The sequence below is a fragment of the Acomys russatus genome, chromosome 11, assembly GCF_903995435.1.
Source record: "Acomys russatus chromosome 11, mAcoRus1.1, whole genome shotgun sequence".
Lineage (NCBI taxonomy): Eukaryota > Metazoa > Chordata > Mammalia > Rodentia > Muridae > Acomys > Acomys russatus.
In genome coordinates this window covers 39,389,533-39,513,612 of record NC_067147.1, presented here as the reverse complement: position 1 = coordinate 39,513,612, position 124,080 = coordinate 39,389,533, and the positions used below count along the sequence as shown (strand labels likewise).

The 124,080-nt window shown below is 47.7% G+C and overlaps 2 protein-coding genes across 3 annotated transcripts; one reads left to right on the top strand and one right to left on the bottom strand.

Moving 5' to 3' along the window:
* Positions 1 to 53,825: 53,825 nt before the first annotated feature.
* LOC127195627 (core histone macro-H2A.2) lies at positions 53,826 to 98,153 on the top strand. Its single transcript, XM_051153123.1, has 9 exons — positions 53,826 to 54,333; positions 76,342 to 76,572; positions 80,019 to 80,125; positions 81,348 to 81,545; positions 82,941 to 83,051; positions 84,689 to 84,788; positions 89,376 to 89,465; positions 95,053 to 95,227; positions 97,988 to 98,153. The coding sequence occupies exons 2-9, from the start codon at positions 76,401 to 76,403 to the stop codon at positions 98,151 to 98,153; spliced, it is 1,119 nt and encodes a 372-aa protein (XP_051009080.1). The 5' UTR covers positions 53,826 to 54,333; positions 76,342 to 76,400.
* On the bottom strand, positions 97,722 to 113,390 carry Aifm2 (apoptosis inducing factor mitochondria associated 2). 2 transcript variants are annotated; one of them, XM_051153122.1, is made up of 9 exons: positions 113,172 to 113,387; positions 112,724 to 112,839; positions 111,447 to 111,566; positions 110,902 to 110,994; positions 106,142 to 106,250; positions 103,911 to 104,063; positions 102,937 to 103,137; positions 101,172 to 101,347; positions 98,268 to 98,416 (listed from the first exon to the last, which is right to left on the bottom strand). In XM_051153122.1, exons 1-8 carry the CDS (start codon positions 113,347 to 113,349, stop codon positions 101,196 to 101,198), a joined length of 1,122 nt encoding a protein of 373 aa, XP_051009079.1. In that variant the 5' UTR covers positions 113,350 to 113,387; the 3' UTR covers positions 98,268 to 98,416; positions 101,172 to 101,195. The 2 variants fall into 2 exon arrangements, with proteins under 2 accessions (XP_051009078.1, XP_051009079.1); XM_051153121.1 differs by lacking the exon at positions 101,172 to 101,347 and having other exon boundaries at positions 97,722 to 98,416; positions 113,172 to 113,390.
* Between the last annotated feature and the right edge of the window lie 10,690 nt (positions 113,391 to 124,080).

Here is a 124,080-nt window from a genome sequence, read left to right as displayed (position 1 = left end):
ATGGTTGGTTTTATGAACAGGGCCACCGAGGTTTTAAAGGAGAGAAAGGGGAGCCGGGGCTACCAGGGTTGGACGGACTGGATGCCCCATGCCCACTGGTATGGCATTTCCCTCCCTTGCCTGCGTGGCCAAAGTGGGCTACCCCACTTGTGTGGCATGTACCAGTGTGCCTCCTGATCCTCTTGCTCCACGCTCCCAGCTCCTGCTTACTGCTCCTTCACACTGTAGATGCCAAGACTCACCTCACCTAGAGCTTTAGTGGCTCCCAGGCATGTCACCCTCTTGCATGTGTAGTGGCCAGGTGATTTTTGTTTTTTGGGGTTTTTTTTTAAGCTTCCTCCTGCAACTGCTTTTGAGGTATCCCCCCTTTAACATCAGCCAGCCCACCCCAAAGTCAGTCTTGGCTGTATCTCATCTTAATTGCCTGACTGCTTCTAGACCATTCTGGAAGCTGGGGAAGGAAGCACATGAGCTGGGCAGGGTTTTAGAACTGATTGCTTTGCCTCCGCACAGTGCACTCAGCCCTGAACACACATGCTAAGCTAACAAAACACAGGCATGAGTTGCCAGTCACCCCACCTCTCCGGACACAGACCAATCCTTCCCTCCACAGTGTGGCAGGGGAAGGGGGACATACTCCTAGATGGAGAAGTTCTATAATTAAGGTGATGGGAGGGTCCATTCTTCCAGACTGGGTTCTGGGTCATGGTACAGGTGACACCATCAGAACTAGATTGTGGCTCAGAATCAGGTGTTAGATGCTTAAGACTCAGAAGGCTCTCCTTGGGGGTCTCTGTCCTTCATCTGAAGGTAGCTCACTAAAAAGAGAGAGGTAGAAAGGTCTAGAATGCAGTCAGAAGGGGGTGGGTGTTGGCCAAGTATCCCTGAGATGTCAGGAGCTGAAACTTGGGAGCAGGTTTCCCTCAGGCCCAGTCCGGCTCCAGATGGCCACTTCTGAATATCTGTGTGACCCTCTCAGCTGACTGTAAAGGAAACAGAAGGCAACGTTTGACCCGACAGGCACTGATCTGGGCATTCCTGCTTGCCTTTCGTTTCCCCTGCTGTCACCACAGAGTTCCCAGCCTCAAATTTCTGCCCTGTTACTCAGGAATTCTCTTCAGATGAAAAATGGCGTTAGAAAGTATGGATGTGTATACAGTTCCTTAAAGGGCAGCAGAGATGTCTTAGAACACGTGCCACAGAGCCAGCGCAGGTCAAGCACACAGAGTAGGAAGCTTGTGGACATGGCTGGCCCGCCCCTTCATCCTCAGCATGCAGCATGCATCCGTGCCTTTCTCAGCCATGACTTCCAGAGCACTTCCATTAATTAAAACTGGGTTCTTCTTGGACCACAGTTGACCCCCGCCCCTGTCTGAGCACTCTTAGCTCTGCAAAGGCACCTTGACCTTTCCGCTCTCTGCCTACTTCTCCCTGCCATCATCCACGTCCCGATAGAAATGCCACCGTGGCCCGTGGCCCTCAAGGCCCCTCTCCTTCCCAGAGTTTGTGTGCAGTGTGCCGCACTATGGCAGTGGGGTGACTTGGCATGGCATGATGGACTGTGAAGGGGACAAAGGGTCACCATGAAAGTGAAACGCACCGCCACACCACCACCCCCCATAGTCCTTTCCCAAGCCCAGGGGCAAAGTATATTATTTGACTATTGAAAATGTTATCTTTTCCAGTAATGATGTGTTCTTTGTCTTAGGCTGGCAGGAATGGGGTAAAGGAAACATCGATATGACTTTAGCACATGCTAGGTTTTGGGTGGGGGCCGGGGGGGAGAAGGCTGGGGCAATACCTGTTGCATGCTGAGTGATTGGGAGGTTCCCTCTTGGGGTGGGTGGAGGGGACCCTAGAGATTGCAGTTCTACGATGGGGCTGCCCTTCTGCTACACCCAGACTGAGACCCAGAATTCTGCTCCTGGTTACACCTGGCCCTCCCCCAAAAGCCTGGCCTCTGGAACATTCCTGGATTGCCTCAAGGTGTGCCAGAGAGGCCAGAATGTTAGGCCCAAGAAGCCGTGTGAAGATCCCTTCATACGGGCCCAGCATCTTGAGGCAGCTGCCTTGCCTCAGACAACGCACAGTCGCTTCCCACTTGGTGCTCCATATTGCAATCCTGAGGCTGTCTGTCCTTTGCCACCCCTTGTCCCCATACACTACGGACTATTATCTGGGACTGTTTGGATGATACCTCCCATTGCTTAGGAAGGGAACACGCTCATGCAGGATGGGGGGGCCATGCTATGCCATCCCCACCAGGCTTGCAGAGGAAGACCAGGAGGCCCAAATGCCAATGACCTGAGTGAGTTCTTAGCACTCCACCGAGTCAGAGCAAAGGGGGTCCCAGGGTGCTGATCCTGGGCATCTGTGCTGGCTGCTGCACTGCAGCTGTGCTAAGCATTAGCCAAAGGGAAAACAGTAGCTTCTAATTGCTTCCTGCCCCCCGCCCCCCACTACGATTCTGACCCAGAGCAAGAAAGGAAACAGACAACAGTGAGTAGGGCATGTCCCAAGAAAGCTATGAAAATGTGTCTTTGTCACCTATCTGCTCAGTCAACCATCTCAAGTGTCTAAGCATTCTTTGCCTCCTTTCAGGGAGAGGATGGCTTACCAGTCCAAGGCTGCTGGAACAAGGTAAGACTCCCAGAAGGCCTTGCAGCTCGGGGTCAAAGGTGCAGCTCTTTCCCAACAGTGCCGTAAAGCTGGCAGTTTCCGGCTTGCTTTTCTGCAGATGATACAGCGAGATGTGGGTCAAAAAAGGTGCTCCTCACTAGGCGGTTGGCAGGGTAGGAGCGGGTATCTATTAAACATCTTCTCAGTGCACATACCTACAGAACACTTAGAGACATTTTAAGGGACTAGGGCTGTAGATCATTTGATAGAATGCATTGTTTGCTTAGCATGCACAACGCCCTCAGTCTGATCCTCAGCACTGTGTAAATCCTGCGTGGTGGAACATGTATGTGATCGCAGTACCTACCTAGGAGGTGGAGGTACCCGGAACACCAAGGTATCATCAGATTTACAAAGCCATTGTCATCTGCCATCATTAAAGCAGTCAGCCTAATGCCACAAGGCCACCCCCACCCCCCAGCCACCACTCCTAAGTTACAAGCCTCCCCAGCCTAAGGGCAGAAACCTGCCTTTGTCCCCAAGCACGGTCCACAGCAGATGGGCAGCCCCACGCATGTGGCGCCTGCCTGCACCTCCCCTCCCCCCTCAGCATTTTCTCAGCCCGCCCCCACCCCCATCATCTAAGGTTATAATAAGTACATCCTCCTAGTAAGGGTCAAGACCCTCACACTCGCAAGAGTTTGTGCTTAGCCAGTCCAGCCTTGTGCTTGTAACTCAGAATTGCACAGTGAGCTCAGACTCAGATGATGCCCAGGACTGGACAAGGAGCGAGACAAACGATCCGTCAGACCTACAGTGAACACAAGCCAAAGAAAGGAAAAGCTCAGCACTGAAGGGGTGACGGCTCCCCGTGAATCTGCACCTCACGCAGAGCCTCCTCACCCAGGAGCTGTAGGAGAACCATTAAATAAGATCCTCCCCTGTCCCCCAAGAAAGATTCAACTTCAAGGTTGTTGCTGGAGGGCAGGGCATGCAACATGTTGAGCTTAGCAGGGGAGTCACAGCTGCACTCCAGAGCTGCAGCATGTTGGAGGAGCAACTAAAGACGCCCCCGGTCTACAGATTGAGACCAAAAATGAGGTCTGGGCAGAGGTAGTGAACAGCGAAGGGTTCCAAGACAACATAGAGAGGCTGCCCTCTAGTGGCTGCAGGACGGAGTAGCCTCAAAGTGAAAGCCTGGTTTTCCACGCTGGGGGTGGGCGTGTCTTAAAGTCCGTATGAGGGAGGGTCTTCCCTCTAGCGGGTTTAATGATCCGCACTTCCCTATCGGAAGTTCTCAGGAACCAAAGACAAATCCACTTCCTTTCTTCCAAGGGAATCAGCACTAGGGCTCCCTGAAACTAACTGTCCGTTGTTCTGGTTTTGTTTTGCAGTGACGCCTCTAACCTCGGATTGGCCTGTGTGTGTTTGTACATAGGATATTTATTTTTTATACAGTTTTCACCTTTTGAAAATGCCCAAAGTATGATGCATCTTACAGATCATTAAAAGAGAAAGAGAGGAAAGCCTGCATATTTTGTACAGAAAATAACCCTTTCCCTTTTGTTTGCAAGACATTTTTGTATAAATCTGTTTCTAATACACTTTCTGTCTGTGAGTCTGCTCCCGATGTTGCATGATATTTGTGCACACTTATTAAATATCACAGCTTGATGATCACCGTGTTCCCGTGCCAAAGGAGGCCCGCCAGCACGGAGGTGCTGCGAGCTCACCAGTGAATTCACAAAAATGTGGAGGCCCATGATGTTTTCCAGACTGGATGTGTCTGACAATATTTTAAGCTTTAACTGACTTTTGTTTAAAAAAAAAAAAAAAAAAAAAAAGGAAGGAAGAAAAAAAGAAAAAGAACCATGACAATTCATGATCCCTATTAATCGCTAAATTAAATCCACTCTGTCTTGTGCAAGCAGGAAATCTCAGAAGCTGAGTGCAGCAATATTGGGAAATGTTAGTCTCAACAAAGGGAGGGTGGCGACTCATTTAGGAGATATTCCTTATGTCACAGCCCAAAGGGTTTAGCAATACCGAGGATGCACCCACCCCGGGGTGGGGCGGGAGGCTGCAAAGGGACTTTTGTAGGGCTTTTGTTCATCTGTTTTAGTTTCTGCCCTCTGTCTCAGTCACCATTTCTGTTACTATGATTTTAAAAAAAAACAAAAACAAAAAAAAAAACATAGCCAGAAACCACCTAGAGCATCAAAGGGTTGATTTTGGCTCACAGTTCCAGAGGGACAGAGTCCCGTCACGTCAGGGATGGTAACAGGAGCAGGAAGCTGGCTGTTCACGTTCAACCCCGCACAGGAAACGGAAGGAGAACAGGAAGTAGGGCCGGGCTTTAAAACCTCAGAGCCTGCTCCAGCAAGGGACTTCCCTCAGCGTGGTTCCACCTCCTAAAGGTTCCGTAACCTCTCAGAACAGCGCCACCAACTGGAGACTAAGGGTTCCCATTTCCCACTCAAGCTTCTTTCCCCTCATGGCTACTGCAGAGCGCAGTGTTGACTTTGTGCCTGCAGATCCAAGCACAGCTGGCTGAAGGATGGGGCTTTGCCTCCTGTGCTGCCTCACTCCAGCAAAGAAGAATCACCCAGTCCCCACCCCACCCCCAACCCCACTAGATCTCAGCCACGAACAACAAACCTTAAGTTGTTTAATTTTGTAGGAAATAAAATTGGGCGGTTGAGGGGGGGCAAAGATGGCTCAGAGGCTTAGAGCGCTTGGCCCTCTTGCAGAGGACCAGGGTTTGATTCCCAGCAGCCACAGGGTGTGCAACCATCTTAACTCAAGTTCCAAGGGATCCGATGGCCCCTTCTGACCATTGTGGGACCCAAATACATCTGTAGTCCCCATACATACAAGCAGGCAAAGCATTAGTACACATAAAGTGAGTGTATTTAAATCCTTTTAAAGAAATGGAGTTGTTGGGCTGGAAAGATGAATCAGTCAGTAACGTTCCTGCCGTACAAGCCTGAGGATCTGAGTTCAGTCCTCTGGACCCGTGTGAAAAGCTAAGTGTTGGGGTGCATGCTTGGAGTCCTAGTGCTGAGAGGGTAGAGCCTCCTGCCTTGCTAGGCAGCTAGCTAGCTTATCCTAATCACAAAGCATCAGGCTAGTGAGGAGCCCTGGCCCATGGTGCAGCACACGTGTCCGTACTCATGCACACACGCACACATATACACACACATACACACATGTATACATACACAAACATACATTCCTAAACATACATATATACACAGGAACATACACATAGAAAACATGCACATAGACGTACATGTGCACACAAAATATAAAACTGTCAAGAGGCTAAAGCAGAAGAAGCATTTCTAATTTGGGGCCAACTTGGCCTGTACAGTAAAACCCTGTATCAAAAAAGAGAAAGAAAGAAAAAAAGTTGTATTGTTTTCCAGTCACAGTGCCTGCTTGGTAAAGGTCTCAGGGAGTCTCTTCCTTTTTCTCTTTTTCTTTTTCCATTTTCATGTCTGTGTGTACTGTGTGTGTACGTGCATGTTTGCATGCGTGTGGGTGCACGTGTGGGTGCCTGTGCACGTAGGTGTGCGGGCATGTGGAGACTCTAGTTTGATGTTAAGAATCCTCCTCGGTCCCTCCTCCCTCTTATTCAAAAGGCAGGGTTTCTCAGCCTTCATCTGGGCTCTGGGGCCCTCATGTTTCCTCAGCAAATGCTTTAACCACTAAGCTATCTCCCCAGCCTTCAGGAAACGCCGATGGGTGAATAGGTCACTATTACTAGTGGTCTATAGTTAGCTGTTTAGGGTGTCCTTGGGTCTTCTAATGGGACCTGTAAACAACATAGGATTCTGGGAATTGCCTCCCTCTCCAGACCTGTGTTCATTTTACATTTCCTCTATACAGCCCCTGTTAACGGGCCCTGCCCCCGCCTCCCTCCCCTGCCCCCGCCTCCCTCCCCTGCCCCCGCCTCCCTCCCCTGCCCCCATCTCTTTCTCTGGCCTTCATGTTTCTAAGAGCCTTCCAGGTGTGAGAATGTGCTCACACTCATTAACTATTAATTGAATCACACTGCACAGACTCTGGTTCTGGTTCTATACAGGCGTCGACCCAGGTCTCCCTTACAACATCCAATAGACTATTCTGGAAGGCAGACCAGTGACTGCCTCCTGGGTACTGGCGTCCTCATCTGAAAACTGAAGCTGCACACTCTAGTGCGCCCCAGTGGACATGATAGCATTTGTCTGTCCCCTCCCCATGGGAAAGAAACATGCCACCACCCAGGCCCAAGCCTCCAGCTGGTCCCCATGAGCCCTCTCAGGGGGTGGCCACACGACCTCACTCCAGCATCTTCCCCATCTGGCCCAGTGGCATGGGCTCCAGACACGATTTAATTTCACTGTCTTTACACTCAGAAGCAAAATGTAACAAGAACTCTAGCCAGCCACATATCTTTCTACTAGTAGCCACAAAACAATGTTCTTTTTTTTTTTTTTTTTTTTTTTATGGAGAAAGGAACTCACATAGGCAAAAGTGCCCTGCCCTCCAAAGTCACATGGCCTGTCTCAGGCTGTGCCCTTACCCTGACTTGGGGGTTGCTCAGCTCCAGTGCCAATTTCCCTACTCCCAAGGGAGGACCTAGGAACTCAGGGTGCCACCAGCGACTCAAAAGGCCACTGTCTGAAGGTAGTCACGGCTCAGTGATGACATCATCATAAGAATGAACCCACACAGGAACAGCCTCCGCCCATTACCACCCAAGACCAACATCAACTCAGTCTTCTAGGGTCAGTGGGCAACCAGGACAGAGAAAAGCTGCCAGGGCACTAGGCCTGGCATCGATCATGGCACTAGGGAGGCCAGGGTCCGAGGATAGAGAATCTGAGGCCAGAGTGAGTTACAGCCTCTGTCTTGAAAATAAAAGAATACAAACTAAGCCACCAGCCAAGGACAATACAGGAGGTAAACTTTAAACCCCTTCCCAGATCTAGCCAATGGTCAGAATATTCTCCACAGTTGAGTGGAGAGTGTGATATGACTTTCTCATGTACTCTGGTGCCTCACATTTGACCATGTCCCCTGGAGGGGGAGACCTGGTGGCACTCAGAGGAAGGACAGCAGGTTGCCAAGAAGAGACCTGATACCCTATGAGAATATACAGGGGGAGGTAATCCCCCTCAGGAATAGTCATAGGGGAGGGGAATAATGGGAAAATGGGGGGGGGGGAGGAATGGGAGGATACAAGGGATGGGATAAACATTGAGATGTAACAAGAATAAATTAATGAAAAAAGAAAAAAGAAAATAAAAGAATAAATAACTACAAGACAATGGAACTATATGTAAAAAGAGTGGAGCCAGGGATGTAGTGCTTGGGAGACCTGGGGTTCAACCCCCAGCACCCCATAAAGAGTCAGAGAAAGATGAGTGAAGGAAACAACAGTGGCAAGAAGCAGAGGAATTTCATGCCACTAGCTGTGGAGTCTTCTCCTTCCAGCCAGTGGGTCACAGTCCTATGTGCATAAGCACACTGTTTTTCCATGTCACTGACACACACACACACACACACACACACACACACACACACACACACACACGCCCCTCAGCCAGGAACCCCCTTGTCTCTCACAGGGCATCAAGCTCAACCTGAGCCCTGACCTCAGCCCCTTTCCTCACCCTACCTTCTCCACCTGGACCTTAACTGTATTCAGTGCAGAGAAAGAAGGTTCAAAGGACACTAGGTCCCAGCCCTGACCCTCAGCAGATGGGCACAATCAGGAGAAGGGCAGATGTGGCTGCAGGGACACTTGGGTGCACTGCAGGAGCCATTGGGAAAAGGTGATTCTGAGCCTGGGGGTGTAGCTCAGTTGTAGAGCACTTGCCCCCAGCATGGGCAATGCTCTTGTCTAAATCCAAGCTGGTTGGTGCACGACTGGAATCCTAGCACTTAGGAGGAAAGGAATTCTGAAATTCAGGGTCATCTTCAGCTACATGGTGAGTTTGAGAGTGACTTGGGCTTCATGAGACCCTATCATTCATTCATTCATTCAGACATACATACATACACACATACATACACACATACATACATACATACATACATACATACATACATACATACATGGACAAGGAAAAATCAGCACTGGAGAGACTGGCTCTATTATTGGGGCTGAAGGGCAGCTCCAACTGCTGCTTACTCAGAGCCTTTGCTCTGTGCTCTGCCACAGTGGACAATATAATCCAGCCTCACCCACGTCAGTGATCCTCAACTTTCCTAGTGCTGTGATCCTTTACTACAGTTCCCCATGTTGTGGTGACCCCCCAGCCACACCATTATTTGCATTGGTACTTCATAACTGTAATTTTACTACTGTTATGAATCACAATGTGAATATATGATATGCAGGATATCTGATATGAAGTCCACAAAGGGGTTGAGAACTACTGGTCTCTGAGGTGCCATGCAGGCAGTTCAATAAAGACCAGAGTAACGGCTCTCCCCATGACTGGTGACTTAAGCAGAAAGCTGAAGAAGCCACACTTTGCTCAAGGAACAGCTAGCCCCTCCCACATGCCCATATGGCCCCTCCCACATGCCCACCTGGCCCCACCTTGGACTCATCCTGCTTACCACCTTCCCAGCATCTTGACTTGACAGAGCATGACATGACAGTGACGTGACTCTGTCTAGATGGACTGGCCCACAGACTGGGCTTCCGGTCCTTTTCTCTAACAGTCACTGTCTGGTATGTCCAGGTTTCACACAAGGAAGTTAGGTTTGGGTGAGCTTCAGTGGCTGTTATCTCTGACAGCCTGAAGCCCTCTGATCTACTTCCAGGCCAGCTCCCCAGGATGACGGAGGACACTGGGCATCCTGTGCTCCCCACTGCCTGGAGTCTTTTGGCTGCAATAGCATCATGCATGAAGCTGGCTTTGCAAGCTTGAGGCATGCGTGTGTTCGTAACCCTGGATAGGGAGGGGCCACTGTGGCAGGCACCGCCCCATTCTCCAGAGGAGAGGAGAGGAGAGGAGGGGAGGGGAGGAGGAAGGGGAGAAAGGGGAGGGAAAAGGAGAGTGAGGGAAGGAAAGAGTAGGGGCAGGGGAGGGGAGGAGAGGAGAAAACAAAGCATGAATACGTGTGCAGAGTGCCTAGTGAAGGTTGCAGCTAACCAGGGTTCATGGGTCCTGAGGACAGAGGACACCAGGGGCCAGCATGGTCAGGAGGAACAAGCTGATGTCTTTAGCGAGGATTTACAAAGCAAAGAGGGAGGAGCTAGAGGGCGCCTGAAAGTGATCCCCTCCACCTCAGTTCCTTTCTATGGCATAATCTTCGAATGATTGTGAGCCCAGTGCCTCTTGGTTCTTAAATAAAAGGATGCACATGAGACTGCAGTGGAAGAGAGATGCAGAGAGGGTCCATCCCGGCTGTGAGGAGCTGGTGGTCTGGCTACAGCTATGTGGGAGCTGGGCTGGGGAGCTCTCTGCCCCTGCCCCCGAAGGTGCCCACAAAATATGTTAATGCCCAGCCAGGCTGCTTCTCAAATATCCCTTCTCTATGCCTCCTCAAGGGCCAGAGTCCTTGGCTAGTGGCCAAGAAGTGAAGGCAGCCCTGAGCCATGGGGAAAGCGCCTAGCCTTGGAGGAGCACCAAGATGGAGTGCCTGTCCCTGCACAGAGGGCTGTCTGCGGAAGCCTTCCTCAAGGTCCAGTTTGAGGAGATGATCGGAGTGTGACTGCAGGAGAGCAGGGCCGCTGCCCTCTCCACACACAGGAGCTCGACTAGACCACCTCAGGCCTCCAGATCCACTCCCTGCAGAGGTTCCTGGTGCTCCTTGCATCCAGGTGGGCTGGGGTGGCTGTGACTTCAAGGGCACCCAGAGTCGCCTTTCCTGCAAGAACTCTGGTTCTTTGAGCAACATGTCTACAGGAGGGGCAGTTGGCTGCTTCCTGTCCTGAGCCTTGGGTACCCTACCTAGGAGGCTGTGGCCTGAGTCCTAGTGTCTTTCTCCTTCAACTCCACAGGGCCCTTTATGTGTCTTCCAGGGGCTGCCTCTATTAACCCTGTCACTGCCTGGGTTCTTTCAAATGTCATGTATGTAGCAAGCCAGAGGAACAGAGAGCCTCAGGAGGGAAGCTGAAGGGATGAAGAAGAAAGCAATCATGGCAGCTACCTGGCTTGGCCCTCAGAGCCAATCACCTCACACAGATACCTCCATGTAACACGGTGCAATGCCCCTGCTGCTACTGAGCCGACACCAAAGGAACAAGGCCACAATCAACATTGTCTCAAGATGGTCTGGAATAGGCTCCATTCCTTTGGCAAAATTGTTGGAAGCAATGGACCACCTTCCCTCCCCCATAGTCTCCTTGCTCTACCAAAGAGCAAGTCTGTCCAATCCACGGCGCTTTCCAGGGAAGGAGGGCAACGTCACTAACTGTGCTGTGACAACAAATGCAGGAGTCACACCGATGACAACCCAGACACTAAATTCGGTCTCCAACCTACAGCACCCCTCCCCCCTTTTCTTGGAGTTATAATCAGAATTGATGGCCTCAGGAGTCCAGGCAACAGGTGGATATTGTACAGAGGACAAAGGTCCCCTCACATCTGACAGGGAGGTCAAACACTCCCTAGTCAGGGAGTAGAGACCACAGGAAGGCCAGTCGAGGGGCAGCAGCATTCAAGGGAAAGAAATTGCGCCTGGAATAAATTACCATCTCAAAGAAGCCTTGCCCCAACACTCCCATGATGGAGGCTGTGACACCAGGGAGTTTTGAGGATTCTGACTTTGAACCCATGACATCATCTTTCTTTGATGCTTTCAAACACATTTAGGGGGGGTTCCCCCACCACCATTCATAATGTCTGAACTTGAGGGGATGCCACTCTAATCTTCATGTGGCAGCTTCCTTCTTCTCCCTTTTTGGGGGGATCCATTTGCCCAGTAGGAACTATGGCTTTTTTTTTTTTTTCTATGATGAGGGCTACAGATAAATTGCATGGGTCCATCTTAGATTCCTTTTGGGGTCAAGGGCACATGCACATAACTGGGCATGCCAATGGTCCCAGGTAGTGGACCTAGACATGACATGGGGCTTAGTGGGTATGCTAGGATTGTCACAGCCAAGACACCAGCTGTCCAACCCTCCCGCCATCCCCAGGGCATGTGAAAAGTGAAAGCCTCCCAAATGATGCAGATGTGCTTGAGGGCTAGGGATGGCTTACTTGTGCTTAGCTGGATAGTCTCTATCTCCTGCTAACAAACCACCCGCTCAACACCAGCAACCGCGGAAGTAGGTCTATGCCATCTTGGTCACCTTTTCAGCTGGGTCCCACAGCTCCTTGTAAGAAAGACTGTGAAACCATTTTTAAAGAGACATTTTACCTGCACTCCATTCATTCCAAAGACAGTGTCTTTTTTGGAGGTGTCTGCCAAAGTAAGCAGGCCTCCCTGAGATTCCTGCAGCCAATGAGAACATGCGCCCCGTCCCCCCTCCCCCATAAGGAAGTCTCTGTGTTTGCCTCCTCAGCGGCTTGCTATCTGGGGGACATTAACCAAGAGTACCAACTTCATGGTCTCACAGGCTACCTGCCTTCAAGTGACAAATGACTAGCTCTAGAAAGGCATGTGGAAGATGAAAAGAGCTGGGCCGGGGCGGGGGCGGTGGGGGTGGGTGGGCTGGGCAGTAAATTTTGCCTTCTCATGTTCAGAAGAGAACAGCAGCAACAGCTTCCTTTTTGGAGACAAACTTGACTGAACAAGAATGATCAAGGAAGGGCCATTAAATTTTCTGGTGAAATTAGATTCAAAGAGGTTCCACCCCATCCCACCCCACCTCATGCCTTCGTAGAAGCTTAAGGCATGAGCCATTTGGATGGTGAGTACGTGGGCTACAGAAATAACAGGGCCAGCTCTCGGTGGGACATGAGGATGGACTGGACCCTATGAAGTTGCTTTCTAAAACTAAAACCCCACCCATAAATGTCCATAGGGTTTTTACCTGAAAGAGAAAAGTAACTAAAAGACAAAACTCTTGCTTTAAGATTCCAGTTACCCAATTAAATGGGGTCTTCTCCTTCCCTGAGTACCCCCACACACCCCCTCACACTCATCCACCCCACCCCACCCCCACTCCCCAAGCTGTTCCCTGGTGAGAATGAGGACACTGCTTCCTTCTCCCCAGCAGCCCTCCCCATCTGTACCCCCTTATACACGTGGGCACACCCTCCAACTGGCCGACCTAATGCCTAAAGCCTAAGAACCCTCACTGCAGAGTGTCAGTGGGGCAGGGTAACTGAAGAGTGGGCATATTTTCTAAAGTTCAGGAACTAATTTTTAGAATGACATCGTGAAAACAAGAAGCTTATCTGGCTGGCTCCACAAGTCAGCTTGTAGGAATAAAAAGGTTTTAAGGAAGTCACAGGCAGATCCAAACTTCTGACATGGTGACATGTTATTGATTATAAAATTCAAACTCAAGAACCATGCTGTCTGTTCAAAAAAAAGGGGGGGGGAGGAAAAATTTGTTATAATACTTTAGGTTTACAATTTTGATTCTGTGTTGGGCAGAACTCATAACTGTTCTGGGCCACAAGCTACCCAGAAGCTGCAGGTTGGACCCAGATAGAAGATGAATTATTCGTTGTTCTTATTTTTTTTCCTGTGCACCTACCCATGCTGCAAACAGTGAATCTTTTATGTAAATGAAGAAAACATTCACCTGAACCCAGTTTGCTGGCACCTTCTGTGCTTCTGTGCTTTCTATGTTGACATCCAAGCAAAATCTCTTTTCATTTGTGCTTTGAGTGGGTTTTCCTCTGAACACCGCTTTCATCTGCCTAACCACCTTTGAGGCCACTCGGTACTAGGCCCCAGTGTGACGTGGTACCTCCTCACAGATGGCATCCCAGAGCCTGAACTGCTGTCCCTCACAGAGCTGTGAGGCCACCTCCAGTGCTTTACCACAAAAGAGTTCACTTGCCAACACCCTGGGGCTGACAGGTACCTGGACACCACAGTGTGTTTAGACATCCCTGAACCCTGAGGCTTGCTTCTTGAACAGTGAGAGAGCTTGTGCCTTCCTGCACTGCTCTGGGCCTTCACCAAATGGTTTCCAAAAACCTCAACAGTCCTTTCCCCTCCACACACCCCAAGGAAGATGACCCCACAGGCCCTCAGTTCAGATGGTTTTTCTGGCCCTTCACCCCTTGTTCTCATCAGCTCTGCCTATGCTCCTATCAGCAGCCCCTCATGGTTTCTCACCTCATCCTAGCACCTCCGTTGCTTTTTTTTTTTTCAAATTCTCTCATCTCACCCCCAGATCATTTGGCCCTATCCTCTGCCTCCATCCTCCTCACTCTGGGTGGGCCTCTACCCCCATTCTCCTTCCAACTCAGCTCAGTTCACCCTCTGTGAAGATGGTCCTGCACCATTCCCCTGCAGAGGAAGAAAATGTCTGAAAGTTGTCTGACCTTGACTTTTTTCCTGGTTCCTCGCCCTTAGACAGACTCTTGACAGCTCTGTTGCAATTTTCTGTATGGCAGAGAAAACTAGAGGTTAGTATTTGCTTCGCGTTGGGCGTCCATTCTAAGTCTGATCTGTTGTGATTGGTGAAGAGGCAGAGGCGCCCCGCCTTATCTTTTTCCTGTAGATTTTTTAAATTCAGTAGTCACGGAAACAGACACCAGGCCTGTGACACTATCTCCACAGAGGCCAGTGGCCAACTTCAAGCAGAGCTTCAGTGAAAAAGTAACACCGGATGTGAGATTCAGGAACTTTTCTGTTGGTTTCATTCATATTTGTCCCTGTGCCTGTGAGTTCCACTGTTCGGAACCACGCAATCAACCGCGCCTTCTAATTAAAAGCAGTGCTGCCTCAGGCCTACCTGATAGCTGCCCGCTTGCCTCCCAAAGCACTATGGGAACTGCAAACAAAGGACAACTGACTATCTCCCCCCCCCCCCCCCCCCGTGGTGGAAAAGCCTCACAGACCCGCTTCCAGACATGTTCTTTGTTTTTCTTTGGGAATGCACCTAGTTTCCCTTCCGTGCATGGGCTGTTGGGAGTTCCCTTCCGTGCATGGGCTGTTGGGATCTGGGATTAGGCCTCTAATAAAGAAGAGACTAAAGGAACAATGGTTCTTTTACTTATAACTCGGCTAAAAATAAACAAGTGAGCTCCGTGGCTCCCCAATGAAGGGACCCCAGCGGCTCTCTTGAACCGCTGGGATGCTGCAGAGCCCTTGGCACCACCGCTCAGCGAATGCCATCTATAGTGAAAGATGATGTGTTTATAAGCGGCTAGATAAAATTGCTGAGATGCTTAATTGTGCTTTCTGCGCCAAGGAAAGGTGTCGCCACCAGTCTGAGTGGGGCTATCCCTGTGTGCCGTGTCTGGGAATATGTCTGAAAGTAGACCAGGTTAAAGCAGGAGTCGAGTGAGTGAGCCCTGGCCCAGGTGCATTAGTGACTGACTGGGAAAAGCCTTGTGGCTTTTGCTGGCATGCCAGGGCCCTGGGCTCAGCCTCTGCCTCACAATACTAAAAGCGTGGCCCTTCCGGGGGAGAAGTCCTGTGCTTCCCACAATGGCTTTTCTCCACCAACTCGGGTCTACACAAAGTCGCCCTTGACCTCTCTGGTTTCCAGTGGGAAAAGACTTTTTCGCCATCCTACGTGTCTGAGAGCTTACTTTCTAAGAAGGGCATGGAGCTTCGCATCCTACTTCAGTGAGTTAGCAAAAATGCCATTCCACCAGGCAAATGGAGTCAGAGAAAGGTGATGGTTCCTAGTGGTCCGTTCCCCGCCCCAGGCGGTGCTACTGAAGCATCCGGGGGTCAGAAAGTGTCTTCCTTCAACCTTCTTGCCAAAACGTTCATTTTCGTATTTGGCGCATTTGGTACAGTATTTAAAGCAGGGTTTCACCCTTGGCGAACTTGACTGTGAAACAGAACTTTCTATTGTTTCTCGCGGATTTGGTGAGTATAAGAAATACTCAATCTTACATCTGTTGCGCTGCTCACTGGCATTTTCCCACTTGCCAACTTGCTTTAATTTAAGTTCCATCTCTTTCTTTTATTTCATTTTATTCTGATCATCTTCAGTATGGATTTGTTATATTCTTCATTTTTGATTTTTTTTCTTCTGGTGCACTCATCTTGTTTTTCATCCCCCTTGGATGCATTGAAAGTTTGTTCATTTTTTTGCGCGTGTGAGTGAGTGCGTGTGTGTTGACCCAGGAAAGGGCTTTGCTGCTAGGTCCTGACTTCCAGGATTGGCCCTTTTCAAGCCCACCCCCATGTTACTCACCACTATCAGGTGCTATTTCAAAAACCTGCATTCTCTGCTGGGTTTTCCCTCTCGGTTCCTGACTTGATTTACGGTTATCACTGGTTCATTTGGCCCATGCATGACTGCTCCAGGTCTGAGGCAGACACTTCCCTTCCCTCTGTTAAATATCTTCCTGGGTAAGTGGTCATAGGGAAAAACACCCCTAAGTGGCCAGGATCAGGGGACACTGTGTCCCTACCTGTTTAAAATGCCTTGGTCCCTCTCTTCTCCAGCCGATGGAGGGAGGAGGCCTTCAACTCAGAACTCTATTGCCTGCCACACAGCAGGGCCAGCTATGTGGTCTCTCCCCAGCCCTAGAAGTGTGCTGCGGGTCTAAAGTCTCCCCCAGAGAACAGAGGCCTGAGTTTCTGACCCTGTTCCAACCCTCAGTTTTATAAAATACAGGAATCAAAGTTCGCTGCAACTGGAATGTTCCAAATGGGGAAAAGGGGAAAAAAAAAAAAACCCTCACCATGAAAACTATCTTGTTCTTTGAAATACAACTTGACATGCTGCCCAGATAAACGTACCATGCTTTCAGGGGACCCTGAAAGAAAAGAAAGAAAAAAGACAATTAACCGTATTTAGGCCGAGTATGTAACTCAGTGGTTGAGAGCTTGCCTACCCTGCTCAAGGCCCTGGGTTCAAGCACCAACCCTGCCAAAAGATGAGAGAGAGAAAGAGAGAGATCTACCCCACTCCAGGGTAGGGGAAACACACAGTAGGGCAGTGACTCCAACTACGTCAAAGGGGAATGGCAGAGCTATGGTTCTCAACCTGTGGGTCGCAACCCCCGGGGGGCTCACTTGTCAGATATTTCCATTATAACTGATAATGGCAGCAACATTACAAGTATGAAGTAACATAAAAAATAAGTTTATGGTTGCGGGGGAGGGATCACCATGACATGAGGAGCTGTATTCAAGGGCCGCAGCTCTCTAGAGAACTGTGGGGAGATCAGTAAGTAAGTATACCAACCAAAGTCACCTGGGAAAGGCCTAGAAGCCCCTTTCCCACCCCCACCCCCAGAGGAAATAGTAACAGCCCAAATCAGCAACACAGGCAAGCAGGAGTCTCAGTCTAGACTCTTGAAGAGGCAAAAAAAAGAAAAAGAAAAAAAGAGATAGAAAAGAAAAGAAAGAAAGAAAAAAAAAAGGCAACCCGAGAGCGCCTCGCTGCAGCTGTGCTTGCTCCTGGATGTCTGTGTAGTCCTAGACTTTCACGTTGCCATTTTATATTCTCTCTGGTGTAAATATTTTCCACTGTAAAAAAAAAAAAAGTGTAAATACTGATTGTATATTTTGTTCTTGTCTTTTCTAAAGTGGAAGTTGATCTGGGTAATAAATCACAAATCATCTACATCTTGTTCCTTTTCTGTTTTGTTTTGTTTTTTTCCTTAGAAATCATGTACTTTAATATCTTTCAGGAGGCAAAGGCTGATTAAAGAGGTCCTTCATTCCTGACTAATGGAAGGAAGATGGCGCCAGCTAAGGAGAGGGGGATTAGGGGGTTGGAGCACAGATGAGCTCTGAGTCTTTCATTAACAGGTGTGGGATCCTGACTGAGCCCCTTAATTCTTGGGGCTTCATCTAAAAGTGAAAACAGCTGCTGGGCTCTTAAAACACAACAGAGTGGCAAATGCAAAATACTTTGCAAGTTAAAAATTATATTCAAAGGCAAAAAACTGCTAAGTTTTAACCATCAGGGTCTCTATTGGTTGGGAGAGAGACAGTTCAGAGATGGGAAGTCTCTGCCTATTTTGTGTTATGTTTTTACTTGAACTTTATTTTCAAACAAAACCAATAAGAAACTGAGTGTACAATTAATTTCTACTACAACTTTTAAGGACCCATAGTTACCAGTCAAAATTGTTTTATGAGCTTTAAAAGCACTTGGAGAAGAAATGGGGCTTTGTGTGTGTGTGTGTGTGTGTGTGTGTGTGTGTGTGTGTGTGTGTGTGTGTGTGTGTGTGTGTGTTGCCAGTTAGCCAACATATATGTCTATGTACCACATGCAGTTGGATCCTCTGGAACAGGAGTTGCAGATGGGTGTGGCTGCCTTGTGGGGGCAGAGATAGAACCTGTGTCCTCTGGAAGAGCATCTAGTGCTCTTAACTGATGAGCCATCAATCTAGCCCAAGAAATACGTCTTAAGGGCCTGCAGAGATGGCTCAAAAGTTAAGACCACTGGCTCCTCTTCCAGAGGTCCTGAGTTCAATTCCCAGAAACCACATGGTGGCTCACAACCATCTATAATGTGATCTCATGCTCTCCTCTGGTGTGCAGGTGCACATGCAGGCAGAACACTGTATATGTAATAAATAAATACATATCTTTTTAAAAATATTTTTATTTAATTTTCATTTATGTGCATTGGTGTGAGCGTGTCGAATCTTGGAGTTACAGACAGTTGTGAGCTGCCATGTGGGTGCTGGGAATTGAACCCGGGACCTTTGGAAGAACAGACAGTGCTCTTAACCACTGAGCCAACTCTCCAGCCCCCCAATACATATCTTTTTAAAAATGAAATAAATTTTAATAAATTTAACAATACTTAGGATTTGAATATGTTCTTGGTTTAAACAAAAACTTATCCATTTCCAATGTACCTTGAAGAACAGTTTGAGCCAAAAGAAATAAAACCAAATGGTCTGACATTGACAATCTGGCCAACCTTGAGTGGGAATCTCACAGACTAGCCCAGGCAAACAGAACCAACAAGTTCCTCAGCCCAGTCAAATGACCAAACTGAAGCCATACAATTCAAAAGCAATCCAAGGCACTTCCCACATCAACTCGGGCCTAGATGTTTGCCATTTCAGAGTGGATAAAGCTTTCAAAAATGTCAGCACCCCTCACATCTTGCAGAGGAGAAACTGACAATGTATGACTGGTGCCTACAATCCCAACACTCATGAGACAGAGGCAGGAAAATCAGGAATTCAGCCACATAGCAAGTTTGAGACCATCCTGAACTATATGAGACCTTGTCTCAAAAAAAAAAAAGTCTCTAGAAAATTGATACTTGATACCTATATCTCAGAAGACAAGAAAAAAAAAGGGGGGGGTGTTTGTTGAGGCCTTCCATGAGAGTCAGCAGGCTCTGAAAGAATTTAATATTCAACAAGAATGTTGAGGAAGAAGTAAGGTCATACAAATTTAAAAGTGAACACATGTTTAAGATTTTATCTGAATTATATGACAAGAGAACCAGACACATGTTTTAAAGCCCATTCAAAGAACGATCAAAAAGCACAATTTATATGGAGTCATGGAACATTGAGATGAACCGCAAATGGAAACAACGTTGATCATTACTATCAGCCAGGACTGGATGGAGAGGTCTACCAGTTGTCTGCACTTTATAAAGTGCTATGGAAGCACTTGTAGGCCATTAGCAGTTCTAGAAGTTGGTAACCCAAGAAGCTGTGCTAGAGGTAAGGCATAGCTTTCCACTGAAACCCAAAAACTGTTTTTGTTTTTTTTTTTCCTTTCTGTTATCGTAAAGCTCTCCCTGCTTTACTGACGGCCCAGCCCTATTCCATAGATGTTAAGATACACCATGTTCGGGCTGGAGAGATGGCTCAGAGGTTAAGAGCACTGACTGATCTTCCAGAGGTCCTGAGTTGAATTCCCAACAACCACATGGTGGCTCACAACCCTCTGTAATGTGATCTAATGCCCTCTTCTGGCCTAAGGGTTACATGCAGACAGAGCACTGTATATATAATAATAAATAAATCTTAAAAAAAAAAAAATATGCACCATGTCCAACTCTTACATTATGCTGGTAAATGAGCAATCAGGAAAAAAAAAATCCTGTTGATGGAGCCCTGTATGAATGTTAACCTTCTGACCTCTGACCTCTGACCCCTTCCCCTCTCTCTGTTCACTGTTTTCTGAGCCCACTCCCCCATCCTCACCCCCACTGAGCTTAAGGCTAAAGGCTCTTGACATAAATAACTAGATCTGCAGGGCTGATCAGAAGCAGATGTGGTAAAGAACACTGGCCCTAGACTCCACTACGTTCATCTCTATGAGCAGTAAATCTCCGGGTTTATACCGCCGGAGTGGTTCCTCTGAATTAAACACCACTAACCCTTCACATGGCGGGGGCTGTTAACTGGGAAAGAGCCTCTTTGCCTCTGACCCCTTGCCTCAGCATGCTGACAGTTAGGATAGCTCTGAGAATAATAGATTGCAGTCTTTCTCTTCTAACCCCCTAGAACTCATCCCATCCTACTTCCTGTAGCTCACTCTCCTGGGTTTGTAATTAGTCTGGCGAGGAATGGCGGCATCTCAGTGCCACAGCTCCCCCCACGCCTCCTTCCCCAGTTATCAGTTAATGTGGCCATTGTATTCTTGCCATACCTAAACAGTGGTTTCCTTGGCGGTTTAAATAATAAATCAGAATATTAATTCAAGATGTGGCCACAGCATTAACAAGCAACATACCTTCCTCGCCGCCCTTTACCTCCCAAGCCTGAACTCTAAATCTCTTCTGATACCTACAGTGATGGCTGAACACACAGTATGGCCATTGTCATTTTACTATGATGTGACTGTAGTTGCTGCTGACAGCTATGAGTGGTGGGGGGAAAAAAAAAAAGGCAGTGTACACAGTCCCTCAGACATCTGGTTTGTGATGTGGGGAAGAGGCCTGGGTTGAGATCACTTCCCCAGCTCATGTATCACTGGTGCATGCAACAAGATCCCCCCCACCCCCCGCCCCACTTCAGGAATGGCTGTATGGCATTTCCAGGGATTCCAAGCTTGGGCAGGCCACAAAGTGTTGGGCATCAGACACTCCCAAAGAAGATTGGTCATTGCTCCAGCTTTGAGGGAGCAAAGATGGAAGAAGCTGAGTTAAGCCCACTGATGCACAGCCCTGCTACCTCCAAACCCATGCTGGTGATGATAGACATCCGAAGGCCATGTCCTGGAGAGGGGTTCCATAGAAAGTTCTCCTGTTCTTTCTAATAATCAGTGTCATGAAAGGCTGAAGAACTGGCCCAAAACAATGAAACCAATAAAGAGGCATGAAAATGGAACGGACCTGAGACGGGGCAAGTGTAGCTGGCAACCTCTGAGCACACCCAAAGTCAGCAAGGTGAATATTGCTGCTCTTAGAAATGACACAGAGGGACTGGTATGGTGGCACACAGCTTTAATCCCAGCCCTCAGGAGGCAGAGGCTGGTGGATCTCTGTGAGTTTAATTCCAGTCTGGTTTATATGGAGAGTTCCAGGAGAACCAGGGCTTCATGGAGAATGAAAGAAGTGGGGGGGGGGGGCTGGAAGTAAGGAAGAGGTGCACAGAGATGGCTCAAAAGTAAAGGTGCCTGCCACAAGCCTAGCATCCTGAGTTCAATCCCCAGAACCCACTTGGTGGGAGAACCAACTCCAGCAGGTAGACCTCTGACCTCCACACATTCCACACATGCTTGCCCTTACACAAACACATGAAATACATTAAAAATGTAATGAAGGAAACACTGTTTGAAAAATAAAATACAAGGCTGGGCAGTGGTGGTGCATCCCTCTAATCCCAGAACTCAGGAGGCAGAGGCAGGTGGATCTCTGAGTTTGAGGCCAGCCTGGTGTACAGAGCCAGTCCAGGACAGCCAAGGCTACACAGAGAAACCCTGTGTGGGATGGGGAGGGGGAGGTAGGCTCTAATCTGCATCGTGCATTGTCAGAGACACTTTTCTGGGGTTCAGTTTTAAATGGTAATGAAGCCAGCTTGGTATGCACCAGCTGGATGTGGAGTTGTACATCTGAAACCCCAGTACTTCAGAGGCCCAGGGGGTTCCTGAGTTAAAGGCCATCCTGGACTTTATTTCTTTTTCCCAGAAATAAAAATGAAAATAATAAGAAAGCATTGACAGCCATATTGTCAAAACTGTGCAGTTTTATATAGTATAAAATTTGATAACAAAGGAAAACAGACGCCCTGTACACGCCTGGAAAAGGTATGAATTCAAGACAGTGTGACATCTGTCAAACTTAATTTATCTACTGTGTGAACTTGAAATTCTATCAAACACCACAGAGGATTTCTTTCGCTTGTTCTGAAACAGAATGAACAAAAGTGTTTACCCAGAATTGTCTGCTAGAGAGAGAATAGCAAGTATTCAGTCTAAAGTCACAGAAACTCCTTCAAATTCTGACGTGCTCCCACCTACAGTGCACTAAAATGACTGGAAAAGAAAGTGACATAAGAGATGAGGAGGTGACGCGTACCCCTCTACTCCCAGGAGGCAGGTGGTGGGGGCAAGAGGATGGTCAGTTTGTGGCCAGCCTACTAGCAAGACACTATCTCTAAACAAAGAAACAAACAAATTATATTAGGGAGAAAATAATTTTGCACTAACATGACACTAGCAGTAAAGTATATTGTAAACTGACTTACGTTTTAGTAAGAGTGTTTTTTTTTTTTTTTAAGAACAAATGACAAAGAAAGAAAAGAAATGGAATTGAGGAGATATGCTAATAAACACAAGTGCAGAGACAGGGAGATTGCTCAGTGGGTAAAGTGCATGCCCTCAAGGATGAGAACCCATGTTTAAAAAAAAAAAAAACATAGCAAAGTTGGGGGCTGGAGAAATGGCTCAGCAGTCAAGAGCAATTGTTGCTCTCGCAGAGGACCCAGGTTGTGCTCCCAGCACTGACTTGGCAGCTCACAACTGTCTGTAACTCCCATTCCAGAGGATCTGATGCCCTCTTCTGGCCTCCAGGAGCACTGCATGCACATAGTGTGCTCATAACTGCCTGTCACTCCAGTCCCAGGGGATCAAATACCCCATTTCTGGCCTCAGTGGGCATACTTCTAATCCCAGCTCTCAGGAGGCAGAGACAGGTGGATTGTTGTGGGTTCGAGGCCAGCCTGATCTATAAATCGAGTCCAGGACAGCCAAGGCTACACAGAGAGACCCTGTCTCAAAAAACCAAAAAACAAAACAAAACCAAGAAAAGGATATGAAATTGAAGTTCGGAGAGAGGAATTTGGGGGAAGGAAATTGTAAGGGAGTATAACCAAGATATGTTGTATGCACATATGAAGCTTACAAGCAAATGAATCCCAAAAAAACATTCTGATCAATAGTTGCAGAAATTATTTTCTTTAAAATAGTTTTGTCTACTGTATCTTTGTATAGCGTGTGTGTATGTGTGTGCGTGCGTGTGTGCGTGCGTGTGTGTGTGTGTGTGTGTGTGTGTGTAAGGTTTGGGCGGAATGTGAGGGGGGTACAGGGAGACGTGTGCAGTGTGTGTGGTATGTAGGGGGTTAGAACAGTGGTTCTCAGCCTTCCTAGTGCTGCAACCCTTTAATACCACTCATGTTGTGGTGACCCCCAGCCACAAAATTACTTCGTTGCTACTTCATAACTGTAACTTTGCTACTGTTATGAATCGTAATGAAAATATCTGATGTGCAGCATACTTGATACATGACCCCCATAAAAGGGCCATTTTGATCCCTCCAAATTGTGACCCACAGGCTGAGAACGACTGGTGGGCAGGAAGGTGGGGAGGTGGGGGGCTATGAGGGGTGTGGCTATGAGGGGTGTGGTGCTCTTTGAGTGGTTAGGGTGGGCAGAGATGGAGGGTGGGGGAGTGTACACGCTCACTTGCTTGTACACATTACAGCATCTCTTTTCTATTGGGAATGTAGAGTCATTTCTTGGAATAAGATCTGAAGACATGAGTTCTAAAAGGGCATTGGGATCTCATGATGCTTGGGTTCCCAAAAGAACTTTCAGAGACTTTTCCCCTCCTTTGGGAGAGATCAGAAAACATAAGGCACAGGGCTCCGAGTGACAGAACCATGTTGTTCCTGGTCACTGGGGAAACAGTGCAATAAGAAGATGTCAAAGCCACACAGACATGCGGGTGGTAAACCTAAGAATGGGCATACACGCCCCTCTTTTATACGCAAAGCCTCGCATGACTGTGGACGGGTCATTCACGCTGAGTCAGAACTCAGGGTTCCAACATACAGTCCTCTACAACGCTCAGAGTAGGAAGCCAGGGGCCACTCCGAGAGAAGCACTTCCTCGAAAGCGGGCCCAGAACCTGCTGGCACAACATAAAATGGCCATTTCCTGTGGTGCAGTCTTCATCACAGCTATTCCAGAGCCTGGGAGACAGAGGATCTCAAGGTCAAGGCCTGGGGCCTGGAGAGATGGCTGGCTGTTCTTGCAGAGGACCTAAGTTCCATTCCCAGCACCCACACAGCAGCTCACAACCAGCTGTAAATCAGTCCCACCTGACCCATCACTCTCTTCTGGCCTCTGAGGGCACCAGGCATTCATGTGGTACACAGACATACATGCAGGCAAAGCGCGCGCGCGCACACACACACACATACACACACACACAATTAAAATTTAAAATGAAAAAAAAAAATTCAAGGCAAGAGGCAAGCAGCCTAGACATCCTTCAAAATGTGAATGGATAATGAAAATGTAGTATATATAGAATGTGACTATGTTTCTATATAGAATGAAATCTTATATATATGAAATTCTATCCAGCTCTAAGAAAAACAGCACTCATGAGATTCCCAGGGAATAGATGGAACTGAAAACTATCAGAGAACGAGGTGACCCAGACCCAGAAAAGCATCTTTGTGGATCCTGGTTCTGAATCTTTAGGTTTGAGTATAGACCCTAGAATAAATGGAGAAGCCAGGAAGGTCAGAAAGAACCATTGGAGCCAGGGCCTCAGAAATAGCAGGTGATAGTGGGGGTGGGGGCGGAAAGGATGTAAATATAGCATCCCCATGTATGAAACTTAGAAATAATTATAAGTTCAAAAGTTAAATGTAAAAATAAATAGCAAATGGAAAAAAACAAAGTGGCAGCGCATATATGTGCACATAATGGAGTATTATTCAGCCAAATAAAGGAAGTAATACTGAACCATGACACTGTGGCTGCCTGCTCCCTTGGTTCCTCTAGAGCTGGCTCAGAGGACACACATAAGCGCAAGTGCCAGGATGTGTCACCTCAGAGTCACCGTCAGCTTGTGACAGCCACTTGGGCTCTGGGTTCTAAGCTCCACACCCATCCACTAAGGCACAAGGGAAGACAGCCCTCACCGGTCACCTGAGCTCCCCTGCAGCACCCAGCAACGTCCAGAAGGGGGCGACTTCACTGAAGAGCTCTTGTTACTGATGGGCAGCTTTCTGCGGCTCACTTTATAACCACACCCAGACCTCACTTCTTACCAGGAGGAGGGGAAGGAGGAAGAGCTGGAGAGATGGCTCAGTTGATAAAGTGCCTGCCAGGCAAGGTGCTGAGGTGCGATCCCAGAACTGGGGGAAGTGAAGACAGAGGAGTCTTGGGCTCACTAGCCCAAGAGAACCAGCAAGATCCAGGGTCACTGAGAGACCCTGTCTCAAAAATTAAGTGGAGCCGGGCATTGGTGGCACAAGTCTTTAATCCCAGCACTCAGGAAGCAGAGGCAGGTGGATCACTATGAGTTCTTGGCCAGCCTAGTCTACAGAGTGAGTGAGTTCAGGACACTCAAGGCTACACAGAGAAACCTTGTTTTGAAAAAAATTATAATAATAAATAAAGTAGAGAGGTATTTAGGAAGACATCTGACATGAACTTCCAACCTATACCTACACACACACACACACACACACACACACATACATACACACACACACATACATACACACACTCACACATATATATTCATACACTCACACACACATACATACACTCACACACATACATACACACATACATACACACATATATACACACACAATATACACACACATACACTCACACACATACATACACACACATACATACACACACACACATACATACACACATACATACACATGAAAGAGAAAGAAGAAGAAGGAAGCAAAGAGTTTTCTTTCTTTTTTTTTTTTTTAAGGTAAAATGAAAGGAAAATTATTTTGGGAATAGACACTTGGAAGAAACACGAGAGTAAGCCATCACACCGCATAATTCTTCAAAGGAAATGAGGGAGGTTTTGAAATAGAAATGCGTCCTATGATGGGTATAAGGAGATAGAGGTCACTGCTTGGTCTGTTTTGCTTCCTTGAGAAACAAGATTTTTTTTTTTTTTTTTTGGTTGAAAAAAGAGAAGGTCCAGGTGCAATGTGGAAGAGTTTGGGTTAATAGCTGTGTGATTAAATGTATCTGTGTGAACTCGGGGACTTAGTCTTCTGAAAGGGGAAATGTGGGGCTGCAGAAAAGGCTCAGGGGTAGGAGCACCTGCTGCCCTTATAGAGGCCCCAGGTTCAATTCCCAGCACCTGCATGGTGGCTCACAGCTGTCTGTACCTCCTCCAGTTGTAGGAGATACAATGTCCCCTTTTGCACTATGAGGGCAGCAGGCACACATGTAGTACACATACCTACAGGCAAACAAAACATCCAGATACATAAAATAAAAGTAAATAAATATATACACAAACATGTCATCTTAAGTCTGTTCACTAAAGGAGGCGGAATGCAACAGCCAGACTGTTCACACTGACTGTCCTCAGCACACACATGGCTTGAAGTAACAATTTTCCTCCAAACAAATTGGCTTAGTTTACTGTTCTAGGGCTGTGAAGAGACTGTTGGGGGTTGGTGTGGTTGCTGCCCAAATGAACAGACTCACGTACTCCAAAATGTTTGCAACCTTGCCTGTGGTAGTTTAAATACGTATGCCTACCCCCCATCCCCAGACTCTTGTGTTTGAAAGCTTGGCCCATAGGCACTATTGGGAGGTGTGGCCCAATTGGAGTAGGTGTGACCTTGTTGGAGGAAGTGTGTCACTGTGTCGATTTGAGGTCTCCTATGTCCAAGCTCTGCCCAGTGTGACACACAGTCCCCTTCAGATCAAGATACAGAACTCAAGCCGGACGTGGTGGCGCATGCCTGTAATCCCAACACTCAGGAAGGCAGAGGCAGGTGGATTTCTATGAATCCGAGGCCAGCCTGGTCTACCAAGCAAGTCCAGGACAGCCAAGTCTACACAGAGAGACCCTGTCTTATAAAACAAAAAGTGTAGAACTCTCAGCTCCTCCTCCAGCACCCTGTCTGCCTGCACGCTGCCATCCTTCCCACCATGATGACAATGGACTAAACCTCTGAACTGTAAGCCAGCCCCAATGAAATGTTTTCCTTTATAAGCATTGCCATGGTCACGATGTCTCTTCACAGCAATAAAACCCTAACTAAGACAGAGCCTATAACAACCATCCTTATTCACACCACCATACAAAATACAGTCTTCTTGAAGAAGTTGACAGTGAAAATGCAGAAGCTGGGCCTGGAGTTCCCTGTCAGTCTGGACAAGAGGAAGTTGAGGGTCCATGAAACGCTCAGAGGCCGCAAAAGATGCTTGCTGCCAAGTCTGATGACCTGAGTTCAATACCTAGATCCCACACGGTCGAAAGAAGAGAGAGAACTGAGCCCAGAGGTGGTCCTCAGATGTCTGCATGACATCTGCGGCACATTCACACAAACCTCCCACACACAATAAATAAATGTAAAAAGAAAGTTGAAAGGGGGGTTTGAGCTATTAAAATATAAAAAGGGCTCAGAGCTGATTTGAAGATCCCACACACATACCAGCCAGCGATGGGACCATCACTGCCATTTATTAAAACCCATCAATCAATGAGATCAATCATCATTACATTGAAATTTGTTTTAAAGAAACTAATGGGTAACTTTGACAGAATGGCAGGAAACCAATTCATTATCTCAAATGAAGCATTTATTCTGCCTTCCCATATCAACCATGCCGTGACAGTCAAATAATAAATGAGCACACGTGTCTCTTTATAAAGGTTCTCTGTCTAATAAATGAAAAAGAAATTAAAGAATTAGAATATAACCATTTTGCATCTCCGATGAATTAATAAATTTAGGCGCTTAGCACTAATGGCTGAGAATGTCACAGGGGGAAAAAAAAAAGATAAGCAGATATCCTAGGAAGCGAACACAGCGCTGCTGTGCGGCTGGATCTATGGAGGCCAGCTGATCAGATCTCTCAGTTTGGCGTTCGGTGCCTGAATTAAAGCTGGAGTTGCGCGTGAGCCTCACGTAGGCATCAGCAAACCCCAGACTGTGCGGGAGAGGTGACAGTTCTTCAGGAGACACCATAGCGCAGGAACTATTCCTGCAAGTCGAGCCCTTTTAGATAAAATGAAAAAAGAGGGATGAAGGAGTCCAACAGATTAAAGGAGACAGCGGCAGTGTACAGTGATTTTTCAGACTTGGTCTGGGCCAAAAGGCTGAACAGTGGAATCATACTTTGTAATGGGGCTGACTGAGCCGTAGTGTCTAGAGATAGACATTTAGGTGATAAAAATGCTAAACCCCGTGAGGGAGGGAGTGGTATGAGGTTCATGAGGACTTCTGTTTTAATGAAGGCAGAACAACAAGAGCCAGATTCGTCCTCCTGTCCAAAATCGGTAAGATACTGGGCCGATATACAGAGCACGGGGCGGGGAACACTTGTCTCCAGACACTGAACATCCAGCTTCAGAGAGCAGTGGCCACTGAGAGAGGTGGCCGATGAGGTGGGCTCTAGAACAACCGCAGCTTAGCCTACATAGACTATCCTGACTAGACTGAGAGGCTGGTCAGGGAAAGGAGCCCCTGACGGTCTCCCCAAGCTGAGGAGACAATGCCGAGAGTTCGGGATGAGGTGGCTTGTGCCAGGGAGTGATGGGTGCACAGAGAAGGGGCCTCTGAGGCACTCACCAGCGCACATGTGGAAGGAAATTACCAGAAGCCTGGGAATGAGTCACCCCTAGGGGCAAAGCAAGCACTTCCAGGAGCCCACACTGATCCAGTAAAGCACCAGAGGAAGTAAGTTACTAAGGCGGCAGGAGGATTCTGGGGTTCAAGTCAGAAGGCCAGACCCAAAGCAGCTCAGCCCCAACCCAGCAATGCTTAAACTACAGGCCTCAAAAGGCCCAAGCAGTTTCTAAGCAACTCGCATTCCAGAAGAAAAAGAAAAAGAAGAAGAAAAAAAACCTCTCAAGAATGTGTTGCAGGAATGTGAAACATCCAGGAGTAACAAGACGAAAATCACTATGAGAGAGAGAGAGAGAAAGAGAGTTGGTGGGGAGAGGAGAAACGCAGTATGCAAATGAACAGCAACTGTAACTGAGAGTGAGAAAGTGACATGAAATGATAGGACCCACAGGCAACCCCATGAAGCGATTGCGTCAACTGTAGTCCACACAGCTGACAGAGTAAAGGGAGAAAGACACAAATGCATTTTGAGAGATTAAAACTAAAAACAATTGAAAACTTAACACACACACACACACACACACACACACACACACACGGGTAAGGAAAGGTTCATCAACTTGAAAATACAGAAATGGGAATTATTCAAAATGAAGCTGAGACAAAAAGACAGAAGAAAAGCAGCATTGCTGAGCCTTGCAGAAGGCGTCACCGGGTACCCCAAAGAAGAACGGGCCCTAGTTAGTTTCTCTGGTGCTGTGAGAGACACCACGACCAAAAGTAACTGGAGAGCAGGTCACATCCCATCACGGAGGCACTCAAGGCAAAATCTCAAGACAGGAACTTGAAGCAGAAACCAGCCTGGCCTGGGGATATAGCACTTGGGAGGCAAAGGCAGGAGAATCTCTGGATTAGAAGCCAGCCATTCCAGGACAGATAGGGTTATGTAGAGAAAGTCTGTCTGAAAAAACAAACAAACAACAACAACAACAAAGAAAAAAGAAAAAAAGAAAAGATTCCAGGACAGTCAGAGCTGTTACACAGAGAAACCCTGCCTCAAAAACCAAAAAAAGAACAGGAGGAAGAAGAGGAGGAGGAGAAGGAGGAAGAGAAGAGAGAGAGACAGAGAGAGAGAGAGAGAGAGAGAGAGAGAGAGAAGAAAAGAAAGAGAGAGACAGACAGAGACAGATAGAGACAGACAGAGAGGCAGACAGAGAGACTCTGCTTCTGGCCTGCTCACCTATCTTTCCCATATATCCTAGGTGCCCCTGAGTAGGGGTGGGGCCACCCACAGAGGCTCTCCTATACCAATCAGCAATCAAGAAAATGCCCCAAAGACAGGCCAATGTGACAGGAGGCAGTCCCTCAGCTGAGGTTCCTTCTTCCCAAGTTGACAACCAAAATTACCCACAATAAGGAAGTTTTTATAAAAAAGGAAAACAGTGGCTGAAGCCAGATGTTTGGTGCCATATGCCTGTAATCCCTGCGTTCATGGGACTGACATATGCCTGTAATCCCCGCGTTCGTGGGACTGACATATGCCTGTAATCCCCGCGTTCATGGAATGAAGTCGGAGAATCTGGAGGTTGAAGTCAGCCCGGGCTACATGGCAAGGCCCAGTCTCAAACAAACAAACAAACAAACAAAACACAAAAGGAAGGGCTCTAGAGAAACAAGAAGAAAGGAAGGGAGGAAGGAAAGAAAGGAGGGAGGGAGGGAGGGAGGGAGGGAGAAAAAAGGGATCCTTCCACATCTAATCAAAATTATTAGACCCTGGATTCAGGAAATCCAATGAGCCCAACCTACAAGAAACAATCAAAATAAAACTTTCTAAAGTCAACAATAATCAGAAGGCAAAACTACAACTGAATTTTTTTGTTTTGGGAACCTGTTATGTAGCTGGAGATAGCCTAGATAATTTTTTATTTTTATTATTTTTCCTTTACTGAAAATGTTTTTTTAATATAAAATATATTCCAGTTATGGTTCCCTTCTCCCTACTCCTCCTAGTTCCTCCCAACCAACACCCCATCCTGACCCACGTTCTTTCTGTCTCTTGGTAGAAAGCCAACAGACATTTTAGGAATAATGTTAAGATAAATAAAAACAAAGAAATTAGAATATGACAAAACAGCCAAGCAAGGGGGGGAAAGTCAAACAAACAAAAAACCATAAGAAACAAATACAGATGTAATGACACACATATTAGCTCATACATAGGAATCCCATAAAAACCCCAAACCAGAATATATATGCAAAGGACCTATAAGGTGGGGGAAGAGGGAAATGCCCAGGCTTAACATTATGAGACAAAGATTACCGGAGTTCTTTTTTTTTGGCCACCTACTGCTGGGCATGGAGCCCACCCTTAAGATCGCTTTGTTTCCAGAGTGAGACTCCCTTGGTAAAAATAAAATTTTCATCTGCAAGTGGTTATTAATTGGAGATAGCTTCTAGGTTAGGGTGGAGGTGTCTGTTTCTCCTCTCAGCTCGAGGACTCTATCTGGTACAGGTTGTACGCAAGTCCTGTGCACACCGCCACAGTTTCTGTGAGATAGTATGTGCACCAGCCCTGTTGTGTCTAGAAGACTTTGATGATCCCTTAGTGTCCTCCGCCCTCTGGCTCTTAAACTCTTTCTGCCTCCTCTTCTGGAGAGTTCCCTGGGCCCTGAGGGTAGGGATCTGATGGAGGCATCCCTCTTAAGGCTTAGTGTTCCGAGGTCTCCCACTCTCTGCACATTATCTGGCTGTGGGTGGGTCTCTGTATTTGTGCCCATCTACTGCAGCAGGAAGTTCCTCTCAGGACGACTGAACAAGGCACATGTCTGGATCCCTGGCTGGTAGCATGTCCCCAGAGATGACCTGGATTCTATTCCTCCTGGCTCCACCTCCTGAAATCTTGGGTTTACGGGCATGCACAAGCACACCCAGTTTTACACCTGACTTATTGATATAACCAGTGCAAGCCAGAAGACAATGGAGTCATGCTTTTTAAAAAAGATGTATTGTATTGTATGAATGTTTTGCTTGCATGTATGTGTTAGGTCCTGCTGCAGGGTGTGGCTGGCATGGCCTGCCCTCTACCTAGGGGCGGGGCTTCCCCTCTCCCAGAGAATCACTATATAAACCAGACATTTCGGTTCCACTGCCCCCTTTGCCCCCCCTTGCCCTTTTCTCACCTCTATGTCCTCTCTCCTCCCCTCTCCCCCCCCCTCCCAGAGTGCACTCCCCCTTCCCCTCCCCCTCCCAAGCTGCTCCCAATAAACCTGCATTTATATATTATAGCCTCGTCACCATTAGCTCATTCTGATTATTTAATCAATCACGGGGTACTTAGGGGACAAGATGTCTGGTCTTGATCTTTCCTTTAACTCATGTTTGCGCATGCATGTGTGTACATGTGTGTGTGCATGTGCCAACATGTGTGTACGTGTGTGTGTGTGTGTGTGTGTGTGCATATATGCAAAGGCCAGACGATGACCTTGAGTGTTGTTCCCTGGCTGCCATTCACCTTGTTTTGAGACAAGGTCTCTCACTGGCTTGACTTAGCAAGTGCACCCCAGGATCCTCTTGTCTCTGTCACCCCAGTGCTGTCTGTGAGTGCAAGTATTGCCACCATGGCCAGTTTTTGTCTTGTTTTTAACCTGGGTTCTGGGGTCTGGCTCAGGTCCTCACCCTTGCACACCAAGCACTTTACCACCTGAGCCACGGCCCCCAAGCCCTGCTTCTGATTCTTATGTCATAAAGTACAAAAGGAAAGACAGGATCTCCATCAAAGACCAATTACAAGGATTCCCTTTCCCAGCCACCCACCCTGTCCCCAATGGCATGCTGCAGACTTGACAAGAAAACGGTCTCTCATCCATCCATCCATCCATCCATCCATCCACCCACCCACCTACTCAGTTTATCAGAGATCAACCACATGGACTTGGTCCAGTCTAAGCATCTTGTGTGTTCAACTAATATGATTATATCAACCCATCAAGGGAAGACCACGGCCCAGGCAAAGATATGCCCAGGGGTTCAACTCTAAATTCTAAACCAGCATCAACCACCTAGTTCTATTTTGTGGAGAGACAGGAAGGGCATGAAACAAAGATTTAGCAGCAGCCATTTTGTGTGTGTTGAAAACTTTTTTCCCCCCATTCACTCTTGTACCGTATGTCAGCAAATACCTTGAGTGAAAATACTCCACTCACAAGTCATGTATTCCTAGGGAACAAAATCCATACTTCTGGACCCAATTCACTATCTTAGTTTCTTTGACAACCTGTTTCCTGGATGTTCCTGTCAGGATCAATTTGTGACACTTGCTGACAACCAGACTTTAACAAAATTAGTAAGCATTCTAAAAGAAAATATGTATCTATATGGGTCTAAATTAAACACAGACAATTCTATGCTTCCCATGTGGAACGTCCGGTCCTGGTTAGTGATAATGTTTGGCAGGGCAATGGGAAGCAAGGAGCAATGAACCTGCAGTCAGATCTGGCAAGACTCGGGACCCTCGGGGTGTCACTTGGGGACTCTGGTATGCTTTGGAGGATTTTACAGTTGTCTTGTAATCAAAGAGGCTGTGGGGCTACAGTTATACATGCTGCTGAAAGATGCTCATGTTTCTAATATTCTAAACAGAACATTAGAGTGCCTCTCAATTTCATCTGTCAAAAACCTGCATTGGCTGGACCCCAGACAAGAACAAGCCCTAGTGAAGATGGAAGACGGGCCACAAACCTTTAACTTCACCAAAAGACCACATCAGGGAAAGTCATCACAGTCCAGATACTAGACCCGAAATCCAAAAGTCTGATAAAAGCACCGCCTGCTATGAAATTAATTGCTCACAGATCCAGGAAGAAAGTGAAAAATACAGTCGAACATCTGTTGTTTGTGAACAAGGAGGGTTGGCCACATTAAGATCAGCTGCACGCAGCAGCAGCAGCAGCAGCAGCAGCAGCAGCAGCAGCGCTCTTGCGTTTTCCCAAGAAAGTACCTCACATTCTGCAAAGATCAGCAGCAGGACTGTGACTGCGGTGCGCTTCAGTTCGAATGCCTGCTTTCCCCTTCCTCTGCTTTCTGATCCACCAAGATGTGAACGGGCTCCATCCCCTGCAAACCCACACCTAACCCTCCCTGCACCCACCATCAACAGGAGCCCGTGATGGACCATATCCCAAATAAACTGTTCCTCTCTTTAAAAGCAAGCAAAGCAGCAACTGTTAGGACCGGGGATTCTCAATTCGATGTGAAAACAAAAGAGAAAATAAAACCAATTTCAATGGGGCAGACCCAGAAGACTAAGGCAGGAGGATTGCTGTGAGTTTGAGGCCAGTGAATATTGAGTCTACAAGGACTACAAAGGAAAGAAAAAGGGGAAGAAGGGAAGGGGAGGAAGGGAGGAAGGGAGGGAGGGAGAGAGGGAGGGAGGGAGGGAGGGAGGGAAGGAGGAGAAAATTGTGAATACATCATAAGCGTCTGGGCAGATCTTATACCTAATACCCTCTTGAGAGGCTTAGTCTTTGGGAGGGCTGCTATGACATAATACCTGAGACTAGGTAGTTAGGGGCTCAGCTTGACATGGTAAGAGCATAGCAAATTTCTTCATCAAAATAAGCACATACAACAGAGATCTGGTTATAGCATTCACAGAGCAGGACATGGAAAATACAGCTACAAAATTATGTCCAATGATTTTGATGCCTATTTGATCCTATGCTGCCATATGAGGCACACATTATATCTTGTCTGTATACATATATACACCTTATGTGTACAGTTATCTCTGGGGCATCCAGGACCCCTAGAAGATAGCAAAAGCAAGGATGCTCATGTTTCCTTCATGAAATGATTCCTTACCTGCATCTAACATAGTGATACCCTGTCTCAAAAAGAAAGGGAGGGGGAGGGAAGAAGGAAGGAAGGAAGGACAGGTGCTGTGGACAGTGCAGGAATAAATAGGCACAATGGCATTTATGGTGCAGATGCCAAAAAGGTTTATTGTCAACATCAGCATCATTATTAAAGTGTCCTGCAGCTGCTGATATGTGGGAAATGCCTAATAAATAACAGTTATTTATATTACCAAAACACTGTACATTCTCATAGTAAGTAACATTCATAATAAGGTTTCATTTCAGATTCAAAAGGCAAATATTTGAAGACATGATCACAAAAGCAGAACTTGGTGGCCTGCCCCCTCCTCAACCCTTCCCTTACCACTCTGAGATGAATAAACAGCCACATAGACAGTCTACTGCTTGTCCAAGGCCCCATGTGCGAATGCTGGGACTAAAACCAAGTCTCTAATTGCTAAGTAATTCCTTCTTCCTTTGAATGAAGCAGATAAGAATGGAATAAATTGAAGGAGTGTCCACACTTCATTCATCCAACTAGGAGGCATGTTCCCCCTGTACTGTTTATCCTCAGTAAGCCCTATGGCAGACCAGCATAGGCCCTAGGTGGAGCCTGCTACTGTTGTCTTGCTAAATAAACATTGGCCAAACTGCTACCAGATATTTACATTTAGACATGTAGGCTAGTGCTGCTCTTAACCTTGGCCATAGAAGCCTCTTTCTGCAGTGGGCAGTGGTTAATGCAGAGACTCATAACTTCTCAAAGTGCTGAGAATAAATTATTGTTGACTGAATGGGGCATCTGTACCAACCCTTACCCTAAGGCTCAGGGAACATGACCAGTGTCAGAGCCAGCAAATGCAAGAGAGATGTTAGAGGCAGTAGATGAGGATGGAAGAGGGATATTAGAGCCAACAAATGAGGATGCAGGAGGGATGTTAGAGCCAGCAGATGAGGATGCAGGAGGGATGTTAGAGCCAGCAGATGAGGATACGGGAGGGATTTAGAGCCGATGAATAAGGATACAGGAGAGATATTAGAGCTGGGTGCCGACAAGATGTTAGAGCCAGGAGACATGGCTTCTGGAGGGATTTTAGGGCCAGCAGATGAGGGTACAGGAGGGATGTTAGAGCCATCAGATGAGGGTGCAGAAAAGGTGTTAGAGCCAACAGATGAGGAAGAGTGAGTGTTGTACTATGAAATGCTGTCTTTCGGAAATGACCTTGCTGTAGCACCCATGACCTCCTGCAGCTGTGGTCATGTGCACGAGATTCTGCACAAGGTCAAGGCAACAAGTTCAGTCAAGATTCTATCAGGCAGCAATAATTGGACTCAGTGGTTTACAAAAAAAAGGGGGGGTTTGAAGGTGGGAGGAAAACATTTGGGAAGTGTGGGTGGGGGGAACAGGAGGTTGAAGGAGGATGTGATCAAGATATATTTTGTACATATATGCGAAGAATAAATACAAACTATTCTAAAGAGACACAGCAAATCAACTATAAGCCACGGGGCATACAGAATGCAGATCCTTAAATAAGGTTGACTTGTCATCCTTTCCCCCATGATAAAGAATCTTAAAGGACCAAGTTTCTATGATGCTACGGACTCATATCCCTTCTTCCCTATTGTTCAGTCTTCCTAGGCCCCACCCTCTCCTATACAGTTCACCCATGACCAGATGACAGGGGCAAGAAAATGTGCTACTTGTCTTTAAGAGCTTGATTTAAAAGTTACACACATAAGCTGGGTGGCGGTGGCGCACGCCTTTAATCCCAGCCCTCAGGAGGCAGAGGCAGGCAGGTCACTGTGAGTTTGAGGCCAGCCTGGTCTACAAAGCGAGTCCAGGACAGCCAAGGCTACACAGAGAAACCCTGTCTTGAAAAACCAAAAACCAAACCAAAACAAAACAAACCAGAAAGAAAAGTTACACACATAATATGTGCAGACAAGCCAGAGCACAATATCACAATTATATACAGCTGCAAGAGAGCCTGGGACGTGCAGTCTAACTGTCCAGCTTAACTCAAAGACTTCCACTGCTAAAGGAAAAAGACAATGGCTGGAGACATGAGTCCATTGACAGAGCACTCACCTAGATTTGATTCCCAGCATTAGTTGGGCATGATGGTGCTTCGATACTCCCAGAAGTTGGCAGGTAGATGAAGGATCAGAAGTTAAGGACATCCTTGGGGCTAGCCTGGGATACCTGAGAGAAGCCAGCCAGGAATATTGAGACCCTGGCCAAAAAAAAAAAGGAAAAAGACATTAGGTAAACATGAACTAACTCTACATTCCATGTTTATTTACACTCTCGGCAATACTCCACTAAAACAACAGTAAAAGTGTTTAAAGACATAAATCTTCAAGGACAGACAAAATGGGAGAAATGGCTACAGATGAAAGAAATACAAGCAAATCATATTTTCTGGCTGGCACCTTTTCCCAAGCAGTTCCTGGAAAGTATGTCCTACTAGATGAGTCATATTATATTACTGCAATAAAATACATGAGGTAAACTATAAAGAGAAAAGGTTCTGCTTGACAATTTTAGACACTCCAGTCCATAATTGGTTGGCTACTGCTTTTAGGCATGTGGCAATATCGCACAGTCTGGAAAGGTGCAGGCAGTGAAGCCAACAACTCATATCATAGCCCAGAAACAAAAGAGGCCAAGGTCCCATACTTCCCACTGACCGCACACCTCTAATGACCTATGTTATATAACATGGTCCTTTAAATTGAAACATTCCATCCTGAAAGGCAGCTCCTAAAGACTCAGGAAGTTCTAAAGAGAGCTTCATTAAAACTTAGGAAGTAGCCTGCTCCTGGTGGGTGCTCGTCTTTAACCCCAGCACGGCAGACAGAGGCAGGTGGATCTTTGTGAGGACAGACTTGTCTACATAGTGAATCCCAGGGCAGCTAGAGCTACATGTGAGACCCTTAAAAAGGGTGGGGGGGGGCAGTAGACAATTCACAAGTCTCAGGAGAATCCCTGAAATTTACCAGATTCACAAGATTACATAAGCAGTAGAGTGCTGAAAAGAGACTTTCTGGCTTGCCCAGCTGCCTGCAAGTCCTGCAGAGAGCTCCAGGGTTCCAGTGTGAGTTGCCACACTCAGGGTGGGGGTGGGGCAGGGGTTTGGTGATGTAGCTGTCTTGGGGACCAGCCATGTGCCTTTAAGTAACCACTCACCCATGTATCTATAGGAAACCCCAGTAAACTCTTTGGCTCAGCATGTTGTACTTTGGTGATATTATTACTTTGGTCTGTTCGGTCATTAATTCTCTCCATAGAGGGAATTTCTATCATTTCCTGTAAACTCCAAGTAGGGAGCTAGACCTTTAACAAAAGAGCTTTTGGGGGACAGCTAAGAACTACCACCAATGTGACACCTAAGCAAGGAAGCCTGTCAAGAAAAAAGATGAAAAGTCTAATACAAAGAAACGGGACAGACTGTTGAAGGGGTGAGAAAGGTATCCTAGTTAGATAGTCAACTTGACACAGACTAGAGTCGTCTGAGGGGAGAAGCTTTACTGAGGATTTACCGACCTAGAGGCACGTATGGGGCCAAGTTGTCTTAACCATTAATTGATACCATCCCTAGGATAGAGTGAGCTAAGTAAGTGTGAGTCTAAGTGTGAGCCAGCAAGCAGTCTTCCTCCATGGTTCTGCTTCAAGCTCCTGCTTAAGTTCCTGCTCTGATATGTTAGTGGTCGACTATGACCTGGAAGCATAAGCCAAACAAACCGTTTCCTCCCTGACTTGCTTTCAGAAGTGTTTGTCATCATAATGGAAAGGAAACTAGAACAAAAGGTCAGCTCAAGTATGTCTCACAGAGCGGTACCAGGTGGCACGTGCATATTAATTAAATATGTATTTGCTCACAATAGTCAAATATTGTGCTAATGTACAGCATGGTGACCATAGTTGACAATGCTGGCTTGTGTGCTTGAAATCTGTTTTTTAAAAATATAGGATCTGCCATCTACGCATACCTGCAGAAAAGCTCCTTAAGACAGAAGGCAAACAACTCAAAATAGCTTCAGGAAGTTCCTGAATCTAAGCAGATTCACTATGTCCCTCCCTCCCCAGAATAAACAACAAAGACTGAGTGCTCTATTCTCAGACAAGCCAAGCTGTAAAGATTCCAAGACCAGACCAGCTACCTGCATCAGAGAGAAATCAGTAGAGCCTCATGGAGGAAGTTTAGCCCAACGGAGTCACCTGGAGGGGACATTCTCCAACTCACTGAGCTGCCTGCAGGCTGTACAATGTGCTCCTGGTTCCCAGATTTTGTGAGTTGGCACCATTGCCGGGGTGGGTGTTTATGATACAACTGTCTTTGAGTCATTTCCAGTCCTTTAAGTAACCCCAATAAAATGTATTGGTTCGCAAAGCTGGACTTCAATGGCATCCATACTTTGGTCTGTCCTGGGTTCTCTATCTGGGGTGTGTAGATACCTTCAGTAAAACCCTCCATGTCCTCCTCCTTCATTTTAATAGAAAATTTAGTTACCACTGGGTGGTGATGGCACACATCTTTACTCCCAGCACTTGGTAGGCAGAGGCAGAGGCAGGTGCATCTAAAAAATTCAGACTTTTTTATAACTGCCCTAGACCCAAATTATGTCACAGAGACCAATTATATTTATTTATAATAGCTTTAGACCTTATAGCTGAGCTATTCTAACCTGACTATGCTGGCCGGGCCTACTTCACAGCCACATGGCCCGTTATCTGCCATCTTAGTCTCACTCTGGCACCTCCTCTTTCATCCATGTCCTTATGGCGACTCCCTTGTTCTCTCATATCCCTACCTGAGACCTTCTCTCTGGGATCAGAAGTTCTGCCTTCTAGTATTGCCTCGGTTATAGGCCATTAGCTTTTTATTAAAACCAATCAGAAGGTGAGAGAGGGAGTGTTTACAAAAACTCAGACAGGTGGTGCTTAACTATATCAAGGTCCCACCTGGAATCAGATCTCTGTAAAAACAGAAATTATCATTTATGTATTACAGAGATAATCTTTACACAGCATACAAAAGCATTATTCTAACATGGATCTCTGAGTTCAAGGCCAGCCTGGTCTTCAGAATGAGTTCCAGGACATTCAGGACTACATTAAAAAAAAAAAAAAAAAAAAAAAAAAAAACCCTGTCTCAAAAAACCAAAAATTAAAACTAAAATATTTAAAAAAAAAAAAAAAAAGAGGGCTAGAGAGATGGTTCACAAGTTAAGAGCACTGAATGCTCTTCCCGGGCTCCTGAGTTCAACTCCCAACAACCATATGGTGGCTCACAACCATCTATAATATGACCTGATGCCTTCTTCTAACATGTAGGTATACATACAGATGGAGCACTGTATGCATAATAATAAATAAATCTTTAAATAAAAATAATAATAAAATAAAAATGAAAGAAAAGAGAAAAAAGAAAGAAGGAAAGGAAGGAAGGAAAATAAAATTTACTTTCCAGTGAGGGCTATCAGAGATGCCTTGACATCCAGTGGCCATAATCATTTAAAAATAGTTCAGAGGGGGCTGGAGAGATGGCTCAGAGGTCTGCTCTTCCAGAGGTCCTGAGTTCAATTCTCAGCAACCACATGGTAGCTCACTCCAACTATAGTGGGATCTGGTGCCCTCTTCTGGGCTTCAGGTGTACATGCAGGCAGAGCACTATATAAATAATAATAAATAAATCTTTTTTTAAAATTGTGTTGGTAGTCCAGAGGCAGGTGTGATGGCCCATGCCTGTAATCTCAGCACTCAGGGAGGGAGAAGGAGGGAGATCTCTGTGAGTTCGAGGCCAGCCTGGTCTGCAAAGTGAGTCCAAGACAGCCGAGGCTACACAGAGAAACCCTGTCTCGAAAAACCAAAACCAATCCAACAAAACTAATCTGGCCAGCGAGACGGTTCAGTGGCTAAAGTGCTTGCCATACAAGGCTGATGGCCTCTGTCCTACATCTGGACCACAGCAGAAGAAAACCAACCCCAAAAACCTGTCCTCTAACCTCCACATATATGCTGTGGTACCCACACACACATATAACATAAATAATAATAATAAATGTTGAAAGTGTCCTTTTGTCTCCAGAAAAGAACTAAGGGCCTAAGTTCAGCCTCCCAGTCCTCATCCTACATCAGGCAGCAAGCAATGGTGTCTGAACTTAGCTTAATAAACGCTGCTCACTGAGCAGATTTTTTTTTTTAACCGGGGGTTGGGGGGGGGGGATACACTTCCCTTGCAGCAATCTTAATAGATGTAACTGGGCTCCATTTTCCTGGGTTTGAGGCGGTGAAAAATTAATTTCCATATTTTAGAAGTAATAGTTGCCACTCAACAGCACTAGAGCAGAAATAAATAGATCATCAATAGTTACCATTATAGCAATGTTGTGCGTGGGGCAGCCTGTCGGTTGTAAATCCTTTTCAACAGACATGTTATTTCTTAGGGAGGAACAAACAGATTTGTTGTAGATCACAGAGTCAACTGACAGATGGCCTTTGTAAAAACACACCATTTGTATAAATAAATTATATATATATATATATATATATATTTTTTTTTTTTTTTTTTTTTTTAAACCACGGCATTTGTAGCTTTAGAGAAACAAATCAATGCCCCCATTCTTTAGAATGGGCCTGAGCTGGAAAGGTAATTCTGCGTGTGAGTGGTGCCATGCTGCACAAATCTGCCAAGACAGATGCTGAGGTCCAGTCCTCTAGATGCCACTTTGCCATCACAAGCCCTGCCTAGAGGTAGCAGGGTGATCTCCCATTCGAGAGCAGAGCAGAGCGAGCTATCAGCTGGCACGCTCCTCAGGCCCTAATTCTCTTCCCATTAAAACCTCCCGATACCATGTGCCTCGGTTTTCCCAGCCACAGCTTTGCATAATTGGGACTGATGGCGCATTTGTCTAAATGGCCTGGGCTGTCTCCCTTTGCTTCACACACAGCTCGTCTCTTAAACGCTAAGTATCTGGTGGATTCCTTCAAAGTCCCGACCAGCCTTGACTCCGAGCCTAGTGCTGTCTCAGTCGTGTACGTAGGAGCTGCACTCGTGAAGCATACACATTAAATATTTACACATTCGTGCACAAATATGCATAATGCGTATTTATCATATGCATCTGTGCACTTACTAACTGTAAATATCCTTTTCTTGGATTTTCTTTTCCTTTTAAAATTACCATAGATAGAAAAAAGGTTTCCTTTCAGCATTTTCATGCATAGTTTTGGTTTGTTTTTTTTTTTAAAAGATTTTATTTATGTGTAGGACTGCACAGCGCATGCATGCTGTGACCGTGGAGACCAGAAGAGGGGGGTTGGATCTCCTAAAACTGAAGCTACAAATGGCCGCAAGCCTCCAGTGAGTCCTCTGCAAGGGCAACGAGTGAGCGCTTTCAACCACTGAGCCATCTCTCCAGCTGCCGGTACTCAGGGGGTTTTTGTTTTGTTTTTTAGTTTTTCAAGACAGGGCTTCCCCGTGTAGCCTTGGCTGTCCTAGACTCTTTGTAGAACCAAGCTGGCCTTGAACTCACAGTGATTCACCGGCCTCTGCCTCCCGAGTGCTGGGATTAAAACTTAGGGTATTTTTTAATTTCATTTTTTTTTTTTTGAGAGCCTCATGGATGAAGCTCTATCATTCCCATCCTCCCTCTCCTCTCTCCAACTCTTCCTGTGTCCCTCCACTCCCTCTCAAATTCATGTCCTCTTCTTTAATTATTATTGTTATATACATGTGCCCATATATACATATATACCTGTGTATGTATACATACATGTGTGTGTGTATATATATATATATATATATATATGTGTGTGTGTGTGTGTGAAAACATATTAAGTCTACAAATGCTGCCCTTATGTAAGTGTGTTTAGGGCTGACAATTTGGCAATAGATAGCCTCTTAGGGGCTTTGTCCCTGCAGAAAACCGATTCTCTCTCCAGCCATTGCATGTATAAGGAACCTTATTTGCCCCAGAGGGACAGAGGGCAGGGAATAAGAGATAAAGACAAGAGGACAAGGGAGACGAGGAAGGGAACAAGGGAGAGGGGACAGGGATATTTGTCCCAGAGGACAAAGGACTACTTCTGTATAGAGAGGAGACCCACGTGGCACATGGGGAAACGGCGGTTTACAGAGGTACAAGGGGAAACTGTGTGTTAGGATGAGGTGTTCGATTTGGATTGGACAAGTTAATTAGGTGAACCAAAGGGGGCTAGTGCTGGCTGGACTTCACACTTTGCTAGCTGGACTTTGGTGGTCAGCCTCAGGAGGAGGAAATGGCCAAATAAGGGGGCAGACCTTGATGGTTAGCTTTAGGAGTGTAATCTAACGGTTTTTAGCAAGGCAGAAGGGATAGGGTGGAAGGGCAAGGCCCGCCAGAGCCATGCTCGCCTGCTCAAGCTGGCCAGAGTCCCTTCAGCAGGTAGTTTTTCGTGTATGAGTAGAGCCTTGTAAAATCCCCCCTCTATCCTGGCGTGTCATTGGGCATATTGTGGGTGCTGCCTCCCCGATGTGTCCAGAAGACACTTCTACTAGCGGGTATCCTCCCCTCTGCCTCTAACAATCTTAATCGTTGCTGCCCCCATGTTCTGCAAGCCTAGATGTTGGGGTTGCATCAGTTAGAGCTGGTGGGAAAGGATAGGTTTTTATTAATGTTTTCCAGAATCAGGACTGGCAAAAATGTTTCTCTTGTTAGGAGACCAAGACATGAATTCCAGCCACAGATGGAAAAGGGTTTGACAGCACAATGATCGCTTGTTCCTTTTCTTTCTTTCTTTTTAAGGGTATTATCCCCTCCATGAATGATTAAACCTAAAGTCCTCAGCTCTGAGAAAGAAAATAAAAATGTAACATTAATCATGTCCACCATTCAAAATGTAACAACCTGGGAGACTTTGCATGTTTCCAGTTTTAAAAACAAGAAAGAGTATCAAGATTGATTAATGGCCAGTAGTTCCCCGGCTATAAGCACGGTATTTATTCTTTAAAGTGATTGCTGAGCCGGGTGCTTCATTCATAACCTGAGACCCCCAGACTGCCCCTAAGAGTTATGGTTGTTGATATGTTAATGGAATTAACATAGCAGCCGGGCCAGTCCACTTCCATGCAGTGGCTTCCACCCATGTGTACACCCGTCTGTTTGTGTGAGGCACGTTAAGAGCACTCATCCCAGGAAGGGAGCTCTCCACAAAGCAAAGTTAGGACTGTGCCTACGTCCAACTTGGTGAATTATTGAGATTTTTGTTGGGTGATAGATTACTTACAGGGTGACTCCAACCAACACCCGTGACAGCTCAGAAAAGGTGCAGCCCCTGAGCTTCTCCGCACTGCTCCACTTCTCCGCACTGCTCCACCAGCCAGAGAAATCTCTCCTCTGCAACTCACCGGGTCAGTGTTGCCTCCCCAGTGGCGCAGGCGCAGTCCTTCACTATTTCTAACCCCCACGCCCATTAGGCTTGTAAGCGGCAGCTTCCCAGACACGTGACTTCCCTCGGCTTCCCGCTCCCCTCCTCAAGGAAAATATTTATATTTGGAGGAAACTGTTACGTAATTGTTTGTTTCCCTGCTTGCTCATGTAGCCCAGGCTAGCCTTAGACTCGATTTGGAGCCAAGGACAACTTTGAACGTTTGATCCTCCTTCCTCTACCTCCTAAATTCTGTGATTACAGGTGTGCACCATCATGCCCAGTTAATTTTCTCCAGGTCAACATCAAACCCAGGGCTTCCTGTATGTTAGGCAAGCACAGCTTGCTAAATTAGTTTAAGGCCAAACAGAGCGATTCTGGGCTGAGAGAGAGAAGCCAGATTAAATAAATTAGCTGGAAGAAGAGTTTGCGCCACAACACCTGAGTTAAACCAGCCACCCAGAAAGAACAAGTAAGGGTAAGCTTAGTAAGCAGAATGTCTAAGAGGCTGAAAACATTCTAGATCTAGGTTAGATCTAGAAGCTTCCAGGTCTAGGCCTAGGTTAGCAGGAGAAGGCAGTAAGCCTCCCAGACAACAACTGAACGAAGAGAATAAAAGCTACTTTTTCAGGGAGAAAACAAAGAAGATTTTTATTTATTTATTTATTATTTATACAGTTTTCTGTCCGCATACATGTCTGCCCGCCATAGGAAGGCACTGGATCTCATTACAGATGCTCGTGAGTCACCATGTGGTTGCTGGGAATTGAACTTAGGACCTTTGGAAGAACAGACAGTGCTCTTAACCTCTGAGCCATTTCACCAGCCTCCACAAAGACTTTATGTTTGTTTGTTTATTTGTTTGTTTGTTTTTCAAGACAGAATTTCTCTGTGTAGCCTCGGCTGTCCTGGACTCACTTTGTAGACCAGGCTGGCCTTGAACTCACAGCGATCCACCTGCCTCTGCCTCCCGAGTGCTGGGATTAAAGGATGCACCACCACACCTGGCAACACAAAGAAGATTTTTAAAGCACAAAATTGATGAAGTTATTTTTTAAATAGATGACTTGGGGCCAGTAGGTGGTTCGGTGGGTAGCAGGGCTTGCCACCAAACCTGATGACCTCAAATTGTCCTCAGACCTCCACATGAGAACCATGGAATATGTACCCACACATATGTACACATATACCAGATACACAAGTTAATTGATTTATGAAATAAAACAAATGACTTGTGAATAAATTTCCAGGAAATCCAACAGGAGTCTTGCCACACCATAACCTCCTTTTCCTGCAGAAAGCAGGTAAAGAACCCTATCGCACTGTAGAACTATCCCAGCTAATGACTCTACCTTAATAAAATTGGGTTCATTTCATTTTAACAGATACCTTTCCTTGTATGCTAATAGGCACTGTAGGTAGTCATTTTGTCCCCATGTCAGGATGTTTCCTTTTGACCTAATACTCTAAAATTTTGTAGACAATAAGGGTTGACGTGCTTTATTCTGTGACTATTTCCTGCTGAAATTAGGATGTTGCATTGTTCTCAGGGCCCAGGAAGGCTGAAATGATAGTTAAAGGCCAGGAGGGATTTCAGACAATGGGACATTTATCAAAAGCATCTGGTTCAATGACCCAGCTGAAGACAAGGGAATAGTCACGTGGGCTGGACACGGGGAATAGTCACGTGGGCTGGACTGGTCCACATCAGCTTTCAGCAAGTCCAGTGCTCGAAGCCATTTGGAGAAGTTTGTAGTCCGCCGCTTATTCCTAGATGGTGTCTGTCAGCCCAGTGGAAATCTGTTGAAACAGATACAGACTAGGGACAGAAGTAAGCAAAAGTTTAGGAACTTACAGGAAAACCATCCACTTGGAACCTTAAGGCCCATAGTCCCGGTGTTTGGAGAAGAGGATGAATCCCAAGACAAGGAGAGAGAGAGAGAGATCACACCCTCAGGAACATGCAGGTGGGGAGACTTAGGCTGTACCTATCTGGGATCTGTTTGATCTGCGAGAGGTGTATCCAAGCCCTGTGATTTCCCGGAATTCCCGAAGCTTCCATAAATCTTTCGTTTTCAAGAGGAGATAAAAGTTTTGGGCATATTATCATTACCACTGTTTGAAATCTGTACTGAAATCCACACTGTAGATAAACACAGCTATCTGGCATGGTGGCGCACACCTGTAATCCCAGCACTAGGGGAAGCGGAGGAAAGCATATCTCTGTGAGTTTGAGGCCAGTCTGGTCTACAAAATGAGTCCAGGGCAGCCAAGGCTACACAAAGAAACCCTGTCTCAAAGAAAAAGAAAGGAAGGAAGGAAGGAAGGAAGGAAAGAAAGAAAATGCAGCTAACAGGTGTCATGCCTTTGAGTCATAGCAAAAGATCTGGGTTAAAAGCGGGAGCATTTTTCCTCTGCCCAAAGAGCTGGACATATAGATTGGGCAGAGATTTTTTTAGCATGTTGAGAAGAACATTTGAGTCTATACTTAGAAGACAACCAAAGTTAAAGTGTTGCAATTATAGCTTATAACTGTAGTCAGTGCTTTACCAGCTTATCAGAACTCCATTGCTCAATGTTAAAACCCTGAACCTTCAAAATGGAGAGGAAAGCATTTTTGTTACCGTAGATTACTGTCTCATACCTCTACAACTTGCATTTGCACGCCTTAAAACACTAGCTTTTACAACCTCAGACATTTTCTTAGACCCTCAGAACTTACTTAAGCTATCACATTTTAAATTCTGGATATCTTGGCCACCAAAGCAGCCATGGTAAGCAGCATTAGCTGTAGCAGCGGCGGCAGAGAAGGAAAAAACAATACCAATAAACACAGCACACAGGAAGCTCATGTTCTCAAAGGCCAATCAGAAACCAAACTTGCAATGGCCGCCATCACTCATACATTCAACTGAGCCTGACCCGTTTCTGTCTCAGCTCCCATGTCTACCACAAGATTTACAGACACTCCAGAAAATACAGACCCTGCACACGCGAAACAGATAGACAAAACTTTCTGAACAACTAGAATCAGGTGAGTAGGTGACATTTCCCTTTTTAACCTGGACATAAGTGAGAAGGGTTTGGAGTTGGATGGTGGGAGGGAGATGCTGTTTAGGTGTCCCATACTTGGGGATGCACCTGGGAGCCAAGCAAAGGAAGAAGTGTGTCACACTGTGTCATTTGGAGGAGAGGGAGGAAGGGAACAACCAATGAGCCTAGAGTCAAGTGGATGGGAGAAGCAAAGGAAATACTAGGAAGTACTTCCCAAGCAAGAGGATGGGATGAGTTGGTACCACTAGGAAGTAGTGGGCAATGGGGGATACCCCTAAAGATAACAACTAAGTGGTTGGGTTTGATGAGGTTGGTATGGCTGTCCTCAAAACTCTATCAGGACCAAGAAGGTGACCCCGGCGTCCAGAAGGAAGGAGATGATGGGTCGCCCTGATTCTGTATGACTACGCAGGGCTCCTTGGCAGAGATGGCAAAATTCCAGCCAATGAAGGTGGAGGAATTAGCCCTTTAAGACCCCAGCCACTTTTCTATTTGAGAGTTCACTTAATGGGAAGCCACGTGTTCCTCAAGCTGTCTACCCTGGCAACTTCCAGCAAGGGGAGAACTACGCATGCCAGGCTCGGCTGGGAGAGGGAGGTGGGGGTGCGCGGGGGGGGGGGGCAGGTCCTATGGCAGAGTGGAACAAATAGCAAGAGGACTAAGGGCCACCAGTAGGGTGAAAGTGGGTGCCAGGGAGAGTTGATTTGGGCAGCCTGTTGCTGGGGAGGAAGAAAGGGAAACCAACCTAAGGAGTTGGAGGAAGAGAAAGAGCTGTGGGTTGAGGCCCATATGGGGGATGGGTCGAGGCTCATTAGCTGGATCAAAAGTAGTGCCGGCTTCATCACCTTCAGGCTTTATAGCTAGGAGGGGCTAAGTGGGGGAACAGGGGGAAGGCTTAGAGCAGAGGTAAGAAAAAGCTTAGACATATGGTATCTCTTTCCATTTCCCCAGTTGCCCACAATAGTTATAAAGGTCCTGAATAGTACTGAGATCTAGGGTGCCATTATGCGGCCATTTGGATTGGTTATCTAAGAGATATTGAGGCCAAATTTTATGGCAAAAAAAAAAAAAGTGGATCAGTTTGGGGCTCTTCCATTCAGGTGCCAGGTAGAGACACTGGAGGTTTCCTAAGAGGGAATGAAAGGGTGTATAGATGACATCATTCCCATGGATGAGAAGGGCAAGAGATGGGGAGGTCAAAGAAGCCTGTTGTCAAGGGTGTCCCCAGGACTCAGGAAGGACCAAAGACCAAGCCCTTTAATGAGTGGTCATAGCACTCAGTGGAGTTCAAAGAATCGGTGCCTGGCACCAGGGCTTTCGATGAGGCCCAATCCCAAAGGCTTGCCTGACGGTGATGAAAAACCTAGCTCAGGAATGAAGTCTCATCCACAGGAAAAGAATGAGGAATGAGGTCAAATAGTATCATAAAAGCCACAAGAGCAGCCAGGCACGGTGGCACATGTGTGTACTCCCAGCACTGGGGAGGCAGAGGCAGGCGGATTGCTGTGAGTTCAAGACCAGCCGGGTCTACAAAGCGAGTCCAGGACAGCCAAGGCTGCACAGAGAAACCCTGTCTTGAAAACTAAACAAACAGACACGAAGCTATGGGATTACAGGCAGCTCCAAGGGGCAATAGGAAAAAACAATGAGGAGGAAAGGCTCTCAATAGCCCAAAGAAAGATGCAGGATTGTGGCTGTGATGATGGAGAGTGATGGAGTGGCCAAGAGGGACACCTCCAAGAGGACCAGAGAGGTGCCAGAAGCTCAGTGGTCACTTGCTTGGATTCAGGAAAGCGTTTACACTTACCGAGGGGGAAACTTACAGATTCAGCTGGTGCATAGAGTGCTGGGCTGTTGGGGAGCTGGAAGGTGAGTCTGTTACGGGTGGACTCAAGATGAGGAGTAGGGTCCCAATGCAACTCAGACCGCAGGAGGGAGCACAGGCATGGAGCACCTCAGTCAAAACATTCATGTAAGGGTTTTTCTGGCACAAGGGTATCTTGGCAATCAGGAGCCAAGCAATACCACCACAACAGACCTCACACAAGAGACTTATTGGGGAGAAGAACAGAACGGCAGCTGTCTCTAAATGGGAAGAGAGACGGCAGAGGGTTGGGCAGAGGGGCAAGCTTTTATTAGGGTCTTTGGAGTATGGGCAGTGAGCTACTGAGTAAGTACAGCTTGACTGAAAGTATCACTTGGCAGTTAACTATGAAACATTGTTTGGCTGTTAACTAGGGGGCCTGGATTTCCTAATGTAAGCGGTACAGGTCAGATGGGAAAGGTATCCTGGCAGCCAGGAGCCAAAGAGTATCACAAAGCCACAGTGCACAATAAACCTCGCTCAAGAGATTTATTGGGAGGGGAAAACCCAGGAAGGTGACTGCCTCTGCTCAGGTTGAGAAAGAGCAGGGAACTGAACAGAAGACAGGATTTATATAGGGTTTCCTGGGGCAGGGGAGGAGCTTTCCAAGGTGGCCTGGAATAGGTGGGATTATGTGGCCCGATCTTGGGGCAGGCTCAGGGATTGGTAGGGCCGGGTTTGGCCACTCCCCTGGGGTAGGACAAGGAATGACCAGCACTGGGGAAGCGGGCCAGCAGTTGGTGGCTGGTCACTCATATGCTTCAAGGGATCAGGCCTGGCCACCATAGTAGTCGGAGTCAGCATGAATAGCCAACACCAAGTCTCGGAGCCCCAGGTCAAACCAGGGACAGGATGTTTTTTCCGCTTGGCCATTTCACCCTACACATCCCAGCGGCTAATGGCGTCAACTGAGAATCAATACATGAATTCATCCCATTATATACACACAGGTCAAGGATTAAGAAAATATTCCCAGTGAAGACTGTTGAAAACCCACCTGCTATCACTAGGCTAACTGCCTACTCCTTGAGGGGCGAGGAGGGGTGGGAGTGGGGAGCAAGAGGCTTTCAAGCAAATGATCGAGTGCAAAACTCCCTTTGCTCGAAGTAAATGTACTTCCCTGCCATCCAATTAAGATGGTAACTAAGTATGAATCAGAGGCTAACTCTCGCCTGCACTTTGACTTAGTTTCTCCATCGTGAAAAGGAGAGCCATGGAACTGCTGTACTGGAACACTTTGCCCAACTTCCAGGCAGCGTCAATAGGTCAGAGAACTAGCTCTGCAGCGCAGCTGGCCAGTGTCTCCTCCCCCAAAGTTGTTCACTGTTTCTATAACCTTGGGGAGAGGCCTTGCTGAATCTTGAAATTTCAACTCTCCCAGACACGTCCCATTTGTTTTCCAGCTGAGTCTGGTGAGCCCCCTTCCCAGCTTCCCTGGCCTCGGCCTTTAAGAGAGAATGTTTCCATTGGCAGGAAGCCACTATAAACAGTAAGCGTATATACCTCCAGCTCAGTGGTAGATTTCTGGTTATATGTTAAAAAGCCCCTGATCAACTATGAGCCATTGAACAACTCCATCTGCACATTAGAGGTTGTAGATCTGTCCCCGGTATCTCCTAGAAATTTTGGAGCTGATAGAGTCTATATTGGCTGGGTATCACCAAATGCTATGGAAGCTTTGCCTATGGTTTGCTGGGTAGCCTTGGCTGGGCCACTGCATCTACTCAAGTGTTGAGTCATGAAGTTTTGATTCTTCTACAAAACATAAGAGTTTTGTGGAGTTGATGACCACCCCCCCCATCTTGATATCGAGTGATTGTTATCATTTACAGCCAGTCCCCAACTTACAGTTTCTCAGCTTCACCATGGCCTGAGAGCAATAACAGTTGGTAGAAGCCATTCCTGGAGTTTTGGATTTCCTCTTCTGTACTAATGATGTGCAGTGGTGCACATCACTTGGGCTGTTGGGAGGGGTGGGGAGCCACTGCTCCCAGTCAGCCAGGTGAGCAGGGCAGGAAAGATTATCAACGTGCCACAGTGCACTGGGATCAGAAGGTTATGTGCACCACCTTTAGGTCTCATTCAGCTTGCACTGTGTTTACTAGGATGTAAGCCCATCTTAAATGGAAGGAGCGCCTGTATTTGAAGAAATGTAGTGAGATTTGAGAATTTTGGTTTCTTTTAAAAACACACACACAGAATGTTGATACAACCATGCTTTTGTTTCAATCCCAGGTGTAGGGATATGGGCTGCTTTGACACAGCTGACTATGATTTGCCTTGTGCTCTGGCAGGGGTGTGGTTTTGCCAGCTGCAGATAGCTTCTACAATTGCGTGACATTTGTGTGACAGGGATTTTTTAGAGGGTATACAAATGCTAGGGCCCTGAGAGGGAGCATGGTGGGTTGTTGTTGGCCACAGTTTGTTAAGTAGTCATGGACAAAGAAGAAACAAGAAGAAGAAATTAAGTGTCCTGACAGCAAAGATCAAACTCACCCCAAGGAACTCGAAGGCCCTAATCAGCAGGAAGTAGTCTAACAATAATGCTGCCCCCCCCTTTCTGACCCCTGACTTTACTCAGAGCTCTCTTTCCTTTCCTCTCTATCCATGTTTCTCTCCTATCTAGTTTTACAGGGTGACAGTGGAGGAGGGTCGACGTGGTGGCACATGCCTTTAATCCCAGCGCTTGGGAGGCAGAGGCAGGCAGATCATTTTGAGTTCGAGGCCTGCCTAGTCTACAAAGCAAGTCCAGGAAAGCCAAGGCTACACAGAGAAACCCTGTGAGAGAAAACAAAACAAACAAAAACAAAAAAGAACGTGAGAAGAGGGGATAAAAAAAGGGAAAAAGAACACCCAAAGTAGCAAAGTTCAGCTACAGAGGGTTTTGTTGTTGGTGGTGGTGGTCTTTTGTTTTGTTTTGTTTTGTTTTTCGAGGGTTTCTCTGTGTAGCCCTGGCTGTCCTAGAGTCACTCTGGAGACCAGGCTGGCCTCAAACTCACAGAGATCCACCTTCCTCTGCCTCCCAAGTGCTGGGATTAGAGGTATGTGCCACCACTGCCCTGCCAAGTGTTCTTGAGTAACATTTCTCAGCTGCATACTTTCTCAGGATCAGTACATCGCCAAATACTAGAGGAAACAAGTTGCAGAGGATTCATACAAATCCAGCCTGTAACTCCTGAATTTGGGGGCAGAAGGATCCAAACTTCAAGGTCTTCCCTGGCTACATAGCAAGTACAAGGCCAGCCTGAGCTACTTGAGACTATGTCAAAAGAAAGGAAAGAGAGAAAAGCAAGTCAGGCATGGTTACACAGACTTTAACCCCAGTACTCAGGAGGCAGCAAAAAGCCGATCTCTATGAGTGTGAAGCCAGTTTGGTCTACATATATCAATTTCCAAACCAGCCGTGGTTCCACAGTCCTTCTCTCAAGTATAAAAGGAAGGAAGGAAACAAGGAAGGAAGGAGAAGGAAAAAAATGAGTGAAATAAAAATCACATTGTAATGACTTATTTATTTATTGAGACAGGCCCGCTCTCTATGATGCTACAGTCTAGGCTGGCCTTGAACTTACAGAGGTCCACTTGCCTCTACATCCTGAGTGCTAGGATTAAAGGCATGTGCCACTGTGCCTAGCCACATATACCATTTTTTAGAAGAAATTACAGAGAACATGACTATTATTCACCAATTAATAATTCATTCCATTTCTGTGAGTCTGGCTGACTGGGAGGTAGGGAGTGACTGTCAAGTTCTTCTACAAGGTGCTGGAATTGTCTTGAATGATGGCCTGAAGTTTTGTGGGTTTTTTTTAACTTTTAATAAGAAAAATGGGCACTCCCTCTAGCAATGTGCAGAGATGCCACCAGGAGAAGTTGAAATCCTTTAAATACACATCTCTGGGAAGTGTCCTGTGTGTGTGTGTTGGGGGGGGGGGTGTGTTCTGGCTTGGCAAGGATTTCCAAAACAAAAGACAGGAAGGTCATCCACAGAAAAGTATAAAGGCTGGTGCGCTCTCTCTCTCTCTCTCTCTCTCTCTCTCTCTCTCTCTCTCTCTCTCTCTCTCTCTCTCTCTCTCTCTCTCTGACTATGGGGTCTGGACCACAGGAGATGTGTTTACAGCAGAATGACATATGCATGGTTTGGGGAGAGAGCAGAGAGATGGCTGGTTCTCAGCAAACATTCAAGCTTGAAGTGCACATTCTGAACAGAAAGCACTGTGTAAAATGCCAGCTGCCAACTCAGTGGAATGGCGCTGAGCTTGGGTAGTAGGTGGCTTGCTTCTCCCCACCCAGGCAATCACAAGCCTTTGGTCACTCCCAAGTCTCCCGCTGTGCACACAGATGCAAGTGTAGTTTGTGGCAGCAAGCACACACAAAAGTCTCACGGGGTTGGGAAACGTCCATCTGGTCGGGGCTGAAGGTTTCGGCTTCACATATTTTCACAGAGATCAAAAGGTTTCCTCTCAAACTCCTCTGATTCATCCAGGAGAAATCTGTGGAAACACGGATGGCCCAGTTAAGCTAACGCTCATGGTGACTGGCCCTGCATCCATGCGCCCTTGACAAGCTTCACAGTACAAAAGGCAGCCATGGTTTTCACCAGGGACCAAGCAACTAACTACACATGCCCAATGTCACCTGATATTGTCCACCACACCGCCATCACAATGAATTTTCTGGAAACTAATAAAAAAACTGCGCTTTCATCTCTGTCTTTGTGCTAACCTCAATACCCGTTGGGAGACGGCAAATTAAAGCAACCCAATTTTAAAATGATGCCGGGGTACACTGGTCTTCATTCACCAAGTCGCGTTTCTGTGCCTCCACCACTACCATAGCAGATTCGCAGTGGGTCTTCGTCTATAAACAGCAGACACGCACGGGTATAAATTCTCTGTCCCTGTGGCCGCAGTCCGGGACACAGTAAGGTGGTTGGTAATATTTTCAGGCCAGGGCTGCATCTAAGGTGGCCTTTTTGCGTTCACCTTCTCACCTCATAACCAGCAGATGAACGCCCACACCGCTTTCTCCCAGCAAAGGTGGGTCGAGCTAACGGGAGCCTGTGGCTGGTGACCACAAGGCCTCAGTGCAGGGCTCTAGGGAAGCGGGGGTCCTCGCAGCCAACAGCTCCGCGAGGCGCAGGCCCGGTGTTTCCACTGCTGAAGGACAATAGCTCATCAAGCCCCACGAAAGCCCCCGGACCCGCCGCGGAGCCTGGGCTGGCGGGGGATGAGGCTGAGCGACTCCTCCTAGAGGTGGTTATGTGGAGAAGGAGCAATCCCTTCTCCCTCCTCCTCCTCCCCCCGCTACTATCCGCGGCCCGGAGAACTGCCGCTTGCCGCCATTGACACGCACAGATACAACCCCAAGAAAGGCAGGATCCTGCCCGACATCGGCGGCACGCGGGCCGAACCTGCGGTCGGGATTGGCGCGCACTAGGCCACCAGGCGCCCGGAGCCCGCGGCGCAGCACCAGGTGAGCCCGCCATGCCCGTGGCATCATTGTTTCGGGGGGCGCCAGGGGTCTGGAAACAAAACCCTCTGCCCGGGCAGTGCAGGGGCCGAAGGGAACCACGGCGCCTCCCCTTGCAATCCTGCGGGCGCACCCGGGTCACCGACCCACCTCCGCCACAGAAATTAATAAATCGATCTACCCAACTTGCTTCCTCGGGAGATAAAAGGGGGGTTCGCTGAAGACGCCGCGAGATGCCCGCAGCTGGCGAGGGGCCGGGGCACGCTGGGCCAGGCAGGGAGGATGTAGAAATACCGGGTCCAACGGCCGGGCTGGCGGTGCGGGGAGCCCAGGGCTTCGAGGATGCGGAGCTTGGGGAGCGGGGGAGGGAGGAGGGAGGCGCCGGGACGCCGAGGGGACCGAGCGGGGGACGCAGGCTCGCTAGGGCCGAGGACGCGCGACCGGGGCCTCCGGGGCACGGAGCTGGGCGCGGGCTGACAATGGAGGAGGACGCGGAGGCGCCGAGGCGGCGCGGGCGAGAAGCCGGGATGCTGCGGGCGCCGCGGCGGAGGAGGACCAGGGACCGAGCACTCCCCTCGGGTTCCCTTTCCGGGGCGCTCGCTGTTTCCACCCGCAAATGGCGGCCTCTGCGCTGCTCGCCCTACCCGGTTCAGCTGCTTAGTTTGCGCGGGAAAATAACAATAATATTAATAATATCAAGAAGAGGGAAATCAAAGTCAAATCAGAAAAAGGGTGCACTGCCGCCGCGGGTAGGAGTCAGCCCAGTCTCCTCGCTGCCAGAGCGCCATCCAGGTGCACCGCATCCCAACCCTACTATCCTAGAGATCGCTCCCCAGAGTGTCTTTCCACGCCTTTCCTCATGGGGGCGCCCTCAGCTCCTGCCCTCTTTGTTCCTCTCAACAATGGCTAAAGGGGCATCGAACCACCAAACGCCAATTGTGCCTCCTTCTCCAGGAGCTAAGTATTACTCCATAGTGCCTGGGAGTGAAATGGACCACCGGTGGGTGGGCCTCATTTAGGCCTGGTCGTTGCTGCAGCATTTGTGTCATCGTTCTGTAGGGCGAGTGACACTGAAAGGAGCCAGGGGAAAGGGACTGAAAAACTGAAGTGTGGATCCCCTGCCTGTTGGGGGGGGGACTCAGTGAGAGCCAGGCTAGGCAGCCCAGACTGCCTAACTCCCTAGGTAAGCTGGCAATCCTAGCTTCAAGGGAATTCACAGCAAGAGGCCACACACTCCAGGGGCCCCAGGGCGATCAGTCCTGTGTTGAACAGCGACCTTGGCTGTGTGTTTATGTTGGATACAGTTGCATCTTCACTGGCCTATGCAGTGGATACTTAAAACTGTTCAGTTGGCCAGGGAGAAAATGTCTTCAGAGCTTCAGAGCAAAATGTCTTCGATTATGTAGTCTCAAAACAAATTAAGCCATGTATAATCCCCCATCAGCTCTGTCTGCTAGACTGAAAAGTTGTCCCCTACCATAGGGAACTCTCACAAGTCAGTGCTCAGCGCTTCGGGACCCGCCCACTGTGCCTTTTGGGTTTCTAAAAATACGGAAATGAAGGAACCGAAATATTGGAATTCCTCTGTAGGAAATTGTATTTTAGTAAAATAATTCACATCAGCAAAATGTCTTCTTTCCTACATCCTAATCCCCTCGTAAAACAGTCTTCCTCTCCTCCAGTTTGTCCCACCCTAACGGTCGTTTTGCCTACACTTATTCTCAGCCTTAGGACGTGATTTATAGTTTCTGCTATTTCAGAACTCATAAAGAGAACTTACTCTCCTCCGTGGACCCAGAAAGACTCTGACCTTATTCCAATCTTCTGCCTTGATGGCTTGTGGGGTGCCTATAGTCTGCCTTGCTTCAGCGGGGAGGGACCCCCTGCTGACTATAGCCTGAGACAACCAAGCCCTGTTTTCTCTACCTCCTGCCAGGAAAGCGGGAGGTGAATTCTGTAGCAGACAGCTTTAAATGGAAGATCTCAATACCCACAGGAGGCCCGTGCAGAAACTGAATTCTCTTAAGAATGTTTTTTATTCATAAGGAATAGCCTCAGAGTTAGTTTCTGTGTTGGTGCCTTTGAAAAGTGTGCATTGTAGAGATGAGCAAAAGACAGATGGCTAGGGATCAGCCAGCCAGTGTTCTTAAATCCAGGCAGAGAGAGCAACACAGATTTGAGGAAGTCGGGGTCCCATTCTCAAGTGAGCATCCTACCACAGGCCTGGGAGATGCTAAAACAAAAATGCAGGCGGTGGCAGGAAAAAAGGGTTATCACTTATTCTCCTGGGAAATTGGGTACCTTCTACTGCCTAGAGATGTGTGTGTCGATAGCTACCATGTGGATGGCAGTCAGGAGTGGTGTTCTTTTATTTTATTACATTTACGTGTGTGTGTGTGTGTGTGTGTGTGTGTGTGTGTGTGTGTGTGTGTGTGTTTACATTCATGTGCATGACCGGGCATGCATGTGCCACAGTGCCCACACAGAGGTAGAGGGACAATTCCAGGGGTCAGTCCAGACCGTGTTGGAGAAAGAGTCTCCTTGCTTTTTAAATCAATGCCGAGGCCTGGCAATTCTGACTGTGTCTCCCATTTCTCTGAAGGACTGCTGGGATTGCAGATACTTTTCCTACACATCAGGCTTTGATGTGGGTTCAGGGATTTGAACTCATGTCCTCATGCTTGTGTGGCAGGAGTTTCACCCAAGAAGCCACCTCTCTAGCCCTGAGCTTGGCACTATCAAATATAAAATATGCACATGCTGTAAAATAGCAGTTCATTTCTTTTTCTGGTATTATTTGTTTATTGTGTGTGAGTGGCATGTATGTGGAGGTCAGGGGCAACTTGCTGGAGTTGGTTCTATCCTTCCAGCCCATGAGGGCCCCAGGGCTCGAACTCATGTCCTCAGGCTTGACAGCAAACACCCTTACCTCTAAGCCATCTCCATTTCTTGGCATATATCCTACTGAAGCAGATACCTGTGCTCTGTGTGTGAGAATATTCATGGCAGAGTTTTGGTCATTTCAACACTGGAAACACCTTAGCAGCCATAGTAAGGAACGCTACATAGTCTCTCACACACCCACCACAGTCAAAAAGAATAAATCCATGTACATATGCAGAGAAAGCTCAACAAGGCAGGCTATTAATTTTTTTTAAAAGGGCGGGGGCAAATCGCAGACATGTAAAAAGAAACTGTAGATCTCTATAAATTGAAATGCCATGTAAATGGGTGGAAAGTGTAAGTAAGCTCTTCAAAGCGCTGTGAGGAGCTTTGGTTCACAACTACTGCGGCTGTTGGGACCTTCGGCATTGTATACATTGGATCAATCTGTGCATTGCTTGCGCAGGTGGATGCAACAATTCATTCGGACGTGATACAAAATAACGAATATGAAAGACCACAAAATGCTGGCGAGTAGGGGGTGGGGAGGGGAGAGGATTTCAGACTGGAAGGGAAGAACAGGGCTAGGCTTTCTAGAGAGAAAGTGGGGGGGGGGGGGGGATTGGGTAGAAGTGGTGGAGGGAGTGAGGAGGCAACAAGTGCTCCCTCACCTTCTCCATCTCGGGCAGGGTTTTATGTGACTGTCCCAGGGAGGCTGATACAGGCCTGGCCTACCAGCTTCCTCCCCTGGAAGGATGAACTAAAGGAGTACTCGGCTGTTTTCATCACAATGATTCTGCGAACAGGTCCGTGGGAAATGTAGGAGCAAGAGGAGGCGTTTGTTTTGTTTCCTGACAGGGTGTCCTGTAGCCCAGGCTGGCCTTGAACTCTCCTAGAGCCAAGGAGGACCTTGAACCCCTGAGCCTCCTGCCTCTGCCTCCTAGTCCCCGAGTCGCATGCATACACCCCTACACTTAGTTTATGCAGTGTTGACACTTAGCCCCGGATCTCCATGACTCTAGGAAAGCGCACTACCTGCTGAGCCACGTCCCCTGCCTGGAAATCCAGTAACTGCACTCAAGAGTGGTGTTTCCAGCAACCGTGGGGGAGGCAGGGAGTTTCTCTGGAGAATTAAATTGGAGGGGAAGATGGGTATTTGAAAAGATAGTTTATTTCACAAAATACAGAGGAAACCTAAACATGCTTTTGTAAAAAAATTTAAAACAGTCATACTGTGTGTGGGGTTGGTTAGAAGACCATTTTTAAGAGCCTCCTGAGCGTCCTTCTTCATGTGGGTGCTGGGGCTAGAACTCGGGTTTTCAGGCTTTGCAGCAGTCACCCTTCTCTACCTAGCCATCTTGCTGGCTTTGAAAAGGCTTTTGAAGCAAAAAAAAAAAAAAAAAAAAAAAAAAATTTAAGTGGTTTCTTTTAAATTATTCGCTCATTTAAGGACTATTTCTTGAATGTCAGCTGTGTCCGTAACACTGTACAAAGTGTTGTAAGAGGCGAAGAAGAAAGGAATCCGGGAACTGGAGGGTGGGGAGTTCCGAGTGAGGTTTCACACAGACAGTGTCACTGTGGCAAGTCTTTTCCTGACTCCTGAAAGCTGTCACCTGACCGCCATACAAAGACTGTGGCAAGCACTAACACACACACACACACACAGAGAGAGAGAGAGAGAGAGAGAGAGAGAGAGAGAGAGAGAGAGAGAGAGAGAATCAAGAATGTCTAAATGTAATTTTTTAAATGTTTTGTAATGGCTTCTTTTGAAGAAACAAATCAAAGAGTTCATGTTGAAGGCCAGTGAGTTGGCTCAGTGTTAAAGAAACTTCCTACCGAATCTGATGATCTGACTGACCCCGTGGTGGAAGAGGAACCCAGGTCCTGCAGGCTCTCCTCTGTACTCCACATGCACACACACAAACGCACAAATAATACATACATACATACATACATACGCACGTACGCACATACGTACGTACAAACACAGTACAATAATTTAAATGCAGTAATTTGAAAGTTCATGTTGATTACATAGGCACTGCCTTCCAGCCTCTGTTCTGAGCACTTGAAATGAATAAACTCGTTTACTTCTGACCTCGGGCCACAGATAGCTGGTGTTACTATCCTTGCCCTTCAGAGAAGAAAGCATAAGCTGAGGAGGTGCCAAGGGACTCCAGCCCAGGAAGTCTGCCAGCTCTCTTTATCCACCTATTAATAAAAAAGAAAGAAAGGGGGAAAAAAAAAGGTGTCGCCAGCATTCCAGTTATTCTGTGTTGATTTGTGAAGATGTTTTGAAGTATGAAAATTTTTATTTATAAAGCTTATTTGCATCACTGCCAGGAAACCCCCCTCCCATGCTGTGACAAATGAAAGATAAAGAGAATCTGATGGAGCCACGTAGCGCTGGGCTTTAAACTGTCGTGTCATAGAGTGTTAAGTGAGATAAATCTGGTGGTGTCTCTGAAGCCCTCACTGTTCGTTTATCCATCCCAACATCCATCATACTTTGCCCGATTTATTTGACTGGCATTGCCAATTTGGACCTGGAGTGGAGTAAGTAATTCAAGTCAGAATGTACATGCTTTGACATAAATAGGTAGCAGACGTACACACAGACCACTAGCCCGGGGACACCACTTCAGCTAATCCCCTGATGCTACCAGAGTCACTAAATTGCTCTTTTATTTTATTTTTTAATTTTAGCATTTATCTACTGTGTGTATTTATGTGTGTGGGCATGCACATGCCAGTTTGCACACGCTAATGCACATGTGTCTCACTGAGTTTTCAGAGGACAGGGGACAGCTTGCAGGACTCAGCTCCCTCCTTCCCCTGTGTGTGTCCCAGGGATCACACTCAGGTTGTTGCTGCTCGATAAAGCTTGGCACCAAATACCCTTACCCACTGAGCCATCTTGCCAGCCTTAGCCAAACAACAAAACTCAGTATGCCCTCAGGAGTTGAGGGCTGTTTCTGGATGTGAGATGCCATTCCAGAGGGGAGAATTTAGGGGAACAAGCCCTAAATTTGCTGGTTTCCATGAGAATTAGGCAGAGGCATGATAAGGTCAAGTCCTGCACCCCAGGCCTGGGCTTGCTGGACAGTCCTGTGAGTGATTCATGCATAGAATGATGTGGCTGACATTGTCCACACCCCTTGGCTGCTCAATAAAGCATACAGTTAAGTAGTGGTGGTGGCCTACAGAGAGGTCAAGCCCAACAGCTCCTGCAATAGATGACATAGACGCTTTATAGGTCAGAAGATAATTCACTAAGTTCCCCATCAGCACAGGAAAGTTGCAAATTGATTATTCTTGCAGAATGTCAATCAAGCCGTAATCAGCTCGGGTATTCCTTTGCACACCGTCAGTTGGATTCTGTGTATGTAGGCGCATATGTATGTAGGTGATGTGTGATTACATACGTGTTTGTAGGTGTACATGTGTGTATGGTGGAGGCCGAAGCACCTTTTTTTTTTTTAGTGTGTGAGTGTGTGTGTGTGTGTGTGTGTGTGTGTGTGTAGGTCAGAGGTCAGAGGACAACTTTCAGGATTTCTCTCCTTCCACCCCGTAGCCTCGAGGGAAAGGCCTTGGGCCATCAGGTTTGGCATCAGGTGCCGTTACCAGCCCGAGCCCCATGGCTCTTGTTTTGTTCTGTTTTGTTTTTGAGACAGGACCTCTCTATATAGTCCTGCCTGGCCTGGGACTCTCTTTGTAAACCAGGCTGTTCTTGAACTCAGAGAGCTTTGATTGTGTCTGCTTCCCTGCAGATGTGGGTAGCCATGCCCAGACCACCACCTGATTTCTTTGTTTGTTTGTTGTTTTTCTTTTCAAGACAGGTTTCTCTGTGTTAGCCTTGGCTGTCCTGGACTCACTTTGTAGACCAGGCTGGTCTCGAACTCACAGTGACCCGCCTGCCTCTGCCTCCTGAGTGCTGGGATTAAAGACGTGCGCCACAACCACCAGGCTCACCCCCTGATTTTTTAAGAAGAGGTCTCTCACTGAACTTGGAGCTCTCTAATTTAGCTATGCTGACCAACCAGTGAGCCCCAAGGATTCTCATGTACCCTGGAACCTCCCCGTGCTGGGATTATAGACTCATAGCACCGTATTTAACTTCTTACATGGGTAGTGGGAACACAAACTGGGTACTCAGGCTTGCCAATTGCACCATCACCCTAAACAGATTGACACAGTGTCTCGTCCTGGTGGGTGGAGACCAAGCTACTCTGGTGCTCAGTGAAGTCAGTTTTTCTTTTCTGTGATTATCAAAAACAACCTAACAGTGACTTCAAAAGAAAGTTCTTGGGTGTGACTGGCTTTTTCCTGATATCAGCGATTATAAAAAGTGAGGGTCTGGAACATCTTTTCTGGAGAAAGCCTCAGGGGTCAGTAGGTGCAATGTGTTCTCAGGCAGAACTCCAGAGAGCCCAGAGCGGGTTTCCAGGCACCTTGCTCCCCTGCCTGCCAGGACAGCACTCTCCCATCTGGCTCCATTATGAGGGTTCCCATAAGCTTTTGTTCATGCCAAAGAGAAGTTTTATAGAATCTACTGATTTGCCTGAGGACCACCCACAGATGGTCAGTGAGAAATAGTCCAGTGTTCTACCACCATTGAGTCTCCCTGAGGCCACAGAGGGGATGGAGTGATAAGAAGAGTGGAAGTGTGTAGTGATGCCAGCGTTGAGGGGCTGGGGGGAGGACCACACATACTAATCTACAAAGACTACCTGCCAACAGCACAAAATGCTGCAATAGAAAGGAAAGCCCCAGCCACTCCCAAGGGAAGGGAAAGAGAGTCAGGAGGTGTAAGAAGGAAAGGAGTTGAGGAGGAGGATTCCAGAGTGCCTGTGTTCTGTTCAGACTGTTGGTGTGAGAGCAGACAATCAGGTGTCTATGGAAACCCTTGGTGGGTCAGGTCACACCAGCTGCCTGGGACCCTCACCCCAATCACCTGAGTAGCTCATGTTGGCTCAGACAACACCAGTCCCCTTCCCAGAGAAGCCCAAAGGATGCTACTTGCATGAAACTCCGTTACTAGTTGGATTTATCAGATTCAGAGAAAATGGGATAGTTAACACATATTTCTAGGCTGAACACACCAAAGAGTTTTTTGTTTGTTTGTTGGTTGGTTGGTTGGTTGGTTGGTTGATTTTGATTTTTTGTTTTGTTTTGGTTTTTTGGTTGGGTTTTGTTGTTTTTCTTGTTGTTGTATTTTCTTGGTTTTGGCTTTGGTTTTCCATCAATAAGTACATTGGGGGTTAATAAGGTGGATAAAGGCAAGTAAAGCCCTAGGCAAGCCTGATGACCTGAGCCTCAGGAACCCATGTGAAAGTAGGAGAGAAAGGACTCTGTAGACTTTCCCTCTTGACTTCCACACACACCATGGCATATGCCCCAACATGTGCACACTAAGTAAATAAATCCAAAAGGCAAACTGGATTATTTTTCTGGTTGGCTTTCTTCTGGGGTGCATTTTTAGCTCAGATTTTTAAGAAGAATAAATTTATTAGTCATCTTTCATCCAACTAGTACCATTAGGGGCCAAATGTATTTATATTAAAACAGCATATGGCTAGCTGGGAAGAAACAAACACAACAACAACACTTGCGTTCTCTTGTTTAAGAAAACCATAGCACTGAGCTCTGGTGGCTCACACCTGTAATCCCAGCAATCAGAGAGGCAGAGGCTGGCAGATCTCTGTGAGTTCGAGGCCAGCCTGATCTACAAGGCGAGTCCAGGACAGCTAAGGCTACACAGAGAAACCCTGTCTTTAAAAAAAAAAAAAAAAACACTTCCCAAAAAAGAAAGAAAATAGAAAAGAGAGAAAGAGAAAAGGCAAAAGAAACCATAGCTTGGGTTCAACAACAAGAAGTTAAAAAGTCACCGTGTGCAGGTGGAGAGATGGCTCGGGCAGGAAAGTACTTACTATGCAAGGAAAAGGACTTGAGTCTAATCTCCAAAACCCACATTAAAAAAAAAAAAAAAACTGAGGCTTGGGACTGGAGAAATCACTCAGCAGTTAAGAGCACTTGTTGCTCTTCCAAAGGACCAAGGTTTGATTCCCAGCACCCACACGGCAGCTCACAACTATCTGTGACTCCCGTTCCAGGGGATCTGACACCTCCCTGTGACCTCCATGGGCACCGCATGCACGTGTTGCATCGACACCCACACACATAAAATAAAAATACATACACCTTTAAAACGACAACAAACCCATTGGCTTGGTGGTGCATGCGTGTGACCCTCCTGCTTGGGAAGTGGAGACGAGTGGGTCCCTGGGGTGTGCTGGCCAGCCAGCCTTCTCAGGAAGGTGAGCCCCGGACCAGGAGACCACAAGTCTCAAAACATAAGACGCACACCTCCTAACAAGGGACTCTGAAGTGACCTCTGGCTTTCACATGTATTTGTGCACACATACCCACACACTTGCATGCATGCATGCATCTGTGTACCTACACACACACACACACACACACACACACACACACACACACCACAGTGTTCTCAACTCCTGAAGAAATCTTTTTTTTTAATTTTTTATTATTAATTTATTCTTGTTACATCTCAATGGTTATCCCATCCCTAGTGTCCTCCCATTCTTCCCTCCCTCCCCTTTTCTCCTTACTCCCCTCCCCTATGACTGTTCCTGAGGGGGATTACCTCCCCCTGTATATGCTCATAGGGTATCAAGTCTCTTATTGGTAATCTGCTGTCCTTCCTCTGAGTGCCACCAGGTCTCCCCCTCCAGGGGGCATGGTCAAATGTGAGGCACCAGAGTACATGAGAAAGTCATATCCCCTGAAGAAATCTTAAATTCACTCACACGGGACTCATCTCTGCTGACGTCCCCAGGAATAAGTGAGGTAGCCCGTGTTCTCTTCCTCTTTAGTTACAAAGAACACATGAGCGTCCCACTCCACAGTATGAATGGAAATGCATTATTTTAAAAGGCTGTAATTTATTTTCCAATAGTATAATTTAAATCAATTGGATTAATGTTTGGTTTTTATGTTCGTGTTTGGTTAATTTTGGTTAATTTGGTCCTTGAGTCATTTTGGTAAAACTGCATTTGGCATTGCTCTTTACATGAAAAATTGCGACTGGGCTTCAACGTGTGTGATGGTAAAATTATTGACTGTTCTCAGTCACTCAAAGATGGCCCTGAAAGAAAATGGTGTGGAAAGTATTACTTGTTCAGTAATGGCTTGCCCTCGGAGTTCCTAAATGGAAGTGTAATAGAGCTAGTGATTTAGCTAGTATCACTGAAAATGGGTTTTACCGCTACAGAATAATGCTAACAAACTATTATTATCTTAATACAGTACTCAGGGTAGGACACCAAAATATGTTAGAATTCTATTAAGTGAGAAGCTGTCAAACAGCTGCTTCCTATTCCATACCCTTTAAAATACAGTTCTGCACATAGCTAGTATATTTATATTGAGTTCCTTTATGTCTTATTTAGTTCTATTTTATCTCATTTGATTTTCCCAGAGGACAGTTATGAACTGACAGAGAAAGCTACTTCATGGTGGCTCTGCTTCATTTTTTTTTTTTTAAATAGATGTTTACAACCTACAGTATTCTGGAGCACAATACTACAAAGGAGGGAAATGCCACAGGTACTATAGCACAGTCCACTGGGGACTGGGGACAGTGCTGGAAGTTTCATGTTTGAAAATGTCAAAAAAAAAAAAAAAAGCAGTATTTAAAGGGTTTTTAAAAATTCATTTTCATCATTAAAAAGCAATATGACCTCTTATTTCTTGCTTTCAGATAACACAGGTGAATGTTTATTTGTATAGTTCTAAAGCACAGGATCTCAAAAGAATATTTTACACAGTCTTGGGAGTTTAGGTCCTTTTGCAAGATGGTATAGACACACGAACAGGCGTGACCCGGGGCACAATGGCTACACTGATTGCATCCAGCCCCCATCCTTTCTCAATCCTGCCTCCAGTCTTAAAAATCTCCAGCTGAGGAGGCTGAGGTTGTAGTTCATTGGTGGAGCATTTGCCCAGCATCACTAAATGCCTGGGTTCTGGAGACACACACACACACACACACACACACACACACACACACACACACACCCCAAAATCCTGCCTAAAAAAGCAAAATAAGGGAGATTTCTCAATGGTTAAGAACACTGACTATTCTTCCAACACCCCCACAGCAGCTCACAAAACTGTCCGTCACTCCTGTCCTAAGGGGCCCAGCACCCTCTTCTGGCCTCTGTGAGCAACATACACATGGTGCACAGACACACATGTAGACCAAGCACCCATAGACTTTAAAAACAAAATTTTTTGTTTGTTTGTTTAAAGAAGTAACATAGATAGAAAGACAGATAAAGAACTTTTGGAAGAAGTGTAACTGTTTTTGAAAAATGGCCTTTTGTTTTGGTTTGATTTGGTTTGGTTTTTCAAGACAGGGTTTCTCTGTGTTAGCCTAGGCTGTCATGGAACTTGCTCTGTAGACCAGGCTGGCCTCAAATTTATAAAGATCGGCCTACCTCTGCCTCCCAAGTGCTGGGATTAAAGGCATGTGCCACCCTGGCCCAGTGAGATTTCTTTATTTTTTTCTTTTTTCTTTTTTTTTCTTTTTCTGGCTTTAGAAACTGTTTTATCACATGAGTGTTTATTTGTGTGCCGGAAATGAGAGATGGAACTCAGGCTGGCAAGCTTTGTGGCAAGCACCCCCAGCCACTGAACCATCTCACAGCACCCCAGTTTTTTTTAAGAGGCAAGTTATCAGGTAGCCCAGGTTGGCCCAGAACTCCCTGTGGAACCAGTGATGATGTTGAACACCTGATCCCCCTTCCCGCTACCTCTCCCCCCCCCACCTCCATCTCTCCACCTTCCAACCTTTGGTATTCCAGTATTCCAAGCTGGTGTACCCAGCTTAAAAGTGTCGTTTTCATTTAAGACCTTAGCAAATCTCACTGGCAAATCGGTTTAGAAAGGAATGTGTTGGTGAGGAAAGAGAACTCAGCTGTCTTCCAACTGAACTATAATGCCATACAAAGGGAGTAGGATCATTTTATTAATTTTTATTGTATGTTATTATAACATAATTACATTATTTTCCCCTTCCTTTTCCTCCCTCTAAGCCTACCCATTTACCCCTCACTTTTTCTTTCAAATTCATGGCCTTCTTTTTCTTTGTTGATGTGTGTGTGTGTGTGTGTGTGTGTGTGTGTGTGTGCGCGCGCGCGCGCGCATATATATTCCCAAATACATAAATACAGTCTACTCAGTCTGCATAATGTCTATTATATTCGTGTTTTCAGGGCTTTCATTTAGTATTAGATAACTAATTGTTGGGTTCTCCCCTGGGGAAGACCATTTCTTCCACTCTCAGCATCCCTTAGTTGCCTGTGGTTCTTCCTGTAGGGTTGAGGCCTCATGATCTCTCCTCCTTCCGCTTTGAATGTCTGTTGGTGTTGTCCTTGTTCAGGTCCCGTTAGGTGGTCATGTTGATGAGGTGTCCTGGGTGTAGCTCCTGAGGGACACACAGTGCCACAGCAAACTCCCTGATTCTCTGCCTCGTACAGTCTTTCCACCCCCTCTTCCACAATGATCCCTGAGCCTTAGGTGCAGGAATCATATTACAGATGCATCCGTTGGACGTGGCGACCACAGTCTGCACTCTGATTGGTTGTTGTTCTCTGTAATGGTCACTGTCTGTTGCCAAGAGGAGTCTCCTTGGTGAGCTTTTGGAGGATTCTCCACACTGATTACACAATACTTATTGAGGCACAAGTTACAGAACTACAGACAATGAGGTCAGTGTTAGTGACATAATCATGTGTATTAAATAAGGCATCTTTAAAACAGAAGCACGCACATCACAAAGCCACAGGGCTGCTGTGTTGCTCTGTGGTATGGTTGCTTGCTCGGCACACCTGGGCCCTGACTTCCATCCTTAGCACCTTGAGCAAGACATAACTACAGGTGTCTGTCACCTTACAATGGGGTTGTGTTCCAATAGCCCTCTAGTGAGCTGAAGACAGCCTATGTAGAAGAGCACTGCAGTCGCCTGCATTTCTCCAGCGTCCCAGCTCAGCAGCACACGACACTGTGCAATACTGGTTCCTTAACCCCTGTGACCACACGGAAAGCTGGGAACTGTAGCTCGCCACAGCCAGTAACACATTATTCCACTGCATTATTGTGTGGAAGATTAAAATTCCCAATTGAAGGGACAATGTCTACCAAATGTGTCTAGCTGTCATACCTCCATCAAGTCAAAACTCATAAAGAGCCATGGGAAGCCAAGACCTGTCTATACATGTTTAAGCTGGTAGGTGATGAGCCTGACACAGGAACCCGAGACTTCCATAGCTCCCAGAGGCCCCAGTGAGGTCATTGTGCCAGAAGAAATGCCTGTTTGCTCCATTTAGTAACTGGTTGAGTCCAAAGAATTTAGTAAGCGTGTATGCCCTAACCACAACGAGGGATGGATATGACAGGTGCACCTGTTGGGTACTGCACACGCTCTCCGGGGGTGGAATAGCACTGGACACCACCAGCCTTATTTTCTTTCTGCAGTTACCTTCACCTGGCAGTTTTATTTATAGCAGTGGTTCTCAACCTTGCCAATGTTGTGACCCAGTAATACAGTTCCTTATGTTGTGGTGACCCCCAATCATAAAAGTTATTTTCATTGCTGCTTCATAACTGTACTTTGGCTACTGCTATGAATCATAATGTAAATATCTGATAGGCAAGATATCTGATAACCACCGCAGTGGGGTCGCAGCCCACAGGGTAAGAACCATTTATTTACAGTTGGCAGTCAAGAGCCTCACTTTGCCACAGCCAAATATCATCAGAAGGAAGACACTTGGGGCCCAGGAGATAGCTCAGTCACTAACATCCTTGCCTCCCAAACATGAGGACCTGTGCTATGACCCCGCACCCATGGAAAAAGCCAGGCATGGTAGTAAATGCCTGAAATCCCAGAACTGGGGAAGTGAAGGCAGGAGGATCCCTAAGGCTCATCCACCAGCCAGGCCGGTCTTATCACTGAGCTCCGGGTCCAGTGAGAGACCCTGTCTCAAAAAATATGCTGAAGTGTAATCCAGGAAGATGCCCAACATTGACCTCTGTTCTCCTCATGCACATTTCTACACAAATGAGCCTTTACACACACACACACACGAAAGACGGAAGGAAGGAAGAGAAAGATGAAGAAAAGATCGTCTGAAGACTTGAGCCATCATGAGCTGGTAGTGGTTCGTCCCAACACAGACCAGAAACTCCCAGCTTCCCCAGAGTGCTGCTAGGGGCTCACCAATGTGTCTGTGGAGGGGAAGGGGGCATCGTTTGGTGTAGTTACTACCTTTATTATGGTACCCTGGAAAACATTAAAAATAAGGAGGTATAAACTCCGCAACATCTATAACTTCCTGCCCAACAACAAATAGTCCATGAGTACCATATCTCATCAATGTCATGATGGCACAGGTTTTACATGCTAAGTCTAGACACAGCAAAAAAAAATGCCAAAACAAAGGTGTACCATAAAGTCCCTGAAATATAGTAGTTACTGAACTAGGCTAGTGAGTCTATTATTTGAGGGAGAGTTTCTATTTATTATTTGTCCTGAATTGTCTACAAAATCAAACTGAAAAGTACCATTATGGACCCAAAACTAGACTCCAGAAGAGACTCCCAGCTCCCCTTCCCAGCATCCCCCAGTGATGTTCTTTACAGTCTGGCGAGGTACTTCCTGGTTCCCCACGGGTGTCCTTACAGCTGTCCTGGTTAAATGGCCATTGTGGTGAGAGTCCATGTCTGCTCCTTCAGCTATGGACCAACCAGATGCGTTGCAAGTCAAGACTTTCTTGAAGTTCATTAAGGGATCCAGTGCAGCAGCCTAGAGAGTGAGACCCCGCCCCCCAGGGGGACAGTGGGAGGTCCACATCATTTCACATTGAGCTTTATCCAGCCAGTTGTTTTCTTCAAATGTGTAAACAAAACAGAATAGGCTGTCATCCTTAAGCTATGCCTGATGGGAGCCAAGTTGTTTGAGTGTAAACATGACCTATTACTCAGCTGGAAATGGATCTTCCCACTGATGGCTCTCTCTAGCTCACGGGTTCTCAACCTTCTGAACACCACAACCCTTTAATATAGTTCCTCATGTTGTGGCGACCCCTGACCGTAAGCTTATTTTCTTTGCTACTTCGTAACTGTTAATTTTGCTACCATTGTGAAACAGAACATAAGCATCTGTGTTTTCTGATGGTTTTGGGGGGTCTGCAACCCATAGGTTGAGAACCACTGCTCTAGACAGTAGACGCCCGCCCCCCCCCCCCCCGCCAAGACTTAACTTCACAAGCTGTAGATGCAAACTCACTCAAACTTCAAAGCATGGAGAGGGGTGGTCCCAGGGAGCACTAGTTGTCCAGTGGTCAAGAGGTGAGAGGCTTCCTTTCTTGGTGGATTTGGGACCCGGCCAGCTCCTAGCAGCCCTCCTGTGTCACCCGTGGGTTCTAGCAATGGGCAGAGGGTCTCAGCCCTGGCAAATTCTAACAGCAAGTAGGCACCTGGCTGCTTAAAGGCAGCAGCATAAGAAGTTACGTTCCCTAGCACAAGAACCCTCTGGTCCTAGGTAAAGCCTATGAAGTGGTCCGGCTGGCTTCACAGACAGACCTCACCTGGCCCTGCCTCCCCAGCAACGTACAAGGCTGTGGCTAACAGGAAGCCTGAAGCTGCAAACGTAAGTCTTCCATGGAGGAGCCTTTTGGAGTCTACAGCCAGCTTCGCTGTGGCATCTTACCTTCATTTTCCTTACCCGGCTGATTTGTCTTGAGTATTTTAAGCATCCCTAAAGTCCCCCTGAAGTCACTTGCTTTTCTGCTATTACTGATCCTAATTTCTAATTTTAGGGCAGGGTCAGCCTTGTCTTGATTCATCCTGAAGAGTCCCCAGGTAGCACTATCTTACAAGCCTAACTATTCCGGTTTGTGTTAGAAAGGTGTGTGTGTGTGTGTGTGTGTGTGTGTGTGTGTGTGTGTGTGTCAATGTGTGTGTGTATGTGTGTGTGTGTATGTGTGTGTGTGTGTTGTGTGTGTGTGTCAATGTGTGTGTGTGTATGTGTGTGTTGTAGGTGTGTTTGTGTGGGGTTCTCCTGCCCATTTGGCACACAGCATATCCACAAGACATGTTTTACCCTGTGGTGGGCCTTTCAGGTGGTTTCCTTGGCAACCAGACTTACTAACCGTTGGGGGCAGGACACGGGGGCTCATGTAACAGTGACTGGAAAAGCGGAAAATTGGCTTAGTGGATTCTCAGTGCGTCTTTGTAAACCTGAACTGACCCTGAACTGATTGAGGGGGTGTAGTTTTGCTTGGTGTTTGGTTTATGTGTTTGTTTGGAGGGTTGGTTGGTTTGAGACGGGGTCTCTTGTAGCTTAGGCCAACTTTGAACTCCAGTTATTATGAATGAATACTGGGCTTAAATTGCTAACCCTCCTGCTGGTGGCAGCTGGGATCACAGGTGTACTCCTCCCTCCATCATCAGGCTTGCTGAGCTCTTTAGAACTGGCTTCATCTGGAAGTTAAGCTTCCTGAGCAAAACAACTTGACAGTGCATTTTAGAAAAATCAGAGTGTGCGAGAGGAAGACCAATAGGTTCCTGAGCCACCTTCCCTGCTGTATGAGAAGTCTCTGAGGCCCAAACCACTGACATAGGGATACACAAAGCCTCCTGCACCTACCCTAGGCTCTTTCCTCTCTACCAGGAGCCACTGTGCATTTGAGCACCTCCTGCTGATTTAACACATACACTGTAAGATGACAGGGACATTTAGCTCTGCCTTGAGTCCCCTGGCTCCTAGGACAATGCTAGTGACAGCTGGTGCTCCCTGTATTTCCCGCCTCCTGACCCCCTCCTCCTCAACTTGTTTGATCACATTTCCAGTCAGCAGTTCTGGCTTCCTCGGGGGACAGAGCACACCCGCAAGACATGTATGAGATCAGCAGCTTCAGGCAGTGTGCGCACAGAAGTCATGGACATTTTCAACACTCAACATTGTCTGATTCCTATGTGCTTCTATCAGATGACGTTCTGGGGCCACTGTCGCTTGCATTCCATGGAGAAATGCCTATAGTCTTTAGTGGGAAAGCGACATATAAAGCACGAAGGCAGTGATGACAAAGAAGTATTTAAAAAAAAATAATGTGGGTGAGCTAGATAATAAAAACCCCCAAACCCATTTGTGCACCTCAGGGACGGTGTGTGCTGAGAACACTGTTTGAGTTGGGTGTAACGGCATGTGTCTATCATCCAAGTCACGAGGGGGCAGAAGCAGAGGGATCATGGGTTTAAGGTCAGCTCAGACTCCATAGGAAGTTACAGACCAACCTGTGAAGTGTGTGTGTGTGTGTGTGTGTGTGTGTGTTTGTGTGCAATGCCCATCAAGATGAGAAGAGGATGCTGGATCCCCTGGAATTAGAGTTACAGATGGCTGTTAACTACCTTAACTTTAACTGTTAGAAGTGGAACATAAGTCCCATGCAAGAGCAACCAGTGCTCTTAACCACTGGCACATTACTTCAACCTCCAATTTAAAAAAAAAAAAAAAAAGCCAGGCGTGGTGGTACACTTCTTTAATCCCAGCACTCGGGAGGCAGAGGCAGGCGGATCGCTGTGAGTTCGAGGCCAGCCTGGTCTACAAAGTGAGTCTAGGACAGTCAAGGCTACACAGAGAAACCCTGTCTCAAAAAACCATAAAAACAAAACAAAACAACAACAACAAAAAAAACCCCTCTGTCTCCCCAGGTCTGATTTCCACCCTCATTACTCCCCTTCCAAACTCTGTTTCCTTTCTTCAACCACTTCCGCTGTCTGTTCTGTTCGCCCCTGTGAGTGAGGTTTAAGCATCCTCCCTTGGGTCCTCCTTGTTCCTTATCTTCTTTGGGTCTGTGTACTGTAATGTGGTTATCCTGTACTATATGGCTAAAATCCACTTATAAGTGAGTACATACCATGTATGTCTTTTTGGGTTTGGGTTACCTCACTCAGGATGATCTTTTCTAGTTCCATCCATTTGCCTGCAGAAGAGAAACAGTGGGCAGAGGACATCTCTGTGACAATCTGGAGACCTTCAACAGGGTAGGACCCTGGGAGGATATGGGTGTAACTCTAGCTGGGACTTCTATTGGTTGGGGTCATAGAGACTGAAGAGGCCACCGTTTAAGTAGACAGGACTCCTGGTAGAGAGAGGGGAACACCAACCCACCCACAAAAACTTCTACCCAAAATTAACCCTGCATACAAGATGTGCAGGGGGGAAAATAGAGCATAGATTGAGGGAATGTCCAACCAATGCCTGGCACAATCTGAGACCCACCCCATGGGAGACAGCCAACCCCTGGCACTATTAATGATACTCTGCTATGCTTGCAGATGGAAACCTAGCATAGCTGTCCTCTGAGAGGCTCCACCCAGCAGAGGATCGAAACAGTTGTTGAGATTCACAGCCAAGTATTGGGCAGAGTGCAGGGAACCTTGTGGAAAAGTGAGGGGAAGGATAGAAGGAGCTGGAGGGGGCAGGAGCTCCACAAAAACACCAACAGAGCCAACTAGCCAGGCCCCAGCATGGCTTGCAGAGACTGAAGCACCAACCAAGGACCATGCATGGACTGGACCTAGGCCCCTACACAGATGTAGCTGAGGGACACTTCAGGCGTCATGTGGGTCCCCTAGTAAGGGGAGTGGAGGCCATCTCTGATCTGGACTCTTTTGCCTGCTTTTTGATCACTTCCCCGTGGCTGGGCTGCCTCACCAGGCCACAGGGGAAAAGTATATGCTCAGACCTGATTAGACTTAATGTGCTGGGGTAGGTTGGGGGGACTCCCCTTTTCTGAGGAGTAGGGAAGAGGGATAGGGGGAAGAGGGAGGGAGAATGGGACCAGAAGGAGAGGAGGGAGGAGGCTATGATTGGGATGTAAAGTGAGTGAGTGAATAAATAAATAAATAAATAAATAAATAAATAAACAAACAAAAAGAAGTAAGTGTGGTGGTTCTCATCTATAATCCTAGCATTTGGAAGGCTAAAGCAGGAGGATTACCTCAAATTCAAGGCCAGCCTGAGCTACACAGTGAGTTCTAGGCCAGGCTAGACTTCATAATATCTGTTTTTAAAAAAAGCAAACAAACAAAAGGCCTAATTCTATAGATTTTTAAATTTTTTTTGGCAGTTTCATATATGTATAGCATTGGTTGTGGTCATATTCACTCCGTTAGCCTCTCTCATACCCCGTCTCGTTTCTGCCAGCCCCTTCCTCCTTCCCCACTAGGGCCCGTCCTATTCTCATATCATGTGTGTCATATACAGACTTATTCAGGCAGTGGCAGCCGCTGTGTGTTCATGATCGCCTTGACCGTGTCATAGATGGAGGGCTGCATGTTGTAGCCTTTCTCTCCATCCTCCAGTGCTTATGTGACGTTCCCTGGGCCTGGAGGCGTGACAGAGATGTCCCACTTCCAAAGAGATGGCTCAGTGGTTAAGAACACTGGCTGCTCCTCCAGAGGGCCCGGGGTTGTACCACAGCACCCACGTGACGGCTCACAGCACCCACGTGACGGCTCACAGCACCCACGTGACGGCTCACCAGGCTCACAGCACCCACGTGACGGCTCACAGCACCCACGTGACGGCTCACAGCACCCACGTGACGGCTCACAGCACCCACGTGACGGCTCACAGCACCCACGTGACGGCTCACAGCACCCACGTGACGGCTCACAGCTAGTCATGGGACCCAACACTCTCTTTGGTCTCTATGGGCACCCGTCATGCTTGTGTATAAGTCTAAATATGCCTACACATAAAATAAATGGAGAAATAAATAAACAACACTTCTACGCATACAATAAGAGTAAGAATAAAAAGAAAAGAAAGAAAGAGAGAGAAGGAAGGAAGGAAATATCTCAGTTAGAACTGAGCATTCTTAATTCCATAGTTTATGAGTAAAATACCTCAGCCATAACAGACTACTACAGGAAGTTAAAGCCTGCAAGATGAAAACACAATGTGTAAAGCAGGTGTTACTAAGCCTAATAACCTGGGTTCAATGGTCCTCTGTGGAGTGACATTCACGCAAGCTCCCTACCCCATACACGTACGTACATACGTACATACATACATACATACATACATACATACATACATACATACATTTGCACACATAGATACACAGAAAAATAAATAAAAGGAAGTGGCCTGTGCCAGATGTATAACCCTAGTTGTGTGTCCCCAGCAGGTGGGCATTCAGGGTTATTTTGTCTTTCTCATTCTGTCAACAAGGAAATGCTGTCACCCTGGAGCAGAGAGCTTTAACTCATTTCCTAGAAATGTCTGTGGCTTTACTTTTCTCCTGTTTGTCCCATGCAATATACTTACTCCATAATTATAAATTGTTTTACTTTGTTATACATATTGTAATGAATACTTAGAAGTTATAAATAGTTTTCTTGTTTTGGCTCACAATATTCCCTTACCTGAAAGCATGAGATCAACCCAGCTGTGTCTGGGCCAACCTGATCTACATAGTGAATTCAGGATAGCCAGAGCAATGTAGAAAGACCATGTCTCAGAACAACACCCAGAGCAAGACTGTGTTCAGGATATTATAGTTGCTTGTCACTCAGAAGACAGCTTCCAGCCGGGTGGCGGTGGTGCACGCCTTTAATCCCAACACTCGGGAGGCAGAGGCAGGTGGATTGCTGTGAGTTCGAGGCTAGCCTGGTCTACAAAGTGAGTCCAGGACAGCCAAGGCTACACAGAAAAACCCTGTCTCAGAAAAGAAGAAGAGGAGAAGGAGGTGGTGGAGGAGGAGGAGGAAGAAAATGGCTTCTATCAGAGACAGTAAATCGTAGCCCTGTCCCTTGATGCATTGCACAGAATCCATCCTCTGTGCTGACTTCAAATGCTTCCCCAAAGTCATTTTGGATTCTCCATCCCAAGGAGCGGAAGTCTGCGCTGTTCTGTGACTTTCCATGTGCTATCTGGCTGCTAGGCAACAGCATATTCCATTAGCACCACCCTTTCTGGAGGGCTACTGTCCTAAAGAATATACACTGGGGGGCTGGAGAGATGGCTCAGAGGGTAAGAGCACTGACCGCTCTTCCAAAGGTCATGAGTTCAATTCCCAGCAACCACATGTTGGCTCACAACCATCTATAACAAAATCTGTATACATAATAAATAAATAAATATTTTTAAAATATATATACACTGAGGTGAGGGTATAGCTCTGGTAATGGGGTATTGATCTTGAACACTGCACGAATTTGTTATAGTTGTGCATGACTATAATCCCAGCACTCAGGAGGTGGAGGCAAGAGAAACAGAAGGTCAGTCAAGGTCATCCTCAACTACATATTAAGGTCCAAGCTAGCCTGGGCTACCTGACACCCTTGCCAAGAGAAAGAAAGACTGCATGCATTATTAGAGAAGCTGAAAAATGGTTCTTTTGAGAAATACGTATAGGTTTATTTACCTCACTTAAAGCTATGACCCACCATGGTGGCGCATGCCTTTAATCCCAGTACTGAGGAAACGAGCAAGTGGATCTCTGTGAGTTCAAGGCCAGCCTGGTCTACATAGTGAATGTCAGACCAGCCAAAACTACAGTGAGTGTGGCAGCACTTGCCTGTAATCTCAGCACTCAGGAAGTGGGGGCAACAGAATGAGGCATTCACAGCCAATCTTGACTATATGGGGATCTGTATTTTTTTTTAATCTTCAATCACATGTACAAAATCCCTTTTTTAATACAGAGCAACATCCACAGGGTCTGGGGACAAGGAATTACGTCATGGCCATCACTGCTCAGCTGGGCACAGGAGTATCACTTTCCCCTCTAGTGACAGCCTCATCTGGCTTCTTCTGCTCAGGGCTGCCCCATGGGGAGGGACAGTTGTGAGGGGACTGCAGATGCCCTTGAGGGGAGACGTTTGTGAGGAGGCCGCAGATGCCATTCAGAGGCCATGCCCAGCTCTTGTGTTAGCAGCCAGGGTTCAAGCTGCCACCACAGGGTAGCCGGACATGGTGTGCCCTTGATCTTTCCAGCCAGCCTCAATCCTGCCTTCTTTCCTTTCTAGCATTGTATAAGTACCAAGAGGCCACTCTGCCAGCAAGCTGAAAAGAAAACTGAGGCAAGATGTCAGGCCGGAGCGGGAAGAAGAAAATGTCCAAGCTGTCCCGGTCAGCGAGGGCCGGTGTCATCTTTCCAGTGGGGCGGTTGATGCGTTACCTGAAAAAAGGGACGTTCAAGTACCGGATCAGCGTCGGTGCACCCGTCTACATGGCCGCTGTCATTGAATATCTGGCAGGTAATTCCAGCATGTAGGGGGCTCTACACACACATCCTCACCCTTCGGGGTCCTTCACAGTTGGGTGGGATGCAGAGCATCTCCCAGTGCCTGGCTCAAAGTTACTGCTGCTGATGACAGGGCTTTTCCTGGCCTGCTTGAATGAAGTAAGGCCCTAGCTGAAGGAAATGGCGCATTGGAAAGTCGGTCCACATAGGACAGACAGTCCACATTTAAACAGTTCCTTTAGACCTGCGCAGCACAGTGTGGCTTACATGGACCGACTTTCCAATACGCTACATACATATACTTAAGTTCTCAGAAAGTGCCGAGAAGCTTCTGGTAAGAGGAGAGAACGCTCTTTGCTTTGTGTCTGAGTTGCTTCTTAAATCCCTGTGGGGAGTTGTAGGGGTTTTGGCTGGTTGGTTTGGTTTTGGTATATTTAAAGCAGGAAGACTGGGGAGATGGTTCAGTTGGTAAAGCACTTGCAGTACAATTATGAGAACCTGGGGTTGATTCCCCAGAACTCATGTAAAAACCAAGGCACACATTTGGACTCCTGGCCTGGAGGGGTGGAAACTGTGTATCCTTGAGGTTTGCTGGCCTGGTCCCAGAGAAAGCCTGTCTCAAAAATGATATGGCTAGCCCCTGAGGAATGACATCTGGGATTGACCTTTGATTCCCCGACACAACACACACACACACACACACACACACACACACACACACACACACACACACACACTGGTCACTGTGTCAGTGAACTGTAAGCTTGCTAGCCATTGCTGAGTATTCCGGGAAAGGCACGAAAAGAATCTATGGCTCATTAGTGCTTTCCACTCTAGAAATGCCACATAAATATTTAACTCTGATGTTTGTTTTATTCTAATGTTTTTGTTAATCACATCTGCCTGGCTAATACAGCACACTTAAGCCAAGTTTCAACTGTTGCCGTCAATTGTCTGGAGAATGGCAACTTTATCAGCTATTCTCTTTGAAATTTGGTTGACTGAGAAGACAGAATCAGCCTGAGTATTTATACCATTGTACCAGCAGATACCTTCAAAACACAGAGACTGTCTGCACACATATACACAGAACATTTGTGCAAACATACATGCACCCTTTTCCTCTCCTCAGTGAGACACATTGGCTCACTGCCTCCAGCTTTCTAGTAAATAACTTTTGTTTTAAAACTCATTCTTTGTTTTCATATTCTCTCTCTCTCTCTCTCTCTCTCTCTCTCTCTCTCTCTCTCTCTCTGTGTGTGTGTGTGTGTGTGTGTGTCCCATTGTGTACTCTAGGCTGGCCTGGAACTTGAGCTCCTTCTGCCTCAGTCACCCAAGTGCTACGATATGTAAGCAAGCACATCAAACTTAGTCACACTTTTTTTAAGATTTGTTTTTATTTTTATTTATGTGTGTCTGTGTGAGCATATCCCACATAGGTATGGGTACCTGTATATGCCAGACAAGGGTGGTAGATCCCGGAGTTACAAGGGAAACGAACTCTGGTCCTCTGGAAGAGCAGGAAGTACTCCTAACCACTGAGCCATCTCTCTAGCTCCTCATTCATACTTTTTAAAGCAAATGAATCATCTTTCCACAACTGAAGAGAAAGAAAAATAAATCTTTAATTAAAAATAAAATAAAACTTAACAGCAACAATAATACTATAACAATAAAAATGAAGGAGAAAAAGTAGCAAAATAAGACAGGAAGTCCAACTTGATGGCATACACCTTTAATCCCAGCACCCAGGAGGCAGAGGCAGACAGAGCTCTGTGAGTTCAAAACCCAGTCTAGTCTACAATGTGAGTTCTAAGCCAGCCAAGGCTTCACAGTGAGACCCTGACTCAGAAAAACAAAAAGAAAAAGAAAAAATTAGAGGGCCAATGAAATGGTTTATTGGTAAAGGCTCTCGCCACACCAGCACAGCAACCTGAGTTCAGTTCCTATGACCCATCTTTTACAACTGACTCCACAAAGTTGTCCTCTGACCTGCACGAGTGACTATAGCTCACTCACCATGACCCCACCTGTGTGTGCGCACACACACACACACACATTTTTAGAGAAATAAAAAGGAGCTAAAGATGGCCCAGATGACCTGGGTTTGATTCCTGTACCCTCACGATGGCTCACAGCCATCTCTAACTCCAGCTCCAGGGGATGCAACACCCTCTTCTGAACTCTGCAGTCTCCAGGTACACACATGGTGTGTGTACACATGCAGGCAAAATACTTACACATACAAAGGACAAAAATGTAAAAGAAATAAGAAATGACAGAAAAATATAAAGTACCAGCTATATCCAACCTGTGGCCTTGGGGCCACCTGTGCCTCTAAATAACTATGAATACAGCCCAAAGCAACACTCACCAGTTTCAGAGTGGGCAAGACGGCTCAGACGGTAAAGGCTCATGCTGCACAAATCTGGCAACATGAACCACAGAACCCACATCAACGGAGAAGGAGAGAACCAACTCCACAGAGTTGTCTTCTGACCTCCACAGCTGCGCGCGCACATGCGCGCGCGCACACACACACACACCAATAATATGATTTGATTATAGGCATAAAGTTATGAAATTCAAATGCTGACTTCTGTATCCCCCATATCTAAGTTGCAATCCTTATTCTGAGAATCTCCTGTTTCAATGTTATGTAAACACTGCTCTCCAAGTGTGCCTTGATATGCCAATAAAGCAGTTTACAGCCAATTGTTGAGCAGGAGAGAGGGCTGGACTTCCTGCCAGCTGGGGAAGGAGGAGTTAGAGGAAGAAGTAGAGGACTGAGCCATGGGAGAGGTCCAGGAGACATCAGGAGAGCAAGCTGGAACAGGAAAAGCTACAAAGTGCAATATCTCTGGGATTTACACTAGAAGGAAACCAGGTTGGTTTAGAGGGTTAAGAATAAAGTAATAGGGGCTGGAGAGATGGCCCAGAGGTTAAGAGCACTGGCTGCTCTTCCAAAAGGTCCTGAGTTCAATTCCCAGCAACCACATGGTGGCTCACAACCATCTGTAATAAGATCTAGTGCCCTCGGTACGTGCAGACAGAACACTGTATACATAATAAATAAATAAATCTTTAAAAAAAAAAAAAAAAAAAAAAAAAAAAGAATAAAGTAATAGAGCTGGGTGTGGTGGCACATGCCTTTAATCCCAGCACTCAGGAGGCAGAGGCAGGCTAATCCCTGTGAGTTCAAGGTCAGCCTGGTCTACAAAGTCCAGGACAGCCAAGGCTACACAGAGAAACCCTGTCTCAAAAAACAAACAACAACAACAGCAACAAAAAAGAATAGAGTAATAACTGCTCAGTGTTGTGAAGCTTATTATTAAACAAATATGAGTTTCAATTATTTGTGTGATAGCTGGGTTAAGAGAGAAATTAAGAAACAAACACAGTTTTATAAAAAATAACTTTAACATTTGATTGTCTATTAACCTCCCCCTTATATTCCAGCGGAAATCCTAGAGTTGGCTGGCAATGCTGCGAGGGACAACAAGAAGGCCCGAATAGCCCCCAGACACATCCTGCTCGCTGTCGCCAACGACGAGGAGCTGAACCAGGTAGCTCTGCACCCTAGGCTCGGTTGGTGGGGGGTGGGTTTGCCAGGCATGCTCCTGGTGGACCCAGCTAGGCATCAGTCATACCTGTGATAGTTCTCAAACACACACACACACACACACACACACACACACACATGCGCTCATCTTGATAGCTCTGCATTCAGAGTCAAGATCAAATTCGCTTTAGAACCAACCCCTCCATGCCTTCAAGACTTTGCCTCCTCATTAAATGCAAATCATTACATGCACATATTATTCCTGGCAATGTCTTAACTCAAACCCTGTGGATGATTTATTAGGATATGACTCCCTATGACTCCCTATTTATGCATTAGGACTGATTGACTCCACAGTCAAGTAAATGTCTTCCTGGATAACAGTAGGCGAGCTGGGGCGCAGGGTGCGGGGAGGGTGCTCATAAGTAGAATGAGGATTTTTATGTATATTTATGTTCTGATCTCATTCTTCTCAAGCTAAAGAATCTTCAGAGTTGCTGGTCCATCATAGATTGGTCATTTTCAAAAAAAAAAAAAAAAAAAAAAAAAGATAAAAATTGATTGCTAGAAAAATGAAAAACAAAGGCATGCATGCAAACGAAAATCTATAAGCTCTTGTTGTCAGAGTCGGTAGTGCTGTAACAACTGTCCATTTGCTGTCGATGGTTCTAGACTCTCAACTTGTCTGTGCTGCGCTGGCACCAGATGGTGGCTAACAGTTTGTGGGTAAGATGTGGGTTCAGACCACCCTCTGGTTTAGAATGTGTAGAATATATGATTGTGGATTGATTATTCAAAATGTATCCAATGGGAGGTTCCTGGCCAGATGTATGTTCCTAATGGGACACGGGTCTGAGAGTGTGCAAGCCATTGGCTCTCACTCTTGGGTTAACCTTTGAACCCCGGTGTGACTGGCTGTGCTTCCTTCCCCACATGCGAAGCCCTCAACTCTCTTTTGTCATCTGAAATTCCAGAGTGCTGGCCAGCGTCCCAGTTTCAACTCCTCTGATACTTTGATTTTGCCTTGTTTTGCTTTCTATGCAAGACCACAGACCACCTGACACGTACTGAGAAATGCTTTGCAAGCGTAGGCCAGGTGCTCCAGGAGCTGCACGCTAATCAGTTTTGTTAGTTAAACAGAAGCCAGACGCAAGCCTTGTTTGGCCAGCGCTGAGACTTGTGTTAGCCAGCGCAGACCTGACCAACTCTTCATGTTTTTCCCTCAGCTGCTGAAAGGAGTGACCATCGCCAGTGGGGGTGTCCTGCCGAGAATTCACCCTGAACTGCTGGCCAAAAAGCGAGGGACCAAAGGCAAGTCAGAAACGATCCTCTCCCCACCTCCAGAGAAAAGAGGAAGGAAGGCTGCATCAGGCAAGAAGGGAGGCAAGAAATCCAAGGCCGCCAAGCCACGGACGTCCAAGAAGGTGAGTAATGGAGCATTTCAGGAGCCAGGTATCACCGCCTCCATAGGCACACTGCTTTTCTATGGACATCTTAGAGATTGGGAGGGGGACCCTTGGAGCACTGGTGATATCATGGGGACATATTCTTCACATGCGAGATAAGTGTCTGTCTTCATTTCCTTTCTCTGCTGCTATAATAAAATACCCTGACAAAAGCAACTTTAGGGAGGAGGGTTTCAAGGGTCTAAGGGAACCAAGGTGGCAAGAGTTTGGAGCTGAGCATGGTGGCACGCACCTTTAATCTCAGCGCTTGGGAGACAGAGTTCTGAGATCACTGAGTTTGAGGCCAGCCTGGTCCACAGATTGAGTTCCAGGACAGAGAAACCCTACCTTGGAAAACAAAAATTAAACTGAGGATGTAGCTTAGTGTTAAAGCATCTGCCCAGCATGCAGGGGGCCTTGGTTTTTCTACCAAGCACTACATCCACAACAATAATAATAATTATGTACACAATGTTCTGCCTGCATGTAAATCTATACACCAAAAGACAGCACCAGATCTCATTACAGATGGTTGTGAGCTACCATGTGGTAGCTTGGAATTGAACTCAGGACCTCTGGAAGAGCAGACAGTGCTCTTAACCTCTGAGCCATCTCTCTAGCCCTGTGGGAGCCTTTTTTGTTTTTTTTGAGACAGTGTCTCATGTAGTCCAGGTTGGCCTCACTTGTCTATGTAGCCAAGGATGGCCTTGAACTTCTGATTCTGCAGTTTCTACTTAATACTTGGGTTTCAGTTGTGTGCTACTACACCTCACTTATGGTGTGCTGGGGATTGAACCCAGGGCTTCCTACATCTGAGGCAGGCACTCTGCCAATTGAGCTGCATCGCTGACCCCATGTTGTCTTACCCTTTTCTTTTCCTTGTATTGCTGTCTCTTGTTCCCCTCCATCAAGGAGCAATGGGAGGGCTTGGGATGTGGCTCAGAAGCACTGTACTTGATTAGCTGATGAGAAGATGATGACCTGAGTTCAACCCATAGACACACCACCAACACCACCACCAACACCAAGAAAAACAGCAGAGGGGATAGCGGAGGGGGTGAGCAAAGCACAATCACATATGCAACCTTTTATTTTAAATGCCAGAGAAAGCGGTGGAAGGAAGAAAGGAAGGTAGAGAGGGAAGGAGAGAAGGCAGGAGAGAGAGGAAGGGAGCAGAGAAGGACCAGGAGTGTAGCTCAGTAGCAGGGTGCACATGGTACCCACATTCGCTGCAAAACAAATCACCCATAGTTTACCACCTGACCACTTCCCTTCATACCCTAATTGGCTGTAGCTGTGGCAGGACTGTGTCACAGACATGGGGGAGTGCCCTCTGGACTGTTTCTCATCTTTCCCTCTGGTTGTCACCCACAGTCCAAACCAAAGGACAGCGATAAAGAAGGAACATCCAATTCCACCTCTGAAGATGGGCCGGGGGATGGCTTCACCATCCTGTCTTCGAAGAGCCTTGTTCTGGGGCAGAAGGTAACAAAGTCAGACTGGGCTGCAGTTAAGCCGCCTACATCCCCGGCTGCTCTCAAGCCGTGATGCCTCCTCCATCCCTTGCTCCCCTTCCTTCTGCTCTTGAATTATCCATTTTTAAAGGAAAACCCGGGTGACATTTGCATGCCTGGAGCAAACTATTTGGTGTGGAGAACGGCTTGTGCTGGTCAACCCGAAGTCAGCCTACAGTCTTTCTAGAGAATCTGGTCGATAAGATGGCATTCCTAGTTCTGCTGGGAAGTACCTCAAGCCTCAGTTATGTCTGCACCCACAGAGAAAAACCTACTGCTAACTCCCAGCCAGGCTTGAAGAGGCCTAGCTTCCATGATTAAATGTCATTCAACAGAGGGAGAGAGCAGCAATATATGTTGCTTGAGTGGGACGGGTGCTAGAAATGAATTATCTGTCAATAATTCAGTCTGACTGCCTTCCTGAGCTGCAGGGGGGAAAAAAAAAGATTAAAAACCTACCACGATAGATTCCAACAGTGTCTCTGCATCCTGCCAGACACGCAAATAATTCGTTTCTATGTGCGTCAAGTTCACTGAGCAGACAGATTATCTACAGAGTCAACCCGGGCTGAAATAAGACACACAGGGAGGTAGCCGGTGAGTCAGTGAGCCCAATCTCGATCTCGGTAGCTGCCTGTTCTCAGCCTGCCGAACAAATGGACCTCCATCCAGACAGCTGGGGATCACAAGGTCTCCGGGAGCAGAGATGTGGCATATTTCTTATTCATTTCAAATTAAAACAACAACAAAAACAACCTGAGACTCAAAGAGGTGGGATGAAAATATGTATGTCCCCTCTGGCGCCATGAGATTTCTCCCGAACTAATCTAGAGAATCAGAAAGTTCCCTCATGCTGTGAAGACCCTGGCAAATGCTCTTCTTCTTCCTCTGCTGAAAACACATAAGGCCGACCCAAGAGTGTTGTACCGGGGGCTGGGGTTGAGGGGTGAAATGTAGCTCATGGGTAGACCGCTCTCCTGGTATGCACAAGACCTTGAGTGGATCCATAGCACAGAAGAAGGGTTGGGGAGGAGGCAGTTGTCACAAAGTAAGGGCAGGGTGGGAACCCAGAGCCGACTCTTCCTCCCCAGCAAGACCACTGGCCTCCTCACACACCTGGTTCCACTTCAGGGTTGAGAAGAGAGCAAGCCTCGGGCTGCTTTCCACACAGAGCTACTGAGATGTGTCAGAGGCGACGAAGGCCACCAAGGTTAGAAACAAAAGATGCATACACAATGAAGGCAAGAAGGAGGAAGGCAGTTCTGTTCTGGGCAGGGAAGGCAGGCTGTTTGCACTCTGCTGGTCTCAAAAGAGCTGCTCAAAACCAAACACCTGGAAGCCTGGCACAGTGGCTCAGGCCTAAACGCCCAGCATTAGGAGGCAGAGGCACAAGGAGTTGAGGGTAAACATTGCCTACATCAGCGAATACAAGACCAGTGTAAGCTACCTGAGGCCCTATCTCAAGACAAAAGAGATACCTGGGGATTTGAGCCCTTTGTACTGCCCCGGCACCTGAACAGTTGAGAAAAATGATGCTTACCATTAAATTGAAAGGATGTTCAGTGGCGGTTGATCTTCTTTCTCCATCTTTTTTCTCCCTAACCACAGCTATCCCTGACCCAAAGTGACATCAGCCATATTGGCTCCATGAGGGTGGAGGGCATTGTCCACCCAACCACAGCCGAAATTGACCTCAAGGAAGAGATAGGTAAGGCCTGGGAGTTGGAGCGGTGTCATGGCGGAGCCCACTGTCCAGACAAGCTCTCGTGGACTCAGTGGTCCTCTGCCTGAGGCCCCAGGTGGAAATGTTTTCTTCTTCTTCTCCTCCTCCTCCTCCTTCTTCTTGTTTTTCGAGACAGGGTTTCTCTGTGTATCCCTGGCTGTCCTGGACTCACTTTGTAGACTAGGCTACCCTTGAACTCACAGCTATCCACCTGCCTCTGCCGCCTGAGTGCTGGGAATGTCTTCTGATGAGATGAAATGGTTTCACTCCAGAGTAACAAGGTTTGCTTTGATTCCGTGCAGTTTGTAAAGTCTGTCTTCAGATGCTATATGGATGGAGACAGACCATTTGTGTACAACTTGACATTTCCCCAAAGTGACGGGGCTTGGCAGGCACAGTACTTGCCCAATGTGTACAAAGCCCTGAGCTGGAGCCGCACACACCATGAACTCATGCAGGAAGCCCTCAATCCTCAGGGTGCCTAGACTGGGTGTCCTGTATCATGTGTGTAACAGCAGCAGTCAGAGGACAGAGGCAGATGCATCAGAAATCCAAGGTTGTCCTTAATGACACTGGGAGTTTGAGGCTAGCCTAAGCTACATGAGACCTTGTCTCAAAGCAGAGAGTGGGCACCACTGTACATCCAGCACACTGGTAAGCAGACCCTCACCAGCCCCACCCTATCTCATTTCCTCAAGAGGAAAGCAGACAGCGCAGAGGGGTCTCGTCTGTTTATTTAAATGGTCCCATATGTTCTTTGTGCCTGGCTTTTTAAGCTCAGCTTAGTGTCTACAAAACCTGCCTGAGCTACTGAGGATATTTGTTCATTTTCAGTGCTGTGTGGTATTTTGAGCCACAGTGGGAGCTCCACCATGTAAGCTGGTGATGACACATGGGCTGTTTTCACTTGGGTTTGTCCTGAGCGCTGCTGCTATGAGCATCGCTGCACAAGCTTTGGATTGAACTTTGCATGTGGTTTAAGCTCACATATTAAGAATGCTGAGGTGAAAACGAAAGGAGCAGAGACGTGGGAACTAAGGGGTATAGCGCTGTAGCTTCGGCACTCAGAGGCAGACAGGAGGGTTCTGAGCTGCACACGGAGACCCTATCTCAATCCCTGCCCCACAGAAAAGATAAAGGGTGTGTAGGGAGAACTGGTGAGATGCAGGTCTGGTGGGTGCTTCTCAGGTGGTCAGCACTGAGCTCTCCTCCGCAGTTGGGTAGGCTCCAGTGGTGACTGAAGAAATTCAGTGGCAAATGTTCACAGAGGAGGAGAGCCCAGAATAAATGACAAGTCTCAGTTGGTCATGGCGGAGGAATGGAGTGAGAGAGCGTTTATTTCGTGATTAGGGACATTATAAACCTTGGGCTGTGGGAGGAGCTTCGGAGAGTGACTGTGTTTGATGCACTGGGGCTCGGGGTTCCAGGGCTACTTCATTTGCATGTAAAAACACAGCCCTGCTGTGGGGTTCCCCAGAGCAGTAAGTGACGGAACCCAGCTGAGAAAGGGAGTCCATCATCTTGTACTGAGCTCAGAGGCTACCCAGAAATGCCAGCCTTCGGCCTTAACAGCAGAGTCATAGCCAAGGAGGTCAAGGAGCTGAGGAGGCATGGGCCTGACCCACCGTCACAGGCATGAGCAGGAACAGCAACCTAATGGCCCCTATCTGGCCCATTTGTTGCCACGTTGCCCATTTTCACAAGACAAAACTGTTTTCAACCCTCCCTTGAAAGGGTAAGTGGAGTGGAGAAAAGGCCTTGGCCCTAGAGTTCAGGGCTGGCCCTGGGGTGAGTGGTTTGAAGCCATTGCTAGCAGCTCAGCTATGTGGTGGCCCCAGACTGTTGGGCTCACTGTGGGTCTGGCACAGAGGCCACTTGCTGTCCTGCAAAGTAGGTGGGGTGGCACTGGGCCATAACAGAACTGCAAAAAGCAGTCTGGTTTCTTGCCTTGTGACAGACCCTGGCATTGCCGTCCTGAGGCTAGGGGGAAGGGTCTCCCCAACTGTGGAAGGGCTCCCCCTAGTGGCGTAATCTCCAGGTCTGTTCTGCTTGGTTGGAATCCCCTAGCTTGCAAATAAAGCAAGTTCCTGTTTCAGACATCTTCCTAGTTCAGCATTTTTATATCGAAAACATCAAAAAAGAGACGCTTGTCTGCTTTACAGTAAGGTAGGGTGACATGCACTGTTACGGAGGTGAAAAATCAAGTTTAGGTTTCAGTGGTGGATCCCACCGCTGACCTCTTGGTGGTCAGTGGAGGCGCAAGATGGGCTGAAAACACAGGCGGATTGCTAAGAGAAACAGCTTCTGATTCGGCCTGGTCTCTCTCCAGGCATTTACAGACGGCTGCCTGGCTGTGTGGCTTTGGGCGTGCTCCCTAACCTCCTTGAACCTTGGTTTCCTCATCGAAAGTGAGGGTACAGCTGTACTCAGAGGCCCTCTGCGGACCAGATAGCACAGGATGGGACTTGATGTGGTAAACCAGCTCAGGTCCATCCCCTCACAGACAGGCCTTCAGGGTTGCTGCAGCATCAGGAGACATGCCAGACATCCTATCCAGCCAAGGCCCTGATTTTTTGTTTGGTTTTGTTTTTCAAGACAGGGTTTCTCTGTGTAGCCCTGGCTGTCCCTGGAACTTGATCTGTACATAAGGCTGGCCTCAGGCTCACAGAGACCCGCCTGCTTCTGCCTCCCAAGTGCTGGGGTTAAAGGTGTGCACTACCGTCATTCTATCTCCCTTTGGGAGGGGTAAACTGCCTGCGGCTTCGTGCACTCCTCAGCAGTTGGGAATTGGTGTAGTTCCAGCACAGATGTGAGCCACCATTCCTTGTCTGCTCCATCCAGGGGATCGAACCCAAAACTTCCTGCATTCCAGGCAAGCCCCCTTACAGACTGAGCCACAGCCTCATCCACCCCCTTCACTCTCAGCCTCATTAGCGCTCATAAGCTGCTTCCTTCTTGAGTCTTTGGGAAGAGGGGGCTCACCTGGCCTCCCACACAACTTCACCTGACCCCTGATCCCTAACCCCTGACCCCAAAGGCAGAGTACAACAACAGTTTAGATGTGGGTGCCAGCTTCAGTCTCCAGCTGTCCCCAGGCTTCTGGGAGCCAGAAATGAGACTCAGAAATGTGTGACAAAGCTCACAACTACCACTGCTGGGTTGTATCTCTTGAGACCTAAACTCCCTCATGGAGACATAGCATCCCCAACCCCAGTCATAAATTTACGGATGTGTTCTGGCTGTCCAAAGACACATGAGTGCTTGCCTGAGTGTGGAGGGTAGCCGTGTCACCCAAGGAGACCTCAGAAACGAGTAATCATAATGATAAATAGATAATAACCATAAGGGCCTGGGACCAGAAGTGATTCAGATCTGGGAGGGCTGGGGGATATTTGCATATACGTAATGAGATGTCCCCAGGATGGGACCCAAGTCCAAATGCAAGGTTATTTCCGATTCCTGTAGACTCTTTACACAGTGGCAAGCAGCTGCAGCAGGCAGGTGGGAGCAGCCCCGCCTGGTGTTAAAAGCTCTCACACAGGCCTTGGGTATTGGCATTCTTAGCCCTGTGTTTCCGCTCTTCCCTATACCTAGGAAGTCAGAATTCTTTAGCCTTTGGCAGCTGGTGGCCTTGTAGCTTCTGGGTGGGCTTAAGCATCAAGATACCTCAGTACTTGCAGATGGTCGGGACTCCAGCTCCTGCACCTGAGGTGTCTAGGACCCCTGGGTTGCCCCTGGATTCTTGCCTTTAAACAGGCCAGCTGTCAGTCAGCGCCTAGCCATCGTTGTAGCCCAGCCTGCCAACTGCTCAGCAGCTGCTGCCACCACTCCCCCTTCACTGCTGCCGTTTGCATGCCATCACCTCTATCTGCATTGTGAAAAGTAGGCAAGAAAAGAGCACTTGAGAGAAGCCTTTTACGGGCACCATGCATGCATGGGGAACACAGACATACGCACAGGCAAAACACCCATGCACATACAAGATAGGTGAATTGTGTAAATGCTTTTTAGAAGAATTTATTAACACTGATCGTGATTTTAACAGTGCTTTAGCAACACATGACACCTTCCCTGTGCTCCCAAGGGAGATGGGGTCCCCTCATATGTCTTACACATAGCACAGGGTCCCACCCATCGCATGAGACTGGGTGCGGAGCTGGGTGTGGTGGCGGATCGCTATCAATTTGAGGCCAGCCTGGTCTACAAAGTGAGTCTAGGACAGCCAAGGCTACACAGAGAACCCTGTCTCTGGAGGGAAAAAAAAAAAAAACACTGGGTGCGGAATCTTGTTTATCATGTGAGAGATCTTAGCAATAAGAGAGAGGAAGAAAGAGGCAGTGGGAGTGGGGGTTGGGGAGTGGGAATCCTTTAGCAAGGCTTGTCATCCTTTAGTCCGCTGCACAGAGACCCAGACTCTACAGTGTCGTCCATGCCACCAGTGACCACTGGCAAACCAGTGGGTAGCAAGTGGGACATGTTGTTCGCAGTTTCTGAGGTTTTCCTGACCTAAGGTGTCCAACAATATGACTATTGAAAGGCCGCTCACCGCAGCCCCCATGTTCTCCTTTGCAGGTAAAGCCTTGGAAAAGGCCGGGGGTAAAGAGTTTTTGGAAACAGTAAAAGAGCTTCGCAAATCCCAAGGCCCTTTGGAAGTTGCTGAAGGTAAGTGTGAAACTGGGCTGCATCTCAGCCTGCCTCAACCCCATCCTCTCTTCCCTCAGCCTCCCCCACATCCATACATGGTCACTGTATATGCTGCCGGGTATGGTGGCACACACCTGTAATTCCAGCACTCCAGAGGCAGAGGCAGGCGGATCCTTGTGAGTTTGAGGCCAGCCTGGTCTACAAAGTAAGTCCAGGATAACCAAGGCTACACAGAGAAACCCTGTCTCGAAAAACCAAAAAACAAAAACAACGGGATATGCCATCCTCAGAACCCACATTTTTAAAAAGCCAGGCCCATTTAATGTCATGGGCTTGCGACTACAGTGGTGGGGAGGTGGAGACAGGAGGCTCCCTGGAGCTCAATGGCTGACAGTCTAGGCCAGTGAGAGTCCATCTCAAAGGAGGTGGACAGTGTTCCTGAGGATAACACCAAGACTTCACTTTGCCTCCACACACTCACACACGCACACATACACACACACGTGCACGCACACATGAAAGGGAGGAAGAAGAGAGAAAGGGAGCTGCTTAGCATCGCTCTGATTATTTGAGCGGCAGGTGTAGGTCATTTCATAAGCTCTGGGGACACTTGGGTTGCTTGTGGTCACAAGCAGCCGAGGTGAGCGCTAAAGTGATCTTGGGGGGGCTTTGTTTATTTTTTTTTCATGTGTGCGTTAAGATACACAGAACGTAAAATTTACCCCATAAGCCTTTCAAAATATGTGATTCAGTGCTATAAAACACTTGTACAGTGTTGTGCAACCATAGCCACTATCTACGTCCAGAACTTTCTTTATACCTCTGACCAAAAGTTCAGGGCCTGGCAACCACTAGTCTACTCCCTGTCCCTAAGGATTTACTTATACTAGACATTTCCTTTTTGTTTTTTGTTTTTCTTTTTTTGAGACGGGGTTTCTCTGTGTTAGCCTTGGTTGTCCTAGACTTGCTCTGTAGACCAGGCTGGCCTTGAACTCACAGCCATCTGCCTGCCTCTGCCTCCCGAGTGCTGGGATTAAAGGCATGTGCCACCACGCCCTGCTTTGACATTTCATATAAATGCATGGACTGGCCCTCTGCGGCTGGTGTCTCGTTCTTGACATAGTATTTTTTAGTTTTCATACAAGTTGTAGGATATATGATTCTCTTTCCTTTTTGTGACTGAATAATATTTGTGTCAGCACCCTATCACTGTGACAAAATACCTGAGAAAAATCAGTTTAATAGGGAAAGATTTCCTTTGGGTTCAGTCTCACTGGATGGCTTCATTGTTCTGTGGCTTGAAGTGAGGTAGAGGAGCATGGAGCATGAGCTGGCAAGATGGCTCAGTGGATGAAGGCGCTTGTGATAATTCCCATGAGGAACTAGGTTGCAGCACAGTAGTACAGCACTTGCCTAACATGTGTGAGGCCATGTGTTCGATTCCCACCACTGGATGGGGGCGTGGGGGAAAGGCCAGAATAAAACTCCCATTGCCAGGACTGAAGAGCTGGCTTACCAGCTAAGAACCACATGGTGGTTCATGACCATCTGTAATATGATCTGATGCCCTCTTCTGGCCTGCAGGCACACCTGCAAATAGAGCACTCATATACATAACATAAATAAATAAATCTTTAAAAAAAAAAAAAAAAACAAGGGGCTGGAGAGATGGTTCAGTGGTTAAGGATCCGGGTTCAATTCTCAGCACCCACATGGCAGCTCACAACTGTCTGTAACGCCAAGATCTGACACTCTCACACCAATGCACATAAGTTGAAATTAAAATAAAAATATTTAAAACAAACAAACAAACAAAAAGAGCACTGGCTCCTCTTCCAGAGGATCAGGTTTCAATTCCCAGCACCCTCCCAGAAACTCAGTCTGTAACTCCAGTTCTAAGAGCTCTGATGCCCCCTTCTGGCCTCTGTGGGCACTGCACACATGTAGTGCACAGACTAACCCTCCACCCAGGGCTATACTTGGTGCAAAATCTGTGCTTCTGGAACAGAGACAGCAGAGAGCCCTAACCTAGGCCTGTGACCACACTGCCCATGTTTATTAGGTGTGAAATGTACCTCCCAAAGGCCCATGTGTCTGAATACTTGGCTCCCGGCTTGGCTCCCGGCTGGCAGCACTATCTGGGAAGGTTGTGGAAGCTTTGGGGCCGAGGCCTGGCTGGGGGCATAGACTAATGGATTCTTTACATTCTTCCTTCTGATACTATTTAACCAACTGCCTCACAGTCATTGGCTGGGAATCCCAGAAAGCTAAATGGTTCCCACTGCAGACCCTTCCAACCAAGAGCCAAAATAAGTCCTTTGTCCCTTAAATTGCTTCTGTCAGCATTGTGTCACAGCCTTCCTCTGTCACCATGACTCAGGCAGCGTTCTGAGTTAGCTGTTGAAAAGTTTACCTGGCCTAGGGGTCTGGAGGAGGCTCCCAGCTAGTGCCTGGAAAAGTGAGAGAAAAGCAACCTGGACACAGGACAAGAAGCAGAATGTGACGTGTTTCTTAGCAGAATTTGGATGTTGTGAGCAAATGCTGAAGTGTTGGTTAAAGCATTCTTAGCAGGGAACTTTCCAGAACTAAGTACTTGTTCAGGTTGAAATTTTTGGGCAAAACAAATGAAGATAAATTCTGAACCTGTCCCATCACAGCGACTGGTCAGGGGTTCATAAGTCAAGAGGAATCCATAAAGCCACTGGAGAGGAGAGGTGGACTATCTGTAATGAAATGGCAGATTGAGAGCCAGTGAGATGGCCCAGCCAGTGAAGGTTCTCACTATGGAGTTAAAAATCTGAATTCAGCCCCTGGGATCCTCTCAGTGGAAGAACTGACTCCCCTGTGCTGTCTTCTGATATATGTGTACTATAGCCTATGTGCATTAGTGCAAGCATGTGAGCACACATGTGTATGCATGCACACACACACACACACACACACACACACACACACACACAGTAGGTAACTGCCCTTGCCTTACAGAAGGGCAGCAAGCTCTACTCTTGGCCTTGGCATTAGTTGGATGGTACCTAAGTTACTTTCCTATTGTGGTGAGAAAACACCACAATCAAGGCTTCTTATAGAAGAGGGAGCTTATTGGGGGCCTACCATTTCAAGAGGGTGAGTCTGTGACCATCATGGTGGGGAACATGGCAGCAGGCAGGCAGGCACGGTACAAGAGCAGTAGCTGAGAGCTTATATCTTGATCCACACACAGGAGGCAGAGAGAAAGCTAACCTAGGAATAGCATGCGCTTCTGAAGCCTCAAAGCCCGCCCCCAGTGACACACCTCCTCCAAGGCCACACCTCCCAGCCCTTCCCGAAAAGTTCCACCACCTGGAGCCCACGCATTCAAACATACGAGCCGATGGGGGACGTTCTCATTCAAACCACCACAGGTGGGATGAGGGAAAATGCCAAGCTAGTGGATGAGAGTTGCAGGCCACTACAGTCTCCTGCTGGAGAAAAGCAACTATGAGATGTATGCCTTTCCTTTTTTATTATTTTTAATTTTATGTACATGGCTATTTTGCCTACATATGTACAAGTGTACCACCTTCATATCTAGTGCCTACAAAGCCAGAAGGGGGCATCAGGTCCCCTGGAACTGGGCTTGTAGACAGTGGTGAATTATCAAGTGGCTGCTGAGAACTGAATGCCGGTCCTCTGGGAAAACACCCATTGCTCTTAACCACTGAGCCCTCTCCAGCCCCCCAAGATGCCTTTTCAAAGATACTGAAACATGTGAAAAAAATATCAACCTCTTAGAATTGGTAAAAGGACCAATTACAGTCCAGGCCCTTACACAGCTGTCCTTGCCAGACCCTGCTGGGAGCCCGTGTGTTTATATGCATGTTTTCCAAGCCAGACCGGTCCTTGCTGAACCTCTGCCATGGGCACTGTGCTGTGGACATCAGTGAATGAAGAGATTAATAGCCAAATGAGGATCCGAGGTTCACACAGTGCATGTCTTAACCAGGCTGCCCAATTTCATGGTGAAGGCCAAGGGAGCTGTGGAGTGAAGGATGATATAACCAAGCATGGCAACAGAAGAGCCACCTCTGATGACTGATGGCCACAGGGACTTCCATCAAACTCCTCAGTAGCCATGTTCTTACCAGACCTGTCATTGACAGGGACCATGTTTAGGGAAATCAAGTTCTAAGAAAGAGAAAGAAGAAAGAATGAATGAAAGAAAGAATGAATGAATCTGGGTGGTGGTGGCACACACCTTTAATCCCAGCACTCAGGAGGCAGAGGCAGGTGGATCTCTGTGAGTTCAAGGCCAGCCTGGTCTACAGAATGAGTTCCAGGACAGCCAGGCCTGCACAAAGAAACCCAGTCTTGAAGAAGAAAGAGGAGAGAGAGAGAGAGAGAGAGAGAGAGAGAGAGAGAGAGAGAGAGAGAGAGAGAGAGTCAGAGTCAGTTCCCAGCATTCACATGGTGCCTCACAGACATATTTAACTCCAGTCCCAGGGTATCTGCCCTGTTCTGTTCTCCTTGGGCATTGCATGGTATATAATACAAAGACATGCATGCAGGCAAAATAGTCATACTATAAAAATAATTTTTAAGAGATTTTTTTAAACACTCATATACATAAAATAAATACATCTGTATCTAGTGCTCTGCCTGCGTGTACACCTGCAGGCCAGAAGAGGGCATCAGATCCCTATATAGATGGTTGTGAGCCACCATGTGGTTGCTGGGAATTGAGCTCAGGACTTCTGGAAGAGCAGTCAGTGCTCTTAACCTCTGAGCCATCTCTCCAGCCCTAAAACATAATTTTTTAAATTAAACCTTGCCAGATGGTGATGGTGGCACAAGCTTTTAATCCAGCACTTAGGGGGCAGAGACAGGCAGAGCTTCAGGTTTGAAGCCACCTTGGTTTACAAAGCAAATTCTAAGATAGCCAAGGCTATCTGCGTATAGAAAAAAACTCTGTCTCAAGAAGCAAACAAAAGCCAGGCACTGTGGCACACACCTTCAATTCCAGCATTATGGCAAGTCAACAATTAATTAAACCTAACCACTGTGGCAACCCTGACACTCCATCTCCAGTCTCCTTAATCACAGTCAAAATGCACCCGTGGCCATGGCAGGGAACAATTAAGACCACAAGGATGCAGATATTTGGGGATGGCCATTATTCAACCTTCTACGGTACCAGATCCATTTTGAGTATCTTCCTGACCCAGGGCCTGTTGGCAGGTCACCAAAAATGATAAGCTGTCAGTCACATTAACGCTAGAGCTCTGCTTTCTACCAGACCCTCTGCACAGCGGCAAGGATGTGTCCTAGCCACCTGGGAGCATCTCACGGGGTTACCTGGGAGGCCCAGCCTGAGCACCCAGCTTTAGGAAATAATCTGAGGGTTGGAGAGATGGCTCAGTGGTTGGGAGCACTGACTGCTCTTCCAGAGGGCCTCAGTTCAATTCCCAGCAACCACATGGTGGCTCACAACCATCTGTAATGAGATCTGGTGCCCTCTTCTGGCCTGCTGGCATACATGCAGGCAGGATATTGTATAAGTAATCAATAAATAAGTCTTTTTTTTAAAAAGGAAATAACCTGAACTGCACTTCTTTCTTCTGTGCCCCAGCTGCCGTCAGCCAATCCAGTGGACTCGCAGCCAAGTTTGTCATCCACTGTCACATCCCCCAGTGGGGCTCTGACAAGTGTGAAGAGCAGCTGGAAGAGACCATCAAAAACTGCCTGTCCGCAGCTGAGGACAAGAAGCTTAAGTCCGTCGCCTTCCCGCCTTTCCCCAGTGGCAGGTAGGACACAGTTTCTGAGTTGATGATGCGTCCGGCCTTTCTCTTGGGAACCAGCTGCTCACCAACATGCATGCCTGCATTCTACTGGCCCATTCTAGGAGACACAGCCAGGGTCTGCCAGCACAGCCAGAAGGTTAGGTAGGCAACAAAGGAGAAACCAGATTTCCCACCTTCCAAACAGATGGGCCCCGGCCTGGGATAGCAGGTCTTCATGGCCAGGCTAGCTTTCCTGCCGCGTTAACATCAATGCCCGGACAGAAAGGTAGACACCATGGGTGAGGCCAGGTGGCATTTTAGTTCTGTATATGTTCGTGAGTGCACGTGTGTGTCACATGTGTACATACACACGCGTGTGCGGGCCAGTGTCTTTCCTCGGGTAATGCTCTCCTATTGCTGCGATATAACATTCTGTCCTAAAGTAACTTAGGAGAGCAAAGTGTTTAGTTGGTTTATACTTCCAGGTCACAGTCCATCATTGAAGGAAGTCAGGCAGACACTAAAGGCAGGAACATGACAAAGAGACCTTGGACAAATGCTGCTTGCTGGCTCACTCCCTGCCTCATACTTACTGTTTTTAATACAACCCAAGATCATCTGCCTAAGGGATGGTATTGCCCACAGTGGGCTAGGCCCTTCCATCAAGACAGTCTCTCCTGGGCATGGCCACAGGCCAATCTAATCTGGGAAATTCCTCAATTGTGGCATCTCCCCTCAGATGACTCTTGGCTAGCCACCTTGTTTGTGAGAACGGCCTTGGCTAGCCGGAGACTCATTATGTAAATTAGGTTAGTCTTAAACTCAGGGAAGTCTGACTGCCTCTGCCTCTCCAGTGCTGGAATTAAAGGTGTGTGCTGCCATGCTGGGTTTACTACCTTGTATTTTTGAGAGAGTCTCACATTGGTTTTGACTAACAGATTGTTAGGCCAAGCGGCCATGCAGTCTCAGCAATCCCATCTCTACTTCCCAGCACTGGGGTTACAATCATTATCACCATGCCCAGCTTTTTATACGTGTTCTGAGAACAAATGCTGGTGTGGCAAGCATGTTCCCAACTGAGCAATCGCGTGCCACACCCCTTGTTTCTGAAAACCTGCTATGTTCAAACCCTACATCCTTACCCTTGGTTCTCACCTAGAACACATGATCAGAAAAACCCAGGCTCACAGGTATTGCTAATCAAAGTGTGGTCTGTGAACCAGCAGTAGCAGCAGCAGCCCCCAGTTATAAATTGGGGCCCCTAGACCTCATCCCAGACCTGCTTTGAGATTCCAGGGAATGCTCAGGGGGTCAGCAGGGGAGGAGGCTGGGGCCTTGATCACTGCACCTCGAGCAATCGAGGAGGGCTCTCACTGCAGCTCGGTGGAAAGAGACTGGACTCAGAGGCACAGGCAATCCGAGGGTGAACTAATGAATACTATGGGATATATTCTCCATGGTCGGACCACGGGTGGTATATTCCACACAAAGATACTCAAGACAATGCAGGAAACAGGCATATCCTGGACTCTTGGACCTACCCCAGGTGTCTTGGTAGCCGACCCCGACCCTAAATGGCCATGATGGCTGTGTCCCTGGAAGCTGATCAGAGCCCTCAGCAAACTTTTTCCAGCCCAGCCTGGGCCAGAGTAGCTGCTGAGATCACAGTGGCAAGTTCGTGTGAGTGAATGGACGATTAAGACTCACTGGTCCTCAGCCTTCCTAGTGCTGCGACCCTTTAACACAATTCCTTATGTCGTGGTGACTGCCCCCCCCCCCCCGCAACCATAACATTATTTCATTGCTACTTCATAACTGTAACTTTGCTACTGTTATGAATCGTGATGTAAGTATCTTGTACGCAGGCCATCCGATATGTAACCCTGTGGAAGGATCGTTGGACCCCCAAAGGGGTTGACACCCACAGGCTGAGAAACACCGTGCCAGGCCACCACTAAGTAATTGAGTTCCAGTCCCAGCAATTCTGAAAAGCCCTTGGTGGATAATCTAGTTAGCATGTAAACTGATTTTGAAGGAACTCAAACAAACAAAACCAAAAAAAAATCTATGTTTGTGTTTTGAAGACAATGGTCATATAAATGTGGAATTGATAGAATTTAAAGTCAAGTTTTTTGAGTCTGCTGACAGAGATTCGAATTTGGGACATCCTTTACACACCAGCGTCTGTGACCTTGGCTGAAATTACCACATCTGGTTCAGTGGGGGACATTTCAACCTATTTGTATCTTCCCCTTGACCATTGCAGAGAAGGGGGCTTGTGACTGGGCCTGTGCATGGTGAGCCCCACACTGTACAAACAAGGGTCCAGGGCCAGAATAGAAAGAAACTGAGAGGGCTGGAGAGATGGCTCAGTGGTTAAGAGCACTGGCTGCCCTTCCTGAGGTCCTGAGTTCAATTCCCAGCACCCACATGGTGGCTCACAACCATCTGTACTATGATCAGATGCCCTCTTCTGGTGTATATGAATACAGCATACTTATATACATAATAATAAATATTTTTAAAAAAAGAAAGAAAGAAACTGAGAGCAGAGTATGTTTCTAACCCCTGTACTCTGGAAGGCAGAGGCAGGCAGAGCTCTGAGTTTCTGGCCAGCTTGGTCTACACGGTGAGTCCCGGGCTAGCCAATAGCTACCTAGTGAGATGCTATCAGAACAAAACCAAAGAGAAACCAATGTTCCTCTCCCCAAACTAAGAAAGAACTACACACATGGGTACAGGGGCCAAAATGACATGGGCTCTCTTCTTTTTGCTTGGGCACAGAAACTGCTTTCCCAAACAGACGGCCGCCCAGGTGACCCTCAAGGCCATCTCGGCCCACTTTGACGACTCGAGCGCGTCCTCGCTGAAGAACGTGTACTTCCTGCTCTTCGACAGCGAGAGCATCGGCATCTACGTGCAGGAGATGGCCAAACTGGACACCAAGTAGCTCTCCAGCAGGGACGGAGGAGGAGGATCAGTGTCACGTCACAAGAGCAGGGGTTTTATTTTTTAAAAGGATTGAGGAAGGGTGACATGGCAGGGGAGCAGAGGGTGGCTGAGAGGGCATCCAAGGCAGTGGGCACGAGGCCTGCCTGCCTGGGGAGGAGGCCCAGTGCATTTTATACTCTCTTAACAGAGGGCCTCTTCCATAATTAACCAGGTCTCCACCAAGGGTTTCTTTCCATGTGTTTTCTTCCTGTTGTTTTAGAGCTTTTTTTAAAAAAAAAAAAAACAGACAGACATAAAAATAGACCTCGTTTAGATTTATAGCATTGACTTTTACACACACACACACACACATACACACATACACACACACACACACACACACACACACACACACACACCTTCTCAAAGTTCTTGAGTCTTTGGTTCCTCCTTTTTCCAAGTGAAGAGGGTGTGACAGCCAAACCTGGGTACAATGGCTGTCTCCCTCAGTGGAGAGAAGATGGGAAAGATGTCTTGGGGTGCTTTTCTGTTATAGGGTCCCCTCCCTGACTCCTAAAATATTTGTAATTACACCTAAAAGGGTTTTTGCTTCGGGGTTTTTGTTTGTTCAGTTTTGTTTTTTTAAAGAAAAAGAAAAAAATGAAAGGAAAAAAAAAATAAAAGATCCAGTGTCTTTCTTATAACATTATCCCTTTATTGCATATTTCTTCTTCTTGGAAAACTGTGTCCCCCACAGGTAGATTCCTCCAGAGTGTTGTAAAAAAGTAGCACAAGGCCTGTCATTAATGAGTCCCACAGTGATCTCTAAGGCTCACGGTCAGACACGGCCGGCTCTCTCTACGCGTGGGTGATTCTGCCCCCAGAGTGGGTGAGCCTGCCGCCTCCCGTCCACAACAGCAGAGCCGGGGATGGATCTGCCAGTGGGTCATCAGCCTTTGGGAGAGAGACTCACGTCTCAACTCCAGCCTGAGCAACTAAGTGGAACACACCTTAGCCACAGCCCAAACGGGAATGGACCAGAAGCACCAGGGAGAGGCTGGTATCTCAATGACTCTGCCACCCATAAGCAGAGGCTGAGGCCAAAAGCAAGCAGAAAGAGGGTGGGGAGACTCATGCCTGAACCTACTGGGGTGGACTCATAGCCTCTTCTGCCACAGATGTTGAACTTAGGCTGTGCACAGGTAGCTCTTCCCTGCTGAACAGGGAATGGTCTGTTCATATACCTTAGCAACCTATGGCAAGGCATGACGGCCAATGAGGAGGGCCCAAGTGACAGGAGCTAGCCAGCAAATCAGCAGCATGGCTCCAACCCATGTCCCCCATGGCCCCCAGCAGCAGCCTATTGGACACCTCACAGGTACTCCTCTGGTCTCTGACGACCCTCCCTCAGTCACTGGTCCCTATCCTGGGATTCCTGCAGCAGTGGCCAGCCAGGCTTCAGACGTGTGAACCTCACCATGCTAGGATGGCATTTGAGCAGCTGTCCTGAGAGCCAAGCAACCTTCGACCTGGGGATTTCATCTGTACCCCCCTTTTGAAAAGATTGTCCCAGCTGGCCTTGTTGACCTTTTATTGGCTCATGGGGTGGTGGGGAGGGGCAGGAGGCCCGAGCCTGCGTATCCAGCAGCTCCCTACCACCTGTTGTACACAACTCTGCCTTAACTGCACTGCATGTGGCCTGAAGGCGGGGCTAGGGCATCCAGGCCAGGGAGGACTTGGAGAGAGGTGCTCCATCTTGCTACCTCCTATGTCTGAAGCCCTCATCCCTGTTGGTTAAAGCTTTCCAGTTTGGCTTGTTGTGGGAGAAGCGCTCACACCCCTCACAGGTACTATGTAAGGAAACCCAATAATCTCATGGGGTCCCAGTTGAGTTTGACAGAATCGTGCCTCCGTTGGTCACTGAGACTTTAACAGATCCCCCCGTCCCCAGGAGAGAGTCCAGCATCAGCTGGGCCAGTTTGAGAGGAGTTTTGTCTAACACTAAGTAAATGTACCTATGACCAGCAGTCAGCTGAATATAGAGAGAAAGGTTCACGAAGGTTAAAGAGGTCCCGAGGTACTAGAAAAGCTGAGGCAGAAGCATTGAGTTCAGGCCAATCTGAATAATGCAGATAGACACACTGTCTAGGATGAAGTGGGTAGAAAAGAGACTGAGTGTGTGCACGCGCATGTGTGAGTGCATGTGTGCCTGTGCGTGCGTATGTGTGTGTATGTGCATGTGTGTGTGTTGGTGGGGTAGAAGAAAGAAGGGAGAGAAAGAGAGCAGATTAAAAAACATAAATTAGAAGCTGAGGGGGGGGGGGGGGCGCACGCCTTTAATCCCAGCACTTGGGAGGCAGAGGCAGGTGGATCATTGTGAGTTCGAGGACAGCCTGGTCTACAAAGCAGTGCAGGACAGCCAAGGCTACACAGAGAATCCCTGTCTCAAAAAAAACAAAAAAACAAAAAAACAAAAAACAAAACAACAACATAAGTTAGGGAGAATAAAATGAGGCTCCTATTAATAACCGACTTACTGTGGGATATGCAAGCTTTCCACACCCCACATGAGGAGAGGCTCAAGGCGCAGGCCATCTCCCCACCCCAGCACTCCTTCCTTGCTCTCATGCCATGGGTTCTATTTACTATACCACAGACAAGGTGCCAGCTAGAGGAGCCCAGCTCTGCCCAACAAGAGCTCTGAACGTCACCCCCAAAGCCGAGCGAATTCACATGCACACACACACAGGAGCCTACAGTCCGGAAGCTGCCTCTGCTGCCATCCACCCAAGACGCTTTACCTCGTACAGCTGCAGGCAGACCTTCCAAACCCAAACCCCAAACAAATCTAGGCTTTTTTTTTTTTCCTTTTTTAATACCCCACCCCCTTTATTCTCCGTCTCTCATTTCCCATGTTACACAAGTTGACTTTCTAGCCAGCACATGACTGACGCCATGATCCAGACAAAGAAGCCTGCCCTTGGCACCCGTCAGAGGGCCCCCCCCCCCCCCCCCGTCAAGCAGTCCACCGCAGTACCTCCACTCCCACGCAGCCTCCCTGTCACGGTGGAGACTGCCTCATGGTCTTCCAGCTTGTGGAGATCAAAAGATCCCTGCTCTTGGCCAGCCGCACCATGAGGCGGCCTACATAGAAACCACTGATCTGGCCCACGCCATCGTTTCTGCCCATGGACAGGAGGAATGTCAGTGCACCTGGGAGGCAAACGCACAAAGCAAGATGAGGATTGAGGGGTGCAGCCCGCTTTAAGAAAGCAGCTCAAGCCAGGCGGTGGTAACAGTCGCCTTTAATCCCAGCACTTGAGAGGAAGAGGCAGGTGGATCACTGTGAGTTCGAGGCCAACCTGGTCTACAAAGCGAGTCCAGGACAGTCAAGGCTATACAGAGAAACCTTGTCTCAGAAAAAAAAGAAAGAAAGAAAGAAAGAAAGAAAGAAAGAAAGAAAGAAAGAAAGATCAGGTGTCTGGTGTGTGTTGTGGGGGGTATATGTCAAGCCCAGAGGGCAACCTGAGCTGTCATTTTACATGTGACATTCACATTTTTTAAAGACTATACTGACCACAAGGCTCAGGTTAGTTTTACTTTGTTTTGGTTTTGCAGAGGGGTGGGTTGTTTTTTTTTGGGGGGGGGGTTGGTTTGTTTGTTTGTTTAACTTATTTATTTACCATGTATATAGTGTTCTGCCTGTATGTGTGCCTGCCTGCCAGAAGAGAGCACCAGTTCTCACCATAGATAGTTATGAGCCACCATGTGGTTGCTGGGAATTGAACTCAGGACCTCTGGAAGAGCAGCCAGTGCTATTACCCTTTAAGCCATCTCTCCAGCCCTTTGTTTTGGGTACTGAAGACAGAGTTTCTCTGTGTAGCCTTGGCTGTTCTGGAACTCACTCCATATACCAGGCTGGCCTTGAACTTTGAGATTCATGTAGGCTTCGACCTTTTCCAAACCTACTTTATTTGAGGTTCTTTAATGCTTATCCCTCCTTTCCAACCCACCTACCCTAGGTAGGAGAGAAAAGAGGTTAATGGGAACAGGAGGAGTAGACCTTTTTGGACCTAGTTCCTGGGAGTGATTCCCCTGGCATAGTCGACAGGATTTCAGCAGACCAGCAATTCCACCAAAGTTGCTGCTGGAACCTGGAACAGCAGCCGGAACCTGGAGCCCCGAACCGTTCTCTAGAGCGGTCTCTCTAAGAGCGTCTCAACGTGGAGTGATGAACAGCCAAACAATCCCAAGACCCAAAAAGCCCAGCCTCCTGTTTTGGCCTCATATATATAATCTTCTCTCAGAGTCCGTACTAAGATGTGTTTCAGCTGGCAACACCCAAGCCCCCGCACGAGGTGGTTTGTCTTCCAGTGGATAAACAGCACCTGGTCTCTCACAAGTCTGTTCCCCATCCCACACTTGGGATCAAACCAAAAAGAGGTTTATATCCACTACAGATCCACCTGCCTCTGCCTCCTGAGTCCTGGGATTAAAAGTGTGCACCACCACCACCACCTGGCCTCCCAGGGTTTTTAAACTTGTGTTCTAGACATCAAACTAGGGCCCTCCTTGTAAGAACTTTAGTGACTGAGCCAGCGCCCCGGCCTCCTTTGTTAGCAATGAAACCTGGGGTCTCAGTATGCCAGGCAAGAATTCTACCACTGACCTACAGCTCCAGATATGTTTGGTTTTAAAGAGATTTTGTGTGCTGAGACCTGAGGGTCATTCATCTTACAGGCCCCAAAGTCTTCGGCGTCCCCCAATCCCAAGCTTCAACGACTGTAACAAGCATTCCTTACCTGGCTTGTAGGCTTTGAGGGGCCTCTGCTTCATGGAGTTGACAATGTTGGCCACGACAATGTTAGCGTGCAGGCCAGCGTGATAGGCCATCTTGGGCTCCTTGATGTCGGCACAGTCACCAATGGCATAGATATTGCTGTAACCTTCCACCTGGAGGAACTCGTTCACTTTCAGAGCACCACCGCTGGCCAGTCTACTCTCTGCCAGGGGAGATGACAGCGCGTTAAGTAGCCTCCGGAACAGAAGGATGAGCCCAGGGTGTGGGGCCAGTCACTTCCGTGATGTGTGCTAAGAAATGACGGCCCCACCTGCTGTCATCCTGTGGCCGGCGTCCCCACCTAAGACGACCCTTCCTGACAAGGCAAACCTGACCCACAAGAACAGAGACAAGCCAGGCGTGGTGGCGCACGCCTTTAATCCCAGCACTTGGGAGGCAGAGGCAGGTGAAGCACTGTGAGTTCTAGGCCAGCCTGGTCTACAAAGTGAGTCCAGGACAGCCAAGGCTACACAAACTCTGTCTTGAAAAACAAAAACAAAACAAAACAAAACAAAAGAACAGAGGCAGAGCACTGGAAAGCCTCCTCATACAAAACACTCAGAGTTTTCTGCAAGTCCCTTAGCCTCGCAGTCTTTAACCACCTTTGGAACATACATCAGAATTTTAACATAGATTTAGGCCTTGCCTAGACGATAAAGTTGCCCATAAGGAACTTAAAAGGACGTCTCTTTGAAAGCACATTAGAATAATGAGATGTTAAATCCTGGGTTCTCTGCCTGCTACCCCTGTGGACCGGCTTCCTTCTAGATTGAAAACTGACTTCCTGAAGGACCTGACAGAGACTGGTCAGGGAAGGTGCTCAGCAGTGAACTACAGGTACCCCACGCAGGGATGCAAAGCAACCATGGAGCTTGGCCACCGAGTCTCATGCTCAGATGTAGATGCTTAGATGTGCTTGTCCACCCACGCACTCACCAAATGCGCTGCGGTAGGCAGAGCTGTTGATCTTGATCCCGTTACATACGATCACCAGGTTGGTGGCCACCTCCGTGCCCTTGTCCGTCTCCACCTTGATGTACTCCCGGTATTCGTTGAGAGGCAGTTCCCCCAGGTTGCTCACCCGCTCACCTGTGGAGGGTTCCGTGACAGGGAGCTGGCAGAAGCCAGGCACACGCGAGGAGAGCAGTTACTCCCCTCACGACTCTCCCTCAGTCCACTCCCGTGGCCCGTCCCCAAGCAGCTGAATGTGGACATCTGTCCCCGAGGGAACCGTCTGGAGAGAAGCTCCAGGAAGCCGCAGGAGGGAAGCAAAGCTAAGCTTCCTGAGACCAAGGAACCACTACTTTTCAGGAGGCCCCTCCCTTCCTTTTGAATGACAGCTTGACCATCCTATGTGAGCAGAAGGCCTCCCAGAAAGCAAAGAAGAACTTAGTCCTGTAGGGTGCGTGCAGAACATGCAGAGAACCTCGTGTTCTGTACCTAGCACCTCATGGAGTGTATGCCAGTGCTCTGAAAATGAGGGCGGGAGGAAGTTCAAGTCCTTCTTGGCTACACAGTTTAAGGCCAGCCTAGTCATCTACATGAGATATTCTCTCTCTCTCTCTCTCTCTCTCTCTCTCTCTCTCTCTCTCTCTCTCTCTCTCTCTCTTTCTTCTCTCTCTCTCTCTCTCTCCCTCCCTCCCTCCTCTCTCCTCTCTCCAAATTTTAAGAAGAGTAGGAGACAGCAGCAGCTGAAGAGATGGCTCAGAGGTTAAGAGCACTGGCTGTTCTTCCAGAGGTCCTGACTTCAATTCCCAGCACCCACCAAGTGGCTCACAACCATCTATAATGAGATCTGGTTCTCTCTTCTGGCCTGCAGGTGTTCGTGCAGGCAGAGCACTATATATATAACAATAAATAAAGGTTTATTTAAAAAAAAAAGAACACTGGCATTCTTTCAGAGAACCCGGATTTGATTCCTAGCATCCAAATAAAAGCTACAAACCAGGCCAGGTGGTGGTGGCGCACGCCTTTAATCCTGGCGCTTGGGAGGCACAGGCAGGTGGATCTCTGTGAATTCGAGGCCAGCCTTCAAAGTGAGTCCAGGACAGCCAAGGCTACACACAGAGAATCTCTCTCTCTCAAAAAACAAACAAACAAACAAAAAGCTACAAACCCTCTGTAACTCCAGTTCAAGGGGATCTGATACTCTCCCCTGGCACTGGGCACACACATAATACACAGACATCTACACAGGCAAAACATCCACATACATAAAACTGTTTCTAAAGAATGGGTGGGTGGGTGGGTAAGTGGGTGGGTGGGTGGATAGATGGCAAAAGGCAGAGGAAGGGAGGAAACCAGTCTGAAAGCAAAGTGCTGCCAGACCTCCATGACCAGTTACCACCAGAGGCTGTGACAACAGAGATGGGCTACCCTAGCAACTGCCTCATAACCTTCTGCACAGAACTTGGAGGTGACCTCCAGATGTCATCCCACTCCAAATACAGGGATGCTTTCTCGCTCTCTCTCTCTCTCTCTCTCTCTCTCTCTCTCTCTCTCTCTCTCCCTCCCTCCCTTCCTGCTCTGGACAAAAAGCCAAACTCAGAAAGCAGTGGTGGTGGACACCTTTAATCCCAGCACTTAGGAAGCAGAAGCAGGCAGATCTCTAAGCTCAAAACCAGCCTGGTCTACAGAGTGAGTTCTAGGACAGCCAGGGCTACACAGTGAAACCCTGTTCCAAAAAAGAAAAAAAAAAGAAAGCCCCACTTGATGACTCAAATTGCATACCTCTTCCACATAGACATAAAAAAATCAAAACATGGCGCAGATCCTTTAGAAGCATGGTAAACTGCATCTGTCTGTCCTTGTCCTTAGCTACAGCCAGGCACTGTCCATCCATGCTCACCCCCACCCGTGACTTCCAGCTCCAGATGGACACAGCAGCTCTGATGTTCGAGACTTCTGATGCTTTCCAGATACAGTGGGAAAGAGAGAGCCTGTGTGGACTGTTGGCAGCCATGGCTGGGACTCTGGACAGTATACCCATAGGTGTGGGGATGGGGACACACACGCAAACACACACACAAACACACAGACACAGGCACACACACACAAACACACAGACACAGGCACGCACACACAAACACACACACACACACACACACACACACACACACACACACACACACACATACACACACCAGGAGGAGTGATGTCACACGTACTTAGCAGTAGCTGCACACCCTTCCGGAGAAGGATCTCCTTCACTTCCTGCCGCACACAGGGTAGGAGCTCCTTGTCAGCCAGGGGTACTCTGGAGTGGATGAGAGTGACCTGGTACAAAACAAACAAACAAACAAACAAACAAACAGGGCCTGGGAGGGAAGCCCAGGGTCTCCTCCCCTATTGTCCATGTAATATCGAGGAAACTGAGCATCAGAGATGAACCCTGCAGTGTTCAGGGACCCAGTGCATCGCTCAGTACTCAGTACTTGGTGCCCCTAAGCCAGAGGACCATCCACGTGCCATTGCACAAGCCCACACCTCACCTAAGGCAAATGGATGATTCTTTCAGAATATACAGTTGTACCATCACTATGTAAGCTGCTGGCCTTCCAGCCTGACCACCAGTTCTATTTATATAGCTATCTGTTTGTTTGTTTATGTATTTTTAGTTTTCTGAGACAGGATTTCTCTTTGTAGCCCTGGCTGCCTGGACCTCACTCTGTACACAAGGCTGGCCTCAAACTCAGTGATCTGCCTGCCTCTGCCTCCCAAGTGCTGGGATTAAAGGCATGGGCCACTGCCACCAACTAAAAACAAAATAAAACGAAAACTTTCAAAATTATTTTATTTTGTTTTTTTTAAAGATTTATTTATTTATTATGTATACTGTATTCTGCCTGCATGTACACCAGCATAGCAGAAAAGGGCATCAGATCACATTATAGATGATTGTGAGCCACCAGGTGATTGCTGGGAATTGAACTCAGGACCTATGGAAGAGTAGCCAGTGCTCTTATCCTCTGAGCCATCTCTCCAGCCCCTTATTTTATTTTTTGAGACAAGATCTTTCTATGTCACTAGTTCTCACCCGGGGATCACTTTTTTGGAGAGATGAAGAACCCTTTCACAGGGGTCACCTAAGTTTATCAGAAATATCAGATGTTTACATTACAATTCATAACAGCAGCAAAATTACAGTTACGAAGTAGCAACAAAAATGATTTTATGGTTGGGGGTCACCACAACATGAGGCACTTTATTAACGGGTTGCAGCATTAGGAAGGCTGAGAACCACTGCTCTGTGTAGCCCTGGCTGTCCTGGAACTTGCTCTGTAGACCAGGCTGTCCTCAGAACCCAGAGATCTTCCCTCTGCACCTCCCGAGTACTGGCATTAAAGGTTGGTGCCACTCTGCTTGGCCCTAAATAAAAATATGATAAAGGAGGTAACTAGGCTAACTAGGCCAGGCAGTGGTGGCGCACGCCTTTAATCCCAGCACTTGGGAGGCAGAGGTAGGTGGATTGCTGTGAGTTCGAGGCCAGCCTGGTCTACAAAATGAGTCCAGGATAGCCAAGGCTACTACACGGAGAGACCCTGTCTTGAAAAAAACTAGACACATGCTAATCTCACAACAATGGGCAGCTGCTATATGGCTGTTCCATGCCTACGAATGCAGTACAGATCTTACACTGAGTGAGCTGAAATGTACTGAAATGTTCTGACAGTCTTTACCCCCATGGTGAGGCAAGAATAATCCAGTCTATCCCTGACTGCTGATGCAGAGCTCTCAAGCCCTTCTTGTGCTGGTAGCATCATTTGTTTTGCCTTTTTGGCTCCAATTCCTAGCCCAGAGCTTCTGAGATCTTTGTAATTCTCTGAGTGGCCAAACTGCTGAATGCCTTGGAATTTCCTGGGTGACAGGCACATCATTCAGTCTGATGAGACAATGGCATCAGACTCAAACCATGATTTGAGCTTCCAGCCCCTGCCCCAATCCCTCAGGAAGCAGAGGGGAGCTAGAGATGGCGTTCCATGGTCCATCATGGCTCAACAATGAGGCCTTCAAATATCCCCTGCAGAGCTCGGAGAGCCTCTACATGCATGAGCATGGCCAGGTGGCACACCCCAACTCCAGGGTGCTTGGGACCCTTTATCTGGCTCTTCATTTATGCTCTTTAAGGGTTTACTTTATTTTTAGTTATGTGTATGTGTGTCTATATGTGGGTATGTGCACATGAGTGCAGTGCCTGTTGAGTCCAGAAGAGGGCGTCAGATCCCCTGGAGCTGGAGGTACAGGCAGTGTGAGCCCCAGATGTGGGTGTTGAGAACCAAACCTGGGTCCCCTGCAAAAGCAGTATGAGCTCTTAACCACTGACACATCACTTCAGCCCCATCTGTGTCCTTTAAAACATCCTTTGTAGTAGGTAAGTCAGCAATGGTAAGTGTGGGAATTTGAATGAAAATGGCCCCATAGGCTTACAGGGAGTGGCACTATTAGGAGGTGTGGCCTCACTGGAGTAGGTGTGGCATTGTCAAAGAAAGTGTGTTACTTGGGATGGACTCTGAGGTATCAGAAGCTCAGGCCAGGCCTAGCATGTCTCACTGTCTCTTCCTGCTGTCTGTGGATCCAGACATAGAACTCTCAGCTTCTTCTCCTACATGCCACCACACTTCCTGCCATGATGATAATGGACTAAACCTCTGAACTGTATGCTAGCCCCACGTAAATGTTTTCCTTTATAAGAGTTGTTATAGTCAGGTCTGGAGAGGATGGCTCAGTGGTTAAGAGCATTTGTTGTTCGTATAGAGGACCTGGGTTCAATTCCCCATGACCCACATGGCAGCTAACAACTGCCAGGGGATTCCAGGGGATCCTAGGCCCACTTCTGGCTTCCACAGGCACTGTGTTCACATAGTGCACAGACATAATACATGTAGGCAAAACACCCATACACATAAAATTAAAAAAAAATAAATCTTTAAAAAATTATAGTGGTCATGGTGTCTCTTTGCAGCAATAAAGCCCTAAATGAGACAGTAAGAAGCTGTGTCTGGGGTCCATAAGCCTCTCAGGCCATTAAAAAAAACCAATGAGAGGAACTTTCCATTTAAAGCTGGGTCAGGCGGAAGGATTGGTAAGCTCGGGACCTAATGTTCCCCTGTCATCGGAGATGCGAGCAACCTTGTGGGGCTTGATCTATGGTGTATGTGCCGCCAATTCCAGGCAGCTTTGGAGTTGAACTGCATCATGGGACACTCCACTGGTGTTAGTGAGGCCGTTCAGTGTTGGAAGAGACCCACTCGTCTCATCACAAAAGCACTGAGCACACGCAGAGGAGGATGGGTCTTCCCTCCACAACACTCATGAATCAAAATGAACACTTTAACGACATCCACCCGTCACCATAATTCCCAACCATTTGTCAGACAGCAAGCATATCATTAAATTTTCCCGAATTGATTTCCCTTTTGAAAGCTAACCCATCTCTCCCTAGGGAGAAGAGCGCTGTTCACAGGCTCTGCATGGCTCCGAGGGACTGATTCACATGAGCCAAGGCTGACCCACATGAGGTACCAGGAAGCCCTGGTCTACAGAACGCATCACTACAACTGTCATTCAACCCTCACTACTCCAGGGGCTTAGACCCATCTCTCTGTAAGGTGCCAGACAGGTTCCTATCTCTCCAGCATTAAGAGTCAGGGCAGGGGGGCTAGAGAAATGGATCAGTGGTTAAGAGCACTGCCTGCTCTTCCAGAGGTCCTGGGTTCAATTCCCAGCAACCACATGGTGGCTTACAACCATCTGTAATGTGATCTGATGCCCTCTTCTGCAGATAAAGTACTCATATACAACAAATAAATTAATTAAAAAAAAAAAGAGTCAGGGCAGGGTGTGGCCACCCTCCCATGGGTAGAAGGCACTGAGAATCAGCCTTTCCCCAGTGTGGGCAGCTCTCCCAATGCCAGGAACATAGACCATCATGTGGCTGCCCAGGGCAAGGGCTGTCAATCAAACATACTTACTTAGTTAGGGGTTTATTGCTGTGAAGAGACACCATGACTGTGGCAACTCTTATAAAGGAAAACATTTTACTGGGGCTGGCTCACAGTTCAGAGGTTCAGTGCATTATCATCACGGCAGGAAGCATGGCAGTGTGCAGGCAGACATGGTGCTGGAGAAGGAGCTGAGAGTTCTACATCTTGATCCACAGGCAGCAGAAGGGGACTGTGTGCCACCCTAAGCATAGCTTGGACACAGGGGACCTCAAAGGCCACCCCAACAGTGACACACTTCCTCCAAGGTCACACTTACTACAACTAGGCCACACCTCCTAATAGGGCCACTCCCTATGGGCCAAGCATTCAAACACATGAGTCAGTCTATGGGGGTTTCTCTTCAGACCAGCACACATACCAAGAAACTTCTCAGCAAAAAAAAGGCTATCAAAGAACATGCAGGTCTCATCCCAAAAGCCCTACCCTAAAGGAGATGTGGGAGGCTGGATTTATGAGGCATCTCCTTGACCCTCCTCACCCCACATTCACTGCTCTGTACAGCCAAGAGCCTACGTAAGAGGCTCTCCTCACTGTGTGGGGAAATGGCAGGAGGAATTGGTTTTTATACAAGAAAACACACTCTGCTTGTGCACGTGATGCTCCAGCCTTCCAGGGCCTGAGCAAAGTCCTGATGTGGCTGGGGTGGCAAAATGGCTGCTTGGGTAATGGGGCTTGCCTCCAAGCATGACCACATGAGTTCAATCCTCAGGGTACAACAAGGAGGAAGGAGAGAACTGACCACCGCAGGTTATCCTCTGTCTTCCACGGTCACACCAAGGCATGTGTGCATGTGTGCACGTGCACACACACAGAGACACTAAGTAAATATATCGAGATAGATGTGCTTTTTTTTTTTTCCAAAATAAGACAGAAAGCAAAGAACCTGCCTGCTGAGAGTTCATAGCCGAGGGGTCCCGCCTCACCTCCTTCTCGGGGTACTCCGTTTTGATCTCTGCTGCCATCTCCACTCCTGCAGAGCCACCTCCCACCACCACGATGAACTGTGAGAGCTGAATCTGCAGAAGAAGGGACCGGGAAACATACCCACATGCCTGTATAGCGGCCTGGCCTGTGGAGCGGGGAGGGAGGCCCTTGCCAAAGGACAGAGCTCTGTCCATTTCTGACCTCCAGATGGGACCCCCTCCCCACCTCATAAGATCACTGGGGCAACTGGGGGGTGGGGGGGAACATGGAGGCAGGTGTGATCTACCACACCTAGCAAGTGGGCATGCATTTATGAAGAGGTGACAAGTGAGACAAGCCAGAGACATACCCAGCACAACACACACAGGGACTCAGGTCTGAGATCTCCTCTGGGGGAAAATCTCTCTGTAGCAACTCTTGGCTACTCCAAGGCTGTTTATCCAGCTGTTAGGTCCTCCCAGATAGCCTCCCTACTCTAGCCCCGGCTGTGGCCCACTGTGCTCTGGCCTGCCCACCCTGTCCCACATCCGTTGCTCTGGCATACTTGCTTCACCATGTCCTCGTAGGCCTGGATGGCTGCCTGCTGGCAGGACACCTCCGTAAACTTGCCAGGGAAGGGCCCAGTGCTGCCCGTGGCCAGAATTAGATGTGAAAAGGGCAAGGCCTGTAGAGCATAAGAAAAAGAAATAAGCTGGGCGTAGTGGCGCACGCCTTTAATCCCAGCACTTGGGAGGCAGAGGCTGGTGGATCGCTGTGAGTTAGAGGCCAGCCTGGTCTACAAAGTGAGTCCAGGACAGCCAAGGCTACACAGAGAGACCCTGTCTCGAGAAAAAACAAAACAAAACAAAAAAAAGAAAGAAAGAAAGAAAGAAAAAGAAAAAAAAATAAGAGAGTAAGTCAGAGAGGAAGGGCTGGGCCTCTGCCTCCAGCCTCGGGACATCAGCAGCCATGAAGCGTTGCAGAGAAGAGGCTCTTGAGCATTCCAGGTAGAGAAGGAGAAAGTACCACACTGATGGGGGTCACGTAAGGTACCAGAAGCCAAGAAACACCTCAGAAAGCAGGAGAGCATGGGGTGGAAACAAACCAGCACAGCATGGGGGGCAGGGGTGAAGAGAGCCCCCCCCCCCTCCACAGCAGAGAGCCTGAAACAGGAAGCTGCTTGGGCAGGGGAGGCCAATAAACAGGACTCACACCCCCCAAGTTGGAATCTTCTGGACTTTTTGTTTTTGAGACCAGGGTCTTGTGTAGCCCGGGCTATGTAGTTAAGGATGACCTTGAACTTCTAACCTCCTGCCTCCAGCTCCCAGGTAATTGGAATTACATGGCATGCTCCCTGCTCAGTGCAGAGGGACAAACCAAGGGCTTTGTGCACGCTAGGCAAGAACTCTACCAATGGAGCCACACCTCCATTTCTTCTCGGATTTTTTTTTTTTTTTTGAGACAGGGTTTCACTGTGTAGCCTTGGCCGTCCCGGACTCACTTTGTAGATCAGGCTGGCCTCGAACTCACAGAGATCCGCCTACCTCTGCCTCCTGAGTGCTGGGATTAAAGGCGTGCACCACCTCGGCCAGCCCTCTCGGATATTTTAGAACCTTCCCTCTATCATGCTAAAGGGGAGAGAATGGCACATATGTAAAAGCTTAGGACAGTGTCCTGCATATAGGAAAGGCTCAAACAACCCCAGCTACCACCATCTTGTGTCTGCTGTGACCAACTCGAAGAATGTGCTGTGAAGCAGCAAGCAGGGCTTGGAGCCCATAGATGGCTCCTCTTGGGCCTTGAGAGGACACACTGTACCCCAGAACACCCACACACACACACCTCACCACCCTGTAGCAACACTGTCCGGTTCTTCAAGTCTATGCCAATCACTTTGCCCTGGCGGAAGTTATCCTTGAAGGTCACTGAGTAAGAAATGAATGTCTTTTTGGCGAACCCTGGGAATGGACACAGAAGCTGTCATGAGATAGAACAGGGCTGAAGGTTTCCCAAGCCACATTACCCACAAGGGTGCTCTTGGCCACAGCCAGGGCCAATGGGTATAGCCGGGTGTCCACTCTGCCCTGAAATGCCCGTCTGGTCCTCAGAAGAACCTAAGCTCTTAATCTGGGGCCGCACCATGGAAGATGCTTAAGACCAGTGGCTTGGGCTGCTGCAGGACTGAATCCAATGTCCGGAGCAACTTGCCCTAAATGGAGAGAATTGGCCCCAGCCCTGACATCATGCCCCATAACGATGACAAGACCTCGCTCGCAGAGGAGCAACTCACCACTCTCCACGCTGGCCCGGAGGGCTGCCACATTGTGGTGGAAGGAGTCCTTCATGTCCACCAGCATGAAGGGGACATTCAGTGTCTGCAGCTGGCTGGCGGCCGCTATCCCTCCAAAGCCCCCGCCCACGATCACCACGTGCATAGCTCCTGTATCCACCGAGACCTGGGACCCCATCCTGAACTTGGCACCTTCTGGAGGAGAAGGTACTGCATCAGATTCAAGAGAATGAGAGAGCAACGGTGTCCATGGCGAGAGACCGTACATCAGGGGTCTCTCTCCAGCCCTCAGCTCCACCTTATTTGCTGAAACAGGGTCTCTCAGTTGAAGCCAGAGCTAACCGATTTGGCTAGACTAGCCAGGACAGGATCCCCTGGCTCTCTGCCCTTTTAGAGTTGGATCTTACTGGTATCCAAATTCAGTCATCACACTCACATGGCAAGCCCCTGGGCCATCTCCCCAGCCCCAAGAGTTTGTCTTTCAGTCACAGAATTCCAACTCCATGGGCACTGATTTAAGCTAAGTTAAATTAAGTTAAAAGAAGAGGGAGCAGCCTGCTCTGACCCCATCAAAACCACCTGCTCCCTTCTCTGGGCATCTGAGCCCCCTCTAGAGCTGCTCTATGGACCTATGGTCATGGCCACCAAACTGTTCTTCAATTTGTTTTCCCTAAGCACACATCATCAAAGGTTTCCAAGGTGGAAGCAGTGTCCACTCAACATGCATGTACATAGCATACTCTTGCTGTGGATCACATGGTCAGACAGACAGGCATGGCCTCTGGCCTTGCAGAGGCAGAGCCTAGATCAGCAAGATGGCTCGGCAAGTGTACAAGTCTAATGGCCTGAGTTAGATCCCCAGAAGCCAGTGGAAGGAGAGCTCTGATTCCCAAAAGTTATCCTCTGAGGTTCACACACACATGGCCCCCCAACAATATTAAACACATACAATAGTAATTATTACTTAAATAAGCAGGATCAGGTAACAAAAGCCACATAGGAAGTTGGGCAGGTAGGTGAACAAGAAATGGTAGCCTTGCCTGCTCGGAAGCAAAGTAACCACATCTAAAGAAAAATCCTTCAACTCTCCTGTTACAAACACTGCAGTGACACTGTGCTAGGAGCCGAGGCCACCAGATTGAAGGGAGCCATTGATGACATATGATAACCATCTTGAAACACAGGATGTTACTATGGCTTGGAAACGTAGTCTCCAATAGGACAGTGTAGAGGTGGCCCTCGTGGCAAGTGTTTAGGCCATGAAAGTCCCACCTATGAGTGGATTAATGTTGAATATAAAAGGTGTTCAGGGGCTGGTGAGATGGCTTAGGTGGTAAAGGTGTCTGCAGCCAAGCCTGCCAACACAAGCTCTCTCATGATGAACTGTTGAAAGTTGTCCTCTGATCTCCACATCTCTCTTACACATACACACACACACGCACGCACACACGCACGCACGCACGCACGCACACACACACACACACACACACAAATTGATTTTAAAAAGTGGGGCCCTGCTGGGTGTGGTGGCACATGCCTTTAATCTCAGTGCTTGGGAGGCAGAGGCAGCCGGATGTCTGTGAGTTCGAGGCCAGCCTGATCTACAGAATGAGTTCCAGAAGAGCAGGGCTACACAGAGAAACCCTGTCTCAAACAAACAAACAAAAACAGGGCCCTGATGCTTCAAGGCTGAGTACTTGTTCTCTTCTGCTTTCCCCACAGGAACACGCAGCAGGAGGGCCCTTGGAGCCTGGCACCTTGACCTCAAATTTCCCAGACTTCAGAACCATGACCAATACGTTTCTGCTTATTATAAATAATCTGGTCTGTGGCAACACCACAAGCAGACTAAGATCATGTGACATGAACTGAGATGGTGACAGTAGGGTAGAGGGTAGAGGGGAGGAGCCTTCAGTGAGGTAGGTCACTCCAAAGCAGCACTCCCCCACCCCACCCCACCCACACACACACCCAGAGGCATGGAGGAGATGTGACCTGAGACATCAAAGTAGGGGAAAAGGCCTGTGGGGAAAACCTCAATGACTGCAGAGAGAGGATTGAAGGACAAGAAGGAGCTTTCAGGTCGACTCTGTGGTGAGAGGGGAAAGCAAGGCCCTGCAGGAGGCTGAGGGGAGGAAAAAAAAAGAGAGAGTGGTCGTCAGAGGAGTGTGCCTATGAAGGGTACGGGCCAAGCTCGAGGCTCTCCCCTGCACTGGGGCAGGCTACACAGTCCCCAGCAAACTGAAAGCAAACCTTGGTTGAACTTTAGGAGCTAAAATTCCAAAACGTTTGTGCCAGAGCCGGACATTGAGGCATGCAGAGCAGAGGAAAGCAGCAGTCTAGGTCACTAGACACAGAACTGCGGAGCCCAGAGGTGAAAACCGATGGAAGCTGCCCGGACTTTCCCCAGAATCCGCATGAGGCTGTCACAGCCACTTGAGTATTTTGGAGTCTGGCCCTGTGAGGGACTGGGACTTGTCTCCAGACCAAATCAACCCCAGAGACAAACATGCCATGTGGCCTTGAGACAGCCAGAGGGCTTGCCAGTGTGGGAGGAGCCACCCATCCATGAAAGGGCCAAGTCCCTGCAGCTGAGATCCAGACAACAGGAGACGGGTTGCTGGGAAATACTGTCTCAGACCAAAGGACATCAGACCTCCTCCAGCTTGGGCCACGTCACAGGAAGGGACTTCCAGGGAGATACTGGGATACCAGAAGAACTAAAATTGGATTTCAGGGTTACCGGGTCAAAGGTCACGAAATAGGCCTACAGGAGATAATCTGGCCAGCTGCAAAGAAGAGCCCCACCAGAGATAGCGCTGCTTAGTGACTGACCCGAAGGGTCCCATCGGAGATAGAGTTGATAAGAGACCCAGTTTTATGGTCACATTCCTTTCTGTCCACCAGAGATAGGGTTACTAAGAAACCAGACACTTCCCTGGACAAGGCAGTGGGTGGTGTTGGCACCTTTTTCTGTAGCTTGTCACTTTTAGACGTTAGACCTCCTTATGTTATTCAATGAATAGGCACTTGCCAGGCTGGAACTCCCCTGCTTTGGGGCACTGGGAGAGATAGGAACCTATAAATTTACCCTCAGCTCAGAGATCAGGGCTCTTTCTGGATACCACTGGGTTGAAGCCAGTCAAAAAATTAAACGCCCTCATGTGTATTGCATCAGTATTGAGACCTGGTGGTCTTCTTTGGGGTTTTCACTATCGGGGCACAGTAATACTGAGGACAGAGAAGTAGCCAGAGTAGCCAGAGAGGCCCAGCTAGTCTGTGGGTTTCAGGGCAGGCCACCAATGAGGACATTTGAAGAACATAAGAAAGGAGTAAGTTAGGCATGTTGGTCCATGCCTACAGTCCCTACACTCGGGAAGTAGAGGCGAGGAGATCACAAGCTCAAGATCATCCTAAGATATACAGCAAGCTCAAAGTCAGTTTGGGCTATATAAAGGCTATTTTTAAAAAATCAGGAGGCAGGGGCAGGTGGACCTTTATGAGTTCAAGACCAGCCTGGTCTATAGAGTGAACTTCAGGACAGCTAGGGCTACACAGAGAAACCCAGGCTCAACCAAACCAAACCTAAGGCAAATGATCAAGACATCTCGGGAGGCAGCTCAGTGGGCAAAGTGCCTGCTATGAGACCATGATGACCTAGCTCTGTTGGAGATTGGTCTGATGTATTTGGACACGAATTATTATTTGTTGTCTCTGTGCCCCACCTGTACTTTGCCTAAGAGCCTGACCTGTTTGACCAATAAAAGGCCATCACACCTGGGCAGGGCAAATGGGATAGGGCCTGGCTAAGGGTCCAGACCTTGGAGAGAATCTTGGAAGGAGGAGAGACTGGAGGAGAGGAGAGGAAGGAGGAGGCTGCCCCATGGGTTAGGTGGAGGAGAAGCACATGGCCGGTGTGGATGGAGGATTTGGCCCAGATGATAACTAGCAAGTATTTGGGATTACAGATGGGAGGTAGCTTGATAGAAATCATTAGAACCAGATGGCATGGGATTGAGATACCTGCCCCACTATGGGAGGTAGTCTAGGGGATTAATATCTGCCCTGCCCCAGGTTAACTAAGGCTAATTTATTTATTTATTTATTTATTTATTTATTTATTTATTTATTTATTTATATTTCCGAGACAGGGTTCCTTTATGTAGCCCTGGCTGTCTTGGACTCACTTTGTAGACCAGACTAGCCTCAACTCACATCAATCCTCCTGCCTCTGCCTCCTGAGTGCTGGGATTAAAGGTGTGGGCCACCACGCCTGACTAACTAAGGCTATTTTAAAATATAGCAGGTATCTGTGTCTTGATTGATTGCTAGCGGGTTAGAAAATACTGGCCATAATAATAATTATAGGCCTAATAATAGACACCATTGGGCCATAGCGGTAAAATAACTACAACATAGCTCTATCCACAGCATCTACATAAACAGCCTGGTGCCACAGCGTGCACTTGTACTACTGGTGCTGCAGACAGGGATTCTGGGAGCTCACTGGCTAGCCAGCTTAGTGGAACAGGTGAGCCCCAGGTCCAAGTGAGACACCTTGTCTCAAAACACAAGGTGTATACCTCCTGAGAAATGACACCCAGTGACCTCCGACCTCCAGGTGCACACATGCACACACAGTGTAGTCACGCAAAAAAAAAAAAAAAAAAAGAAAGAAAGAAAGAAAAGAAGTGGTCAGCCTTGAAGACAGGCTCAAGCAGCTGAACAGCATCGTGAGGGAGTATGTCCCAGCCCATCTGGGACTGTCTCAGGAGCCACCTACTATCTGACTATCTGTGTGGCGAGAGGGAACCCCACTCTTCTCTGGGCCTCGGCTTACTCTTTTAAATGAATTTATTTTATGTTATGTGTATGAGTGTTTGACTGCACGTATATCTGTACACCACATGTATGCTTGGTGCCTGGAAGGCCAGAAGGGGATATAGGGGTCCCCTGGAACTGGAGTTATAGATGGTTCTGAGCTGTGGGGTGCTGGAAATGGAAGCCACGATCAGCCAAGATCAGCCAGTGCTCTTAACCGCTGAGCCATCAATTAATCTAGTGCCCATAGTTTAAGCTTTTTTAAAGCACTCAGGGTCCAGTCAGCATTAACACACACAAAATGGCCTCTTATACACAGAGGACTGACCCCAAGACACAAAAACCCCTGGGGGACTGTTTGCAAATACCCCCACCCTTACTGGATAGCTCATGATTAGAACTCCCCACGCTGTTTTTGTTGGGGCTGGGGCTTGGTGGAGAGCTCTGCATTCGGGGTTAAGAGGGCTAAGTGGTTTCTAATACAGCAAGGCTTCCGCATGCCACCCATCTGACAGATTCGAAAATGGAGTTCCTGACAGGACTGAGACCAGGACAAATCCCTCAGGAGGCAATGTTCCTGTTCTCCTCCTCTAACTCCTCAGAGGTCTGCCCAGAGCTAAATTCGAGCACTCAGCAGGCTAAATATGCTCACTGAATAGAAAGCGAATAATTGAAAGGACACAGGAGCTCAGCCAGAGGCAGGCATGGACATCAGTGGGTTAGTAGAGCCTGGAAACACAAGTGGCCATAAGGTGGACCACGGTGTGGTATGCTCCGTTTACCCCCCTCTGCATGGGCCCAGTCCTCCCCTCAAGGCCGCAGTCAGTGGTACTTACGGTCAAAAGTGAGGAGGAGTTCAAGGCACATGTAGCAGAAATGTGAGGAGAACAGGTGACACGCCAGTGCAGACGTCACTAAGAGTCTACCATGCCAGATGGACCAACAAACCTGCTCTTGCCTCTTCTGAGAATTCCTTCCCTGAGAGAGGAGCTGGCCAGAGGAAGGAGTTAAGAGTACCTACCTGTTTCCCCCAAGGGCTGTCCTTTGCTGTGCTCAACTGAACAAGCCCCCAGTCAAGCCGAACAGCGCTCTGGGTCTTTCAGCCTTGAGGGTCTCAGAACAAGGTCCAGAAAAGGGAGGCCATTTCTCACTCCCTGCTGCTCTCTCTCCTCTACTGACCTCTGCCACCCTCACTTGGGGGACAAGAGGCCAGCAACTCTTTAGAACATTCCAGCTCCTTGCCTAACACTTGGACCCACTAACTGTCCTTGGCTCTTCTCTGTCCATTATTGCCCGCCCCTCCCCAGAGCAGGGAGAGGGGGGGTCAGGCTTCTTCTCTTCGCTGGGCCATGACCTACTTGGCCAGTCACCGAAAACCATGGACTTGGGCTGCAGCCCTCCACCTCCAGCAGCAGACCCAAATGCATGCCTGGAGTGAGTGAATGTGTATTTGTGTGTTCTTAACACGGCAGCCATCCCGGCACTTGGGAGGCAGAGGCAGGCAGATCGAAGCAGATCGATGTGAACTCGAGACCAGCCTGGTCTACAAAGCAAGTCCAGAACTGCCAAGGCTATACTGAAAAACCCTGTCTTGAAAAACAAACAAAAACAAAAACATGGCAGCCGGGCTACGCCAACTGCAGTCACTGGAAGACTCCTATAACTCACAGAAACTTCCATTGGTGGGAGATGCCAAGAGAAGCTCCCATACACCCATACAACCTATTCATTTTGGGGGGAGGGGGTTTCTAGACAGGATCTCTCTGTGTTAGCCTGGGCTGTCCTGGAGTCACTTTGTAAACCAGGCTATCCTCGAACTCACAGGGATCCGCCTGCCTCTGCCTCCCGGGTGCTGGGATTAAAGGCGTGCACCACCACCGCCGGGCCCAACCTATTCATTTTTAAAGAGTGAACATTTTTCCATGAAAGGCTCATGCATGGAAAAGGCAGGCAACAGAATCATCATCGCCTACAGACCCTCACCCCATTTACAACCAGTAAGATGTGGCACCTCAGTGCATGCGCGCGCGCACACACACACACACACACACACACACACACACACACACACACACACACACACACACACGATGTTTGGTGTTTACCTGCAGTTTTGCATTTCATAGGTGTGAGGTTTTCCTGCCTGACCCAGGACATTTAATAGTGGGCTAAGAAGAGGTTACTACTTCCTTCCTTAGCTTTCTCCTGCTTGAATTGCTAAACAAGTATGTGCTGGTTTTGCAAAAGTAGTTAAGCTTCCATAGGCCTGTGGCGATGGCTCGGTTGGTAAAGTGTGTGCCATCTAAGCATGAAGGTCTGAGTTAGGACACTGAGAACCTATGTGAAAGCTAGGCACTGTGGTTCAGGCCTGTGACTCCAGCATTGGTAAGCAGAGACAAACAGATCCTTGAAGGTGGTTGGCCAGCCGGCCCAGCCAAAGCAAGGAGAGTCTGAGTCAGAGAGACCTTGTCTCATGAAAGAGGGGAGGAGCAGGCCTGGAGGCACAGGTTCTTAATCCCAGCACTCTAAAGGCAGAGGTAAGCAGATCTCTGTGAGTTCAAGGCCAGCCTGGTCTACATAGAGTTCTAGACTAGCTAGGGCTATAAAGTGAGATCTTGCCTCAAAAAAATAAAATAGGTGGTCAGGCGAGGTGGCACATACCTTTAGTCCCAGCACTCGTGAGGCAGAGGCTGGTGAATCTCTATGAGTTCGAGGCCAGCCTGGTCTACAAAGTGAGTCCAGGACAGCCAGGACTGTTACACAGAGAAAGCCTGTCTCGAAAACAAAAACAACAACAAAACAAAAAAAGATATTATATAATAAATAAATAAAATAAGCTAGATGGGCATTTATCAAGGAAGGGTACCCAATGTCAATTCAGGCCTATGAGATACACACACACACACACCAAAAAAAAAAAGTTGGATAGGGAAGCTAGCAGTGATGGTCCTTCATACCTGCATTCCCAGAATTTAGGAGCCAGAAACTCAAGGATCAACATATTTTCAAGGATAGCCTCAACTAAATAGTGAATTTCAAGGCTATGAAGTAAAACTCTATCTCAAAAAGGAAAATAGTGAGATAGGTCTATTACTTTATGCTTACTTCTTTAAAAATCTTTTATTTAGCCAGGCACGGTGGTGCACGCCTTTAATCCCAGCACTCAGAAAGCAGAGACAGGTGGACCTCTGAGTTCAAGGCCAGCCTGGTCTACAAAGTGAGTCCAGGACAGCCAGGGCTGTTACACAGAGAAACCCTGTCTCGAAAAAAAAAACAGAACCAAAACAAAACAAATCTTTCATCTATTTATTTCTTAACTATACGGGTGTTTTACCTGCATGTCTTTCTGGGCGGCCTGTACATGTGGTGCCTGCAGTTCAATGGCCTGGACCTGGAGTTATAGGCAGTTGTGAGCTGCCATGTGGGAGCTGAGAATTAAAGCAGGGTCTTCCGGAAGAGCCACCAGTGCTCTTAACCATCTTTCCAGCCCTGTGACTTATTTAATCAACTATAATTCACATATACAACAAATCATCATTTAAAGTGTAAATTGACAGGTTTTTGTATACTTTCCAGGTTACACAACCACCACAACTATCAATCCAGAAACCTCTCATCAGGGTGTGACAGTACAAGCCTGTAAACCCAGCACTCAGGGGACACGGAGGTGGAAGGACAGAGGCCAGCCTGGAATACATGCTCTCCAAGACCCTGTCTTAGAGAAATCCTTTGGTGGCTACTATCTGTACCTCGTCTCTCCAGATTTGCCTACCCTACATGTTTTATGCAAGTGGAATCATATGACATACAACCCCTGTGTGTCGTTCCTTTCCCTGGCCTGTATGGTATCCGAGTCCCTCCTTCACATGGCTAAACACCACTGTCATGTGACTACACCAAATTCTCACAGGTTGCCCATCATTTTAATTTTCACTCCATGGATGCTGTGAACAGTGCCACCACAGATGGGCATCTGTGCACGAGGTTTTATGTTTCCAAGTTTAGCCTATGGCTCTGGGGAGAGTCGCTGAGTCATGGGTAACTCTAGGTTTAACTGTCACAGGCGCTCCTAGCAAGGAAGCACCGAGAACCTCAACCAAAATTTACCCGGTTCAGAAATGTTAGCTTAAAACCGTGGTCCTCAACCTTCCTAATGCCACGACCCCTTAATACAGTTCCTCAGGTTGTGGTGACCCCCGACCATAAAATTCTTTTCATTGCTACTTCATAATTGTAATTTTGCTACTGTTATGAATCGTAATGCAAATATCTGTGTTTTCTGATGGTCTTAGGCAACCCTAGTGAAAGGATCGTTCAGACCCCCCATAATGGGTCACGACCCATAGGATGAGAACCGCTGGCTTAAAAGAAGTCTTAAGTGCTCGAGCAGGGAGCATGGCTCATTTGGTAGAGTGCCCCCCTAAAGTGTACAAAGTCCTGGTATGGCATAAAACAGTTGTGGTGATGCATGACTGAAATCCCAACACAAAAGAGGGAGGTAGCCAGGGGTGGGGTGCACGCCTTTAATCCCAGCACTCGGGAGGCAGAGGCAGGCGGCCCACTGTGAGTTCGAGGCCAGCCTGGTCTACAAAGTGAGTCCAGGACCACCAAGATAACATAGAGAAATCCTGCCTCGAAAAACAAAACAAAAAACAACAACAACAAAAAAAAGAGGGAGGCAGAGGCAGGCAAATTGGAAGTTCAAGGCCAGCCTTGGATACAGAGTAAATTTGAGGCTACCAAGGGCAATATGGGACCCTGTCCTCCTGCCCATCCCCCCACCAAAAACAAACAAAAAACAACAACAAAAACTCAACAACAGCAATTCCTAAATAATTTACCATTGCTCCATCTCCCAAAACATACACACACATACACAAACGTGGTTCATACTTGGCACACGTCTATCAACTGTTCTCTCTGCCAGACACGCAGCCTGACCCCAGGGTAAGAGACCTTCATGAATCTACTGGAACACGTTTGTTAAGAGGTCAAGCCTCAGACAACGCACAACAGGAGCTTTGCGCACCCAGGCCAAAGTGAGACCATCACACGGTCTTGTTCCACAAAAATTACAAAAAACCAAAACACAGCCTTTTGAGTCATCCTGGCTTATACAGAAGAGAAATTTAGCTGGCATGGTGGCACACGCCTTTAATCCCAGGACTTGGGGGAGGCAGAGGCAGGTGGATCGCTGTGAGTCCAAGGCCAGCCTGGTCTACAAAGTGAGTCCAGGACAGCCAAGGCTACACAGAGAACCATGTCTCAAAAAAAAAAAAAAAAAAAAAAAAAAAAAAAAAGAAGGAAACTTCAACACTGACATAGGGTAGCCATGTCTCCCCAGTGGCCAAGAGACAGAAGGCCACTGAGGTGTGACTCAATAGGCTACTACATCCCTTCTTCAACTGGGGGTGAGGGGAGGTGATGTTCCCCCTCTTTAGACACCAGAGACCAGGCTGAGAGTGAACAGAGCACTCTACATCAAGCTGCTGAGGAATGCACCCCCATATGTACCCCTGAAGACACCCAGTGCTAAAAGGGACTGACTGAAAGAATGAAGAGGAAAGTTCTAGGGCAAGCATCATAGACACTCCAGTACTCAAACCCTACCCCAAGGGTCGTACCCACCCCTGTCCTCCGCCAGCACGTGCACCTTCATCTACTCCCAGACAAGGCTCGCTGGCTGTACAGTACTTGATAGGCCCAGCTCTATATCCCTGGGAACAGCCTGACAGTGGCTGGGGTTTAGTGTCCTCCTAATGTACGAGGTGACCTGGGTCAGTGCTGACAAGCAGTCCCCTTGGGGAGCTGAGCACTTGGTGTGTGTTAGCAGCGGACACGGACTTGTGTTAGAAGCCGATGCCAGCCTTGGAACGTAGGTGCTGAGTGAGAGACCCAGAAGTTTCTTCCCAAACTGTCTGCCGCTGTCCTCCCACAGGCGCCTCAGCTCTTAAGACAGCGGAGCTCTCTCTCACCCTCCCCTTAAATCCCAGGGTCAAAGAGGGCTTAGGGGGCTATGGGGGGGCGGGTTGAGTGCCCGATGAGCTCTGGGGCAACCCCACTCACTCGCCCTGAGATCCCTAAGGGT

Excerpts from the sequence above, each read along its gene's own strand:
- LOC127195627 (XM_051153123.1), top strand. The coding sequence starts at position 76,401 with ATGTCAGGCCGGAGCGGGAAGAAGAAAATGTCCAAGCTGTCCCGGTCA. Across the intron at positions 81,546-82,940 it reads AGCCACGGACGTCCAAGAAG|TCCAAACCAAAGGACAGCGA; the intron begins GTGAGTAATGGA and ends TGTCACCCACAG. Across the intron at positions 95,228-97,987 it reads CCGCCTTTCCCCAGTGGCAG|AAACTGCTTTCCCAAACAGA; the intron begins GTAGGACACAGT and ends GCTTGGGCACAG.
- Aifm2 (XM_051153121.1), bottom strand. The coding sequence starts at position 113,349 with ATGGGGTCCCAGGTCTCGGTGGATACAGGAGCTATGCACGTGGTGATC. Across the intron at positions 111,567-112,723 it reads TGTTGCTACAGGGTGGTGAG|GCCTTGCCCTTTTCACATCT; the intron begins GTGTGTGTGTGT and ends TATGCTCTACAG. Across the intron at positions 103,138-103,910 it reads TGCCTACCGCAGCGCATTTG|AGAGTAGACTGGCCAGCGGT; the intron begins GTGAGTGCGTGG and ends CTCCCCTGGCAG.